This window comes from Plecotus auritus (assembly GCF_963455305.1).
Source record: "Plecotus auritus genome assembly, chromosome: 2".
Classification (NCBI taxonomy): Eukaryota; Metazoa; Chordata; class Mammalia; order Chiroptera; family Vespertilionidae; genus Plecotus; species Plecotus auritus.
The window spans coordinates 20598559-20702685 of record NC_137771.1 but is presented as its reverse complement, the minus strand read 5'-3'; the positions used below and the strand labels follow the sequence as shown (position 1 = coordinate 20702685).

The 104127-nt window shown below is 41.9% G+C and overlaps 1 protein-coding gene across 9 annotated transcripts; it reads left to right on the top strand.

The window, feature by feature from the left end:
• Positions 1-49803: 49803 nt before the first annotated feature.
• Positions 49804-82783, top strand: PTP4A2 (protein tyrosine phosphatase 4A2). Of its 9 annotated transcripts, none has more exons than XM_080653854.1 (7): positions 49829-50397; positions 68907-68946; positions 70281-70974; positions 73561-73653; positions 78047-78177; positions 79164-79238; positions 80239-82783. In XM_080653854.1, exons 3-7 carry the CDS (start codon positions 70879-70881, stop codon positions 80345-80347), a joined length of 504 nt encoding a protein of 167 aa, XP_080509980.1. In that variant the 5' UTR covers positions 49829-50397; positions 68907-68946; positions 70281-70878; the 3' UTR covers positions 80348-82783. The 9 variants fall into 9 exon arrangements, with proteins under 9 accessions (XP_080509983.1, XP_080509980.1, XP_080509978.1 ...); XM_080653853.1 differs by lacking the exon at positions 68907-68946 and adding an exon at positions 67189-67240 and having other exon boundaries at positions 49984-50397; XM_080653856.1 differs by lacking the exon at positions 68907-68946 and having other exon boundaries at positions 49992-50140; positions 50325-50397.
• The last annotated feature ends 21344 nt before the right edge of the window (positions 82784-104127 follow it).

Here is a 104127-nt window from a genome sequence, read left to right as displayed (position 1 = left end):
CCCCCAACTGCCCCCCCCCCGCCAGCCTGATCACCCCCCCCCCCCCGCTGGCCTGATCGCCTCCAACTGCCCCTCCTGCCGGCCTGGTCACCCCCAACTGCTCCCCCCTCGCCGGCCTGCTTGCCCCCAACTGCCTCTCCCCTTCCCCGCCGGACTGCTCTCCCCTAACGGCCTCTGCCTCAGCCCCTCCACCATGGCTTTGTCCGGAAGGACGTTCTGAAGGTCTCCTGGTCTAATTAGCATATTACCCTTTTATTAGTATAGACTAGAGGCCTGGTGCACGAAATTCATGCATGGGGGGGTGGTCCCTCAGCCTGGCCTGCACCCTCTCACAATCTGGGACCCCTTGGGGGATGTCTAACTGCCAGTTTAGGCCCAATCCCACAATCCGGGATCGCTGGCTCCTTACCACTCACCTGCCTGCCTGCCTGATTGCCCCTAACCATTATGCCTGCCTGCCTCATCACCCCTAACCACTTGCCTGCCTGCCTGATCACCCCTAACCACTTGCCTTCCTGCCTGATCACCTCTAACTGCTCGCCTGTTTGCCTGCCTGATCACCCCTAACCGCCTCTGCCTCGGCCCCTACCGCCGCCGCAGCTTCATCTGGAAGGATGTCTGGAATGACGTCTGGGAGGTCATTTGGCTGTCCGGTCTAATTAGCATATTATGCTTTTATTATTATAGATGGGACCAGTGAGTTGATTCTATGTTCTATGAGGCTGTTACTGTTATTTTTTCAACTATAAAACAGGTACTGTTATTCCTGTTTTATAGTTGAAAAAGAATAAAAGCACAGGGAGATTAAGTCACTTGCTCAAAGTTACCAGGGATTTGAACCCAGGTAGCACCTGACTTGATAAATTTTAAATTCTCTGCCATAAGCATAACTGATTTAGACATATAAAGGCAAAGAAACAACCATAACCCCCTAAAATTATATAAATTGGTAAATTTTGGTCTCTAGTTTTATAAAATTGGGCATCATCACACTGAATTCAGTGATTATACAATGGCATTAATTCAATGGCTACAAAAACATCTAAAACCCATTAAAAACAGAATTTCTTTGTAACATGAAATTGACCTAAATGAATTAATTTGTTCTTGAACTATTACAATATTAAGTTGCTATGATAAAGCTCATGTTAAGCAATTGCGCTGCTTTCTTAAAGTTTATTAAGTCTTTTAAATTTTCTTTGCAGGGGATAGGGGGGAGGGAGGAACAATAATCCACTGTTCTAAAGAAAAAACAATCTAAAGGAAATTAAAGTTAGAGTCTTTTCCTTTTGGTAAATTTCACTATTACAAACAGAAACTTCCGAAATCTTTTGTTCACCTTAGAGCCCAATATCTATAATGCCTTGTACATAATAACTACTACAAATCATAATTATTAACATTTTCTAAGGACTTAGTCTATGCCAGGTTGTATAAGCCTTTAAGTCTAGGAGAAAAGACTATAGTTATGCCCTCTTTACAAAGAGGAAAAAACCAAGGCTCAGATAGTTTAAATAATTTTCCCAGATCACATAAGTGGTTAAGGTTTGGACCTCAGTGTTGCCTGATTTCTTTTTTTTTTTTTTTTAATATATTTTATTGATATTTTACAGAGAGGAAGGGAGAGGGATAGAGAGTTAGAAACATCTATGAGAGAGAAACATTGATCAGCTGCCTCCTGCACACCTCCCACTGAGGATGTGCCCGCAACCCAGGTACATGCCCTTGACCGGAATCGAACCCGGGACCCTTCAGTCCACAGGCTGATGCTCTATCCACTGAGCCAAACCGGTTTTGGCAGTGTTGCCTGATTTCAAAGTCCAAGCTCTTAGACTACAAATAATTGTTGAGATTTGTTCTAAGACATACTTATTTAACTGTATGAGGATGATTATTATAATGAGGGTGTTTTTCCTACAATTTTAAACAAGTCAGACTCTTCTCATTCCAAAATGCTCTTCAGTTTAATCCAAGTTATCAGATCAAAATATGAACTGGGAAGCATTAGGGACTGTTATTTTTTTTCTTGGACTTCAACAGAGGGCCCACTTGACCCTTTGTTGATGGTTACAGAGCTTTCACACTTGTAAGTGCCACATAATTATCAGGTTGTCATTAGCAATTGTTCTTAGTAAGATATCTAAAACATTTCTGTGAAGATGGCTGATACAGGAATAGTGGACATGTTCTCCACTAGATGGGGTAAGGCAAGGAGAGCTGAGATATGAGTGATAATTAGGCATCAAATAGCATGGCAAAAGCCAAGTATCTTAGGTGGGGTCTGCCTGTTGAACCTAAAAAGGTCGTTATAGAACAAGAGTGGTTCCTGTTTGCTTGGTTGTGTTTGTTTGGTGATGAAAATGCAAGGTGTTCTCAAATAACCAAAATACTGGTATCCCTTTCATAGAGAGATGGTAAAGCCATCAGCAAAAACTTCCTTAAGATGTCACACCTTAAGACAAATTCTGGATGCATAGAAATAGTTTAGTAAATCACAGCCAGGTGGTTCCTGGGAATGCCACCTAGGAGACAAAAATCTGCAAAGTTGGGATGATGTCAAAGGATGTGTATATGCCTTAAAAAACTTATATATGGTGCCATCTTCTCCATGGCCAGAATATAAGGGTCCAGGGAGGAAGTGGGAGTGATCCCTCTCATATTTATACTTAATAAGGCACTAAACAGCCCTAGCTGGTTTGGCTCAGTGGATAGAGCATTGGCCTGCAGACTGAAGGGTCCCAGGTTCGATTCCAGTCAAGGGCACATGCCTGGGTTGCGGGCTCGATCCCCAGTAGGGGGCATGCAGGAGGCAGCAGATCAATGATTCTCTCTCATCACTGATGTTCCTATCTCTCTCTCCCTCTCCTTTCCTCTCTCAAATCAATAAAAAGTATATTAAAAAAAATAATTCACTAAACAATTTTTTGCTTTTTCTTCTGCAATTTTGGTTTAAGTGAGTAGAGGTCTTATTTCCCAAGGAACACTTCCTTCAGAGAATATAGACATTAAGTTATTCCCTTTAAATTGGAGGCTGTGACTTCCCCCTGGTCATTCTGAGCTTCTCAGGCAATTGAGTCAATGGCAGAAAAAGGGTTTTTAATATTGGCTAGGGTGATTATCAAGTGGAAATTAGGTTGCTGCTACGACATGAGACAAGGAGAACTATGTCTGTTCCCAGTGGATTCACCAGGGTGTCTCATAGTACTCCCATACTCAATAACCATAAATGTAAAACTATAGCAAAGCAATAAAAAAGACAGGACCACCTAGCAGTGAATCCTGTGGAAATGAAGGTTTGGATCATCCCACCAAGCCAAGATTCCCCTCTAGCCAATGTGCTGGCAGAAGGTAAGGGGAATATAGAATAGACGGTAGAAGAAGGCAGTTATGAGTACCAGCTTAGCCTCATGATCGCCTACTGAGGCAGGATCTGTAGCTACTGTGGATATCTTACATTCATTGATTATTTCTTCTTCTCCACTTCTCTACTCCCCCCCACCGCCCCCACCCCAATGCCCTGCTATCTGGCATGAAAAACATTGGTGGTGGCTAACTTCATAATTTAGGTTCCAGGTGGAAGAATAACTGACATTACTGAGCTACATTGTGGTTGGTAACCGTGTTTGCCCTGTACCCCAGAAAACTAAGCTCCATGGACTATATCATCTGGGCTCATTGCTCACTTGGGTCCCACCATTGGAAGGAACTAGCAAGAGATGGGCATGCAGAAGGAGAGTGGGTTTGGGGTTTTTCCCTGCTCTGTGCTGCATTTTCTTATTTTCTGGCAGTGGCTGCTTCCTTCTAAGCAGCTTCTGTCAGCAGCCCCTTTTCCATGGCTTGGGGTCTCACTGGGTTCGGGGAACTCCATTTTCCTTCCCCTTGCTTTTCACACAAGCACAGTCCTAACTTTCTGGTGTTGCTAGTGTCTGGCCACCTCAACCTCCATTTTTGGTTCCCTTAACTGTGCTTACACATATTGAATAGTGTCTTCATTAAAGTTGGAGTCATCTGAGTTTAGTTGAATTTCCTGCTGAGGCTCTAACTGATAGATCAATCATTTAAAGGTGAGATGCAAAATTCTACTTATTATTAAAAATCAGTCAATCCATAAAACATATTAAGAAGGATGGGAGATGAAAGTTAAGTCATTCTTTACAAAAACATTTACTGAGTGCTTCCTATGGGCAAAATGGGTGTTGGGAATATGAAAATTAATGTCATTTGCCACCCCTGTGGACAAGCCAGCCAAGAGGCAGAGGTGTACACAAACTGTGCAGTGAGGTAAGTGCTTTGGAATAGAGTTGTTGAAGTGCTATGGGACAGATTTGAAGTTTATTCATTCATTTTACAACTTGGATTGATTATAATCCCCCTCCTCCCCTGGCCCAGAAAATGGCATGTAAAATCTAAGAGAAACACAATTTCTTTAAAAAAGATTATTTTCATATTCTGTTTTAGTATAGGATATTAATTCCCAATGCGACAGTAAAAGATCTGGAGGGATGTTCATCAAAAGGTTCCCAGTTGTTATCTTTGAGAAGTGGGAATAAGAGAAAAATTTCACCACCACTTTATACCTTTCTATATCATTTTAATTTTTTCAGTTTTTAATTTTAAAAATTGGTAAAAAACTATATGCAATTAACTATATAGTATAAATGAAAGAAATGAAATGATTCTTATGGCAGATCTCACAGAGGAGGATATTGATTTGGGCCTTAGAGAATGAGTAGGGGGAAATCATGGAGTAGAGAAAGGGGAGAGGATCAAACAGAATCACAAAATATCTTATCCTTGTTTCAGATAGTTATAGTACCTCCTTCACACCTGCCCATGTATATTAATTTGTTGATAGCATCTTGTCAGAAAACAAATATTGCACTGAAACCCTGCTCTATGTCAGTTTATCAAAAACCAAGACAATGTAAGTCAGAGTTCCTGTTGCCAAAGCATTTACGATCCCAATGGGGAGCTAAGACATTCTCAGAACAGAGACAGCCCATGGTTAAGTGCCAACGGGTTTGGCCCATGAAAGAGCAGGAAAAGCTGAGTATGCTGCCAATGTTTGAGCCTGGGAGCCTTGAAACAGTGGTGCCATTTATAAAAATGGAAAGTTGGAAAGAGAGAACTGTTTTGAAAGCAGATATACCTATAGTAAAATATCACAGACTATGTAAATTACTCTTTGGCTATGCAAATGAGCAGGGCTGCAGAAGTGATGTTTAGACTGTAGGGTGCCAGGAACTATAATAATCTCTACCTTTCATTGAATGTAGACTGAGTGCTAGGCACTGTGCAAAGTTCTTTGCATACATTATCATTTAATCTTCACAACAACTCTATGAGGCCAGTATGACCCCTATATTTTAGATGAGAAAAGTGAGACTTGGAGAGTTTAGGTCACTTGCTAAGGCCTTGCAACCAGTGGGAAAATGACAGATTAGGATTTGAATACAAGTCTGTCCAACTCCAAACCACTATGACACTATGTTTTGTCATCCAGGAGTATTGTTACTGAAACCCCAGTGTTTTCTCCTTGAGTCAGCCTGCCTGCAGACACTGGCCCAGAGAAATGCAGTAGCAGGAGTTTGCAGTACAAAAAGAAAAAATAATATTGAATTGGTCAATACAGATGTGGGGAGTTAATCAATGCTCTAAAAATTCAACTCCCACCCTAGCCAGTGAGGCTCAGTTGGTTGGGCGTCTTCCCATGTACCAAAAGGCTGCCAGTTCGATTCCCCATCAGGGTACATACCCAGGTTGCAGGCTTGCTCCCTGGTAGGTGTGGAGGATGCACCCAATTGATGTTCGGCTCTCACATTGATGTTTCTCTCTCTCCCTCACTATTTCTCTGTAAAAATCAATACATATATATTTTTAAAAATCTGACTCCCTAATGGAGTGTAGGTTACATATTATATAGGGCAAGTTTTCAAGGGATACTGTTGGTTGGAGGTGAGGTAAGGGTGATGAATTATTTCTTCAGGTCTTGAGGATGGTTATGAGGTCTTTTCCTCTGTCTGGTCTAATGAGAAAATAGCCAGGGGGTGGTTGTGGTTCCACCTAAGGGCTCAGGAACTGAAGCATAACTTAGGTCAAGATAACTTTAGCCTGCCAGAGGTCTGGATCAGGTGACAATTAGTCAGGTCTGGGTTACTGTCTTCTGCTGCATGGGAGGTTGCTGATTATCTGGGGGAAAGGCTATGTTTCTGAGAGGTATATACATAAAGAGAGATATGATTTCTAGAGCTAGGATTTAAAACTAAATTCAGCCAAAACCGGTTTGGCTTAGTGGATAGAGCATCAGCCTGCGGACTGAAGGGTCCCAGGTTCGATTCCGGTCAAGGGCATGTAGCTTGGTTGCGGGCACATCCCCAGTGGGAGGTGTGCAGGAGGCAGCTGATCGATGTTTCTCTCTCATCGATGTTTCTGACTATCTATCACTCTTCCTTCCTCTCTGTAAAAAATCAATAAAATATATTAAAAAAAAAACCAAAAAACTAAATTTAATCTTGGCCCTGGCCTGGTAGCTCAGTTGGTTAGAACATCATCCTGATATATCATGGTTTTGGGTTTGATCCCCAGACAGGGCACATACAAGAATCAACCAATGAATGCATAAATAAGTGAAACAACAAATTGATGTTTCTCTCTTTCTCTCTCTCTCTCTCTCTCTCTCTCTCTCTCTCTCTCTCTCTCTCCCCCTCCCCCCCCCCCGCTTTTCCTCCCTTCTTCCCTCTCTCCCCTCTCGTAAAAAATCAGTAAAACCCCCACAAAAATGAAATTTAATCAAAGACATAGGGACCCTCGGTTTCAGCATGTAGGGGATACCAACTCTGCCCTTAGTCATAAGTTGAAGGCATAGGCATGTGTGCCAGCAGACATTGACCATCCTCTCAGACAGACAGCTCTCCATCACTACCACAACACCAACATATTGAAGGAAGCTCAGATAAAGTGCTAACTGTGGACTGGAGTGGGAAGGGAAGGCTTCAGGAGGAAGTTGAGTTTTGAGCCAGGTCTTAAAAGATGGATCAGCCCTGGCCTGGTATGGCTCATTTGGTTGGAACATCATCCCATACACCAAGAGGTTTGATTCCTGGTCAGGGCAAGTGCATAGGCAATCGATCAATGTTTCTCACATTGATTATTCTCTCTCCCTTTCCCTTCTTCTTCTCTCTCTCTAATCAATTGAATGAAAATGGAGGGAGGACACTCCAAGCAGAGGAGGCTACAGATGCAAAGAAGAGGAGATGGACATGTATAAGGCATGCATGTAATGGGAAAGTCTGCATTGGGGCCTGATAGAAAATCAAATCTATAAAATCAGATATGGAAGGCCTGAAATGTTCTCAAATCTGCTGTAGGAAGCAAAAAACCTTAATAGGAATATATATATATACTAGAGGCCCTATGCACGAAGATTCATGCAAGAATAGGCCTTCCTTCCCCTGGCTGCCAGCACCTGTTTCTCTCTGGCACCCGCCGCCTTCTGCCTTTGCTCCAGTCCTGCTGCCCTCCTGTAGCTCCCTCCACCCCCCCGATGCCCCCTCATAGCAGGTGTCCTGCCCCGCCCCAGCACCTGTGCGCGTGCTACCCAGAGGCCTGGAGTGGCCAGGGCGGGGTGGAACGCCTGCATCCTGTCCTGGCCGCTACCATCTTTGTTGCATCAATTTGTATATTCCCTCCTTATTGGCTGTGGGCACTGCCATCTTTGTCGTGGAGTGATGGTCAATTTGCACATTCTGTCTTTATTAGGTAGAGGATATATATATATATATTGATTACAGAGAGGAAGGGAGAGGGAGAGAAAGATAGAAACATCAATGATGAGAGAGAATCATTGGTCAGCTCCCTCCTGCACCCCCCCTCCGGGGTCCAAGCCCACAACTCAGGCCCACACACATGTGCCCTGAATGGGAATCAAACCATGATTTCCTGGTTCATAGGTCGACATTCAACCACTGAGCCACAACAGCCAGGCCCTTAATAGGATTTTTAAAAAAATATATTTTATTGATTTTTTACAGAGAGGAAGGGAGAGGGATAGAGAGTTAGAAACATCAATGAGAGAGAAACATCCATCAGCTGCCTCCTGCACACCTCCCACTGGGGATGTGCCCGCAACCAAGGTAAATGCCCTTGACCAGAATCGAACCCGGGAGCCTTCAGTCCGCAGGCCGACGCTCTATCCACTGAGCCACACCGGTTAGGGCCTCTTAATAGGATTTTTAATGGAGATGGGAGGGTGGTGGAAGGAGAATGTTTGGCATGCTTAAAATGATCTTTAGAAAGGCTGCAATGTTCAGGATGGATTGGAATTCGTCATTTAAACTAGATCAGATCTGGTTGATATTGGACTAGAGTAGCAAGAGGGAAAATGGAATAGAAGGAAGTGGATGTGAGAATGTTTTGAAGAAAAACACACACACTAGAAATGCTTGGCAACTAATTGCATTCAGAAAGAGGAAAGGAAAAGGACAAGAATCTGGGATTTGAGGTGTGGGTGGCCAGAGGAATAATGATGCCTTTGAGATCAGACTGAACTTGCTTTTGGTGACTGTGTGTGGCCTTTCTATGAGGGAGAGCAGGTAGAATGTGGAGCAAAGGACAGAAAAATAAGTAAAGAAGGATGAATAGAAGAGCCTGGAAAGAATGAGAGAGGGAGGGAGAGAGAGATATCAGGGTATCAGAGTCAAGAAAACCAAGGGAAAGAGGGAGGAGGTCTCAAAAAAGTCAGAGGTGACCAAGATCAGATCGTATAGAAATGGCAAGATGAATCACAACAGGAAAGAGGCCACTGACTGAGAAAATCAATATGTTATCCCAAAGTAAATCAGTCTGAGCAGACTTTTTTCTCTCAACAAAAATTAGCAAACAAACAAGGTGAAGGATACTGGAAAGAGAGTGATGATTCTGAACCAATGCACTAATTTTTCCTGAGTACCTTTAATGTGCTCAGGTTCAGGTGATGGCTGGACTCTATCCCGTTGACCAGGCAGGTATTACCAATGTCTTCTTAGAGAGGGAGAGTGAAGCTCAAAGAAGTTAATTAACTTTCCCGAGGCCACATAATGGAATTAGGATTTCAGATCAGGTCTGCGTGGTCCTAAAGCCCTACCGTTTCCCACCTTACCTCAGTGCTTGTGCTGGAGTGTACACTGATGGCTCCACAATAATATCAACAGCTACCATTTCATGACACTTCCTAGGCACTAGGACTGTATTAAATTATGTACATTAATTTTATTTTATGATACCCTTTGAAGTGGGTATTATTAATTGTATTCTACAGATGGGTAAATTGAAGCTCAGAGAGGTTAAGAGATGACTAAAGTCACACAGCAGACAGTGGCTGAAGTAAGGTTTGTAATGAAGCTGTGTGCTTCTATTGCCTCTCAAGAATTTTTCTCTTATTCTTAATCCTCACATGAGGACATATTTTTCATTGATGAGAGAGAGAGAGAGATAGATAGATAGAGAGAGACATTGATGAGAGAGAAAAATCAATGTGAGAGAAACATGGATGGTTGCCTCCGTATACACCCCAACCAGGGAATGAAGCTGCAACCTAGATATATACCCTTACCAGGAATCGAACCTGCAACCTTTTGGTGTATGGGATGATGCTCCAACCAACTGAGCCATACCAGCCAGGGCTCAATAATTTCTTAAAGGAAATTTCTACTTGGGACCCCCTAGCTAGTGTGCTGAAGCTTTATAAGTCAGTGATTGTATAAAGCCAGTATCACATGCTTCCTGGGTGATTTTCAGTGGTTCAAATGTTGAGCTTCTGGTGGCAGACTCCCTGGATAGCATCAGTATCACTCAAGACTGCTCTGTTGAGTAGCAGGGCTTTCTATCACATTCCTTATTCCACCCTAGGGATTGTGAACAGTGGTTTTTGAACTTGCTTTTCATCAGGGCTGGAGAAAGCATGAGAGTTCATCCATTGCCTTAATTGTCAGAAGTGTTTGGCAGAATCAGGCACTTGTGGCTGGCTGGTGCCTTTGCCTGGCAGCCCCAGGGGCTGGCATCACTTTTCCTGACTGAACTCAGAAAGAGGCTGGCTGGGTCGCTAGAGGCATCTGCCTGGCAGTGAGACTGAGCTCCCATTCTCTCCCAGCAACCTTAACTGTGGCCTGGGCAAGACCCAGTGAAGGCACTCTGTGACAGCAGCTCTGGTGGAGAGGAAGCAGGTGTGGAAATTTCCCTGTGGGGTTCTGGGCAGAAATAAGCAGGAGCTCTGTTGACACTGTGATTGGTAGGCTAGAGCCAGGTGGGGGCCATTAGGACAAGTGCTTCTCTTCTGCTTGGTCATTAGTCAAAGGGCCTGAGGGAAAATGTCAGCTCTCCTGATCTGATATAATTTCCAGCCCCCTGCTGGGTAACTGAGTGATTCTCTCCACGCCTGGTCAGTGGCAGATTTTTCTCAAGGTGAAAGCAATTAGGCCTCCTTGTCCTCCTCCCCTACTGCTGGAAAGCAAAGGAAGATGGAAGAGGAGCTGTCCTTGCTTCTTCCAAGGTCAGCCAGGGTGCCCTGGCCTCTTCCAGTAATTGGCTCCCGGACCTGCTCTTACCTCTCACAGGCTGCTGTGGTCTCAGCGAAGAGAGCAGTAGCTGCTGCTTTATACTTCTCTCCAGAAAAGCAGAGGACATCGCACCCTGCCCTGGGCATGGAATTAACTGGAACACGGTGAGGGCCGCCTGGGTAGCACACACATGGAGCTGAGCCGCTCCCTCCTCTCTCTGAAATATTCAAAACCAGGCAGGAGGAAACTCTTTGGAAGGTGGGAGAATTCATTTGTTTGGTTAACAGTTAGGCCAAGCACTCTGCTAGGAGTTCCTGGTCCCTGTCTTCTTGGAGCAGAGGAGAGCACGGTGGGTGCAGGAGGTGGAGGGGTGGGAGAGGTAATGAGCAGAAAATTACTAAGGTGCTGAATGTCACAACAAAAGAGGGAGGATACCACGGGAACCTGATCTACAATAGCAGTCAGGGAAGGCTGCTTGGAGGAAGAGACTTTTGAAAAGATAAAATCTCATGGTAAAATGTTTAAAGGTAAAAAGGGCAAAAATGGGAAATAGAAGCTTCTGCTTATCCCCTACCACCCTCCCTAGTGGTAACAGCTGTTAATATAGTGTGCTGTACTTTCCCAGGGATTTTCCGTAGATAGTGAAGAGTAAATAAATACCTAAATGTGGCTCTCCTTTTAAAAATAATAGGATTGTGTCGTGCACTCACTTTGCTGGTTACTTTTTTTCACTTCACAATATATCCAGTGCATTGTTTTATGTCACTCAAGAGAACTTTGCCTCATTCTTTTTTAAGGCTGTGTGTGGTATGAGGAAATGATTTTTAAGAGGTAAAACATGAAGAATGAGTGAGATTAGGAGGGCAGAGAGGTGGTTCTTTAAGGAAGGGTCTAGGAAAAGAAAAACAACAAAGATCTCCCTAACTAGACCTCCTAATGTCTCCCTTCCTACTGTTTTCAGACTACCTCCCTCCCCGCCACCCTGCTGCCACATTTTTCCCATTCTAATTTGCAAAGCCAGTCAGTTCCCTTCATCTTGCCCTATCCCTGGAAAGCTTCATTCTTCTCGCCAAAGCAACTTATTAAGTATTTTCCTAAATAGAGAACCATCTACCCAGAGAAAAATTGTGCCACTCCCCTAACAGACAGAGGTAGCTGCAGGCAGTTGTGGTTTTAAATAACAGTTAAGAAAAAAAAAGTTACATAAAGCACCTGGCAGTTCACAAATGGTGGTTGGTTGGTTGTTATTATTGTTATTTACATGGTCTGGTGGATGAGTTGGCTGCTGCAAGAACCCATCCTTCATCCTGGAGCACCCACCTCTTGGTTGGCAGTTTCTAAATGCAGAAATGGTGTTTTACTTTTCATTTGTTTCTTTTAAAAATATTTTTATTGATTTTTAGAGATAGAGAAGGAAGAGAGGAAGAAAAACATCGATGTGTGAGCAGAACTTCAATTGGCTGCCTCCTGCACGCCCCCTACCTGGGATCTAGCCCAAAACCTGGGCATGTGCTCTGACCTGGAATCAAACCAAATCTATCGGTACACAGAACGACGCCCAAACAACTGAGCCACATTGGCCAGGCAGGTTTCGAGCTTTTTATTGTTAAACTTAAAATCTTTAATTTCCACAATAAAAAAATTTCAAGTAAGGTTTTACTGAGCCAAACATGCTAGCCCAGTGGTTGGCAAACCGCAGCTCGCGAGCCACATGCGGCTCTTTGGCCCCTTGAGTGTGGCTCTTCCACAAAATACCACGTGCGTGCGTGCACGTACAATGCGATTGAAACTTCGTGGCCCATGCGCAGAAGTCGGTTTTCGGCTCTCAAAAGAAATTTCAGTCGTTGTACTGTTGATATTTGGCTCTGTTGACTAAAGGGTTTGCCGACCACTGTGCTTGCCAAAAGACCAGTAATGGGGCATGGAGTCTAAACTGTCAGTAGCATGCCCAGGCATGTCCATCGCCCCAGAGTTTTACAAGCATTTTTATACACTGAGTAGGGTCTGAAAGCGTTTACATGAGCTATAGGCAAAGGGGTGGGAGAAGGTGAAGCGGGCCAGCTCTGAGCTTGCAGAGTCCCCATAAAGAAATGATTGCTCCTGTGGCGTAGATGTGGGCAGCAGTCTGGAAAGCCCACCTATAAACAAGCGGAGGCTCCTGGAGTTTGATGGTGTCTGGCTAAAATAATCTGCAGAGATAGCCACCTGGAAATTAATCTGAAATCCCAACACGCAAAACAGGAATGTGAGAAGTCCTTTGTTAGCTGGCTCGCACCCATTAACAGACAGATAGTTCTGTCTCTTTCAGTCTCTGACCACTGTAATTTAATGTAGAACATCTCAGAATATTTCTCTTATCGATATAAATGGAATCACACAGTATGTATTCTTTTAGGTCTGGCTTCTTTCATTCAACATTATAGCTGTAAGATTCATCCGTGTCAGTACTTAGTTCTGTGTGTGTGTGTGTGTGTGTGTGTGTGTGTGTAGCATAGTGTCTATTGAATGAACATATAACAATAGACATTTGGTTTGTTTCCAGCTTTTTTGCTCTTCTGAATACTGTTATGAATGTTCTTTCACACATTTATATAGCCAAGAGAAATAAATGCTTATTTCTCTTGGCTATGTAGTTGTATATATGTGAGTAGAATTGCTAAATCATAGAGGATACATGTATTTCACTTAGTAAATACTATCAATTTTCCAAAGTGTTTGTGCCAATTTACACTCATATCAGTGTTATGTGGGAGTTCCAGTTTTTCTACCTCCTTGCTAACAGGTGATAACGTCAATCCTTTTTGTTGTTGTTGTTAATCCTCACTTGTGGAAATTTTTGCCACTGTTTTTCAGAAACAGTGGGAGAAAGGGAGGGAGGGAGGGAGGGAAGGAGGGAGGGACGGCAGGCGGGAGGGAGGGAGAGAGATAGAGAGAGAGGTGAGAGAGACACATGGGCTGGTTGCTTCCCAATCGGGGGTGGGGAGCAAACAACAACCCAGGTACGTGCCCTTGACTAGGAATTGAACCTGCCACCCTTCGGTGCTCCAGCTGACACTCTAACCACTGAGTCAGAGCTCATCAATCCTTTTAATTTCAGCCATTCTGGTGGATGTGTAATGATATCTTATTGTTTTCATGTGTTTACACTAGTAAGTAATGATGTTATTTTCATATGCTTGTGTCATATGCTCATTGGCCATTTGGATGTCCTTTTCAAAGAGTCTGTTCAACCTTGATCTTCTTGCCCAGAGATGCCTCACCCACACTTACTAGTAAGTGTTGATCCTTGTGCTGATCACATCCTTGTGCTGCCTCCAGAGATCCTACTCCTAAACTCCACACCCACATATCCAGCTGGCTTTCGATATCTCTAACAGGATGATCCCCATGCCCCTCAAGATCACTTGCCAACTGAAATCTTCATCTCCTCTCCCACCCCAAATCCATTTTCCTTCCTTTCCTCTCAGGTCTACTTCATCATCTGGCCCATCATCTTCAGCTCACACATCTCAAGAAATTTGCATGACCTGTTTCCCTTCCCCACCCCTACCCCTCCTTGCCCTCAGACCTCCTCCTCAAGTCCCATCTTACATGCCACTTCCTCTGAGCTAGGTGTTTCCTATGCCCTCCTCCAGCACCCGTTCCTTCTCATCATGTCACTTATCACGCTGTGTTGTAATTACAGTGTCATTGCCTGAATCCCCGAATCAGACATCTGTTGTCTTTGCCTACTCAGCATTCATCCCTGCTCCTTTTCCCTCTCATGTTCCCTGGGAACCACCACTCCATTCTCAATCTGTGTGGTCTGGATGGGGCTGCACAGAAGGGTGTGCATATCACCCAGGCCTTGGTCCCTCAGCATATCCCATTCTTAAGCCCCATGACAGGGTCAGTGTTAAGCATGGTATTAAAGTAGTTGATCAGAGCCAATCTTAGGATTTTCACTGGAACAATTGGGAAAGAAGCATGCTTTTTCTGAGGGGGTTACTGACAGGCTAAGATGAAAGCCTGGAGCCAATGGCAGCCATCGTGCCACCACAAGGACAAAGGCTGCCTGAGAATGCAGGAACCGAGAGAAGAGCAGGGTCAAGATGTGGAGACTAGTCCTAGCTGGTTTGACTTAGTGGATAAAGTGTCGGCTTGCAGACTGAAGGGTCCCAGGTGTGATTCTGGTCAAGGGTACATGCCCGGGTTGCAGGCTCGATCCCCAGTGGAGGTTGTACAGTGGGCAGCCAATCATTCTCTCTCATCATTGATGTTTCTCTCTCTCTCTCTCTCTCTTTCTCTCTCTCTCTCTCTCTTCCTTCCTCCTTCCTCTCTGAAATCTATAAAAAATACATTTTTAAAAAAATTAAGATTCCTTAAAAAAAATATGTAAAGAGACTGATTCCCACAGACATTTTGAGCCCCTGGATCAACCAGCCTGAAGTCCATCCTACCAGTCAACTCTCAATTAAGTTAGCCAATAAATTTCCTTTTGCTTAAGCCAATTTGAATTGGTTTCAGTCACTTGTAACAAAAAAATGCCTGACTAATACACTCCCCCACTAGACTGCAAACTCCGTAAAGGCAGCACTGCCTGGCATGTAATAGGAATTTAGCAAATAGGGATTTAAGGAAGGTAAAATGGAAGGATTCTTCCTCTTCACTTTGTTGGATCCTTCCTTCTGATATCTCCTGCCAGATGACACTCCAGCCATTTATCCTCAAGTCTACCCTTGCTGTTCTGAGGGTGGCTCATTCATTCTCAGCCATGGATCTCTGCTCCCTGATTCCTTTTAAGTTTACTTGCCTGTCCCACTAAAGATTCTGATGGCTGTTCCTCAGCTGTCTGTTCTCCAGAATCTCTTTGCTGGTCAATCCAACCAGCCACACCTTCTAGGTGGAAGATTTCTTTTCCTCATTACTGGAGCACATAGATTCTATAAAAAGCACTCCTCTACAGTCTTTTGAAATTTTAGTGCTTTGATTGATTTTATAATTATTTTTACTTAGCTTTATTTTCTAACTACAGAGTAGTAGTTGTTAAAAGCACAAATTCAGGAGACCAACTCCAGGGTTCGAATACCAGCACTATCAGCTGTGTGACTTTTAGAAAATTACTTAACCTCTCTGAGCCCCAGTTTCCTCATCTATAAAATGGAGATGATAATAGTACTTACTTTATAGTGTTGTTGTGAGAATTAAATGAACTGATAATGTAAAAAGACAAGGTTACACTGAGGGAAAAGTCGCACATGGGACATTTCACAAAGGAAGTGAAAACAAGGCCAGGTTTCCAAGTGACTAACTATGGCTTAGCTGGTTGTGGTAAATGCCACAGAGTTATAGCCTGAGTAACTTACCAGTAACTTCTAATGAGTTCCCTTGTTCTCTTTATTTTATCTGTAATGTGTTCTTTTTTTATATCCTTCCCCGGGGATATGTTTATTGATGAGAGAGAGAGAGAGAGAGAGAGAGAGAGAGGTGGGGGGAGACAAAGAGAAGAGAGAGAAACACTGATGTGAAAGAGAAACATTGATCGGTTGCCTCCCGTACATACCCCGACTGGGGGACTGGGGATCGAGCCCACAACCTAGGTATGAAGCCTGACTGGAAATCGAACCTGCAAGGTTTGGTGTATGGGCCGATGCTCCAACCAATTGAGCCACAATAACATTATTAATGAAATTATTTTCAAGTGTTTGGAATCTCACTAGGGTTCAAGAGCCAGAATGGTGGCCAATAACCATAAAGGGAGGGTGGTGTTTGCTGCAAAACTTGGGGAATAGCGTTCTTTATACTGTACAGAGTATGTATTTCATTTGCATAATAAGTTAGGATCTGTGATTCCAGCACATAGATATCCATGTTATAGAGAAGATATAGGACCTCCTCCAGCCATTACCAAACTCTGAAGCTGCACATAGCTGGGACAAGGTAAACACTGCAGTTTTAAGAGCATGGGCTTTGCAGTTGGTCATATCTGGGTTTAAGTCTCATTACTGCTTTTTGCTTGCTTGTGTGAACTTAAACTATTAATTTAGCCTCATTGAGCTTCTATTTTCTCCTCTGTAGAAGTGGATAAAGTAATTGCTCTGAAGTTTGTCTTCTGGCCCAATAAAAGGATTGCCAGTCACAACATATGCTATACTTTGATAGCACCAACTTTACAAGGTGGTTGTGCAGATTAAATGAGATGGTTTCTGTAAGGCAGTTTCTCAGCACTCAGTATATATGAGTTGTTATTCTTAGTTATTTTACATGTAGAAGTACTGATGATCATCATCATAATAGCAGGAGAATGTAGAGTCAGGTGAGTTAGTGAGGAAGGCTTTCTGAGGAAATTCTAAGGTTTAAACTGGATTTGAAAAGTGGGGAGGGACTTATTTTGGCAAAGATTAGGGTGAGTGTTTTGAGAAGAGCGAGCAGGTGTGTATGTGACCAAAATGAGGTACTTGGATGCAGCTCAGCCCTGTCCTCAGGGCACTGTTGGGCCTCTGCCAGTAGCAGGGAATCCCAGAAGCTTCTCTGGCTTGGCTGCAGAAGGAAACAGACATCTCCCACCGAGAGAAAGGGAAGTCACAGAGCTGCTGTCCGGTGGTGCCCGAGATTGGGGACCGTGAACAAATTTCTGTGTGAGCAGGGGAGCTGGCAGGGCGAGGGCCTGAGAGTCGCCAGCCCAGGACTCCTTGGTCACGTGGGCAGCTGGGCTGGAGGCTTCTTTCTCCCTGCAAAGTTAGCAGGGCTGGTGCAGTGGCTTCTTCCCAGATGCTCAGAATCCCTGTCTCCTATGTATCGTCCTTTTGGGCTCTGCTTTAGGGAAGGATGGAGAGTGCTGCACAGGGAAGACTAAAGGGAACTCTTGAGAGTTTTAAAACTCTGGCCTGGGCTTCCAAAAGGTCATCAAGGGACTGCGAGACAGCCAGCCAGACCAGGCTCTGCTGCTTTCTTGTTGGGCAAGCTATGTCCTATCTGCCCCTCCAGATCTACACTTCACCCTGTTCCGGGTCTGACTTGTTTCAATACATCAGCAGACCCTTTTGCCTTCTGGCTTCAGACTGGAGTCAGACAATGGGGAGTCTGTAGATGAGAGAGACAAGAGGAGAGAAAGGTCAGGATATTTTTCCCCTTGGCTCCCTCCATAGGTTGGCAGTGTGCCTTGATCCACAGTCACTGCTCTTCTTAAGGAGGCCCCTTCTCCAGAACTCCCTCCAGGTTCAGGGAACCAGCTTTCCACTGTCCTTCCAGGCCTAGGAGTGGCAACAGCTCCATGTGGTTCTCCTACACTGCCTATATCATCATCAACGAACCCCCTTCAAATTATTCTAATGTGAGTGTGCTATCTGGGTTCGGTTGGGACCCTGACTGATACATTTGCCAAATTCTTTTGGTGTCTCCAGGGAGGGAGGGAGGGAGGGAGGGAGAAAGAGAGAGAGAGAGAGAAAGAGAGAGAGAGAGAGAGAGAGAGAGAGAGAGAGAGAGAGAGAATATGAATATAAATGAGTGCCTCGTTATTGCCTCATATACCTGAAACTTGAGGCACAGATGTTAGACATGTCTGTTCAAGTGTTTGGGTAAGAGCTCAAAGTTTGCAGGCTTCAGTTTCTTTCTATCCTTTAGCTCTATTTCCTTTGGATTTGCTTTGCACTCAGACACTCTTTCCGCCTGGGAATCCGTAGTAGCTCCAAGCTTATATCCTCTCAACGTCAGGTCTAAAACAGGTTCATCTCTCTCCTAATGGATTCAACAAAGTTCCAGCATTCTCATTGACTTGGCATGGGTCTCAAGTACACTCTTAAACCAATCCCTGTGATTGGAGGGATGGAATAACCAATTAGCCAGGCCTGGGTCACATACTCTCCCCTGGAGCTTGAAATAGAGGTGTCAACCCCACTGTATCAAATGGCCTGAAGGCAAGGGAAGGTGTTTAAAAAGAGAGTGGCATGGATGCTGAGTAGGGCAAAACCATGAGCCTATTCTACTTGGCTGTGTGAATTTGGATGTGACCTCTGAACTTCTTTCTGTGCCCTCTTCTCCAAGAGTACTAAGAATATCTAATGGTTACTGAGCAGTTACTATGTGTCAGGTATTACACTAAAGGCTTTAGGTGAATCTTTGGTAGGTACCATTATTTCCCCCCATTTATAGATGAGCAAACCAAGCAGAGTTGTTGTGAGGATTAAAAGACATATAAGAAAAATAATAGCCCTAGCTGGTTTTGCTCAGTGGCTAGAGCATCAGCCTGCGGACTGAAGGGTCCTGGGTTCGATTATGGTCAAGGGCACATGCCATGATTGCGGGCTCAATCCCCAGCAGGGGGCGTGCAGGAGGCAGCTGATCAATGATTCTCTCTCATCATTCATGTTTCCATCTCTTTCCCTCTCCCTTCCTCTCTGAAATCAATAAAAATATATTTAAAAAAAGAAAAATAATAAAGCCAACATTTATTGTGCTCTTACAATATGCCAGGCCCTGAGCCAAATATTCTACATGGATTCATATTTAATCCTTGAACAACTCTCTCAGCCCTGGAAACACCTAGCACAGCCCCTGGTCCAGTAGGAACTCAATGGCAGCTTCTCTCCCCTTATGCTCCCTGACTTTCCATGTTGGTTCAAGTATCTTCCCAGTGGTGGCCATCCTAGAGTCTTCAAGGTTGCCCAGGATCTCTGAGCTCTTTTTCCTGCTACTTAGAAGCTGAGAAGAGACTAGAGAAGTCCTGATGGGTTGAGAGGGTTCAATCAGACGAGGACAGGTGGGAAAATAGGCATGGTGACGTGATTGATTAGCATCACCCAATCAGTGTTTTTCCTCTGAGCAGATCTGGACATTTTTAAACATCTCTGGGGGATTGGGGTTTACCTATTGGGTAAGTGAGAGGTAGAGGGTTGATGAGTTCAAGGCTTCCCAGAAAGATAATATAAGGACCAGATACACATTCTGGTTTGCGCTTCAATCCCCTTGACTGCTTTCATCCTGAGGCTAGTTGTCCATCTTTGTCCTGTCAGGTGCCAGGACCTGATGATTCTCCCAAATGATTGTTGTTACCTAAGAGGTTCTTTGTTGAAATCTTTGACCAAATTTTCTCCTTTGGGATTGAGGGTAGAGACTATATCTTTCATTTTTTTGTGTTTCCAGCAACTAAATGCTTAATGTTTAATCAAACTTAATAATAGTGATAATTTATTCAGAGCCTCCTGTGAGCCTGTCACTTTACTGATCATTACATTTAATAGTCACAACAACCTTGTGGTATAGCTATATATTTTTTATCCCTATTTTACAGAAGAGGAAAGTGGCTCTGAGAAGATAGGTGACCTGTCTAAGGTCACAAGGCTAGCAAGTAGCTAAATGGTAAGCTAGTAAGTGCTTGGAACTCTCTCTTGAACTCCAGTGAGGCACCTCTAGCTATTTGACATATTCCCTGGACTGAGTTCCTGGTGTCCACTTCCCGCAGCCCGTTCAGTTATTTGCAACTGCATCTGTCAGTTGCTCAGGACAAAAACCTGAGTTATCCTTGACTTCTTCCTCACACACCTAAGCCCTAATCCATCAACACACTCCTTTACCTCTACCTTCACAATACCTCCAGAATTGACCACTTCTCACCCACTCTACTGCTGCCTTCTGGTCCAAGCCATCGTCATCATTCACCTGATTATTGTGATATCCTGCCTCCTCACTGGTTTCCCTGCTTCTGCCTTTGCCCTCTTTAATCTATTCATGACAGATTTATATGTCACACCTCTGCTGGAAACCCTTTAATGGCTATATTGATGACTAAAAGCAAAAGTTCTTATTCTGAGCTGCAAATGGTATTCTGAGCTGGCTTCCTGAGACTTCTCTCAGCTCATTTGCAATCTCTCCCATCCCCACCACTCTGCTATGCCCACTTTTCCTCAGACCATGCATTCTCACTTCAGAGACTTTGCATATGTTGTTTACTCTGCCTGGAAATCTCTCCCCCCAGATACCCAGGTGACTTGCTTCCAGATCTCTTTCAGGTCTTTACTCCAATGTCATCTTCTTGGTAAAGCTTTTCTTGGATACCCTATGCAAAATTTTACACCCTCCAATGATATTTCCTATTCTCCTTCCCTATGTTATTTTTTTTCCTTTTGGGGACTTACCACCATCTAAGATAATATATCTACTCTGGATTATGTCACTCAAAAAATGTATGCTCCATTATAGCAGATTTCTGGTCAGTTTTTCTCACTGCTGAATCTCCAGCTCCTTTAACAATGCCTGACACATACTAGATGCTTAATAAATATTTGTTGAGTACATGTTTACTTAATTCTTTGTGGAGTGAATTTTTTTAAAAATATTTTTTATTGATTTCAGAGAGGAAGGAAGAGGGAGAGTGAGATAGAAACATCAATGATAAGAGAGAATCATTGACCACCTGCCTCCTGCAAACCCCCCACTGGGGATCGAGCCCACGGCCCGGGCATGTGCCCTTGACCAGATTCGAACCTGGGACCCTTCAGTTCGCAGGGCTAGGGCTGTGGAGTGAATTTAGAAGGAGAAATGAGGTCTGCTGACTCATTCCATTGCACCATCCTACCTTTCCAAACTCAATGTCTGTAATACACAAGTAGCTGTTTGATGGTACTCATCCCAGGCCCCCTGTGCTGCTGGGGTTCTGGGGACTAGTCAATAAATAGCACCCTCCTTGCTTGAAAATGTTCTCAATCATTTGACAAATAAGACAAAGGAATAAGGCATACGGGGACCAAAATACCAGTCTTTTTATTGAAAACACACACACACACACACACACACACACACACACACACACACACAACTGATCTTGAAGATAGTGGCTGTGTCTATGGATTGGTGTGCTTCCTAAAATCGATCTCAGAAATAGACAAATTTTACCACCCATTCATTGGTAGTGCTTCATACTGCAGGACCTAAGGCATAGAGAAATAGGCATACCTGCTCTTCCTCCCAAACTCACAGATTGTTTACTAGTAAGTCACTTCTCTCCTTTTAGGGAAGGAGTGAGTTGGAGGCAGGAGGAAGCCTATGGATGCCTTTCCCATGGAGGAAGCAATGAGGATGCGTGTTTCTTATTTAACAATCCCCAACTCTTTTATTTTAAAATAACAGCTTTATTGATATATAATTCACATACCATAAAATTCACTCTTTTAAGTATACAAGTCAGTGGTTTTTAGTATAGTCACAGAGTTGTGCAACCATCACCACACTTTAACTCCAGAATGCTTTATTGCCCCAATGTCCTTTGAAACACAAAAGTTTTTAATGTTTACAGAGTCCAATTTATCTCTTTTTTTCTATTGTTGCTTGTTCTTTTGGTGTCATATCTAAGAAACTATTGCCTAATCCAATGTCAGGAAGATTTACTCCAATGCTTTCTTGTAAGAGTTTTATGGTTTTAGCTTTTACATTTAGATCTATGATACATTTTGAATTAAATTGTCTATATGGTGTAAGTAGGGGTTCAACTTCATTCTTTTGCATGTGGATATCCAGTTGTTGTCTCCACACTCTTGTCTAAAATTAAATGATCATACATATAAGGGTTTATTTCTGAATTCTCATTTCTAGTTCATGAATCTATATGTTTATTATTTTTTTTTAAATTCTCAATCGAGGAGTGAGGATATTTTTTCCATTGATTCTAGAGAGTGGAAGGGAGGTGGCGGGGGAGAGAAACATCGATGTGTCAGAGACACATTGACTGGGGCGGGGGATCGGACCTGCAACCCAGATACGTGCCCTTTACTGGGAATCGAACCCACAATCCTCAGTGCCAGGCTGGCCAGGGCAATATGTTTATTCTTTTTGTTGTTGTTGTTAATCCTCACCTGAGGGTATTTCCCCCCCCCCATTGGTTTTTTTAGAGAGAATGGAAGGGACGGGGAGAGACAGAGAGAGAGAAACATTGATGTGAGAGAGACACATTGATTGCCTCCCACATGTGCCTGGTCTGGGTTTGGGGATTGAGCCTACAACCGAGGTATGTGCCCTTGACTGAAATTGAACCTGGGACCCTTCAATCTGCAGGTCGATGCTCCAGCCATTGAGCCAAACCAGCCAGGGCAAATATGTTTATTCTTATGCTAGTACTACAGTCAGACTTACTGACTGTTAAACACTTGCTTTTTAAATCTTAGCTGTGAATCTTGAAGATCATTCTATAGCAGCGCATACAGACCTACCTCATTCTTTTTAACAGCTGCATACTATTCCTTTTTGTCCAAATGTTCCCATACTGAGGGATATTTAAACTATTTGCAGTTTTTTACTGTTACCAACAATTCTGTAGCAAACATCCTTGTATTAATTTATTTGTACGTGTCAAGCTGCTTTGGGAAATACTTTGAAAAGTAAAAGAACTGTATAAGAACAAGGTGTTTTATGATTAGGAGGTTTGCTGTTATCTTTCTGCAACCCTACCTTCTACTTTCTGGAACCCCCAGCCTTGACCATCAATGCTCTCAAGCAGACAGGAAAGCTCTCCATCACTGGCTCTAGCAGTTGCAATAGAGTGTCTCCTGGGACACTGGCTTGGAGAGGACAGCACTGTTCAGCAGTTATTAGATTCAGCCTGGCTGCTCCCAGGTCATGGTCTGTTTTAGTCTGGAGTGCTGAGCTACTGATGCTGGTGTGCAGCACGTCGATGACTGCAGTAGCCAAGAGCCATGCCTCTGGGATGACCTTGGCTGTCAGGGTGTACTGGGTGCTGCTGTTTTGCTCTATCAGGCTCTTATGTCTTCTGACCAGGAGAGGGCAGTAGTAAGCTGCCTAGCACTTCTGCCAGGCTCGTGGAAGGCTCTTCACTCAGTACAAGTTGTTTCTGTCTGGAGCAGCACCACTAAATCTCTTCATTCTTGAAGAAGGAAGATATGTTAGAGGAAATTTGGTAGAATATGCATTGAGGATAATATAGGAGAAAACAAAATCAAGGTAGCTCCCCCGCCATGAAAATAGCTTTATTTTTTCTCATAAATATAATGTACACACACTATAAAAACTTCAAACAATACAAAGAAGTACAAAGCAGAAATGAAAAACTGCCTGAATCCCATGGCATGAAATAACCACTGTTCACATTTTTGGAAGTATTTTTGTAACCTGCATTTTTTTTTTTACCTGGAAGATGTGGACATCTATTCTTGTCAATATCTTTAATGTTTGAGGCCTCAGGACCTGTAGGTACATAAATGCTTCTTAAATTTTTCCACCTGTGTTACCCCAAAGGCAGAGAAGATGAATGAATGCATTGCTGGGCAGGCTGTGTGTGAGATAGGTGGTGCTGAAATGTAAGAGGGAGGGGAAAACTTCTTTAAAATTATTGGGATTTTACCTTTAAAATTCAGATAAATTTTGCATTATACCCCATAACATTAAAACAATTTTTTAAAATCCTTACCCAAGGATATTTTTCCATTGATTTTTAGAGAGAATGGAAGGGAGGGAGGAAGGGAGGAAGGGAGGAGGAGGAAAGAAAGAGAGAGAGAGAGAGACATCGATTGGAGAGAGAGACATCAATTGGTTGCCTCCCACATGTGCCCCAACCAGGGCCAGGGATCGAACCTGCAACCCAGGTACATGCCCTTGACTGGGAATCAAACCTGTGACCCTAAAGTGCCAACACTGTAACCACTGAGCACACTGGCCAGGATACCTCATAACATTTTGCATTCTATTCCATGTTTATTTTAATTTTAAAATATTGTCTTTTCTCTTTCAGATCTTTTTATAACGTTCTATTGTATGTACGCACCATAATCTACTAAGCAAAATGCAGTGTTCGACATTTAAATAATTTCCAATTTTTCCCTAATATAAATACTATTGCAATGAGCATTCTTATGTATATATATATTTTTTTCTGGTCTGAGTACATGAATTATTAGAATAGAGTTCTAGAATGGGCACTTTTTAATAATTTAAAACATATTTTTATTGATTTTCGAGAGAAAGGGAGAGGGAGAGAGAGATAGAAACATCAATGATGAGAGAGAATCATTGATTGGCTGCCTCCGCACTCACCACACTGGGGATCAAGCCCACAACCCAGGTATGTGTCCTGACCAGGAATGGAACTGTGACTTCTTGGTTCACAGGCCGATGCTCAACCACTGAGCCACGTGGAATGGGCACTTTAAAAAATAAAAATATCCTCTTCCTCCTCAATGCTTTTGAAAAATTGACACAAATGAAATGAAAAAAAGGTGCCGATGGGGATAGGGCTTGTCCCTTTCAGCTTCCTTTTCTAGTCTTGGCTGGGACTTAAGGGTGGGTGGATTGGCTGTAGGGTTGGACCCAACACTTCTCCAGTATTTAGCACATACTGATTACATTATATGCTAAATACTAGCTTCTTGGTGCCTGTGCTGTGCTAAGCTCTTCTTCCCACCTTATCTCATTCAGTCTTCGCAACAACCTGGGAGCGTAAGCATTCTTATTCCATTTTACAGAGTGGGAGCCAGTACAGTGAATCCAGGTGTTTTGGCCAAGGTTACACAGCTAGTAATTAGATGTGGGGGTGTCTCAATTCAGGAAGCCAGGGTCTTTGTCAGCCTAGTGAATAGGACATCTTGGCTGTAGACTTGTTCCTAGGACAGTTGTCTAAAAACCTTTTAGTTACAAGACAAAACAAAACCTCCACAAACATTAAAGCTATATATTTTTTTTTTTTTTTAAAAAGGGAGGGTGATGGTGGGGAGAGAATTCTATGCACACAGAGAAATCTCATGCAACCCAAGAGGAGAAGTAATTAGTCTTATGAGGGATAAGGAAGCAGCTCACTCTCTTTGTTGCTCTCTTCTCTCTTATTCATTCTCTCTCTCTCTCTCTCTCTCTCTCTCTCTCTCTCTCTCTCTCTCTCTCTCTTTCTTTCTCTCTCTCTCTCTCTCTCTTCATAGCCTCCAGCCCCTGCTTCCATGTATGTGTCAGCCTCATTCTCCTTCAGCAGATCAGTTTCTCTGCTGTTCCATGACTATGACCTCCCCCCTACTTCCAATTTTACATTTTATATTTACAAGTTTAAGCATGCAGCTCAGGCTGAACTAGGATCTCTCAGTGCTAAACCTGAAACCCCAGGAGAGAGAATCTGATCTGATTATGCCGCAATGCGTGTCCACTTCTGGTTCAACCAGTTGTGGCCTTGGGACGCAGGGTTTAGAAGTAAATTTGGTTGTTAGTCTCTGTGGGCAGAGCAGTTCTTTGAAAAAGGGGATCATTGTGGGCTGGGAAGATTCCTACAAAAGTGTATGTCTCTTTCTACTATAAATTCCTATCTATAAAATCCCAACGTTAATCAGCACTCTTTTGGGTATAAGTGACAGAAACTCAAGATGACTTAAACACAAAAAGGGAATTTATTGCCTCTAAGAGAATAGTCAAGGGCTTGGCTTCAGGCACCGCTAGAGCCACTTGCTCAAAAAATACTATTAGAAATACATTTTTTAGACCTTTTTCTGTTTTTGCTTCAGTCCTAGATAGGCTTTCTCCTCACGGTGGTAATATGGCTGCTAGTAGCTCGAGGCTTATGTTTTCATGACTTCGCTTCCTTTGTGGAAAGCAAATTTCTCCTTTCCAATAATTTCAGCTCTGATTGGGTTTGATTGACTTATAAGCCCATTCTGAACCAATCACAGTGACCAGGGGATAGTTTCATCTGATTGGCTAACCCTGGGTCACACAACTATTTCTAGAGCTGGCATTGAGTGGAATGGGGGAAGGACAGTTCCTTAAAGGAAAAATGGGGTGCTATTACCAGAGGTTCCAGAAACTACTATTTTAAAACAGTGAATTGAGCCCTGGTCAGGTAGCTCAGTTGGTTATCGCATTGTCCCCATATGCAAGGTTGCTGATTTAATGTCGAATCGGCACATACAAGAAGTAACCAATGAATGGATAGATAAGTGGAACAACAAATCCATTTCCCTCTCTCTCTTCCCATCCTTCTCTTCCTCTCTCAAATCAATCGATTAAAAAATCACACCCAAAACAACAGTGAATTGAAATTTGCACCAATAACCTCCTAGGATATGGTGAGAGAAGGGTGAGGAGATGCCTTTCATTCTTTTATTCAATATACATTTATTGAGAGTTCTATATGTGCTCAGTATTGTACTAGGCTCAGGATACAACAGTGAATCAGAGAGGCAAGACCTTTGTTCTCATGAGCTTAAATTCCAGTAGTGTACCAACAAATAAGTGTTTCTTGAGCACCTACTGTGTATAAAGCACTGTGCTCCAACTCCAATTCCTTTCCCTCCTTCTCCATATAAAGAGAGAGAAAATGTCGCCTTTCCCTCCAGGATCTTACAATATACCAAAGCAAATAAAATTATGATAAGTAAGAACAAATGGTAAATGCCCAGAGAGTTACACAAACAAGAAGGTGCTTTGAGAGAGAGAGGACTGGGCTGGAGAACAATACTACTACCACTGCTAATGGCAATAATAATAATGGCTAACATTCATTCAGTGCTTACTGGGTGCCAGGCACTGTGGGAAGAGATTTCTGAGCATCTCCTTTAATACCACTAATGACCCTATACAGAAAGTACCCTATTTGCCCAGCCGGCATGGCTCAGTGGTTGAGCATCGACCTATAAACCATGAGGTCACGGTTTGATTCCCGGCCAGGGCACATGACCGGGTTGCAGGCTCGATCCCCAGTGTGGGGCATGCAGGAGGCAGCCAATCAATGATTCTCTCTCATCATTGATGTCTCTCTCTCTCTCTCTCTCTCTCTCTCTCTCTCTCTCTCTCTCTCTCTCTCTCTCTGAAATGTATATGTGTGAGTGTGTGTGTGTGTAAAAGTACTCTATTTGACAGAGGAAGGAACTGAAGCTCAGAGAAATGAAGTGACTTAAGAACACACAGCTGGGGAGTTGCAGAGTCAGCACTTGAACCCAGTTCTGTCGGACTTCCGAGCCCATAACTTGATTACATAGTCCTAGGCCTGAATAGTAGAAGGGCAGAAGGTGTTGGGTCAGGAAACATGGGCATGTGGTAAACCTGAGGGAAAAGGAGCCTGCAGGAATAGGCTTTGTTTTTCCCTCTACACAGAGGGCTGTCTCTGCTTCTCCATACAAATGGCAGAAAGTGGCTGTCCCCAGCTCTGGGTCCAGTGCCTAAACCTGACTCTGATGCTGATTATAAACTGGCAGCTCTGTAGGCCAAATATGATGCACAAGATATTCTTAGCTTGTGGCATTTAAAAGAATGAATTAGTGCCCAATATTCAAAAGTTGGGAAATTTCACATAAAAATCTGGAAAGTCAGAATATCTGTCAAGTCTGGACCTATATTCCCATGGCAACCATCTGCTAAGCAGAGTAGCAGCTGCTACTTTTAGACAAGGAACAGACTCTCCATTTGCCACAATTGCCCATTCCCCATTGTCTCTCATTGGGCTGTTTCATTCATTTTCATTGCTTATGTGACCCTTGGGAACATGAATTAGAGTCACTATGTCCCAGTTTCAGAGTTCCAGGAGATAGAATTCAGTCCAGTTTGGTCAAATGTACACCTCTGGTTCAAAACACCGTGGTGACAGCAGGGCAAGCTTCGGTAAGGTCAACATGGAATCTAGGGGCACCTCTTCAGCAGGATCTGTGGGCAACAATGGGTTTTCAGGAAAAGGACTGTAGATGGCCAGGCACTCCAAGATAAGTCTAGTAGAAAAGGGAAAAAGTTCAGTTAGAGCCCACTTTTAAGGTGTGTAATAGTCTAGGCTTCAAGTCATGATGAAGGCCTGAGCTGAAGCAGAAACAGGGATGGAGGGGAAAGGGGGAGATTTATACAATGTTAAGAGGATCATGATTTGTAGGCAGGACAGGGAGAGGGCAAGGTGACCTTTGAGCCTCTGGCTTATGTAACAGGGTAAAAGGTGGTGTCATTCATCAAGATCAGGAGAAAGAGCAGGTTTTGGGAGGAGATAAAGAGTTCAGTTTTGGGCATGTTGTGCTTGGGGTCATGCAAGAAGAGCTGCTTAGTAGGCAGGTGGCATTTTGGGGGAAGATCTTGTCTGGAAATATGGTCTGGGAACAGCAAAGAGGTGGATGTTAAAAGACCTGGGCACCGATTAAACCTGGGAGGGGCCATGAAGAATAGAAGAGAAGGGGAGTAAGAGCAGAACCAGTGAGGAACAACATTTAAGGGATGGAAAGCAGCCAGTACCAAAAAGTGCAGTTGCAAAGAGAGAAGGAGAGCCAGGGGGCTGTGGCTTCAGAAGTCCAGGAAGTTTAAGGAAGAGAGTGTCAACAGATGTTTAGAGAAGACAAGGAGGAAAGGCCTGGAGACAGTCTTTTGGATTTGGCAATTATGATCATTGATGAGTGTAATGGGAGCGGAGTGGTTGGGCAGGCGTTACAGGGGCTGAGAAAGGAGTGGGTAGGGAGGATGGGAGATAGGGTGTAAACTCTCCCTAGGACTGGGGTGTGGAGGGAAGGAGAGGGTTTGTCTTAGGGCAGTGGTCGGCAAACTCATTAGTCAACAGAGCCAAATTATCAACAGTACAACGATTGAAATTTCTTTTGAGAGCCAAATTTTTTTAACTTAAACTTCTTCTAATGCCACTTCTTCAAAATAGACTTGCCCAGGCCGTGGTATTTTGTGGAAGAGCCACACTCAAGGGGCCAAAGAGCTGCATGTGGCTTGTGAGCTGCAGTTTGCCGACCACTGTTCTAGGGCAAAGAGTTTGTGTCAAATAAGATTCTATGGGAAGGCCTGGCTGCGGGTAGAAACCCAGGTATAATTAATGTCTTGTTCTGTGTATTGGGTAGGGGGTGGGGGGTTGGGGGGTGGAGAGGTTTAGGAAGGGCTCAGCTGCCAGGTGCTGTCTTGTTTATGGAACTGTAATGAAAGCTCATCCTAGGGGCCAGCAAAGGGAACTACCCTAAGAGGAGGCCCAGACTTTGTGGCTGGGTTTCCCCCACTCTGCATCTAATTTCCTTGATCCACTGATTATCTTGGGCCGGTTTTGCTGAATGACTCAGGAGCTTGAGCAACCTTTGCATACTGGGTTTCAAAGCTCTGGGGGAGGGAAAGTCTGATTCTTTCCTGATAACCAAGAAACAGTCATTAGATATTGCAAGAAGGACAATTAGCCCCACCTTTAGGGAAAAAAGGGGGGGTCTCTAAACATTAGAGAATTCCAGCGTTTGGATCTGGGAGCTGATGCTGGAGTGCTTTTGCTCTCTGCTTCCCCCTGAGTCTTAATAAAAATAACAATATCTAATAGTTAATGAGTTCTTTTATAATTGTCAGGCCCTGTTCTGTGGGGCTTTATCTCTGACATTAAGTACTCTTATCCCATTTGACATAAGAAAGTTGAGAGTTAGAGAGGTGACATGACTTCCAGGAACTGAAAGAGCTGAGAATGGACTGCCACAAGCCCATGTTATTTTTAGTAAAAGGCGAAAGATTTATGCGATCTGAAGAGAAACCAGAGTATATAGCCCATGTTATTTTTAAAATTTATTATTATTTTTTACTTATTGATCTTAGAGAGAGGAAGGAAGAGAGAAACATTGATTTGTTGTTCCACTTATTTATGCATTTATTGGTTGATTCTAGTATGTGCCCTGATCAGGGGATTGAACTCACAACCTTGGTGGATAGGGGTAATGCTCTAACCAACTGTGCTATCTGGCCAGGACACAAGCCCATGTTCTTTACCACTATGCAACACTGCACACCTCAGGATGTCTCTTGGTGACCTAGCAAGGCTGTGGAATTGATGAAGATCCCAGGTAAATGGCTGGAAAACATGGTTCTTAAAAGAACCTTCTCTCCAGTTAGGATTTCTACTGGGAAGGAAGGGACAGGATCCTCTGAGCTTGTTCTGAGGCTCCTGGTTACCTGAGACTCCTTCCATGGCTCCCTCCCCTGAGCTTCTAAACTCAGTGATAAAGGGCCTATTCATCGGGCCTCAAAGAGCTGGGTCTGGAAGCTGGCCCTGGCACCAATCAGCCAGTGGTTAGTCCCTCCCTCCTTGAGCCTGCTTCCCCTGCCTCTCCTTCTGGACTCAACACCTGGTATCTCTTTCTTCTGTCCCTGAGCCCAGGGCGCGTGAGGCCCAGGTAGGTACAGTATCACTTTCTTCCTAAACTGTCCCCAAAGCAGGGACAACTTGGTGTGCTGCCCGCTCCTACTGTTGGTGCATACTTCCAAGGGTTCCGGTGGAATCCAATCTCCCGTAAACACCCAAAGAGGAGGAAGTGGGCCAAGCAATGAGCCTGCGATTGCATCAGGGCTGACGCACTCCCATTGCCTTTTCCCCCATCTCAGTCTCCAGAAGAGCCCCATGGGACCAAGCCCAGGCCCTCTCCCCTCCATTCAGCCTAGCAGAGAGGCTAAGGTTAAGGCGGAAAAGTAATATTTATACAGTGCCAACCAGGCGCCATCCTATCTGATAAAAGAGTAATATGCAAATTAACCATCACTCCACTACACCCTCCACCCACACCCACCAGCCAATCAGGAGCAAGTATGCAAATTAACCCAACCAAGATGGCTTCGGCCAAGGAGAGAGCAGGAGGGAGGCTTGGGTTTCCCTGGTGATGGAGGAAGCCAAGCTTTCCGCACACCCTGGCCGGCCCACTCCAGGCTACAAAGTTTCAATTATAGAAGGTAAATAAATCCCAATAAAAATGGCGGCATCCACAGAGCTGGAGAGAGCAGGAGGCTAGGGTTGCCCCCGGCAATGGAGGAAGCCAAGCTTCTGAAGCCCTGGCCTGCCTTGGCCTCTGCTACAAAGTTTCAATTATAGAAGATAAATAAATCCCAACAGAAATGGCTGCCTCCATGGAGCGAGCAGAAGGCTTGGCTCTGCTCCAGGCTACAAAGTTTCAATTGTTGAAGATAAATAAATCCCAGATACCAGGGCCTCTGCTTGGGTCGCCGGGGGGCATGGCCGGCCTGCAAACCACCACAGGCCCCTCACCCAGACTGCCCCACGCCCCAAGGGAACCCCCACCCTGATCTGGGACACCCTTCAGGGCAAACCTGCTGGCCCCCACCCATGCACCAGGCCTCTATCCTATCTAATAAAAGAGTAATATGCAGATTGACCATCACGCCAACACACAAGATGGCTGCCTCCATGTGGTCAAAGATCCTGCCCCCTTGTGGACACAAGATGGCCACCACAAGATGGCCAGCAGGGGAGGGCAGTTGGGAGGGACCAGGCCTGCAAGGGAGGGCAGTTGTGGGCCATCAGGCCAGCAGGGGAAGGCAGTTGGGAGGGACCAGGCCTGCAAGGGAGGGCAGTTGGGGGTGATCCAGCCTGCAGGGGAGGGCAGTTAGGGGTGACCAGGCCGGCAGAGGAGGGAAGTTGGGGGTGACCGGGCCTGCAGGGAAGGGCAGTTAGGGGGGACCCAGGCCTGCAGGGGAGGGCAGTTAGGGGTAAGCAGGCTTGCAGGGGAGCAATTAGGCATCAATCAGGCTGGCAGGGGAGTGGTTAGGGGGTGATCAGGCTGGCAGGCAGAAGCAGTTAGGGGCAATAAGGAAGGCAGGCAGGTGAGCAGTTGGGAGCCAGCAGTCCTGGATTGTGAGAGGGATGTCCGACTGCCCATTTAGGCCCGATCCCACCAGGATCGGGCCTAAATGGGCAGTTGGACATCCCTCATGGGGTCCAAGATTGGAGAGGGTGCAGGCTGGGCTGAGGGACACCCCCCCCCCCCGTGCACGAATTTCGTGCACCGGGCCTCTAGTGTAACAATAATATCTGACTCAGGACACCTTAGGCACTGGATCAGCAGCTCTCATTCTGTAATAAGAAGCAACTAGCATTTTATTGTATGCTGGTGCTATGTGGTTTACATGAATTATCTCAGCTAATTCTAGCAAAATTCTTAAGAGTTAGTATGATATGATTACCCTTTGATAGGTGAGAAAACTCAGACTCATAGGGGTTAAAGTTCAGAATTATTGAGGGAGGAGGGAATAATGGCGGCGGAATAGACAGACGTGTTCCGAGCCTTGTCCCAGAGCAGAAAGAAAGAACAGCTGAGGGACGCACAAGGAGTGTTTGTTGGCTGGTTGGGAGACAGCTGAATTCCAGAAGGAGGTGGGGGACTGCTGAACGGGGTTCCCCTGACCTGGCAGCACCAACTGCGGCTGGGTCCCCTCCCGGAGCTGCGGGCTTGGACGCGGAGTCTGCGCCATCTTGATCCGGAAAGTGGAGCTTATCTGAAGCCTGAGAATCCACAACTGCGGCACCCCAGGAACAGCTGCGAGCCCCAGAACAACGCTCCCCAACTGGCGCAAGCACACGGGTTCAGAGGAGCTCTACACTCCACCACGGAAAGGTCAGATTTCGCCTGGGATAAGGTGAGGTCTCTGGTCCCGGCGGGAGAGAGGAACGCGCGTTTTGCGGGAGCTGGAGGACCAGGGAAGTCTGTGCCTAGAAAAATCCGTGGCTGTAGGGGCTGGCGTGATCTGTGATTGTGGAAAGGGGTCCTCAGAGCTGCTAAGAGAAGGGCACTCTAAAAAGCAACCCATTTTGATCTGAAGTGCAGGGACACCCTAAGAATTTCAGGCTGTCCAGACTTACGCGCAGCCCGTGCGCTCCCTTTGTGCCTGGGTTTACTCGCAGTCCTGGAGTTCGCACACTTGGGCTTTTTCCTCTTCAAATCCTTGCTTCTGATTACTAAGCCCAATACATAGGATCACCCAGTTGGGGACACCCTGGGAGACTGCAGGGGAAAGTTGTTTTTCTGGAACCTGGGGATCGGAGCGGGGAGTGACCATCAGAGAGTCAGCTCTGAGGCAGACCACGCCCACAGGCCGGTGGCAGTGCCACAGGGAAAGAAGGCTCTAACACTGCCTAGAGAGGCCATAGATAGACCCGGAAATCAATCCAGAAACACTGCCACCCAGGGGCTGAATCACAAATTGACTCTTGCGTAATCAAAAATAAAGGAATACGAGAAATTAAGACACACCGCCTGCTTAAAATCAGGACTGGCTTACAACACCGAAGAGCAGTGGATCGCAGGGAACTGCAATACTGTCTGGACTGAGAAACAGGCGTGCCAAACAGAAAAACAGAGGAAGTGAATGACCTTCACTACTTCACATTTTATTTTTACCTTTTATTTTTTTATTTTTTTATTTTTTTTTATTTTCATTTTTTGCATCCTTTAATCAAGAAACTTTTTTTTTCTTTTTTCATCACTTGATTTTACCTTTTTAATGATTACATTTTTATTTTCAATCCGTATTATTACTACTGCTATTTTATCTTTTTTTTTTTTTTTTTAAAGTGTCATTTTATTTTCTCTTCATTTTATTTTGGGATTAGGGTTCTACATTCTATTTTTTATCTTTCCTTTAGCATCGTTTTACTCTATCTCAACTCTACCTTTAGGCCATCACTCTCTTCCTAACCTCCCCCTTTTCAGTGTCCTGTTTGTCTTACCCTTTTACTGCTTTAGATTTTCCCTATTCTTTCTGTTTACCCCTTGTTAAAATTTCACCCTACTTACATATCTAATCTCTAATCCCCTGCTCCAAGTCCACATACACCTCTCCCTTCGCTGTCTGAGCTATCCATAAACTTGTCCTTCTCTCTGTCCTTTTGTTGTTGTTTGCTTGAATGTAGATTATATCCAATTTTTATGCTGTTTTTGTGAGATTGTTTTGCTTATTCTTCTTTTGTTTATTTTTTTTGTTTGTTTTGTGCTTCAGCTTTCCCTTGCCTCAATCCATATTAGTTGGTATTGTAGTTTGTATTAATCCCCAGGCACTTGTTGCTGGCATTTGCTGGGATTAGTGATTGTTCTATTGGAGTTTTATCCCCAATATATATAGTCTGTTCCCCTTTCTCTCTTAGTCACTTTCTTGTCTCTCTTACTTTTTTTTTTTCTCTTTACTTTCCCTTTTCCCAATTTCATTTTCACACTCCTTTTTTCTTTTTTTCTTTCTTTCTTTCTTTTTTCCTCTTCTTCTTTCTCTCCTATCACCTAATTTGCCTTTCTCTGGTGGTCACCTTTATTGGAGGTTATTAATATCGTGAATACATTTCTGTTCAGTGCCTTGTGAGTTGTACCTGGTAGTGCTGTATTTTGTGCCTTTAAATCAACCCAGGAGAGAGAGAACTACATAACCAGACACCCAGAGAAGAGAGACCATGGGGAGACAAAGAAGCAGCCCGCATATGAAAGAAAAGCAGGCATCACCAGAAAAGGAAGTAAACGAAATGGAGGCAAGCAACCTTCCAGAAAAAGAATTCAGAGAAATGGTCATAAGGTGGCTGAAAAGAATGGAAGACAAATTTGACAATATGAGCAAGAACCAAGAGGAAATGAAGAAGAACCAAGAAGAAATGAAAAATGACATCGCTGCTGTAAAGAACTCAATAGAAAGCATCAAGAGTAGACTAGAAGAAGCAGAGGACCGCATCAGTGAGCTAGAAGACAAGATGGAAAAAAATACCCAAGAAAAGCAACTTCTAGAAAAAAAAATTAAAAGGCAGGAGGAGAGCCTAAGGGAACTTTGGGACAACACGAAACAAAACAACATCCGCATAATAGGGGTTCCAGAAGGAAAGGAAGCTGAGCAAGGAATAGAAAACCTCTTTGAAGAAATAATGACAGAAAATTTCCCAGATATAGGGAAGAAAAAACCCACACAAATCCAAGAAGCTCACAGAGCCCCAAGCAAAATGAACCCCAAAAGACCGACGCCAAGGCACATTATAATTAAATTGGCAAACACCAGCGACAAAGTAAGAATCTTAAAAGCAGCAAGAGAGAGACAGAAAGTTACATACAAAGGAACCCCCATCAGACTAGCAACTGATTTCTCAACAGAAACTCATCAGGCCAGAAGGGAATGGAATGAAATATACAAAGTCATGCAAAGGAAGGGGCTGAATCCAAGAATACTGTACCCAGCAAGGCTGTCAATCAAAATTGAAGGTGAAATCAGGAGCTTCACAGACAAAAAAGGACTAAGGGAATTTATTACCACCAAACCAGCAATGCAAGAAATGCTAAAGGGTCTACTGTAAAAAAAAAAAAAAAGAAAGAAAGAAACAGGAAGCGAAGAAGTAACACAGGGGTAAAGAATAGGAATGGCGACAAATAAGTACCTATCAATAATAACTTTAAATGTAAATGGATTAAATGCCCCAATCAAAAGACATAGGGTAACAGATTGGATAAGAAAACACGACCCATATATCTGCTGTCTACAAGAAACCCACCTCAGAAAAAAAGACACACACAGACTGAGGGTGAAGGGATGGAAAAAGGTTTTCCAGGCAAATGGAACTGAAAAAAAAGCTGGGGTAGCAATACTTATTTCTGACAAATTAGATCTCAAACTGAAGGACATAACAAGAGATAAGGAAGGCCATTTCATAATACTAAAGGGAGCAATCCAACAAGAAGAAATAACTCTGGTAAACATATATGCACCCAATACAGGAGCACCCAAATACATAAAAAAACTCCTGGAGGATATTAAGGGAGACATTGACAGCAATACAATCATAGTAGGAGACTTTAATACCCCACTATCACCATTGGACAAATCCTCTAAACAAAACATCAGCAAAGAAACATCAATCCTAAATGACTCACTAGACCAGATGGAATTAATTGACATCTTCAGAACATTTCACCCCAAAGCCACAGAATATACATTCTTCTCAAGCGCACATGGGTCATTTTCAAAGATAGACCATATGTTGGGACATAGGCAAAGTCTCTTCAAATTCAAGAAGATAGAAATCATATCAAGCATCTTCTCAGACCACAGTGGCATAAAACTGGAAATCAACTACAATAAAAACAACCCAAAGAAATCAAACACATGGAGACTAAACAGCATGCTATTAAACCATGACTGGGTTACCAGAGAGATCAAAGAAGAAATAAAAAACATCATGACAACAAATGACAATGAAAACACTACAATCCAAAATCTATGGGACACAGCGAAAGCAGTCTTGAGAGGGAAGTTCATAGCTCTACAAGCCTACTGCAAAAAACAAGAAACAGGGGTAATAAATTACCTAACCCAACAACTCAAAGAGTTAGAAAAAGAGCAACAAGAAAAGCCCAGTGTAAGCAGAAGGAAGGAAATAATAAAGATCAGAGCACAGATAAACGACATAGAGACCAAAGAAACAATACAAAAGATCAACAAAACCAAGAGCTGGTTCTTTGAAAGGATAAACAAGATTGATGAACCTCTAGCCAGGCTCACCAAGAAGCAAAGGGAGAGGACCCAAATAAACAAGATCAGAAATGAAAGAGGTGAAATAACAACAGATCCCGCCGAAATACAAAGGATTGTTAAAAAATACTACGAACAACTCTATTCCAACAAACTGGACAACCTGGAGGAAATGGACATATTCCTAGAAAAATATAACCTTCCAAAACTCAATCAGGAAGAATCTAAACAGCTCAACATGCCAGTAACTATGGAAGAAATTGAAGCAGTCATCAAAGAGCTTCCGGCAAACAAAAGCCCGGGGCCAGACGGCTTCACAGGAGAGTTCTACCAAACATTCAAGGAAGAACTAAAACCTATCCTCCTCAGGCTATTCCAAAAAATTCAAGAGGAAGGAACACTTCCCAGCTCCTTCTATGAAGCCAGCTTCACCCTAATACAAAAACCAGATAAAGACAACACAATGAAGGAGAATTACAGGCCAATATCCCTCATGAATGTAGATGCCAAAATCCTCAATAAAATTCTAGCAAATCGGATCCAGCAGTACATCAGAAAGATCATACACCATGACCAAGTAGGGTTTATCCCAGGAATGCAAGGATGGTTCAATATCCGCAAATCAATAAATGTGATACATCACATAAACAAATTGAGAGATAAAAATCACATAGTCATATCAATTGATGCAGAAAAAGCATTTGACAAAATCCAACACCCTTTCTTGATAAAAACTCTCAACAAGGTGGGAATAGAAGGATCATACCTCAACATCATAAAAGCTATATATGATAAACCCACAGCTAACATCATACTCAATGGGCAAAAACTAAAACCATTTCCCCTAAGAACAGGAACAAGACAGGGATGCCCACTCTCACCACTCCTGTTTGACATAGTACTGGAAGTATTAGCCACTGCAATTAGACAAGAAGAAGAAATAAAAGGCATCCAAATTGGAAAAGAAGAAGTAAAGCTGTCCTTATTTGCAGATGACATGATATTGTACATAAAAAACCCGAAAGACTCCATCAAAAAACTAACAGACTTAATAAATGAATTCGGCAATGTAGCAGGATACAAAATTAACACCAAGAAATCTATGGCATTTCTATACACCAACAATGAACTTACAGAAAGAGAGACTAAAAAAGCAATCCCATTTTCCATCGCACCAAAAAAATTAAGATACTTAGGAATAAACCTAACCAAGGAGGTAAAAGACCTATATGCGGAAAACTACAGGACACTGAAAAAAGAGATAGAGGAAGATGTAAACAGATGGAAGAACATACCATGTTCATGGATTGGTAGAATCAACATCATTAAAATGTCCATACTACCCAAAGCAATCTATAGATTCAATGCACTCCCCATTAAAATACCAACGGCGTATTTCACAGACCTAGAAAGAACTCTCCAAAAATTCATCTGGAATAAAAAAAGACCCCGAATAGCCACAGCAATCCTGAGAAAGAAGAATAAAGTAGGAGGGATCTCAATACCAGATTTCAAGCTGTATTACAAAGCCACTGTCCTCAAAACAGCCTGGTACTGGCACAAGAACAGACATATAGATCAATGGAACAGAATAGAGAATCCAGATATCGACCCAAACCAATATGCGCATTTAATATTTGACAAAGGAGGCATGAGCATACAATGGAGTCAAGACAGTCTCTTTAATAAATGGTGTTGGGAAAATTGGACAGATACATGCAAAAAAATGAAACTAGATCACCAACTTACACCATACACAAAAATAAACTCAAAATGGGTACAGGACTTAAATATAAGACGGGAAACCATAAAAATACTAGAGGAATCCACAGGCAGCAAAATCTCAGACATATGCCAAAAGAACTTTTTCAGTGATACTGCCCCTAGGGTAATGGAAGCCAAACAGAAAATAAACAAATGGGACTACATCAAAATAAAAAGCTTTTGCACAGCAAAAGAAACCATCAACAAAACAACAAGAAACCCCACTGTATGGGAGAACATATTTGCAAATGGTATCACTGATAAAGGTTTAATTTCCAACATCTACAGGCAGCTTATACAACTTAATAAAAGGAAGATAAATGATCCAATAAAAAAATGGGCAACGGACCTAAATAGAAGCTTTTCGAAAGAAGACAGAAGGAAGGCCAAGAGACACATGAAAACATGCTCAAAGTCACTAATTATCCGAGAGATGCAAATCAAAACAACAATGCGATACCATCTCACACCTGTCAGAATGGCTATCATCAACAAATCAACAAACGACAAGTGTTGGCGAGGATGCGGAGAAAAAGGAACCCTCGTGCACTGCTGGTGGAAATGCAGACTGGTGCAGCCACTGTGGAGAACAGTATGGAGTTTCCTCAAAAAACTGAAAATGGAACTCCCATTTGACCCAGTAATCCCACTCCTAGGAATATATCCTAAGAAACCAGAAACACCAATCAGAAAGGATATATGCACCCCTATGTTCATAGCAGCACAATTTACAATAGCTAAGATTTGGAAACAGCCTAAATGCCCATCAGCAGATGACTGGATCAGAAAACTATGGTACATCTACACAATGGAATACTATGCTGCCGTAAAAAAGAAGGAATTACTACCATTTGTAGGCACTTGGATGGAATTAGAGAACATTATGCTAAGTGAAATAAGCCAGTCAATGAAAGAAAAATACCACATGATCCCACTCATTTGGGGATAATGAAAAACATTATAAACTGATGAACAAAAAGATAGTTACAGAGGCAGTAAAGCATCAAACAGACTGTCAAATTACAGTGGTAAGGTTAGGGAGAGGTGGGGGAAATAAGAGATCAACTGAAGGACTTATATGCATGTATATAAGAGTAACCAACGGATGCAAAACATTGGGGGGTGAGGGCATATATGGGAGTGGGGTGGGGGTCGGGGGCAATGATAAGATATGTACACATATAATACCTTAATAAAAATTTGAAAAAAAAAAAATAAATAAATAAAAATAAAAAAATAAAAAATAAAAAAATAAAAAAATAAAAAAAAAAAAAAAAAAAAAAAAAAAAAAAAAAAAGTTCAGAATTATTCAAGATCACTCAGTTGGGCATTGGAGAGTCAGGTTTTGGATCTGTGTCAGTTTGCTCTTTGCATCATTAACTAATGTAATTTTCTCCACAAGGGTAGTTATTATTAGCTTTGGTTTGTAGATGGGGAAACTGAGGCTCAGGAAAGTGAATCGATTTGCCTGAGATCAAAGTGCAAGTCTCAATTCTTGTCACCTTTAATGTGATGCATTCATGCTGAACTATAGTGGGCTCAAGAGGAAGGAATCCTTGCTGGAGTTTCCTGAGAATGTCCTCGGTGCAGTGTGGGTTTCACATCATTTCTCCCCTCTCCTATCTCTAGGCAGTGATAGAATCAGCACCTGCCTCTGTGAAGTCACTTTTCATATCGGTCTGTGGTCGGTCATCTGCTGTCCTAGCCTTCCCTCTACACTGCCAGCCCTCTGAGGGCCAACTCTCGATATTCGGTCTTCTGTCGGTACTCACTAGTGCATGACCAAGAGGAGGGCTTAGTTGAATGAATAAAATGGATTCATTAGGAGCTGGGATTTGAACCTAGGTCTTTTGGGTTCTGCCAGAGCTATTTCCGCTCCCTTACCTGCTTCAGGGCCCTCTTACCCAGGGAGGCCTAGTTACACAAGCTGAGAAGCAAATAGCCGAGGCGGCAGACAAACTGTTTTAGAATCCTTCCCTCTCCTCCCCTTTTCTTGTTCAGAAGCCAAGGGGAAACATGAAAACTCAAAGGTGCCCCAACCAGTCTCAACCCCCAAGTCAAGGAATGCAAAAGGTGAGGAGTCGCCATGGTAACAGCAGCACCAGGTGTGTTGGTGAATACTTAGTTCCTGCAGCAGTGGGCAGGGAAAGCCTGCCCAGAGCCTGTTTGAGGGCTTGCATTTTCTGGCTACAGGAAACTGCATTTCATTTGTTCCTCTTAATGGGACATTACAGGAGACTTTGCTTTTCATTGCTTCCATTTTCTTATAAGTGAAAGAGGAGGGAAAAAACCATTTTCCTTCCCCTCCAACCCACTCAGAGAAAGGCCAAAAAAAACCACCTGCATTCCCATCAGAGGCTTTGCTGCCGCTGGTCATGAAACCCCATCATCACTGAAATCACTCCTCTGTTTTAAAGGTCTGTGAAAACTGCACCAAATTGATTTTTCCCATATCACTTCTATCTGTTATTTCTGTGGTTTCTCTTTTTCGCTGCTGCATTTCCCAGGAGGCAGGAGAGCAAGTCTATATGGAAACTTGAGGTACTCTTATGTGGTTTGGGAACCAAAAAAAATAAAAGTATTTGAGAGGGTACTAAATTGTTTTCTTTCTTTTACTTACACAGATACATACATATTTAATTTTATTTATTTTATTTTTTGGTTAATCCTCACCAGAGGATTTTTTCCATTGATTTTTTAGAGAGAGTGAAAGGGAGGAGAAGAGATAGAGAGAAACAACAATGTGAGAGAGACACATTGATTGGTTACCTCCCACATGCACCCTGACCAAGGTCGGGATTGAGCCTGCAACCAAGGTACATGCCCTTGACCACAGTACCTTCCCTTGACCACAGTACGTGCCCTTGACAGGAATCAAACCTGGGACACTTCAGTCCAAAGGTCGATACTCTATCCATTGAGCCAAACTGGCTAGAGTCATACATATTTATTTTTACCCCAAGGTCTGTTGAAAAGGATTTGGCTCACAGATTCCAAACTCAATTTAGCTTCAGCCTTAATCACTTTTTAAAAAACAAGTTTTTATTCATTTTTAGAGAGAGGAATAGAGAAATAGAAACATGGATGAAAGAGGAACATGCCTCCTACATGCACTCCTACTGGGGATCCAGCCCACAACACTGGCATGTGCCCTGGCAGGGAATCGAACCGGATACCTCTTGGGTCAATGCTCAACCACTGAGCCACAATGGCCAGGATGTCTTAATCATTTTTGAGCAAAGGATCTTATGGCCACAGGGATGGAAAGAACTTTAGAAGCTACCTGGCTCAGAGGTCCTCTGACTTTTAGACACCATCAGGAGTCAAAACTTCAAAAAATGCCTAAGGGGCACTGAGATATAGTTGTCAGCTTTTAGTTTGGCCAAACAACATCATGAAAGAAAACAACTATCATGTTGCAACCACTGCTTCATAAAAGGAAGGATATTTTAATACCAAAGAAAGTAAGAAGGGTATACTCTCAGAATGAAAGACTGTCTCTTAAACTGAATAAATTTAGCCTATGAAAAGTCACCTCTGCATCTTTATTCTTCTCCTTTCCCCAGTCTGAGGGTGAACATTTGAGAACCACTGATTTGGCTTACCAGTATTTCTTGGGGATGGTGTCTTGGCCTTTGCTTGGATACCTCTGATGGCTGGGGTGCTCACTAGTTATCTCTTTGGATAATTCAGACTGTTGCTTCTTTTTCATTGCCCCTTTCTTGCCTGCCCCCCTCCTTCAGGCTGGTTAATGTCCCTTTTCCCTGCTTTCTTATCTCCCTCTGGTGATCACTTTTGTAGTGCTTATCTCACAATGTTGTAATTGCCAGTTAACACATTCATCATCAATTAGACTCTCAACTTCTTGAGGGCAGGGTCTACATCTTTTCACTGTTGGATTCTCAGGCTTCATCACATGGCAGAAGCTCATCAATAATTGTTGACTGAAGGAATGGACTTCTACCCAGCAGTCTAATAATATTGTGAAATAACTGTCACAATAATCATGAAAATAACTAACATATTCTTAATGTTACTATATTCTAGGCACTTTATGTGATTTTGATCAGGAATAGGCTTTATGTCAGGCCGTTTGGAATAGTATGCAAATGATAATTTATGAAGCATGTTATTTTAAAAGGAACAGTGTATCTGGGGACTTATCCTACAGAACTCCCCTAAAAGAGTTCCATAATGTATATGCAAAAATGTCTACTGCAGTATAGTATTGCTTATAATAGCAAAATATGAAACAATCCAAATGTCTATCACTACAGAACCTATTAAATAAATTATAGTTCAGCCATACCATGTAGGCAGCCTTTAAAAGCATAACGTAGCTCTGGTCGGTAGTTCAGTTGGTTGGAGCATTGTCTCGATGTGCCAGGATTTTGGGTTTGGTCTCCAGTCCAGGCACATGCAGGAAGAAACCAATGAGTGCATGAATAAGTTGAGCAACAAATCAATGTTTCTCTCTCTCTCCCTTCCTTATTTATTTTATTTATTTATTCTAAAATAAATAAATAAATAAATAAATAAATTTAAAAGAAAAAAAAAAGAATAAGGTAGATATAAATGTACTGACATAGAAAACTGTCCAAGACATATTAAGAGAAACCCATTTATTTTAAACACACACATGCACACATATATAAATACACAGAAAACCTATGAATGTACAGAGAAAAGTCTGGAGGAACAATATAATACAAATTGTTAATAGTGGTTCTTTCTCTGGGTATGATCTTAGGGGACTTTTACTTTATTAAGCATTCATCTCTGTAATTAAAAAAATTTATAAGAAACTTACCTTATTAGCTCTGGCCAGATTGCTCAGTTGTTTAGAGCATCTTTCCAATATGCCAAGGTTGTGGATTCGATCCCTAGTCAGGGCACATACACGAATCAACCAATGGCTCTAGCTGGTTTGGCTCAGGGGATAGAGCATTGGCCTGCGGACTGAAGGGTCCCAGGTTCGATTCTGGTCAAGGGCACGTACCTTGGTTGCAGACTCCATCCCTGCAGGAAGTGACCAATCAATGATTCTCTCTCATCATTGATGTTTTTATCTCTCTCTCCCTCTCCCTTCCTCTCTGAAATCAATAATATATATATATATATGCCTAAGCGACTAAATGACCAGAACGACTGGAACGACCAGTCGCTATGATGTGCACTGACCACCAGGGGGCAGACGCTCAATGCAGAAGCTGCCCCCTGGTGGTCAGTGCGCTCCCACAGTAGGAGCACCGCTCAGCTGAGACCCGTCTTGGCAGCTTACCAGCCTGGCAGCAGCCACTAAGTCCCTCAGTATTCCTGCAGGTCCAATCTCCAGAGAATGGGCCAGGCACCGAGGGATCCCAACAGCGCCACCAGCCTCCTGGAAGTTGGCCTTGGGCACTGTGGCCGCTTTCCTGCCCTAGACACTCCGCAAGGAAGAAACAATATAAAAGCGGCCACCAGGTGGCTCCTAACAACCTGTGCGAATGTCAGCAGACAGATCTGAATCCTGCCTGGAGGGCTGATTGCGTCCAGCCCGCCCCCCTTGGGACCCCACCCATGCACGAATTCGTGCACCGGGCCTCTAGGATATATATAAAAGGAATCAACCAATGAATGCATAAATAGTGGAACAACAAATTGGTATTTCTCTCTCTCAAATCAATAAATAAAAAAGAACTCATCTTATTTTTAAATAGCTTTATTCAACTATAATTTACATATCATAAAATGCACACACCATTTTTAAGGCTGGGAGCAGGGGAAATTTTTTAAAACACAACTAGAAGGAAAGCCTTCTGACATTGAAGCTAATCTAATCTTTTGTCCCTCTGCCTGCCTTCTGTTCCCTTCCCACAATGGGTTTCCCCTCCCCCCTTCTCAATAGCTCTGCTTGGCCTGGAAAACTCTTTTGCTTTACCTGGGCCTATAAAAGGAGGGGTTGCCCTAACTGACTTCTCAAGTTCTTTTAGACATTACTGATAATTTGGGTAAGTTCATAGTCCTTTTGCTCTTCCTCCTACCAAACTCATTTTGAGTGAGGATCTGATAATCTCATTCTCACTACATAAAAATGACTGGTGAGGCCCAGTTTATTTTCTCTCTCTCGTGGTGTTTGCATTTGAACAAAAGATGAAATATTTTTTGGCTTTAAACCAAGAAAGAAACATTCAACTGTGCAGTTTTATATGCACACAAAGCGGAGGATATTTTGGGGCGGGGGCAGGGCAATCTTTTCAGTATCCTTGAAAAACGTAGCAGTAGGCAAGTTAGGATCATTGGTGTGGAGATGGGTACTTGAGGTTCTATTAGGTAACGTGGAACCCACTGTGGAGGAAAAGTCAAGATTCTGGCCATAGCACCTGCCAGGGAAGGAGTGCTCTCAATTTCACAATGTGACCTTGATTGCCCCATTTAACCTGGTGCTTTGATGTCTCTGTGTAGAAACATTATCACAGGCAGAGAGCATATATTAAACATTTATACACAAACAGATAATCTAAGTCACTCTGAAACAGGTTGCCATAATGAAAAGAGCTTACACTGTTAAACTAACATCCAGGATGTAGGTAGATTGTAACCACATTCTCATTTAGAAGTAGTAGAGGGCACAGTGGTTGAGGCTGTGTGTGTGGGGGGGGGGGGGGTGGGGGGAGTGGTACTGGATAAATACTCCCTGGGATCAAATCCTGACTCTATCATCTTACTATCTGGGTGACCTTGGTCAAGTTCGCTCAACTGGCTCTCATTTGTTTTCCCATTTGTAAAATGAGGATAATAATTTCCACCTCCTAGGATTATTGTGAAAATTATATTAGTTAATACATATAAAGTGCTTAGAACAGTGCTTGGCACGTAGTGAAATGTTAGCTGTGAACATCATTACCACCTAATCCCTTCGTTGTGTAGGGAGATTTTCTGCTTCACTTCCAACAGCTTTTGTTTCCGTTGTTAATAAATTCTGTGATATTTTCCAACTTCCAGATGGGGAAACTAAGTCTGGAGGTATCGCACAATGCTGTGAACTGAGCCCAGAAGGCAGCGTAGCGCCAGACATGGAGTTCGCTGCTAATTCTCAGTACCTCCTAGAGCAGATCCCCGCACTCTCCGAGCCTCAGTGGCCTTATCTTTGGAGAGGTAAAACAGGAATTTGAGCCACGTTTCTCAACTTTTCCCCTTCCCTCGCTCCCAGTTCCTGAGGTCGTTTCCTTTCTGGATTTCTGGCTGAAATCCAGTTGCACCTGACGGAGGTGGAGATGGGATCCCAATAGCTGATTGGCCGCGGGAAGCATCTCAAAAGAGGTCGCGGCCTTCCAAGAGCACTCAAGCCCTTTGGAGATCCAGTCGCAGCTTTCCAGCTCCTATCCGCACCAGGAGAGGGAACTCTCCGCCCGCGGCCCCACCCCGGAGCGAGCGCGGAGTCTCCCGGAATTCACAGCTTCTTTCCAACCCCCGCTGGGCTCCCCACCAATTTCGTGCTGGGAGGTTGCTAGGAGCTAACTGCCTGGGTGTGTGCACGACTCCCAGGGGTTTCCCGCAGAAGCTGATTGGCGAGGGGGGCTTCCTGCAGCTGGCGGTAACCGACGCCCTGCCCCCTCCGCCTCCACCCAGTAAAAGAGGGCTGTAAAATTCCGGAAGAGAGATTAGAGGCAGGGGATGGGTGGGGCGGTGAATCAGTACATTCCTTCCTCCCCCTGCCTGCTCCTTTCCAGCTATCACTTTGGGAGGGTTGGGTCCGCTCAGGGCCTTCTCTGACCACTCTTTCCTTGGCACGTCCAGGAAAGCTAAGTAGTTAGTACTGGGCTGGATCCTCGTAGGGGTCTTCCAAGCTCAGCTGAACTTTGTAGAGCCTGGATCCCTTATTTTGCAGCTCATGACCCCATTTGGTTTCGGGTTGGGGAATTTTGGTCGTGGCTTCCAACTGGCTCTTTTCCTTGATAGTGGATCCCACATATTGAGCAAGCCCCTACTGTGAGGTAAGGTCTGTGCTGGGTCAGTCAGTCTTATCTTCCTAAAACTTTGCAATGTAGGCATGCCCTGTCTCAAGTTAGAGGCAAGGAATCTGAAAGATGAGAGATGTTAGGTAACTTGCCCAAGGTCACACAGTAGCAGAACCAGGAGTAATCCCTGCTCTATTGGTTCCATTAATTTCCCACCACACCCTGTGGCTTCCTTTACTTTAGGGCACTGAAAAACAACACTAATCAGGGGTAGGGAAGTAACATGTATGGATCACCTCCACGGTGCTAGGTACTTTATTTATTTTTAAAAAATATATTTTATTGATTTTTTTCAGAGAGAAAGGGAGAAGGACAGTCAGAAACATCGATGAGAGAGAAACATCCCCTACTGGGGATGTGCCCGCAACCAAGGTACATGCCCTTGACCGGAATCGAACCTGGGACCCTTCAGTCCGCAGGCCGATGCTCTATCCACTGAGCCAAACCAGCTAGGGTGGTGCTAGGTACTTTAAATATATTGTCTTTAATTATTTAATTTTTTTTTCACAACACTCCCCTGAGATAGATGTGATCACCTTGCCCATATCACACAAGAGGAAACTTTAGAAGCCTGGAATTTAAGGGGCAGACCCCGGAATTCCTGTACAGTCATAGTACAAACCAAGTTAATGTTTGTATAGTGCTTGACAGTTTATAAAACTCTGTGAAGATCTTCATTTCAGAGCAACCCCATTTCACAGATGAGAATAGAGGTTCAATCATGAAGTTAAGCAATCTATCTGTCCAAGGTCACGAAACTAATAGTAAGTAGCAGAGCCTACAATTTTGAAATAAACTCTATACAGCTAATAGTAGCAAAACTCATCCCGTGTATTTATTCCACAATGCCAGATACCATTCTAATAACTGTATTAATAGTGAACATTTATTGAACATTTACTCTGTCCAGTATGGTGCTGAATTACATACTCAAAACGGCATTATGAGCTAAGTTGTGTTACCTTTTTCAGTTTACAGATGGGGAAATTAAGACTGGATTAAGTAACTTCCCAAAGTTACTCAGCAAATAAATGGCAATGCCAGGATGCCAGATGAAACAGTCTGGAGCCCCATAGTATGAACCAGGTAGCTGGGTTGTGTCCCCACTTCTGTATCAAACCACGTCTCCCAGGATTTTGGTTTCTTTGTCACACCACCATTCTTTCTCTAACACCTGTGTGTGGCAGGCCCACACAGCTCCTGCTTTAAAGAGCTAAGGCTCTGCTCTATAAAATCAGTCAGGAATATCACAGTTTGCCTCACATGGGCACTGGGAGGATTAATAAGCTAATGGCACATGGAATGCTTCAGCGAAGGCAGTGGATAAGCTCAGGGCACTTATTATGTATAAAACTACTAAGGGTAGCTCACGCTGTAACTAGGCACCTGTAGCCCAACTCCTGATCTGTTTGTGGTGTGCAGTCTTCCTCGGGAACCATTTGGATGAGGTCATTCATGGTGTGGGGAGTTGGTGGTGCCATGATCTCAAGGCTTTTGCTCTCAGAGGAGGGTATTTCCAACATCTCAAAAGGGATTCCAGGTGAATCGGAGGGGCACCAGTTATTGACTGGAGTCAGAGACTAACATCATATTTATTTGGGCTTTAGCGGAAGACAGCTGGGCTGAATGAATCCTGCTTCTGTCACTTCATTTCTCTGAGTCTCAATCCCTTTTAAAATGAGGATAATAATACCTTTTTCATAGGGTTATTTTGAAGCATAAACTTGATCATATATTATAAAACACCTTGCCCATGGCTTAGAATAGGGCAGATGCTTCATAAATGGTAGCCATTATCATAGCCATTATTGTTACCCTTATGTTATATTATTTACTGACATTTTAGGGCCAGGCTGACAGCTAGTTGGACTAGTCGTCCCTCAGTCATTTGTTCAACAGTCTACTAGACTGTGCCAAGTAGGTCAGTTTAAGTAGGGGAGAATCATGAAAATAGGCAGTTATAAATGCTATGATAGGAGATTGCATAAGGTGTTTTGAGATTTTAGCGGAAGGATGAATAATAACCAAGAGACTCAGCAAAAAATTTTGCAGAGGAGATAGTTGTCTGTTTCAAGTCTGTGCTTGGAGGAAGTGGAAAATGATGCCTGCTGGAGGCAGTTAGAGTGCACGCAGCAGCTGAGCCTGTGCTCCTCACCCAAGGGCGGTGAATCTGATCTTCAGTCCCTCTTGCTTCAAAGCCTCTCTACTCCCACACAGCCCTGCCAGCCAGCCTTGCCCTGGAATACCCCCTCCTGGGCCACCTGCTGGTGGTGAACATCCTGGGTTCTGTGCTGTGGCTTGATGTGGCTGAGTCATAAGACCTTTCTTTTCACTGCTAAGCTCTAATGGAAGCCTCGGGTCAGAAGCAATGCCCCCACCTTGTGTGGAAGGCCTCATGATGACTACTGACCAGTGTTTCTCCCCACAGGGCCAGATGAATAGGTGTGCGCTGGTAACTGGGTGAGGGGAGAGGCAGCCCAAGGGACAGTAGTCCCTTCTACATAGGTGTTAGTTCTGGGAAGGGGAGACTTCCCAGGGTGGAAAGGGAAGACAGAGCAGCCCCTTCCCCGCAAAGCTTATGAGTAAGCCTCCTATCTTTGTCCCAACCGGCTTCCAGTGCCTCTTTCTGGCTGCCACCTGGCAGGAGCCCAAACCAGTCTCCCAACTCACCGGTGACCACATTTTCCATAGTCTGACAAAGAATTAAATAATTTCTGGCCGCCTTTCAAATGCAGGAGAGAATGGTTTAATCTCGAGGATAATCAATCCCTGTCGTTAAAGGGACATTAGGTTAGAAACCTTGAAATTCAGGGTCTCCTCTTCATTAGGCATCTTTTTTCTCCATAATTATATCATTGATATGTGGAAAGAGCCCCGCGAGGTAGCTGATAATTATTTCTATTTAATGTTTGAGAATACTCAGAGGAAATAACTTGCCCAAGATGCTACATCCCGGAAGTTTGAATTTTGGTCCGTCAGGGAGGGTTCTTAGGTCTGGGTGTGTGTGGCGGCAGGGCTGAGGGGGGAGGCGCAGAAACATCCTTTGCAATTGTAGACGCACACGCCATTTATTTGAGGCCTCGAGAAAGGACAGCCAAGAATTGAGCTGTCCTGGAACTCACATATGAGTTGGAAATCCCCAAGCAAAGGGCTCGGTCGCTGTCTCACCCCAAAAGGATCTGGCCCCAGCCCCACCGCCCGGAACGCAGGAAAAAGCCCTTCGACCTTGCAGGTCACACGGCGGCCTTCGGCCCTCTCCCCAGCCCAGGTGCGGATGGGCGGGCCGGGGCGTGGGTGAACGACTCCCTAGGCCTCCTCCTACGCTCTCCCTGGTCACACGGATGCGCTTCCGCAGCCAGCAGAGCAGAGCGGAACGAAGGCCGAGAAGAAGCGGGCAAGGCGCCGAGGGCAGTGGGTTAGCGCCCGGCTGGGCAGTGGGCGGGCCCAACCGCCCCGCGCCGGCCGGCCAGCCAGTCAGCGGGTGCGGTGGGAGGGCCGACGGGCGCGCGCCGCGCCCCGCAGCGCCCCCTGAGGGGCGGCGGCGGGAGCTGGTTCCGGCTGCGCGCGCAGCGGTGGTGGCGGAGGCGCGATCGTGGGGCTGTAACCGTCGTCCGTCCGGTAGCGGCTGGAGCGGCAGCGGCGGCCGGGCACGGCACTAGGCGACGCCACAGGGTAGCGGCGGCAGCGGGGGTAGAGGCGGTAGCAGGAGACGCAGCGGCGGCCGCAGCAGCAGCAGCAAGACGGACTCGTGGACACGCGCCGCCGCCGCCGGGCCGGGCCGGGTGTCGCGCGCCGAGGCTGGGGGGGAGTCGTCGCCGCCGCCGCCACCGCTACCGCCGCCGCCGCCGCCGCCGAGGTGACTGAGGAGAGAGGCGCCTCCTCGCTCCCGCCTCCGCCGGACGTCAATGCCCAGTCCCCAGCTCGCCAGCGTGAGTGCGCTGCTCCCGGGCGGCCCCCGCGCCGGCCCCCGGGGCCTCGGGGAAGGGAGGGCGGGAGGCGCCGCAGCCATTAGCGCAGGCCCGAGACACGTCCCCGGAAGGAGGGCCGGCCGGGGCCGGGAGGGGGAGCGCGGCCGGGAAGCGTGGAGAAGAAGGGTGGGTGAGGAAGGCGGGGAAATAGTGTGTGTGTAAGAATGTTGTGAGTGTGGGCGGGGGAAAATGTGCGTGCGTGAAGGGGGTGAAGAGTGAGTTGGGGAGAGGGCTGAGTGTGCATGCGGGGGGTGAGGGAAGGGAGGCTGGGAGTGCCAAAGTGTGGATGGAGGTAGTTGGGGGCAGGATGGAGGGAAGTGTGTAGGAGTGTGGGGTGAGTGTACAGGAGAGTGTGCGGGGCGATAGTGTCTGTGTGGATAGTGTGGGGAGAATGAGTGTAGGAGCAGAGTGACTGGGGGCGGGGGCAGCGTGTGGGGACGAGTGAGTGTGGGGAGAACATGAGTGCAGCGTGAGAGGTTGGGGAGGTGGTGAATGGCAGGGGCGGGCGTGTGGAAGGGTGTACCTGTGTCGGTCCAGAGTGAGCAGGCATCCTGGAGGCTCGCCTTGATCGAGGTGTATGACGGTAGTGAATCCTGGTGTCCTGAGTTAGGGAGTTCTTTCCAGGAGCGTCTTGTCCCTGGGTTCTTGGGTTCAAGGGTGAGAGGAAAAGGGTATACGAGTGTATTCCAGTGGCACTGTCATTTTCTAGTTCTGGGATTTTTAAAAGAATGTGCTTTTTTCCCTTCTATCTGTACCTCCCCCTTTCATGCCATCTACATAAAATTCTAAATTTGTCAGGGATGTGGTTGTCATCCCATTTTAGTCTGGGGATGTGAGAGCTAACTAAAACTTGTCTGTTGCCCAGGATCCTAGGCTTTTGCCTTTAATCAGCAGCATAGACTCTTGTAAAGTGTTGTTAGCTTTCCAGGGGGGTGAAAGGTATTTTATTTTTAGGTAAATTGAAGTCATATTTTTAGATTGTGGCTCTTTCCTAATCTTCTGGAGAAGAGCTCTTAAGAAATAATGCTGCTGCTGCTATGATGTAATGATGATGGAGAAGAACCTTAGGCTAGTTTTTTAGTTTCTGGAATTTGTGAAGAGACATATAAAGTGTCTAGCAGTTCTAGCATCACTGTAGACGTTCAGCAAATGCTGCTTGTCTGTTTGGAGTCACCAAACGACAACCACTGTTGGATTAGGATATGGGATATGGTAGTTATTTGCTGCCATACTCTATATTACAGTAGTTTCAGATAGGAAGTGAGTGAAGTTATGCTTCGTTAAATGTGCAAAAAGAAATTAAGGCTGTAAAAGGATACTTTATTTATTAAGGTTTCAGAATCTCTTGTCAGTATAGTATACCATTGTGTTGGTGAAGATGGTGAGAAGTTGTTTGCCAGTATTCTGATCTTGACATTTTAAAAGTTGTTCCCTATTGGATTGTGAATGAACTAATCACTATCATGGACTTTTCCCAGATTCTTGTATTGTAGAATGTAGGGGTTCTTGATAAAGAGTGCCTTATATGGATTTTACACCTTAATGATGAGACTTTTATTAGAAGTTGGGAGTTTTTCAATATGATAACCAAGGAGTTAGATAGTAGACATAATAGAATCACAGGCAAAAGCAGTGATGTGTCAAATTATATTTTTCTTAGAGCATTCTTTTTCTTAATCACTGGCATGCCCTCTGTTTTTGAAAATAGTAAATAATGTTACTATTCAGTGGGGACCTGGATTAATTAGTATTAAGTGCCTACTATGTACCAGGTGCTTTTTATATTCATTTAATTCTCACGGCTATTAAAAGGTGGTAAATGTCTTCACTTATATTTATTTGGCACATATTGAGTGACTTCTATTTGCCAGGCACTAGGGATACAATGATGAGCCCTCATTGACTTAAAGTGATGAAGAGACTCAAAGAAATAACTTGTTCTAGGTCAAAAGATAATAGGAATTGGATTAAAAACTCAGGTCTTTCTGACTCCAAAGTGCTTGATTTTTCCACTACATAATTACTATCTTCACATTAGGTTGTCTCACTTTGGGGTATTTTACCACACAGTGACCTGTCAGCTTGTACAGGTCAGAGATGTTGAAGTTATAGCAGAAGAGTAAATGGCTGGAGGCAAGGGGATCATTTTAGGAGATGCTGACTCGGAGGCTCTTCAGGATCTAAGCAAGGGTTTTATGTGGGTGGAGCTTATGCCTTGAAACTCTCCTGGGGCCCCAGGATGTGTGCTTTGAGACAGTTTTTATGAGGCACCTGGAATATGTCTGGGAGAGGAAAGTCTGATTAAAGAAACTCAGCAGCCTTTTAAGTTTTTTATTTTGGGGGGCTAAGAGTCAGCTAGTATTAGTCACTTCTTTGTTAAAGGCTTTGTTCAGCCGTGTGGGGTATTTTCCTCCTCGAGAATGCGAACAGCAAGTGAGAAAATAAATATGAAAGCACTTTGTTAATTATACATTGAAATACAGATTCAAAGTATTATTACCATTAAGACTTTTCTACTAAGGCAATAGTTTAATTGTTACATTTAGTACCTGGAAAAGGCTAGCAACGTAGAACACTGTCCTATACAAATGAGAAATTGTTTAGAACTGCTGGACCTAGTATATTCTGACTCAAAATAGCAAAAGTCAAACCACTCCCTCAGTGAGTCAGTCAAGTAATATTTAATTTGAATGAACCAAACTTATAGGCAGAAACCATTTATATCAGTGAACTTTGATGGCATTAGGGAAGAGTAAATGTTTGAATGCTTATGCACATAATTTTCTTAAAAGGTCTTAAAAGCCCCATATTTATATTTTACTTGAAAAGACATTTGTGTGTACAAGGTAAAAAAGATTTATGTTTCTTAAGAATTAACTTTTTACTGTCTTTCAAAGGTAATATTTCTCTCTGCAGTAGTTACAGAACACTATGATTTTGAGGCACAAAATTGGAATTTAGTAGAAATTTATTTTACAGGTTTTGACTGTACTTTTTTTTTGGTGGAGGTTGTGATTGGTAACTAGTGAAGCCTCGAGTAAAAGCATTACAAATAAGATGCAGAGGAGCAGTACATAAATTTTTAACTGTTGCTCCTGGAAGAGTGAAACCTAAGTTAGGCAGATTTCTTTCAGTGCTATACCATTAGTTGTACTATTCATAGAAGTTGGGGATCTTTAAAATTTTTTAGTGACTTGAAATCAGGATCCATAGTTTAACATGGTAGACTTAGTTATGTTGAGAAGAGTAGTGGTAGAATTCTTGAGGTCTTAACTACTTTTGTGAAGTCCCAACATTATGTTTAGGTTTCAATATTCCCTTCTTGAGATAATTTCCTTTGTGCTGAATCACAAATCATCTCATTTACAGTTCATAATCTGTGAGTAAGTGGCATTCTTTCAGTTTTACAGATAAGGAAATTGGTTTATAGATCAATTGTTGAATCCCAGGTTTTGGAATCCAATTTAAACAGTATCAGTAAATAAATGGTAGAGGATAAAATAAATTTCCCCTTGGGGCTTAAAGTACTTAAATCTCTGGCTAAACTTTTTTTTAGTTAACTTTAGTCAGTTTATAGGGAGCTATGTAGGAGTTAAGTAGATGTTAAGGAAGTCAGCCTTTTTTTTTTTTTTTTTTGCTTGAATTTTAATTTTTTTAATGTAAAATTAAAAAAATACATATTTTATTGATTAATACATATTTTATTGATTTTTAGAGAGAGGAAGGGAGAGAGATAGAAAGATAGAAACGATGAGAGAGAAACATTAACAACAGTCGACTGCCTCTTGCATGCCCCCTACTGGGGACTGAGCCCTCAACCTAGGCATGTACCCTGACCTGAATTGAACCGAGACCTCCTGGTTCATAGGTCAACACTCAAACACCTAGGCATGCCCGCCAGGCTATTTTTTTTTTTTAAAGGGTACTTCAGGTACTTGCATACATTTTTTTACTCTTTTGGGGATGTTGCTGCTTTGGGATTTTTCTCAAGACACTGGTTGGGTTACATAGAAACTGATGATTCTCTAAGTTTAAAAGTAAGAGCCTTTGATGTTACAATTCAAATTTTGTACTTGGGATGGTTAAATGAACAGTGGATGCCACCAGTTATAATTACTTTGGTAAGTAGTGATTTGAGTCTATTAATCTGGGATAGTAGAAGAGCCTTTTTTCCATTTTCAACTTCAGAACTAATTTATGTGTAGAGGTGTCTGTTAGCTTTTTCTAGTTATCTTTTGTTTTATTGGCTAAACAACATCCTCTAGCTCCTGTGACTTCCTGGCTACTGTAGGGAAGCCTTGCTGGTTGCTTGGTGTAGCATTCAAGTGGCTATTGTATGTAAATTTGTTGTTCCTTAGAGTTGTAGAGGTCTATGCTGTACCAGAAACTGTCACTACTCTAGCACCTCCACTCTACGAAAAAAGCTTCACAGCACTGTAGGCTTTGTCTGCTTTCCACAGTTACTCTGTGGAGTTACCAGGACCCAGGTGAGAAAATGACTCTTCTCCTGCAATGTCTTAGGTCAGTGGTTGGCAAACTGTGGCTCGCGAGCCACATGCGGCTCTTTGGCCCCTTGAGTGTGGCTCTTCCACAAAATACCACGGCCTGGGCGAGTCTATTTTGAAGAAGTGGCGTTAGAAGAAGTTTAAGTTTAAAAAATTAGGCTCTCAAAAGAAATTTCAATCGTTGTACTGTTGATATTTGGCTCTGTTGACTAATGAGTTTGCCATCACTGTCTTAGGTGGTTTTCCCTGCATTATCTGTTCAATCAGTATAGATATACTGGCACAAAATCTTTTTTTTTATTTTTTTAAAATATATTTTATTGATATTTTACAGAGAGGAAGGGAGAGGGATAGAGAGTTAGAAACATCGATGAGAGAGAAACATCGATCAGCTGCCTCCTGCACACCTCCCACTGGGGATGTGCCCGCAACCCAGGTACATGCCCTTGACCGGAATCGAACCCGGGACCCTTCAGTCCGCAGGCCGACGCTCTATCCACTGAGCCAAACCGGTTTCGGCAGGCACAAAATCTTTTCCAGAAAAATGACTATGAGGAATTGACACATTATACTAACAGTTATGTGACTGTAATACAAATGGTTTTTGTTTGCCTCAACGAATTTCTGTCCCATAGGTTCTGTAACACAGCATCCACTCTATTTTAAGTAGCCTAGAAACTAAATTTCATCATTTGAATATAAATTTACATTGCACGGCATTGCCGTTTTAAACTGTAGAGAATTTTAAGACTAACCTTTTTTGCTAGTTGAGTCTGTTTTGAAAAAATATTTTGACCATTAGAACAGTCTTTACCTTTAGGGAATTGTGTATTTAATTCCTTTCATAGTATTTTTGGGTTGAAATTTCATTCTTCTCAGAAAATGTTAATTCTTTTGGCATAAAATACACACATGATATATTTGCTTTAGCAGATCAGATAAATTACTTTATATTTTTATTTCTGCAGTGGTAAAAAATGTTGGCTCTGTACTAATGTATCATTTGACAGGAGTTCAAATTTACAATTAGGTGTGCTTTCTTCTAGTCATCCTTTAGTCTTAGTTGTGATTTAAGTATAGCTTTTTTCTTGCACTCTTTTATAGGAAATATTCACTAGGTTGTACCACCACAATGTTTGTAAGTTGTATTTATATACATATGTGGATATTTACTGTTTTTAGTAGCAAAACAAATTGATGTGTTTTCTGCTTTCCATTATTGGTGAAAAGCATATCATGAGGGAACAGAGTGACTGGTTAGCGCAGAAGGATATGAGTCATCAGCAGGATTTGTCAGCAAATTGGGAAGGATATGATGGACAAACAATAGATTCTAGTGACATTATTCTTCTTTCCCACATGTGTGATTACAAACAAGTTTCCTTTTGGTGATTGGTTTAAATTAAAATAATTTCGATCTTTCTGGACCTAAAGCACTTGAAATTTAAGTCATAGACTATACTTTGAATTGTTTTTTCTTTTTTAAAAAAATATTTTTTATTGATTTCAGAGAGGGAGGGAGAGGGAGGGAGAGAGAGAGAGAGAGAGAGAGAGAGAGAGAGAGAGAGAGAAACATCAGTGGTGAAAGAGAATCATTCATTGATTGGCGGCCTCCTGCATGACCCCTACTGGGGATCGAGCCCACAGCCCAGGCATGTGCCCTTGACTATAATTGAACCTGGGACCCTTCAGTCTGCAGGCTGACTCTCTATCCACTGAGCCAAACCAGCTAGGGCTGAATTGTTTTTCTAGTGAGATGTGATCTTCATTTGGAGGTCATCCACAAGTAGAATCCTATATAATAAAGAGCTAATAATGCTAATTAGACCGAACAGCAGAACAACAGTCTGTACCTTCTGGATGAAGCCCAGGCTGCGAGGGCCGAGCCCCTTGCACGAATTTCATGCATCGGGTCTCTAGTTTAGTTAATAAACTCATCTGTTTACAAGGAAGAAGAATTTATCAGCTAGGATTTAATAAGTTGAGAGATTCTTTGTGAAACTTTTTGGTAATTATGGAGTTGCTCAGTAGATCAGAAATGCCCACCAATATGACAATACAGTTTGACCCTTGAACAACATGGGTTTGAACTGCCCAGATCCACTTATACATGGACTTTTAAAAATAAATGCCTCACTCTGGCTGGGTGCCTCAGTTCGTTGGAGCATTGTCCCTACACCAAAAGGTTGTGTATTTGATTGCCTGTCTGGGCACATACCTAGGTTCTTGGTTTGATCCCTGGTCAGGGAACATATGGGAGGCAGCCATTTGATGTTTCTCTCTTACATCAATGTTTCTCTCTCAAAAAATCAATAAGAAAGCATATCCTTGGGTGAGGATTAAAATAATAATAACAAATAATAATAAATAAATGCCTCTACTGTTTTTGATTCATGGTTGGGAGTCTGCAGATGTAGAGGGCTGACGGTGCGTTGATCTACATTTTATGTAGGGGACTTGAGCATCCGAGGATTTTGGTATCTGTGGGGGTGGGAGGGCTGGAACCAATCCCCCTCAGATACAGAGGGGCAACTTAAGTTTTTGGGGAACCAAAAGTTATATACAGATTTTCAATTGTGTGTGTGTGTGTGTGTGTGTGTGTGTGTGTGTGTGTGTGTGTGTGTGGCGGGGCGGGGGAGGTGTGGTATGTGCCTCTAGCTCCTTGTTGTTCAAGGGTCAACTGTGCTTGTTTTCTCTCAGGGAGCAAAGAGTTGCTTCCTGACTACTATTATACTTTTAATTTCCTAAGATCTTTTATTGCATCTGAACTGATCTGAAATTCTCAGCATGGTCAAATCCTCACCAGAGATATGTAACCAGAGATTTGGGTCCTTTCCTAAGTTATGCTATGTCCCTTCACTGTTTCTACCAATCTTGTAAAAGTTTTACTTTTCCTCAGAAGTCTTAATTAATCCTACTTCATTCTACTCACACTCACTTTGTATTTTCTAAGTATGTAGTATCAGTATGAAATTTTAATGCCCATCATAAAATATTTTTCATCCACATTGATTGTTTTAGGATCTTGATTCTGGATGTTTGTATGGTATGTGCACAGAACTCCACAAATATTTGTAAGACCGATGTGCTGCATTTTAGTATCATTCAGAGGTGGTATGTTGCCTCTCATCTCAGGTATTTGGAGGAAGAGGACAAAAAAGATTAAATTTTGCATTAAATTTTTTTTTTTTGCATTCTTTAAGTGGAAAGAGAAGGGGAATCCATGTTGAAATTGAACTAAGGTAGTGAGCAAAGGATAACCCCTTGACATGGCATTATAGAGTATTTCACCATTTTTGCTTCACATTAACATATAAGCTAAAACAACTGTATAGTTTTTAAAGATTGTGAATGTTGTGTTTTATGAAAATAAACATCAAGCTATTATTGGGCAAATAATGGGTAGACAGTATATTTTAAAAGGCCACTAGCAGCTCCAAATAGAATGATTGAGGTTCTTGCCTATTTATCTTGTACTATACTCAGTACACAGAGAGATGGATGTGAAGTATAATGTGATTTATAAGAAGTAAATTTAGGAGAGGAAGTGAAGTGTAGTTTACCCGGTTTTAGGGGAAACTTGAACCAAAATACCCTAACAGTAGAAAAATTTCTGGGGCTTAAACAAAAGAATTTGTGCTGACAAGATGTTATTTGTAATGTTTTTTATTTCATATCCTGACATAGAGAGCTTCCTTCCCCCTCTTTTGGTGGTAGATACTTGAACAGGACCAATACATTTTACAAAATAGGGAAATGAAAGAATTAAGCTGACCCCATAAACTGCTAAGTTCTGAAACATATTTTAAATAATGCTAACAATAGCCTGGAAGTTTTTGCTTTGCATGCTGCTCCTGTGCTGTAGGTTATTTTGAAAGGTGACTCAAGTAACCTTTAACCAAGTATCTATTTTGCAACCTCAGGAAACTTGCAGCTGTTATAGTCATTCAAACTGTCCTGATATAGGTCAGAAAACATTTCAAAGTGGTGTTGACATGGTGAATTCAGGAGTCCTTTTGAATTTTTCCTACTGAATTTGCTTTATTACAGTTGCATTAAAAAAAATTTTGCATTGAAGTTTAGAATCTCAAATATATATTTTTTATTAAAGAAGTAATTGATTCAATGGTTCTTGAGATAATGTATGTATAGCGATGTTGGGAACTAAGATGATTAAGACCTAAATTGTTCTCTAAGACAGTTACATAGCCTTTTGAGATTGAAGACAGAAAGATGGAAGGAAAGAAGAAAACATTAGGGGATTTAATTTTATGGGAATGCAGCTGAGTTTGAGATAATTTGTATTGTATAAAGGAGGCTTACCACAGTTACTTAAGAAAAGAATGTGCTTAAACTTAATAATAAAGAAGCTTGGGAGTCTTAAAACAGCTAAAGTCTATGGAGAGGATACCATGATACCTTTGTCTGGAAATGAATATAACCAATTTAATAGAGCCGAAGAGCTTAATTTTTAGAAGATTCACTGAAAACAATAAGATTAATGCCCAATATTAGGATTGTGCTGTTGAGATTTTTAATGTTATTACTGGTATTCAAATAATTTTTTAGAAAATGAAAACTGGCTAAAGTGCTGTTACCTCCATTTAAATTTATTAATGAAATGAAAAATAACAATTTGGACAAGAGATTTATCTGGGGAATTTTAATCTTTAAGAGAACAATAGAGTACAAAATTGAAAAGTAAGTATTTTCAAGTGTAGCAGGAAAATATTTAATGCAATTTTTGTCTTGCAGTTATTCATTGAGGTAGGAGTTACTAGAAAAGGACAACTACTTCTAATCACTGGGGTTCATACAAACTTGAAAACCACTCCCTTTTCATTTGAGTGGGAACAGGGCCCACAAGACTTCAGTAAATAACTGTCACTGTTCTCAGAAGCAGGTGTGGTTGTTGGTTAATTGCTTTCCTTTTTTCCGAGTAGCTCTGAAATGTTAAGATATTTTCTCACCGTCAAGGTCATACTTTCTTTTTATAGAACTGATTATTGATTTCTGTACTGGAGCTTGATTCTCAAGTTCCCTCCTTAAATGAGGAAGTAGAAAAGTGGGAATAACCAAGAGAGTAACTATGAAACTTTTTTTTTTTTTTTAGCAGTGAAGAAGCATCTTGCTGTTTTTTAGCTTGTTTACATATATTTTGGACCCTAATTTGTGCAGACTTTAATGAATACATCTTTCTTTATCAACTTCCATGACTGTAGTCAGTGGGGCAGGAGAACTAACATTAATTTGAATTGTCTAAGTTCAAGGATTCACAATTTTAGTTTGATAAATGCAACAGTAGAGGGATGAAGAAAGATAAGTAGCACAGAGAATAGAGCTCTTGTTTCTACAGGGCTCTGATGAGTTGGGAGTAGGATATGAGAGATGAGTAAAATTTTATCTTGAGCCCAGTTAACCAGACACTGAATTTTTAATTAGCAAAGTTGAATTCTTTTTAGTTTACAAGTCTTAATATATTTTTTCTCTCAAATGTTCAAAATGCAAAGATACAGTAATACTTAACAGAAGAATGTCCCTACTTTTCTTCCTTGATGGTTGGTGAAGATTTTATAATCAGTTGTAGAATAGTTTCTGAATATTGTGAGGGATTTACGAGTTCTTAGAGTTACTTAGAGCCTTGACTCTTTTTTTCAGACTCCATATCCAGTCTATAGACAAATCTTAAAATTGATCCCTTTTTATGTTTTGTATTTCTACTACCTTGGTCCAAGCCACCATAAGCCATCATTATCTTTTTCCTGGATTATTGCACAGGCTCCTGTCTGATCTCTGCTTCCACCCTTATTACTCATATAATCTGTCTCCACGTAGCAGCTAGAGTGAGCCTTTTAAGCATAAAATGTCAGTCTTGCTTGAAATCTTTTCATCTTTTCCAAATAAAAGCCAAACATTGGCCTATAGGTCCTCTTTTACTTCTCTGACCCTATTTTACTGCCTTGCCGTCTTTGCTCTGGTAACACTGCCCCCCGCACCCCCCCCCCTTGCTGTTCTAAGAAACACTGCAAGGCCCCATCTCATAACATTTCAACAGCTAATCCCTCTGCCTAGAATGCTCCCTCAAATATCTATTTGGCTCACACCCCCAGGTCTTGGATAAAATGTCACTTTTTTCAGTGAGGCCTTTCCTGATAGCCTTATTTAGAATTGGAGGCACTGCAGATTCGCCTGCTTTGCATTTTTTTCCATAGCAGTGGCATATTTTATTTGTATTTTTCTGCCTACAAAAATATAAGACCCATCCTGACAGTTTTTGTTTGTTTACTGCTCTTGCTTGAGTATGTGACATATAGTATAGTGTCCGATAGATATTTGAATTAATAAATTCTTTTTTTTAATGCTGTATAAACAGCAAACTTTTATTGAAGGCTTTTAAAAAATTATTGATTTGAGAGAGAGAGAGAGAAAGAGAAAGAGAAACATTGATTCATTTCATTTATTTACACATTCACCAGTTGATTTTTTTAAAAATTATTTTATTATTTGTTTTCAATATATTTTTTTTTAATTCTCACTCAAGGGTATTTTTCCATTGATTTTTATAGAGTGGAAGAGAGAGGGAAAGACAGAGAGAAATATCGATGTGAGAGAAACATTGATTGGTTGCCTCCTGCACTCGCCCTGGAGCCTGCAACTGAAGTACATGCCCTTGACTGGAATAGAATCTGGGACCCTTCAGTCCTCAGGCTGATACTCTATCCACTGAGCCAAACCGGCTAGCCGCTAGGGCAATAAATTCTTAACTAGGCAAATTACAAGGAAAAAATGTCTTAACTTCAGAGAATGATTTTTTTTTTTTTTTACTGTTGACAGATTAGTCATACTTTAAGGGCAGTGCAGGTGTCTTAAGTGAAATAAATTTGCCTTAGGAAAAAGTTGTTGCAAGGTTTTAGTCTTATATACAGTATTATGCTTTCATGTTGCCTGTTTGTAGAAACCAAGCTAACTCAAATTTGCATGACTTCCTGTAGAATTTCTGGTTAAAGAAAAATAACATAGTAAGTGTATGCTTATTTGTTTGTCAGACCTCTGCTTTTAGATTTTATTTTCTTAGATCTAGACTACTTTATTGTGCATTTATATTATGTGCTGTTTTAATTTGGTGACTACTGGCATAACCCATCAAATTAGAGGGTTTACTGTATCATTTGCTTTAATTTAGAAATAGGGGTGATTTCTCAGTGGATAGTTTGATGTACTAGTAAGTGGATTGACAGGATTTTCAAAAGGCTGCCCAGTAAGTTTCGGTCACTTAAATGGGGTTGATTTTGTAAAGTTCCTTCATGCCCTTGAATACTCTATTTTTATATTTTAACTTAGAATTACAATTGCCAAAGCAGGACCTGAATTTTACTCAATAATTTAGTATCTTTAACAAAGAACAACACTGTTTTTCTAGAATCGTATGTAGGTATAGGCCTGCCTGGAACAGAGGGACTAGCCCTCTTGAGGCTCTTTGTAATCCCATGGCTATAGCACTGTTAAGAATGTATTTAGATTGTACATCATTATAGGTCTTTATCACTCTAGAATAAAAAAAAAATTAAGGTAACATATGTACATGGAAAAAGATTGAAACAGTTCAAAAGGCATATATTATGATAAAGTAAATCATGCTCCCAGGCAACCATTGTTACCTCTTATCTTTGTGTAATTTTCCAGATAGTTCATGGATATGGAAGCATATATGATACTCACAAATATTTCTGTATACACTGTTACAGACCTTGCTCTTTTTACTTATTAGTATCTCTTAGCCATCTTTCCATAACAGTTCAGATAAATCTATTTTACTCTTTTTTGACCTCTGCATAGTTTCCATTTTATGACTGTGTCATGATTAAATGATGGATATTGTATTATATATTGTAATAAAACCTTGATATAATGGACTTATTTGGGTGAACAGGTGTCCCTTAAAACTGAAAATCCATTATGTAATAAAGTAGGTTTTCCGAATGCATTATGTTAAAAATTTTACGAATTAGTTAGTTTACCTGTTTTTACTTATGTAGACATGTTTGTGTAATTAAAATTAGGTACATAAGAAAAGTTTAATTTCACAGAAAAGTTTCCTTTGTGTATTACAGTAATTTTAAATCTATACTGAATAGATCTAATAAATGAGTACATTCACCAGTCACCACGAGCAAACAAATGCACATGGCTGGCTTAGCACATTTGCTGCAGAAAGTCAAGCCATGCAACAACAGAACCAATTACCACGAGAGATATGGTGTGATCATGTGCTAATCACTCACTGAACATTGTTTACGAGCAGTGAGCCTTTGGATTTGAATATGTAGACTATAGCTGTAGATATGTAAGATTTATTTATGTCGCTGAAATTACTATTACTACAGTGTTTTTTCCAACATATGGCCTATTGTTAAAATTTGTTAAAAATAATAATGAACTAATAAAAAAAACAACCTGTTAATCTTCTGTAATAATAAAAGTGTAATATGCTAATTAGACCAGACAGCTGAACAACCTTCCGGATGACCTTCCGGATCAAGCCAGGGCTGCGAGGGCCAAGCCCCTTGCACGAATTTCGTGCTTCGGGCCTCTAGTTATAATTACAAGCACATCTTGTTTAAAAACATTTTAAAGTTAACGGGGTGTTAATTTTACATATGACATATGGACTGGAAATTTTGTTTGTTAATTCTGAAGTGCATTAAATTGAGGTCAGCAAAATCAAGGGCTTACTGTATTTCATGCATTTTAGTTTTTGATTCTCATCTAGGTCAATATTGGCAGTAGAGGGTTGACCCTAGACATTTAAACTCTAGCAACCTCGGTTCTTGAACTTAATTTGTTCTGGAAGGTTCAAAAACCAAAGCATTTTTTCCCATTAGAAATCATGTACATTGATTTAATCTCTTCCAGACCTCAAATGATTCCCTGTTTTTACCTTATATACAGTACATTAATGTACTATTTAATTTATAAATAAACACTTCAAAGACAAAAAGGACATGAAATGTAAATTTAAAAAGGAAATGAAATGTATAGTAAAAAATTAAAATTTAATAACAATAAGCAGCAACAAAAGCAAAAAAACACGAAAATATTCACAGAACTATTTCCTGAGATGTTAACGGTGGTAAACTGACTCATACGCTGGAATTCTTTCCTTGTTTGTCACCTAAGAGTCAGGTGATTGATCATACAGGTATAAAGGGTTGTCGGGTTGAGAAGCGAATTGTTCGAGATGGGAGACATTTGAGAATTGAGGTTTGACTTGTGTTATTCACTTACTGTTACTGGCAGTGCACTCACTTAACTTGGTAGGCCTCTGCTTACTTGCTGTTCTTCCAGCCCCCTCTTTCTTTGTCCTTCTTTCCTTGTTCTCTTTCTTCCTTCCCTTCTTCCTTAATTTAAAAGAATATTTTGGCACAGGCCATCCTTTCTAATCCTTCAGTGAGATTCTGTCTGTGTGTGTTTGTTTTTTAATTTAATAAACGTTTATTGTTCAGATTATTACAATTGTTCCTCTTTTTTCCCCCCATAGCTCCCCTCCACCCGGTTCCCACCCCACCCTCTGCCCTTACCTCCCCCTCACTGTCCTCATCCATAGGTGTACGATTTTTGTCCAGTCTCTTCCCGCACCCCCTACACTCCTTTCCCCCCAAGAATTGTCAGTCCACTCCCTTTCTATGCCCCTGATTCTATTATATTCACCAGTTTATTCTGTTCATCAGATTTTTAATTCACTTCATTTTTAGATTCATTTGTTTATAGATATGTATTTGTTGTTCATAATTTTTATCTTTACCTTTTTCTTCTTCTTCCTCTTCTTAAAGAATACCTTTCAGCATTTCATATAATACTTGCTTGGCGGTGATGAACTCCTTTAGCTTTTTCTTATCTGTGAAGCTCTTTATCTGCCCTTCAGTTCTGAATGATAGCTTTGCTGGGTAGAGTAATCTTGGTTGTAGGTTCTTGCTATTCATCACTTTGAATATTTCTTGCCACTCCCTTCTGGCCTGCATAGTTTCTGTTGAGAAATCAGCTGACAATCGTATGGGTGCTCCCTTGTAGGTAACTAACTGTTTTTCTCTTGCTGCTCTTAATAGTCTCCCTTTGTCTTTTGCTCTTGGCATTTTAATTATGATGTGTCTTGTTGTGGTCCTCTTTGGATTCCTTTTGTTTGGGGTTCTGTGCACTTCCTGGACTTGTAAGTCTATTTCTTTCACCAGGTGGGGGAAGTTTTCTGTCATTATTTCTTTAAATAGGTTTTCAGTATCTTGCTCTCTTCTGGCACCCCCATAATTCTGATGTTGGTACATTTGAAATTGTCCCAGAGGCTCCTTACACTATCTTCAGATTTTTGGATTCTTTTTTCTTTTTGCTTTTCCGGTTGAGTGTTTTTTGCTTCTTTGTATTTCAAATCTTTGACTTGATTCTTGCGGTCCTCTAGTCTGCTGTTAGGTCTCTGTATAATATTTTTTATTTCAGTCAGTGTATGTTTAATTTCTAGTTGGTCCTTTTTCATCTCCTCTAGGGTCTCGCTAAATTTATCAGCCTTTTCTAGAAAATTCTTGAAAAACTTTATAACTGTGGTTTTGAACTCTATATCCAGTCGTTTGCTTTCCTCCATTTCTTTCATTTGTGACCTGTTTCTTTGTCTCCACATTTTGGCTGCTTCCCTGAGTTGATAGAGTGGCTTTGTGTGGTAGGTGTCCTATAGGGCCCAGTGGCTCAGCCTCCCCAGTTACCTGAGGTGGACACTCTTGCTGCACCCCTTTGTGGACTGTGTGCACAGCCTTGTTGTAGTTAAGTCTTGATTGTTGTTGGTATCACTGGGAGGAATTGACCTCCAGGCCAATTGGCTGTGAGGATCAGCTGTGTCTATGCTGGGAGAACTTCTGTGCTGGAGACAGCATTATGAGACAAGACTTGAAAAATTGCAAAAGCCTCTGTGCTCAGCTTGGATGGGGCAGAGTCTCAGGGCTGAGCAGACAGCCTTGGCTTCCCGTCAGCCTTGCCCTATGAGGCCCCTGGGTCTCAGTGTCCCTTGGTAATTGCTGCAAGCACCTCTGAGAGAAAGCCGCCCTCGAGTTTCGCCCACTGCCAGACAGTCCAGTTTCTCCCCCAATGAATCTGGATTCCCAGATTCTCGCCCGGAACTGGAGTTCAGCGCAGTCGGGAGCTTCCGTCTCCCTCCCGCTAGAGAAAGCCAGTGGCACACTCAGCAGTCAGTCCTTTCTGCGTGCACTTGTGCACGCGCCTCTAGACCTCTGCTTTTCGCGGCTCCCCTGAGTTTCCGTGTGCTTTTCTTTTTTCCTGACAGTCCAGATTCCCCCCGTATGAGCCTGGGTCCCCAGGGTCTCGCCCGGAACTGGGGTTCAGTGCAGTCAGGAGCTTCCGTCTCCCTCCCGCTAGAGAAAGCCAGCCAGGCACTCAGCCGTCCGTCTTCTCCACGCACGTGTCTCTGTACCTCAGCCTTTTGCAGCTCCTCTGAGTCTTCGTGTGCTTTTCTCTTTCCTTCTAGTTGTAGAATTTCCACTCAGCCAGCCTTCCTGTGGTTCTGGATGATGTCCGTTTTGTCTTTTAGTTGTAGTTTAGAAATGGTTGTGCGAGGCAGCAGTTTAGGTGTTTACCTATGCTGCCATCTTGGTTTCTCCGTGTTGTGTGTTTTTTTTTTTTTTGTTAAAAATGGAAATGTCCCAAATGCAACATTTTAAAAGTTAGGTTCCATAAAAGTAAAGGGTGAAGAGAATATTTAGATGCATATTTGAATTGGCAACTATTATTTGTCAAGTAAAGCAACCTCTTGCCCTAGCAGCCTAGTGGTCGGCAAACCGCGGCTCGCGAACCACATGCGGCTCTTTGGCCCCTTGAGTGTGGCTCTTCCACAAAATACCATGGCCTGGGCGAGTCTATTTTAAAGAATTGGCGTTAGAAGAAGTTTAAGTTTAAAAAATTTGGCTCTCAAAAGAAATTTCAATCGTTGCACTGTTGATATTTGGCTCTGTTGACTAATGAGTTTGCCGACCACTGTCCTAGCTAGTTTGTTCAGTGCTTAGAGTGCCAGCCTGCGGACTGGTGGATCCCAGGTTCGATTTCTGTCAATGGCACATACCTTGGTTGCATGCTGATCCCCGCGGGAGGCAACCAATCGATATGTCTCACACTGATGTTTCTCTCTCTCTATTTCTCCCACCCCATTCCCCCCCCCCCACTCGCTCTAAAAATCATTGGGAAAAATATCCACCAGTGAGGATTAACAACAACAAAAAACAGCCTCTTCCATCACCTGGTAAATTAAGGCAAGAATCAATTTTTACTTAAGTAGATAGAACATAATTAATGCCAGAGAGAGAACTTTAGAAGAAGGTTTTTCTGTAAGGAGTACAGGTGCTGAGTTTATGCTACAGTACTTTCCAGCTGCGGTACGCTTATGATTTTTTTTTTTTACAGACTGTTTGCTTTGTATTCTTATGCATGTCACAGGAATTAACATTAGTTATCTGAATTGACAGGTGCAAGAACATTTAACTGTTGATGTGTAGTTGAACTCTTGTGGATGGGGGAAGGAGCAGAAGCTTGCTTTTATCATGTATTTGTTAACTTTGATAGAACATACTGTTTCATTTGGCAGAAATTATTTTGCTGGGGATCTCAGTATGGTGTTAAGAATTGAAAATCTAATAATTTAATTATCCTTATCCCTGGAAGTGGTCCTTCCAAAATGAGTTTGAGAGGAATAAGATGGGATAAAGTTTGCTCTGTTTGCTGAGCAGACAAACACTGGAGACTAGGTAGAAAACGTAATGCTAGAGCTGTAACTTTTAAGACTGGACATCACTACAATGCAGGTCTTTCAGTGCCTTTATTCAGGTGACACAAATTAGCTGTGATACTATCATTAAACCAAGGGGATTCAAACAGGTTAGAATTTCCTTGGGTTTTGCTCTGCACTGCATGCAAACCATTGTTCTTTGAGTAGTTACCTTATTAAGCGTTTCTCCCCTTATTATAAGGTCACAGAGTTGCAGATGAACATCCAAACAAATATTTGAAAAGTTACACTTACATGAAAAAGAGTGTGACTTAAATATGTGGGTACCTTTATTAGGCAAAATTGAAGGAAAAATAAGTAGGGAGTTAGTAGACCTGGGCTGTTGTCTTTGATCTGCCTGTCATTTTGACTTCTCTTGAGCCCAAACATCATCTTTTTTTTTTTTTTTTAAGGTCAGAGTAGTTGATTCCTTGTTTCTTCCAGCTTTAAAATTCCTTGACTATACAAGGAATACTTTATATGAAATGTGTAACCTAAGGTGGCTGTGTTTTGGAGTTACAGTTAGAATTATTAGTTAGGAAGAGTGTTGCCCTGGCTAGTTTAGCTCGGTGGTTACAGCGTCGGCCTAAAGACTGAAGGGTTGCTGGTTGGATCCCATGCCTGGGGCATGTGCGGGAGGCAACCAATCATGTGTTGATCTCATGTTATTGTTCTCTCCCTCCCTCCCCCCTCCTTTCATCCCTCTCCCCTCCTTCCCTCCCTCCCCCTCCCCCTCCTCCTTTCTTCCACTCTGTCTGAAAATCAATGGAAAAATATCCTTGGGTGAGGATTTAAAAAAGGAAAAAAAAAGGGAAGAATGTTGTATGTTTTTGTTTTTCTTAGTTTGAGTGTAGAAGTTTTGTGTATTTATTGTAGTGGGTAACTCTTTTGAGTTATTGATGTTCATAGAATGCCATTTTGAATTTATCTGTCATTCATATTTCAGGAATGTTTTAGTTTTGTGCGTGTCCATGGTGATAACATCACAAGTATGTAACTTACAAAATAAAATGTCTTAAGAATATCATAAAATGAAGACTGAGGATAGATGAGTAGGCTTGAATTAATCTATATTTCAGTTTCTTCCTGAAAATGGTTCTATAGTCATTATCTTTTATGTCTTTTTCTGTCTGATCACAATTATCTTTTTTTAGGGACTTCTAAATAAGCATTTATTGGAGGCTTAAGAAAGAGGCAAGTGAAAGAACTTGACTTTGTCCCTATTTCCAGAGGAAGTTATGATTATGTTGACATTCTGACTGAGCCAGCTATAAAGATTACTGTGTTTCATAGCAGTGGCCTAAAATAATATTAAAATTCTGCCACTTCTTTTTCTTGTCTTGTTTTTGGTAGAGATTAATACATATTTGTTCAGGAGAATGCTGTGTGAATTGAACTTTAAATGTATTTGTACTTTAGAGGTAGTGATGTGAGAAATAATAAAAAGGTAAACTAGACTAGAAAATGTGAGGATGGGATTTAGACATTGGTTGAGTCAGCTGTGACATTATGGTATAGTGGAAAAAACATGGAACTAACAGAAGACTTGGTTTAGAATTTGGGCTCAACTAATTCATTTACCTTAGACAAGTCACTTCACTTTTCTGATCCTCTTTCCTCATTTCCTCATAGGTAGTAACAACTACTCAGAGTTGTGAGGAAAAGAAGATAATTTTTTTAAGGAAGTGCTTTATGGAATAGTATCCTAATTGGGGTCAAATACGTATATTTTAGATAGAAATAATTAAATCCTCAAAGTGGAGTTTTGGTAAATATCCTCTATCCATTTATAGATTTATCTTATTTCAAAGAGTATATGTGGAAGACTTTACCATCAAAACAGAAGAAGAAGGAGATCATTGTAAACTTTATGAAGAGTCCATGGAGGGAAGATTGCTTTAAGGATCTTTTAATCATTTAAAAATGACTTGTGGTCTTGGCTGGTGTGGCTCGGTTGAGTGTTGTCCCATGCACCAAGAGGTCACGGGTTCGATTCCTGGCCAGGACACATGCCTGGGTTGTGGCTCAATCCCCAGTAGGTGGCCAGTTAAAAATAATGTTTTTTAAGAAAATATTTCAATTGATTTTTATAGAGTAAGGGAGAGGGAGATAGAAACATCAATGTGAGAGGGAAGCATTCTCCTGCATGCTCCCTATTGGGGACGGGGGAATGAGCCTGCAACCTGGGCATGTGCCCTGACGGAAATCAGACCGGTGACCTTTCAGCACACAGGATGATGCCCAAGCAACTGAGCTACACTGGCCAGGGCTAAAAGTAATCCTGTTAGCACAGAAACTTTGCTGCTTGGATCGTGTTTTGAAAAAAGAAAGACATGCTTGACTTGAATCTCTAGCATTTAAAACTCTTGGTATATACTTTTATCCTATTCTTTATAGATGGCAATAATTTAGAATTGTGACATTTCAGATGTCTTCAGGCTCATAAAGAATGTGTTCTTGACTTTGAGCATTGTGTTTATGAATGCTATCAACCTCCAGTTCATTTTACTTATGCTTTTCTCTTCCAGGTTTTTCGTTGGAATATACGTTGCACATTTATGGCGATTCTGAGTGTGAGGGCAGACTTCTGCCAGGCTCAGCACAGCGTTTTTGCTGACAAGTGAGCTTGGGGGGTTCTATGTGCCATAATTAATATTGCCTTGAAGACTCTGGACACCGAGACTGGCCTCAGAAATAGTTGGCTTTTTTTTTTTATTGCAAAGCATATTTCTTTTAATGACTCCAATAAAATTAAGCATCAAGTAAACAAAAGTGGAAAGTAATCTACACTTTTAACTTGTCTCACTAGTGCCTAAATGTAGTAAAGGCTGCTTACGTTTTGTATGTAGTTGGATGTTTTTGGAGTCCGAAGGTACCCATCTGCAGACATTGAGGCCCAAGTTGAATTTGATTCAAGTGGATTCTGAATACTTCTGCTTATCTTGAAGAGAGAAGCTACTTAAAGAATAAACACGTTGAATAGAGAAAACACTGATTGATAATAGGCATTTTAGTGGTCTTTTTAATGTTTTCTGCTGTGAAACATTTCAAGATTTATTGATTTTTTTTGTTTTCATTTTCCCCATCACACTCACACACGCACGCTCACACTTTTTATTTGCCATAATGAACCGTCCAGCCCCTGTGGAGATCTCCTATGAAAACATGCGTTTTCTGATAACTCACAACCCTACCAATGCTACCCTCAACAAGTTCACAGAGGTAAGATTGTAGTACGGTGTACTTTTTGGATTGATATTTTGGTAAAATCACATTAAAATTAACACCATTATAAAGAAATCTCTTATTACAAAGCCATTTATTTCCGTGATTGGCATATGATGGTCATCCTACCAGTCTTTTTTTTTCAATGGGTTAGATTAATTATAAGAGGTTTTTAAAGGAATATTTATGGAATTTGGGGAGCTCTTAGAAAATATCTAGTACTATGTTTTTTATATTTTTTATACAGTAGCAGTTTTCTGATCATACTTTCAATAATAAAAATAACATTTATTGAACACTTTGTACCCAGCATTACAATAAGCAAGTTCATACAGTATGTCATTTACTCTTCACAATAACCCTGTGAGGTATAGGTACTATTGTTATCTCTCTCTTATAGATGAGGAAACTGAAATTCAGAGCAACTTAGTAATTTGCCTGACGGTACACAGTATATAGAACTGACTCTGACACTAAAACCTTTGTCTACCTCGAATATCCTACCTCAAATATTCTAACCACTTTTGTTGAAGAGCTACCCCAGAACTACTTGCAATAGTAGCCATCATATACAATACAAGGGTTCAGAAACTTAGGGGAAGGAAAGGTATTATAGGTAGCATTTTTGTCAGATCCTTCATTTTTTCCATTAGTGGAGAAAGTATGTACTTTACTCAACAAATGAGTATAATCTTTTTAATCATTCCCTGGTGGTTCAGTCTCAGTGTGATTTCTATTGATGTATTTTATGGAATAGACTTAGAGAGCTGGATGAATTCTTAGGGATTCTAAATCCATCCGTCTCATTTTTCAGATGGCAAAACTGAGTTCAAAAAAGTTTGTGACTTGCTTAAGGCCACAAATATTTACCATGAAAAATTATACCATATCCTTCCAATGAATGGCTACTATGAAGTCCATTTCAGTGGGATTTTATTTGTATCTTGAACCTTCTTAAAATTACTTAGTTATAATACTTAACAACTTTTCTGAACATACTTTATAAGAAGGCCTTTTTGTGAAAAATAAAGTCCTTTAGCAATTAAAATAACTTTACTCTTTAGATAACCAAACAGGATATCACTGTTCCTGCTTATTTATACTTAATAAGTCCTAAGCTCCTTAACTTTGTGTGCACAGTGTATAAGTTGATTCTAGGCTTGTGTCCTTAGGTTGATCAGTCACCTTTAAGCCTGGCTTAAATTATGTGATACTATTTTCAGCCTGTGGATTCCTTGGGCATAGATTCCAAAAGTGGCAGAAGTCACTGTCCTCCTGCAACTATAAAAAGATGTTGGTGGTCCCTTGAAGATAGGTAGTCACTGTATTAGGCATTATTGTAGGAAAGTTTTTAAAGGAGCAAGACTTCTGGCTATAATTACTAGTATTTTGTATGTTAGTTGGCTTTGTAATATAATACCACTTTTTCATCTTAATTTCAAAATAACTTTTGTTTCCTTAAATTAAAAAAAAAGAACAGTAAGTATTTACCAAATAAAAATCAGAAGATACAGATAAGCAAAAGACACTTTAAAAATACTTAACTGTTGCCCTAGCTGGTTTGGCTCAGTGGATAGAGCGTCTGCCTGTGGACTGAAGGGTCCTGGGTTCAATTCTGGTCCAGGGCACATGCCTGGGTTGCAGGCTCGATCCCCAGTAGGGGGCGTTCAGGAGGCAGCTGATCAATGATTCTCTCCCATCATTGATGTTTCTATCTCTCCCTCTCCCTTCCTCTCTGAAATTAATTAAAAAAATATATATATTGCCAAAACCAGTTTGGCTCAGTGGATAGAGCGTCGGCCTGCGGACTGAAGGGTCCCGGGTTCGATTCCGGTCAAGGGCATGTACCTTGGTTGCGGGCACATCCCCAGTGGGGGATGTGCAGGAGGCAGCTGATCGATGTTTCTCTCTCATCGATGTTTCTAGCTCTCTATCCCTCTCCCTTCTTCTCTGTAAAAAATCAATAAAATAAAAATAAACTTTAAAAAAATATATATATATATATTATATATTTTATATATATTAAAATAAACACTGTTTCTTTAAACAAAACTGTTAATACTTGGCTTCTAAATCTTTGTTTCTGTGATCCTACATATAGATAGGATCATACTGTATATTTAAAATAAATCTTCCCCCAACCTCCTTAGTATTATTTTCATAGCTGTCATAGTATTCTGTATGGCTGGTCCATACTTTCTTTAACCATTCCCTTGTTCAGACCATTAATGTTGTTTCCAGGTTTTTACCATTCCAAACTGTGCTGAACATGCTTGGCACCTAAATGTGTATAACTTTAATTATTTCGTTAGTAAAAATCCCCAGAAGTAGGATTTCTAGGTCAAAGTATATGTGTTCTTTTAAAGTTTTTGTGTTATGCTACTAAATTGCCCTTTATAAACGTGAGTCTTATTGATATTTCTACTGAGAGTGCAAGAGTGTCCATTATATATGTTGCCACAATGAGAATGATTTTGGTTTTTATTGAAGAATGATGTCTCATTGTTTCAATTCAAAAGAGTAAATTTTTAAAGCTTTGGTTGCAGATTCTAAAAGCAAATTACCTTATATTTTTCTTTAAAGGAACTTAAGAAATATGGAGTGACAACTTTGGTTCGAGTTTGTGATGCTACATACGATAAAGCTCCAGTTGAAAAAGAAGGAATCCATGTTCTAGTGAGTGTGTAGTGTTTTAATTTTTCATTACAAACAAGTTGTACCTTTCAGACATAGATATTTATAAAACTTGGAACTCAGTTTTGCTTTTTGAGTTTATACTAGGAGAATACAGTGTTCATAGCAACCTTTAAATTCTTTTGTATTAGCAGTTTTGCTCATTTGTGCTCTTAAAGTCTCCACTTGCAGGATATTTTCAATAAATAAGTAAAATTTAGTGAATACTTATTTTAAGAAAAAGGAAGTTTGCATTTTGTTTTTCCTAGGAAATTAATGCAATAGTTGGCTTTTGTTTCCAGGCTACCAGTTTGACTAACAAAGTAATTTCCATCAGACATTCTTTTTTTTTTTTTCCCTTTTTCTTTCCCCCCCCATCAGACATTCTTAAGTCACATGGAAATATTCTCTTACTTTGCAAGTACAAATTAGTTACTTAATATTTTGTAGTTAACTTGTAGGGGACAAAAAGGTGGGAGAAGAGGATAAGAAGGGAGAAGGAGAGGCATCTTGCTCCACAGTTATCAGCCTAGTTTCTGACAATTTTTTAGGTTTCTAAGCTTTTGTGTGATTAGATTTCTTTAATAGTTCAGTTTGAACAAAAAGTGATTGGAATTACTTTAAATTAAAATACTCCCTAGCCTCTATATATGCTATTTTATTATACAAAGCAGGAGCCTCATATTAGGTAAAATTTTATACCTTTTCCCCTAAATAGTTACTTAAATTTCCAGAGCATGTAATGAAATGACCTTGTAGTCTTAGGTGTTTTAGAGCTATTTGATTTGATTGTGGGAAGGTAGTGAAGTAGGATGAGAACTGGAGATTTTTTTAGTAGTTGATGAGGAAGAAAATAATAAAGAAATTGGTATCAGGTTATATTCCTACTTTTCATTGAGAGCTAGTTTTGTAGTGTTTATTGCATTGGTTAGTAGTTGGGAAGGTTGTTGATGCAAAGAAAATACATGTCCTGTTGGTAGGGCAGTCATCTCCTATCTGATCCATAAAGTTTCCTCACCTTCATTCTGGTGAAAATAGAAGAACTAAATAGCCAAAACATTATGTTTTTTAAAGAATACTATGTATTCAGATGTATTTGAGTAGCATGGCATGGCAGTAATTTGTTTGCATTCTCATTCCTAAATGACTAAGTTCTCCTGGCTGGAAATCACTGGGGATAAGTATAAACATGTGTAAAGTGTAGCCCTGTGTTTAAGAACACGCACACACACAGAAGTCAGTCAGTCAGAGAAAGACAAATATCACATGATCGAACTCATATCTGGAATCTAAGTAACAAAATAAACTGATAATCGGAGTGGATCCAGAGACATGGAAGCATGGAACAGAGTGCAGAATCTCAGAGGGAAGGCGTGGGATGGTGGGTGGGCGGGAGGTAATCAACCAAAGACCTTGTATGCATAACCCTTGGACACAGACAATAGGGTGCTGAAGGCCTGGGGGTGGGGGTGGAGGGGCTCGAGGGGGTTAATGGGGGGAAAAAGGGGACATATGTAATACTTTCAACAAAAAAGAATTAATATATATATATAAAAGAACACATAAAAAATACACAAAAATTTAACTTCTGATGTAGCCCTGTGTTTAAACAAAACAACTTCTGAAGCTAGTCTGAATTACAAGTTTTTCCCTCTGTAAGTATAATGGACCCCCTTACCTGTGGTTTTGCTTTCCACAGTTTCAGTTACTTTGTGGGGTCAACTGTGGTCTTAAATTATTAAATGGAAAGTTCCAGAAATAAACAATTTATACATTTTAAATTGTGTGCTATTCTGAGTAATATGATGAAGTCTTGCTTCATCCCATCCAAAGTGCAAAAATAGTGATACTGGCAATTCAGACATGCCAAAGAGAAGCTGGAAAATGCTTCCTTTAACTGAAAAGGTGAAAGTTCTCCACTTAATAAGGAAAGAAAAAAGTAGGCTGAAGTTGCTATGATCACAATCGGAATGAGTCTTCTTTGTGAAAGTGTGAAGAAGGAAAAAGAAATTTATGCTAATTTTGCTGTGCACCTCAGACTGCAAAAGTGACAGCCAGTTATGTTAGGATGGAAATAGCATTAAATTTATGGGTGGAAGACATGAACAGAAAACATTCCAATTGACAGCAAATGTTGCACCAGAAAGCCTTAAGCCTATAGGAACACAGTGGATCCCCAACAAGTGAGAGATGGTTACACAGATTCAGAAATATATTTGGACTGAAAATATAAAAATTATTGCAGAGAGAGAGAGACCACATTTGCATAACCTTTATTACAGCATAATATTAGAATTGTTCTATTTTATTATTGTTAATAATTTACTGTGCCTAATTTATAATTAAAATTTAACATAGGTTTGTACATATAGGAGAAAACATAGTATATATAGGGTCTGTACTATCTGCAGTTTCAGGCACCCACTGGGAGTCTACTATATGTTCTCCATTGGTTAGATGAGAAATTAGTTTGTTTTGACAGATGGCAGGGTGAGAGAATGAACTGTGGATTGGCTGTAGTCTGTTTGACTCAGTAATGTTGATAAATATCTTTATGAAATAGAAATGAAGTAAAGAACTTGAACTAATTTGTAGAAAATGCTGGTAGGTCCGGGATTTATTCCAGGCCTTTAAATCTAGGCTTTTGTTTTAAATAGCTATGATTAGATAAAATTAAAGGGCTAACAACTTAAGCTTGAAAAAACAAGAACATTTAAAATTAATCTTGGAATTCCTTTACTGCTTGTCTGAGTAAGTGAAGCATGCTTTGTGTTATTGTTTCTTAACTAGGTGCATTTTAGGGAGTATTATTAGAGGAAGTAAACTCTCAACTAAAGTACTTACTGGTTTTATAGCTATTTACAGTTAAACTATAGTGACATTTATAATGATAACACTGACAGCCCTTTAATTATGGGGTGTAGTTGACAAATCAAACATAATGTACTGTCATGGCTAATGGACTACATGAAGTGTTTTAGTGGTGCCAATAATGAGTGCAGAATCCATTTAATGCTCTGTCACTTTTCTCTTTTTCCTTCTCTAGTGTCTTAAAGTGTCCTTATCAAATTTCATTAGATTAGTCTTATGTTTAAAAAAATATTCCCAGTGTTTTTACATTTCTGTCCTTGAAGCTAGATGGAAAAGAGGGTATGAAAAATGTGAGTCCCCTTTCCTCTTTCTTCAAAGCTGATTTGTGTTGATTTCTTAAGACCTCTTGCAAGGTAGCAAGGAAGATAAACACCTGGCTGTTTTTTAAATAAGACCAACCCATGCATATCTATCTATACTTATAATAGGGTGATAGGCAAATTGGTTGGGATGCCGTCACGTAATGACAGATTAGCAGGAGGACAGGGCAGTGAGCTACAAGAGGCAGAGAGCTACAGGAGGGTGGGGCAGCGAGCTACCTGCGGCGGAGAGCTACGAGCGGCTGTGGGCGGGGCGGCCAGCTGTGGCAAGCGGCAGTGAGCTACTCATACACAGATTCATGTGCAGGGCCACTAGTATATATAAAAGGCTAACATGCCAAGTGTCCCCTCAGGAGTTCGGGAGTTCAATCACTCGCTATGATGTGCGCTGACCACCAGGGGGCGGTGCGGAATGAAGGAAGGCCCCAGCTGGCAGCCGGAAGGCCCTGATCGGCCCTGATAGTCAGCCAGGCCTAGGGGACCCTATCCTTGCACGGATTTCGTGCCTCTAGTGATGAATATAAAAAGAGAAAGGGATACTTGAAAGAAAGGTCTCCGTTTGCTTAGGGACCCTATTATGTGGCACTGTGCTTGTTCAATGAGATATGTATAATTTAGGCAGAGCTTTAAAAATATTTGCTACGTGGCTTTTAAATATGTATAGATAAGCACAAAGATGATAGTATGCTTCTGCTATGGTATGCTAACTATTGGAGCTTTCTTTAAAGAAAAGACTTTATATCTTAGAACTGTTTGGGGGATAATCCTCACAAATATTTGTAGAGACCAGTAAGATACCAATTATTGGTATACTTCTTTGCCAGAGTGGACTTTTAAATCATATCGACAGGTGTATCTTCTCTTACTTTGTCTTGGCTTACAGTTTTCTCTTATGTCTGTTTAAAGATTGATTCAGACAAAATATTTGAGGAATACTAATTTCTTATCACTATCATAAGAGATTTCCATAAGATAAAATTAGACGCTGATTACATTTTATTGAAGAAGGCTAAGTTATTTGGCACACTTGAATTTCTATCTTGGGTCATTTTTCAGCAGTGACCAGAATCCTGTTATTAAGAATAGGTATATATGGTATAGTTAGTTCAAGTAGGCCCACCCTGTGTATTGTTCAGCTATTCAGTATTAGGATGTTAATCCTGGAGAAAATACCAATTTAATGTAAAAGATTTTTTTCTTTCCAGGATTGGCCATTTGATGATGGTGCACCACCCCCTAATCAGATAGTGGACGATTGGCTAAACCTATTAAAAACCAAATTTCGTGAAGAACCAGGTTGCTGTGTTGCAGTGCATTGTGTTGCAGGATTGGGAAGGTAAGGTCTTACCCTTTCGTCTGTGAATTCATTATCAAATACTTTACTTGGGTAGAAATTTTCATTTATTACACTAAATATTTAATTGCCTGAAAGGAAAGGAAATGAGAACAAAAGCTTTTTTGTGCTTCATTGGTTGTCTGATTCTGATGCCATACTAGATTTAGTGGGTGATGGTTCAGTTCTGAAAATGACTTAATGTAATTGTCTAATCTTTGAGCTAAAAATATACTCTTAATTCAGTTTTCTTGCTGTATCAACTAACCAAAGGTTCAGGTCTTTGAAATGTGCAACAACATTAAAAATATCTGTACATGCTTAATTTGGGATTGAGATGTGTGGGAAGTGAGAAGGTGGAGAGCAGATGGCTGAACTTTAAACTCCTGAAAGGAGATGTGAAGTTTAATGGAGAATGAAAAGTAATTTTGATTTTTTTTAAAAACCCTTTTTCCTTGAGCATTGCATGGAATGGTGTTGCAACACTCTCATCAACAGAAGGTTAAAGGTCAATTTATGATGTGTACTTTGACTCAAAACATTAGTGCAGGCAGTGGTGACTCAGGTTCTTACCTCTGCTTAGCCCTTTTGTTGTTTTCCTTTTTTTTTTATAGTTTAGTAAAGTTTCTAAGTTTCAGTTCTTATCTTAAAGAGCAAAGGTAGCATTATTAATTTGACTTGGGTTAATTTAGGTAGTCTAAAGTCAGTGCCCTGTTATGGACTTTTAAAAAAAACTTCATTTCCTTTGTTACATTAAAAAATACATACTTATATTGAGACTGATCCTAATTATCAATTTTCTGACCCTCTCTCCTAGCTCATGAAAAGGATTTTGTTGAAGTGTAGCATCATTGTAGTAATTGATAAGGAAATGATATTAAAATCGATTTGTAACAAAAATCAGACAGTTTTGGTAACGTAATCTGGATTTTTAAAAAAATTTAATTCTAAAGATGTGTGGGTATTTACAATTGAGTTTCTTTCTGCAGGGCACCTGTACTGGTTGCACTTGCTTTGATTGAATGTGGAATGAAGTATGAAGATGCAGTTCAGTTTATAAGACAGTGAGTATGAAACTTTATATTCAGAAACATATAAAGCAAGATCATACAAGAGGAAGGAATTATGGAAAGTATCCATTTCTAGTCTGGAATAACCTGCTGCCTTTGGCTTTAAAATGTTGTTTGTTTGAAGATTATCAAAAAGAGCAAGTGATAAAGAGACTCGTAAAACTACTAGCTCCCAGATTTAAAGGATATCTAATTTAGGGAGCAAATGTGGACATCGTAGAATATGTCCAGTATATGACTTGAATATCTAGGAATCTTTAAAATGAATACCTAGGTAGAAGAGTCTCAGTGATCTTGTGTCTCTTTTAATGGATGTCCAAAATATCTTTAAAATGCAGTTTCTATGACCAAGAGGCAAACCAGAATCTGTAGAGGAGCAGTTAATCACCTGGGACTCATAAGTGACCTGTTCAGGCATAAAATCAGGATGGTAGTGCCCAGACAGAATCTTGGCCTCAGTCTGGAGTGATAGGCCATGATATTTTGCTGTCCAGAATTTTTTGGCATTTATTTTCTTAGCCCTTCCTCTTTTCTTTAAAAAGAGGAGAAAGAAGAAAAAGAAGGAACGGACGAAAAAAGACTATTAATGATGGCATGAAATGAATGGTAGCAGCTCTAGGAAGGTAACATATTTCAAGAAATGCCATCTGTTCCTGCTGCTTCATATAAATACTCATGCATCCTAAATACTTGCTACCAATTCTAGTCTGAAGAATATGTTAAGCTAATTGGTAAAGAGTATAGTTAGATATCTCTGGATAAATCATTCTGATATTAAACGGAGTAGTAAGAGTCAGCAAAGAAAATTTGTCTATTCCCTTTTCTCAGAAGGCACAGAAAGTTCTTATTTAAACTTAAGAAGTGATGTTGTATGGGAAATGGTGATTTTCGGCTTTGTGGTGTTAGAATGGCCTTAGGCCATATATAATGCATTTCAGAGAATAAGGCAGCTCTTTTTTGTACACGTTAAAGTTTGCCATTCTTGTATTTTCAGAAAAAGAAGGGGAGCATTCAATTCCAAACAGCTGCTTTACCTGGAGAAATACCGACCTAAGATGCGATTACGCTTCAGAGATACCAATGGGCATTGCTGTGTTCAGTAGAAAGAAATATAAACGAAGGCTGACTTGATTGTGGCATTTAGAGGGAACTCTTGGTACCTGGAAATGTGAATCTGGAATCTTGACTGTGTCATCAAAGTGGTGATGGATTCAGTACTCCTCAACCACTCTCCTAATGATTGGAATACAAAAAACAAAAACAAAAACAGAAATCCCTCTATAACATGAATAAAATGTTTAAGAAAAGAAAAAGATAAAGAAAAAAGGGATTACTTCAGTGGAGAATGGTTTTGCTCTTAGTGTTGGAGTTTGAATTTCTGCCAGGATTGAATTATTTCAAAATCTCCTGTCTTTTTAAACTTTTTCAAAATAGGTCTCTAAGGAAAACCAGCAGAACATTAGCCTGTGCAGAACCTTCTCTTTGGGGAGCACACTCTTCCATTATGCTTGGCACATAGATCTATCTCCCTGTTGTGGAATTTCTTTCTTTTTTTGTTATTTGGGGTTAGGGGGTGGGGGCTACAATTTTTCTCTCTTCTCTCCTTTTCCCTATTCCTCCTTTCCCCTGATACTAGTTGTAGATGGAATAAGAGAAGCCCTTGTTGCTGTAGATGTGCGTGCAGTCTGGCAGCCTTAAGCCCACCTGGGCACTTTTAGAAAAAAAAAAAAAAAAAAATCAAAAAAAAAAAAAAAAAAAGGCAGTGGCATATATATTATATGATCCAGGTGGTTTTTAGTTTTTACTGATGATGGGGTGTTCATGTTAGTTTCTTTCCTTGAAAACTCTATACAACATTAGGCAAAGTAGCCAAGAGCCTTTTGTTTGAGTTTTTGTTTTGGTAAGTTAGTTGGGGACATGGCATTTTAAGAGGAGTCTCTTTTTTTCAAAGAACTTAGCTGAGAGTCAAATTCTTCTCTTTTCAACCAATGAAGCTAAGTGGGTATTCCAGAAATGTTTGTTTTCTGAAGGGGAGTACTCCAGTTCATCACTAAAGATGTGTCCAGACAGAGCACACTTTCTACACCTTGTAGAACTGTGGGCTGTATGTAGCATTACTCTGCTTTTCTGTCTAATGATGTCAGAGAATGCTGGTAGTTAAAAATTTTTATTTTAGGACTTATTTGTACTCTGAATTTTCAGGAACAGGTAGTGGAATAGCAGCAAAGACACAATATTTTGGACTTGAGAAAATGCCTATTATGGGTATTTTCCAAACTGCCCCCTATATGTACAGTTCAGTTTAACCACTGATTGCCTTGTTATTTTCTTACTAGGTTCTTTATGAGATAAAACCAACAATGCCTAGTGAGTATGTGTCCACAGGCCTAACAGGGTAGGAGAGAGATGTAAAGCAGCCCAACCAGTAGCAAAAGGACTGTGTTGCTAGTGAAATTGGTGTAGTGTCATTTTTGCCGATTCTTTGTGGGGTTCAATGTGCTGATCTAGAAAACTATCGTTCTGCTCTTTTGTGGAAGGCAGTTGTGACCAGGCTGTATTGACAAAGCAAGTTGAAGGACACCATCAGAGCCTCTTGCACTCTTCATTTAAATATTACACACTTCCTAGTGCTCTGCTTCTAAGAATTTGAATAAAGGTTTAGGGTCATCTTGTCCTGCTGGAATTTGCTATGCAGAGCCATAAACTTCCCATTTTGTTAGGATCAGCTAGGCCAGTAGGAATGGACCGGGATTTTGTCACTGGTGATACCTCAGATGTTGGCTGGCGCTGTGAACTGCCTATCTCCTATGCTGGAGTTGTTTGAGCTCTTTAAATGAAAATCTGTAGATGCTCTCTTTCCCCATCCCACAAAACAAAACTAAATAATGCTTTTTGGAATTGTTTCTAGGATTTTAAAGTGGTAAATGATGGTACTATCCAAAATTCTTTATTTCAGAACATGACAATAGATTCCTTTAATATAGGCTCAAGATCAAAACAGAATATTCTCTAAGCTCAGATAGACTGTCTGTTGACTCCAAGGGTTTTGATCAATATCATACCAAACCTTTTTCCTTTGACAGGCTCTGATTTTTGTTGTTTTGGGGAGAGGGGGAGACAGGGAGAGACAGAAAAACAGGTGTGTGTGTGTGTGTGTGTGTGTGTGTGTGTGCGCGTGTGTGTGTGTGCGTGTGTGTGTGTGTGCGCGCGCGCACGCATGTGTGTGTGTGTCCACCAGTATCAGTGCCTGCCTGAGTTAGGAAAATTACATTCCTGGTTCTGTATGAGAAGAGTGTGTAAAACAACATGAAACATTAGCCCTCATTTTGTTTTAAATTGCAGACTAATGTTAATTGTTCTCAGAACTGGATTTTCTTCCTCAAAATTAATTTTTTTTAATCTTTTGGACTTAATGAAGTATTGCTAGCTGAAGCCAGTTTGACATGGTGAGAGAGATGTCAGACTGATGAAAGGTGTGCAGCCTGATTTAAAACCAAACCCTGAACCCTTTTAAAGAACAATAAACATATTTTACATGCTCTTTGTTTGTGCATTTGTTCTCCACTCCAGGTTGAGTTTCATTTGCTTCCCTAGAAAACTTGGTATTCTTAAGGTCTGCTTTAGGTCCTGCTAATTACTGCAAGGAGGTGAAATAGAGGTTGGGAAGTTCAAAGATTTCATGCCACCCAGGTTTCAGTAAGGGCAAACTTACTGGGATACATCTGCACATTTTCTGGTTCAGTTCTTGGACACAACACTGTAGGAATTCAGCATCTTGTCTCATTCCAAAGGACTTTGTTTATACCATAGGTTTTGATGAAGCATTGTAACTTGAACTCTTAAAGAACTGAGGGAGGAGAAAATCTATATATCATAGGATTGGAGGTGGGCAATTTCCCTTAAACCATTGGTAGGCATTTCACCCATCCATTTAGATAACAAACTTACATGTTCAAGTACCAAGAATGAAAATAAAAGACTGATCCCACTTTGGAGTACCCATCTACAAGAGGAGTTAGCTACGTAGACATAAACAGTGAGTGATTACAGTACTGTGTGACATAATTCAGTGATCCATTCACCTGTTCTTAATTTTCCAGTTCATGTGCATTATCCAGCTTAGATTCAGTGTCTTATGGTCAGTTACAGTCACTTTTGGCTACACAGATTGCTCCATCTCTTGTTTCATTATATGTACTTGCCTGGCTCAACTCCCTTTTTGGTTAAGTTTAGTATGCCACTTATGCACTTGTGCAACTGAACTTGCTGGCTAAAGTCATGACCTCTGTGTTTTTATTTTTTATTTTTATTGATTTCAGAGAGGAAGGGAAAGGGAGGGAGAGAAGAGAAACATCAATGATGAGAATCATTGATCGGCTGCCTTCTGCATGCCCCCTACTGGGGATCGAGCCCACAAACCAGGCATATGCCCTTGACCGGAATTGAATCTGGGACTCTTCAGTCCACAGACTGATGCTCTATCCACTGAGCCAAACAGGCTAGGCATGACCTCTGTGTTTAAAGTAGACCTTTGTACCATCTGCCAATCCTACTACATTTCTCTGTCTCATATTTTCATGCTCCTTGAAACCTTACACTTTCCCACTTTGTCTCTCTCAGCTTGTGACATTTAAAAGAATAGAAACAAGAAAATGTCCACAGGCTCCTACTATCACATCTACTCGCCCATTGACATCTTCTTGCATGCTCTGCCTTTCCTCCAGTTGCAGGGCAAGCTCTTCTACTTGTACTAGATTCCAACCCCCTCTGCTCAGTGGGCCCAGATTCAACCATTCTTTTGTCCTGTTCATTTCCCTCTACTAGGTCAGTCCCATCAGCCTGTAAACATGCTATTTATTCCATGTTTGACCCACATCCATCCTTTCAGATACCATCCCCTTTCTCTTGTCTTTATAGCAAAACTCAGTTATCCACTCTACTTTTCTCTTTTGAACCCACTTTGAATGAGGATTTTGACTCCACTGAAACTGCCTATGTAAAGGTCACCAGAACCTACTTAATTCAACGGTCAGTTCTCAATCCTTAGCTTTTTTTTTTTTTTGACATATCAGCATATGACAATGGATCACTCATTTTGTTCATTTACTGTGTAGGCAGTATAATGCTCCCGCCCCGCAAGGTGTTTACGTTTTTAATCCCTGGGATCTTACATGGCTAAAGGGACTTTGTGGCCGGCACTATGTTGAGAACCTTGAGATAGGGAGATTATCCTGGGTATCTGAGTGGGCCTGAGATAATTGCATAGGTCCTTAAAAGCAGAGAATCTTGCCTGGCTGAAGTCAGGAGATGTGACTAGGGAAGAATGGTTGGAGTGGTGCAGTGTTGCTGACTTTGGAAGATAAGAGGAAGGCGCCTCTAGAACCTGGAAAAATGAAGAAAATGGTCTTCCCTAGAGCCTCCAAAAAGGAATTCAGCCTGCCAATACCTTGATTTTAGTCCCACCTGGGACTTCTACAGAACTGTGGGATAATAAGTCTGTTTTAAGCGGTAACCAAAAATTTAGGTTAATTTATTACAGCAGCAATAGAAAACTAACAGATTTTTGCATGTTCTGTCACCCTGCTATGCTTTAGTTTCCTTCATAGCACCATCATTTCAGACTTAAATTTCTTTAAATTGAATTCATTAGGGTGACATTGGTTAATAAAGTTATATAGGTCTCGTGTGTACGATTCTATAATACATCATTTGTATATTGTGTTCACCACCCCACGTCAAATCTCCTTCCATCACTATTTATCCCCCCTTTATACTCTCTTCTACCTCCCCCACTCCTTTTTTCCTATGGTAATTACCATACGGTTGTCTGTATGAGTTTTTTTTCCCTTTGCTTAATTCCTTCACCTTTTTCACCCAGCCCCCACTCTGACAGCTGTCAGTCTATGAATATCTATGAATCTGTTTATATTTTGTTCATTAGATTCCACATATGAGTGAAATCATAAGGTACTTGTCTTTCTCTGTCACAGACTTTTTATCGTCTTTCCCCATCAGAATAAGTTCCACAAGGGCACAGGTATTTTTTTTCCTACTATATCTTCACCTAGAATAGTGCTTGACATGTAGTCAGTGCTCAGTAAATATTGAATGAATGGGCACTAATAGAGGCATAAGTGATTGTACTGTGGAGAAGGGAGTTATTAAACCTACCCTGGAGCACCTTAGGAAGTTCCATGGTGATCATATTGGAGCTGGACTTTGAAGTGTGAGGTAGAAAAGGTTGATGCACGAGATAGTACTTCGCATGCATGAGGATGGCTGTAATAAAACAGATGGACAATAAGGGTGTGGGGAAACTGGATTCTTACACATTGCTGATGGCAATGTGGAGTGGTGGAGCTGCTTTAGAAAACAATTGGACAGTTTCTCAAAAAGTTAAACAGTTGTCAGATTACCCAGCAGTTCCAGTATGTCCAGTATCCAACTTTTAAAAAATATATATAAATTTTTATTGATTTCAGAGAGGAAGGGAGAGGGAGAGAGAGAAACATCAATGATATGAAAGAATCATTGATTGGCTGCCTCCTGCATGCCCCACACTGGGGACCAAGCCCGCAACCCAGCCATGTGCCCTGATCGGAAATTGAACAGTGATCTCCTGGTTCATAGATTGAGACTCAACCACTGAGCTATGCCAGCTGGGGTCCAACTTCTGATGTATACTGGAGAGAACTGAAAATGTTAGTGGTTTCCTGGGGTGGGGGTGGGAATAGAGAATGACTGCTAGTGGGTATGTGGTTTCTTTTTGGGGTGTTAAAAATGGCCTGGAATTAGACTGGTGATGGTTACATGACTGTGAATGTGCTAAATGCCTCTGAATTGTACACTTAGAAATAAGGGTGATGTAAGGGAAGTAAACTTCAGGCAGAAGAAATAAGTTGTGGAAGTTGAATGAGCCCGGTATGCTTGGGAGAAATGGCATGTTTGGTCTCTGGAGGGTTATGGATTTGTGCCAGGCAGGTTTGGTCCTCATTAGACTCTAGATAATACACTCCTTCCTTGTGCCTCCCTCTCTACCCGCAAGGCCACAACTAATTGGGTCAGAGATACAGTTGGCTCAAAGCTAACCAGGGGCCAGATTCTCAGTTTCAACTCAGGGAGACTCTTGGATGTGAGGAGCCAGCAGGACCAGGGCATGTGTTGAGTCATATGTGACATGAGTAAACATGCCAGAGGGAGGAGGAGGGAGCAGCAGCCTAGGGAAGCAAAATGGAGAGACTATGGCCTGGGAGTAGCTCCACCCAAATTCTGAGTTCCACTTTCCCATGGGGTCTGATGTATGCTTCTCCTAGAGTCCTTTCAGTGGTCTCTGCCCCTTCCCTTGCCCCTTATTTAAAGCAGTTTGAGTCACTTTCTTAATAACCAATAGAACCTTGATTTGAAGGGATTGTACAAATAGCATGTTAAGTACTGTGCCTGAAGTACCTATAGGAAGAATGATGACTTATTTGGTGAGTATTTGAGCACCTGCCATATACTGTACACTATTCTAGGCACTAAGGATATAGTAGTAAATAAGACCAAGTCTAGCCTTGTAGGGCTCAAATTCTAGTGGAAATATAAATAAAAGTGGAAAAGAATAGACAGCTACAGCAATAGGCAATACACTTTGAGAGTGATTAGTGCTAGGAAGCTAGGATGAAAGTCTGTAAGGGGCCAGTGTATGGAGTCAAGGTCAAGGAAGGTCTCTGAGGAAGGGGAAAGAGCCTACTATGTACAAATGCTATGTGAGGGTAGAGGAAGCACTTTCTAATCAAATGTGCATAACAATATGAGTAACTTGAAGGATGAGCTTGGTATGTCAGGGAGCAGCAGTGGGTAGTATGGCTGGAGTGTGGTGAGGAGTGAAGGCGAAATTTAGGTAGAGGCCAAATTGATTTGGTGCAGCTGGGAAGGTTGGGGTCATACTGCAGAGGATATTATGTATCTTAGCAAGAAATTTGAAAGTTTACTTAACTGTATCTCAATCAAGAGGAAACATCATTGTTAACTATGTGATTTATTCAAACTGTCTATGCCCAGGCACACCAAGGCCATTCTGAATCAGGGTCTCGAGTTGGCAATCTCTGCTTTGGGCAATGGGGAAACGCAGGAGCTATATAGTCTGATCTGTGTTCACAAAGGTTATTCAAGAAGCTCCTTAAATTAGATGTCATACCAGTTGTGCAAACTCAGTGCCTGATTTGTGCTAGGCATGCCATAAACATCAGTGGAATGAATCAGAATGAACTGGAGAGAGTAGAGGCTGAAAGGACAGTGGGTTGATGAAGGCTTGCAGTAAGCAAGCACAGAAGTGTTGGGGCCTCAATTAAGGGAACAACAGAGGAAGAGGGTAGAAGACTATCTTTCCTTTTAGCCACCAGAGCCCAGGTTACATGAAAAGGTGGCCAGTAGATCTGCATTGGCATTTCAAGGGATTAATTTACCACAACGGGGATATCTGGCCAGTGTGGGGAAAATTTGTAAAACTGCCCCCACTCTGTTCCTCTTGCAGGTCACACAATGCAAATGAAAGCAGTGAGAATACCTCACTGCTTGCAACCTTGCCAACCACCCTGGGGGAGTTCACTGGCAAGTGTGACAATGTGATGCCTCTGTCTCCTTTGCTGTTTAGGGGTCGGGCTGTCAGGAAGATGGAGGTATAAGAGGCTGACATTAGCCAAAATGAGCCGAGTAAGGCTGTGCTCAGAATTTTATTATTGCCTTATTATCTCATTTAATCTTCATTGACTTCTACTCGTTGCTATCCCCATTTTGTAGAGGAGGAAACAGAAATGAAATAACAAGTAGGTGGCTGGGCTAGTGTTGGAATCTGGGCCCATTTGATTCTAAAATCGGCACTTACTATTGCTCAGCAGTATGGCAATAGTAGAATGGAAAGATGTTATGTTCACGATGTTGCTGTGGTTTTTTTTGCATACAGTAGGAGTCCCTGTTAATTGAGCTGCATCTCTATGTTAAGTGTGTGTGGGGGGGAGTGTATGCATGCCTGTGTATAACAGTTCTGTCTAGTCAGTGTGAGAGGGGGCAGCAATAGAATTTGGGGAACCAGCTAGTATTGTAAGAAATACTGATCATGCCCTGTTAACCGTGATTATTTTATTCTGATTAAAGAAGGCACATTCTACCCTGACTAGAGCTGACCTGGAGATGCAGCCCTCCTTTCCATTTGGAGCTGCCTATTATTATGAAAAGATTAACAACTTTGCTGCAGAAACCAGAATTGCCAGCCCTTTGAAGATTCCCAGCCCTTTTTGCATACCTGCAGGCCTTTGCAAGCCTCCAGCCTGCTTACCTGTTAATTGCCCATCTGGCACTCCCTTTGGCTATTTCCCCTGTAACCCCAACCCTTGCACATCACTAAGCCCTTTAAAGACCCCTAGTCCTTTTGCATATCTGTAAACTGCCCTTTCGCCTACTTTTTTCTTTATGCTTTTACTATATAAGCCACTGGCTTATGATGGGGTGGAGAGCAGATTTCTGTGGCTGACCTGCTGCTCTCCCATACTGCTGGCAGTACTGGAATAAACGCTCATATGATTCAACCCTGTCTCTGCTTCATTGGCTTCAGTAGTGACGGGCAGCACGGACCCATTGTTTGTCCGGTTACAAGTGGATTTAACTTGTGCAAACTGTGTGTAATGGGCCCTACCAGTAATAAACCAGGTCATCTGAGCAGAGTGGTTTATGGCTTATAATTGGCTCCCTATTCCTGTTGGCTAGTTCTCCTGCACATAGAGTATTACTCCAGGATTGGTATTTGATTTAAGAAATTTTCAAGTTGATTTTATCTTTAGTGCATTAATGTGTGGCCTAAATTCCTGCGAGGCTTTTGGGAACCTGCCTGCGCATGCTTTAGCCATCATCACTGGATCGGAGCTGCCAGTGCTGCCGCTTTTATTCAGCACGGATAAATCACTTCTCTGAAGACACTTCTCTACCTAAGCCCCATGACTTACTTTTTTAGGGCAACTCAAGTGTAGGTCCCTTGAAATTGGAGTATATTTTTCATATCATGCTAAAATATACAAATGGGAATTTGTTAACACCAGTTGATTTAATCTCTACTGTCCTGTTGGAACAGAACACATAAATATTCAAGGAAAGGCGTGGAACTCAGCCTGATTTTCTAGGGTGCCCAACTGTAATGCCTTTTAAAATCAGGAAATAGGAAATACGACCCCCAAATGAAAATGCTATCAGTGTAGCTGAGTACATGAAAACAAGAACATTTCGCAACTTCATAAGAGTTTGTGTAGGTAAATGTTTTTAGTGAAAAATTTTTTTCAGCTCTAGGAGTGCAGAATAGATCACTGCTGCATGAAAATACCAATTAATCATATTCTAATGCTTTTATGCAAATGATTACATTTGACGTTCATTTAGAGTTGCCATTAACACCTGGAACCCTAAGATTGATAACAGCTAAAATTTTAATGAATTGCATGAATAAAAGAATGTTAGGTGTTTAGATGAATGTATTGCACCTTTATTCATCACTACCAGTCCTTTTGAAATGTAGAAGTCAGAGGATGAGACGCAATAGAGAAGCCTTTGAACTTACCATTGTTTTCAGTAGTAAAACAGGGTGACTTGGAAATGCTAAATTCTGCAAGTGTTTTTTTCTGCCTTTTACAATAATTTGCCCGCGTGAGAGGCCTGTGTGCACCACAGAAGACTTTATTTTCTAATGCCTGGAGACAACACTGGTCTTTTTTTATTTTGATTTTTAAAAAAGTATATTTTATTGATTTTTTTACAGAGAGGAGGAGAGAGGGATAGAGAGTTAGAAACATCGATGAGAGAGAAACATCGATCAGCTGCCTCCTGCACACCTCCTATTGGGGATGTGCCCGCAACCAGGGTACATGCCCTTGACCAGAATCGAACCTGGGACCTTTCAGTCTGCAGGCCGACGCTCTATCCACTGAGCCAAATCAGTTAGGGCTTTTATTTTCTTAATGAAGATTTTCTTTGCTATGCATAATCCTTGCTTTAAAAAATACATTTCCCTCCCCCCCCGGAATGAAATAAAAAATAGGGTTTTGTAGATGTTTTGGGAAATACAGAGGAAGGGAAGAAAAATCCCTCATTGGCCTGCCATCCAGGGACAATTGTTATTAACATTATTATGTACTAGAGGCCCAATGCACAAATTCGTGCATGAGTGGGGGTCTGGCTGGCCCGGCCCCAATCGGGGCCTGTCAGGAGGAGGAGATGGCAGGAGGTTGGCTGGCCAGCCCACCACAATCATCAGGCGATCAGGGCCAGGCCGGTGGGGGGGAGGGGCTGAGGGTGATTGGCTGGCGGGCCCTGTCCCCGATTGGGGTGGGTGGCCAATTGGGGGCTGGGCTGGCCGTGGGGAGGGGCTGTGGGCAGTGGGCCGGCCGGCCTGCCCCCAAATGGGGTTGGGGGGGCTGGTCGGGGGTCAGCAGCCGGGGAAGGGGCTGTGGGAGGTTGGCTGGCCAGCCCCACCTCCGATTGGTGTGGGCAGGGCTGATCAGGGGCGGAGCTGGCTGGCAGGAGAGGCTGTGGGCCAATCGGGGTGGTGGGGACCTATTGGGGGCAAGGCTGGCCAGGGGGAGGTAACACAGGCGGTTGGCTGGCTGGCCCTGGCCCTGATTGGGGTGGGGAGGGCTGACCTGGGGTGAGGCTGGGCAGGAGGAGGGGCTGCAGGAGGTCGGCCAGCCAGCCCCACCCACGATTGGGTGGGTTCACTGGCCACAGTGGGTGTCATAGTGACCGGTCGTTCTGGTCTTTATGGAGTTATGGTCACTGGCTTTTTATATATATATAGATTCCTTTCCTTTTTGCTCCTCACCCCCAGGTATAATTGTAGTTATAGAATTATGTATCTTGTTTTTCACTAATATAGCCACAACAATATTGACAATTTATTGAATGTTTACCAAGTGCTAAGCACTGTGCTTAGTGTCTTAAGTATATTATCTTTAGAATGGTAGGTGGATTAGGATAGGAAAGCTCAGAAATGCGTAAGTAGCTTGCCCAGTATCACACCTCCAGTAAGTGGCAGAGCCAGAATTCTAGCCTAAAATGTCGAACTTAGAAACTCTGATTATGTCACTGCTCTATACCCCCCTTGCATTACTATGTGGGAGCTGTCCTTATGAACTGAAACCAACTTGTCCCCAGAGGACACTGCTTTCTCTGGCCTCAAATATGGAGGCTACTCATTGTCCCATCGCCCAGGTACCACAAAAGCCAGTGGGAGATGAGGAGTCAGCTCTCCAGGGCCACAGCCAGACCATTGCTCTTCTGTCCTTGGGTGATACCAGCTTAAGACAGTTATCATCAGGCTGTTACAACCACTGTCCTTTATTGCTGCTGTCCTCTGCGACCCTCCCCATCACTCACTGCATGTAGTTCCTTGGGCCTTGAAGGCCCACCCCTAGTCATGCCCTCTTCCTGGGCAAATTCAGTGTCTCTTCTAGCCCCTCAGCTTTGAAGGCCTTTATTACCTTAACCCCAATGACACATTCCCATGTGAATGCCTGCTCTGCTCTGATGTAGTCAGGAAGTTGAACAATGTCTGGGGGAAAACAATTATGTGTGTATGTGTGTGTGTGTGTGTGTGTGTGTTTATATACTTATACATACCCATATATTAGTTTACTATAAATTTCACTGATAAAAAGGATGCATAACATACAATTTAAAAATAATAAAATGCGCATTACTCTATTGTAAATTCCATATAGCCAATTGATTCTTACAGAATGCTTTGGTTGATTTTTGTCAAACTCTTATATCCTAGCCAACTTACAGTTGCAATAGACAAACCCAATATAAATGTTGGTTGATATTTTCCTTTATGGTAAAGACTCGAAAGTAAAACAAGGAAGACTTCAGTTAGATCTTCACTCATTTATCAATGAGTGACTTCTTTGCAGAATTGGATAATAGTTTTTGAATACTGGAATGCTGTTTCCTCATTTTTTTTTGGTGCTGTTTATAATCTAATGGCTACAGGCATGATGCAATTTTAAGTTTAATATGCATTACTAACATTTTCTCCATTACTTTCTCAAGTGTGGACAGTCAACAAAACAGTAAATCAAGCTCTGGTTTGTAGCATTTGCCAAGTTCCATGGTATACATACTCCTGCCATGGCCAATTTCAAGCTGTCAAGGGACATTACTAAACACAGAGTTGGGAAGAGATGTGCAGTGGTACACAATTACAATATTCCCACCGTACAAAGACAATCCATAATAGCATAGATGGCGGTGGGGAGAGGTAGAAGCAGGTAAAGGGGGGATAAATGGTGATGGAAGGAGACTTGACTTGGGATAGTGAACACACAACAAAATATACAGATGATGTATTTTAGAATTGTGCACCTGAAACCTATATAATTTTATTAACCAATTTCACCCCAATACATTCAGTTAAAAATAATAATAATAGAAAAGAAAAAAGCACTAGAGAGAAAGATAATAGCCCAGACAATAGTGAAATAATTAGGAAGTGATGAGTTTTAAGAACTTATGATCTTTGTCTTTAAATATAATTTATTTAATTGTAAGTTTCAAACAATGACTGTATTTAATCCCTCTGAAACTTTTAGGAGACTCTTTCCTTGTTCATTCCTATCTTTGGGTGGTTTGTTGGCAGTCTCTGGCATTCCTTGGCTTGCAGCTGCATCCTTCCATTTTTTGCCTTCGTTCCCACTGGGCATTCTCCCTGTGTGTCTCTGTCTTCACGTGTCTGTCTTATAAGGACACCAGTCATGTTGGAGTAGGGGTCCACCCTACTCCAGTGTGACCTTATCTTAACTAATGACCCTATTTCCAAATAAGGTCACATTCTGAGGTACTGGGGGTTAAGACTTCAACATATCTGTTTTTTTTTGAGGGTGGGGAACACAGGCTAACCCATATCAGGCAGGAACTATGATATAGGGATTATGTCTGATACCTGACCTTATCTCCTCTCTCCCTGTGGTAGTTCATTCTGCCTTGCATACTTATCCTCACGTTTCTTCACCTGTCTGGGAGACTCCCCTGACATCCGTCCACCCTTCTCTGAGCTCCTTGGCCACCTGTGTGCACCCTGAACTTGAGGCTTACTGAATTAATTGGTTTTTTTTGTGCCTTGCTGACAAGACAGAGTGCCCTGTGAGGACAGGGACTGTCTTTGGATCCCATATTGTTAGACATTAGTGTCATTTTTATCTTTTCACTATTATAAGTAATACTAGAGGCCCAGCGCACAGAATCACACGAGACCCAGACCCGCCGCGCTGGCGGGACCCAGACTGCCTCCCACTGTGCCGGCGGGACCCAGACCCTTGCCGTGCCGTTAGACCGAGACCCGCCGCCCCGCGAGACCCACCATGCACCTCCTGGTGACCGGTCATTTGGTCATTACAGCGTTATGGCGTGACGGTCACTGGTGTTTTATTATATAGATGTGATGAATAGCTTTATGTGTAAATACTTTTAAAATTTAAAATGATTTCTTTAAGCACAACTCAGCAACAAAAGACAAACAACCCAATTAAAAAATGGACAAAAGATTGAATAGACATTTCTCCAAAGAAGATAGACAATAAAAACATGAAAAGATGCTTATTGTCATTAGTCATTAGGAGAATGCAAATCAAAATCACAATGAGATACCATTTCATACTCACTAGATTGACCAGAAAAAACGTTTAAACAAATGTTGGGGGGATGTGGAGGTAGAAAAATTGGAACATCGCTATTGGGAATGTAAAGTGGTAAATGGTGCAGCCACTGTGGAGAAACAGTTTGGCCGTTTCTCTATGGCTTATACATGGAATTTCATATAATCTAGCACTACCCTTAGGTATATACTAAAAAAACAAAAATGTATACGCAAATGTCCATAGCAGCACTATTCATAACAACCAAAAGATAGAAATGACCCACATGTTCATCAATGGCAGAATGGATAAACAAAATGTGGTACATCCATATACTGAAATATCATTCAACCATAAAAAGGTATGAAGTACTGATACATACCACAATGTGGTGAACCTTGAAAAATCATGTTAAGTGAAAGAGGTTAGACAAAACAGTCACATAACATAATTCCATTTGTATGAAAAATCAGAATACATAAGTCCATAGAGACAAAAAGCATACTGATGGTTGCCAGGGACTAGGGGGAGGGGAGAAGGAGAATTAACTGTTTAATGGGTACAGGCTTTATTTTGGGGTGATGCAAATGTTTTGGAACTAGATAGAATGGTAACTGCACAATATTGTGAATGTGAAAAATGACATTGCATTGTATACTTTAACATGCTTACTTTCATGTTATGTGAATTTTTACCTCAACAAAATAATTAAAACAAAACAAGGAATGAAGTACTGATACTAGTACATGCTACAACATGGATTAACCTTAAAACCCTTATTCTGAGAGAAAGAAGCCGGACACAGAAGGTCGCACGTTGTAGGATTCCATTTTTATGAAATATCCAGAAGAGATAAACTCATAGAGACAGAAAGTAGATTAGTGGTTGCCAGAGGCTGGGGCAGAAGGGAGCCGGGGGAGTGACTAATGGAAACAATGTTTCCTTTTGGGGTGATGAAATGTTCTGGAACTAGAGAGTGGGGCCGGTTGCACAATATTGTGAATGTACTAAATGCTACTGAATTGCACATTTTAAAATGCTAAATTTCATGGAATGTATCATTTATCACAAAAGAGAGAAATATCTCCTTATGGAGGATTTTCTGAAGTGCAGTCAGTCAAAGAAGTATGTGTAGCATATTGCTGAATTTTTATTGGGAAGGAGCCCCTCACTCCCCTCCCACCAACAATGTGTGAGAGAGCCTGTTTGTGTCTTCACTAGACTTGGGTATTGTGAGAGATACATCTATTTAATCAGTCCTCACCTGAGCATATATTTTCCATTGAGTGTTAGAGAGAGTGGAAGGGAGAGGGAGAGACAGAGAGAAACATCGATGTGAGAGAGACATATCGACTGGTTGCCTCCTGCATGCTGGGATCGAGCCTGCAACCGAGATACATGCCCTTGGCCAGAACTGAACCCGAGACTCTTCAGACGCTCGAACCACAGAGTGTCACACAGAATCCTGTTCCTCTTCTGTCCCGAAATAAAATTCACAGGAAACCTCCCTAAAGCCGATGGGATGTAGTGCTTTAGACAATATGAATTTTGGAGTAACCTTTCTGGGTTCAAGATCCTGCTCTGCTGCTCATTAGCTTTGTGAATTGGGGTGCTAGTCTGTGCCTCAGTTTCTTCATCTATAAAATGGGGCCAATGACAGAGTCTTCCTCATAGGATTGTTTTGAGAATTAAATTAGTTTAGGATTACAATCTCAACTGTAGACAAAGGAAGAAATAAATGGAAAGTGATTTATAATACAATGCATTTTAAGTTTGTAAATACCTACACACGGTCATGCAGGAAGGGCCGGAAACAGATGTTTGCACCTGCACGTAGAATCACAGTGGATGCCGCAGCTGTAAATGGAGGCCGACACAGGTGTGTTGCACTTCAAAAACTATGAGCATTGATTGCTCTGGGTGATATGTTCTTCCAAAACCAATTCTCGGGCAACTTTCTAAACAGATCAAATCCCTTGATTTTCACTTGAGTTGCATTCCTGGGAAGTATTTTTAGAAATCATGCTTCTATGTGAAATGGAGTTAAATTCCAGGTCAGATAATTTTACATTTTTTTCATTTTTATAAATGGGCTGCGGGGCATTTAAAAGTGGGACATGGGACCATTCTTTATTGTGTGGGACTTCCTACATGCTTCCGGATGTCTGGAATCCCCGGTTCCCTCCTGGAAATGTCAGTGTTCTGCAGTGGGCGTTCCACCCCCACTGAGGACCACCGAAGCTATTCCAGCCCTCTCCCTTTCCGGACCAGGCTCCTGAGGCTCGGAGAAGGAACTGAACATTGACACGTATGAGTTTCACGGTTTACCCCATCCCCACCTTCAGTCATGTGATCACGGTGGGAGATGCTTTATTAGTAAACAAGACTGCAGCCCTGCCACATTTATCCACTTTATTCCTTTCTTTTCCTATACACCCTCTTTCCTCCCTCTCCCTCTCCCTCTTTTTCCCCAACACTCAACCCATTAGCCAGTCCTGTTGGCTGCACCTTCAAGTGCCTTCTATTGGTTCCCTGCCCCCACTCTTGGCCCACTATAATCTATTCTTTTCAGAGCAGCCCAAGGAGATTTTAAAAAAATCACATCAAGCCAGCCCTCCGTTTCATCTGCTCCAGAGGCTTTCCAAGTCACTGGAATAAAATGCGAACTTCTCTCTCTGCCCTCCAAGGCCCTATCTGATCTGGCCTTATCTTTCATTCTCCCCACTGCTCCAGCCACGCTGCCCTCATGCAGCTGCCTCCGGGTCTTTCCCCTGCTGTCCCTTCTACCTGGACCTAACTTCTCTTCAGCCAGCTCTTTGGAGAGCTAACCCCTTACACAGGTCACCTCCTTTGAGACCATCCCCAGCCATGGGATCTAAAATAATCCCATTACCCATCACTTGCTAGCCCTTACTCTTGTTTGTTCTTTAAAGCACTTACCAGGATGTGAGTGGGCGTGTGGATTTGCTTGCTCTGTCCTCCTCTGGGGTGGAAACATCATCAGTCTCCACGGGATCACAGGGCCTAGCACAATGCCTGCAAGTGCTGCTCACTGTTTTATTTATTCCAGTGGACGAAGGCCTAACACACAACTCCAAATGGATCAATCAGAATCCTCACGGAGTTTGCAACTTGACTCAGAAGTCTCTCCCTCCCCACCTTTTTTTTTTTTTTTTTTTTAATGCCTGGGCCTTAGAGCTCAGAAAGTATTGGCAGCTGAATGTTCTGCCTTTGGGGCCAGAGAACTGGAAGGGAATAAATCAGTGGGAAAGTCAGAGGAAAAGAGAGTAGAAGGATGTAGGCAGAGAGAGAGAAAGAAAGATGGAGAGAGATCGTGGCAGTAGTGGAAGATGGGCACCAGGTGTTTGAGGTCCAGCTGCTAACCTGTTCTCTTTGGGTATATGTCTACGTCCTGTTCGTTAAAGATCAATTTCATTGAGGTATATTATGCAACAAAAATCACTGATTTTAAGTGTGCACTCTGGTGAGCTTTAACAACTGTATACAATCGTGTAACTAGCAATCAAGATATAGAACATTTCCTTTAACCCCAAAAGCATAATCTCTTTCTTGAGATACCCCATGATTCTTTTGTAAAAAGTAGCTTTTTGAGGTATATATGCAGTTAACTGCACACATTTAAAGTGTGTAATTTGGTAAGTTTTGACATTTGTGCACTAGTATACCTGTGAGACCATCACTACACCAAGATAGCGAACATCTCCATCACCCCTGAAAGTTTCAGCCGGCCTTGTAGGCCCTCTCTCCCAGTCCATTTACCCCGATCCCCGAGCTGCCACTAATCTGCTTTCTGTCACTACAGATTAGCCTACATTTTCAAGAGATTTACACAAATGGAATCATACAGTATGCACTCTTTTTCGTCTGGCTTTTTTCACTCAGCATAATTATTTTTAGATTCATCCATGTTGTTGGCAAGTAGCAATAGTTCATTCATTTTTATTGCTCAGCAGTATTCCACCAGCTGGATCTGCCACAATTAGCTTATCTGTTCACCTATTGATGGGCATTCGGGTGGTTTCCAGTTTGGGATTATTACGAATAAAGCTGCTGTGAACATTCGTGAACGTCTTCGTGTGGACATATTTCTTTTTCTCTTGGATACATAGATGCCTAGGCATGGAACACTTGGATCACATATTACCCTTACTTTATTCTTAATAATATCTCTCTCTTTTCTTCGGAAGCCAATCAAGTTAGGATTGCTCAAGCTCCCTCCCCCTTTACTCCCTCTGAGCTGCCCCTCTCTGTTCCTGTGCAAATCCTGCCGCTGCAGAAGGCCAAGGGCGCACCTTGCCTTCCTGAGCACGTCGTGTTTGAGACGCAGTATTGGCTCATATAAGCACGCCGACCTCTTGCTTCTTGGCTGAGTCTGGAATCATGGAATCTTTTGCAAATGTGCGCTTGCTGCCTCTGGACTGGAATGTTAAGTACCGGCGGCGTTGTCTGGCTTAACAGTCTCATCACAATATGTCTGTGGATGGACATGGTCAGCTATTGACTCTGTGGAAGGAGAGCCGTAGATGAAAAGCCCGTCTCTGAAAAACGGAGCTGCAGGGAGAGCTGAGAATGAGGCGTGTGCATTCAAACAGCTTAAGGACAGCGTTACCCTGGCAGCATGCTTTTACATTCCAGTTTAATTCTAAAAAAGGCATGCATTCTGATGGTTCAAAATTCAAGAGCGAGGGTGGGTATACAGTACTGTGAAGAGTCTCTTACCCAGGCCCCCAGTCACCGAGTTCTGTCTGTTCTTCCGGAGATTATTTGCACATACAAGTACATATTGTACATTGTGTGTGTGTGCGCGCGCACAAGTGCTAGCAGGCTAAACACATTGTTGTACATTTTTATTTTTTTTCACTTTACCTGTCTTAGAGCTTGGTCCACAGCACAGTGGGAAGAGCCTGCTCTTCCTCTTTTTATATTTACATAGTAGTTTTCCATTGTATGGATTCAACCCGTTGAGGCAGCATTTGACCACTAATATTCTTAGGACAATGGGGTGACAGGGTACATAACTTTAGTTTGCACAGTAGATAAAAACAAAGTTACAGGTGGATTCTCTGGGCCAACAACCTGTAATATAATGTGGGTGAAGGCAGACTGAAAGGGAAGGTAACATTTCTAAGCACTTCATATGCCAATGGATTCATAAGGAGGTGGTTCTTAAAGTTTGATGTCTTTAAGAAGTACCAGGGGAGCTAATTAAAAGAGAGGCTTAGCAGGCTCCCCCCTCCTCCACAGCCCCAGAAATTCTGATTCAATGGAGCTGGCAGTGGGGGGAGCAGGGAATTCTTTTTTAAAAAAATATATTCTTATTGAGTTCACAGAGGAAGGGAGAGGGAGAGACAGAAACATCAATGATGAGAGAGAATCATTGATCAGCTGCTTCCTGCACGCCCCCTACTGAGGAGCAAGCCCGCAACCCGGGCATGTGCCCTGACCAGGAATCAAACCGTGACCACCTGGTTCATAGGTCGACGCTCAACCACTGAGCCACTGGGCAGGGAATTCTCCTAAAGACAGTCCGAAGACTCAACTGTGAGGAAAGCCGTGCGCTGCAGAGGGAAAGGAGCTTTCCACGGAAGGAGTACCTAGACAGTTCATTAATTCCAATTATTAAAATAACCGCTGTCCCATATTTTTCAACCTAAAAAGAATTCATGAATAAGGAAGTGATTTTTTTCAAACAGTTCAGAAGGATGTGCAGTCTCCCCACCCCTCCTTCCCAGTTCTCTCTCTAGAGAGGAGAGTTACTTGTCAGTCATTATCCTGGAGAGACGGGGGTTCCCACCACGGCAGGGAGCACCACTGAGCCTGAGGGAGCGGGCCTTGTCTTGAGTTAGAGGCAGTGAGATGAGCTGGACAGAGCAACACACTTGGATTTGGGAGTCCTGGGTCAAAGGCCTTCTTAAATCTCAGTGACTCACTCCTTGTGTGCTAGACACCTGAGCTCAGGGTCTTACATTGGTTACCTCGGTTAATCTTATAAGGACCCATTTTACAGAGAGCAAAACCAAGGCTGAGAGGCTTAGTGATTTGCCTATGGGAGGTGAATCACTCAGCTAAGGGGATGGAACCAGGATTCTGAATTCAGGTCTAAAGCCATTGCTCTTCACCTCTGTTGGAAGTACTCGCCACTTAGTGACTGGACAATTCTGGGACAAGCACTTAACCACTCTCAGGTGCTTGGGCCTCCAAACACTTTGTGGAAACGGCTCATTCATTGTCTTTGTTGTCCACCTTGTGAGCCCTGTGAGGACATGTCTGCATCTTTTCTTCACTGTAGATGCGACACCTTGCTGTCGGGGCGGACAGTGGGCGCCCAGCAAACTCCTGCAATGGGGTTTGGATAGAAAATCCAGGAAAGGTTAATTCCCATAAGTATTGCAGCTCTTCAGCCTGTGAAGATTTTTTCAATTACATTGATTTCTTTTTAATCCTCACCCGAGGATAAGTTCATTGATTTGAGAGAGAGAGAGAAACATCCATGTGAGAGAGAAACATCACTAGGTTGCCTCCCATACATGCCTTGACTGGGAATCAGACCCACAGACTTTTGGTGTACAGGAGGGTGCGCCATCCAACTGAGCCACCTGGCCTGGGCTAGATTACTTTAATTTTTAATAAATGTTTCTTAATTATAGATTGACATATGCTCAATGCAGGTCAGAAATTCATTTTTTTAAAGATCTATATATCCATAATTATATCACCAGAAAAAAACTCTTGACCTTTCTTTGATCTTTGCTGCCTATATTTTATATAAGTACACATGTATAATACATACATAATATGTACAATATATATTATGTATAACATATATCATATATGATATACCCAGAAAACACAGGCAGGCAAAATCCTTATGTATATACAGTTTATATATACATATATAATTATATATACAATATATAGAGAGAGCATATAGAATATGTGATATGTATATATGTATATCTGTGTATGTGTATGTGTATGTGTGTGTGTATGTGTGTGTGTGTGTGTGTGTCTGTCTGTCTCCCTCCTATTTTCCCTCTGTAAAATGGGCTGAATAGTCTCTACTCACAGGGTTCCAAGGAGGGGATTCTTGCCAGCACAGGGCCAGGCACACTGGCTTGCTCTTTCTACACGGCAGGGAAAAGATGCAGCCTTTCAGGGGATTAGAGAGGCCCAGGCCTGTCTGTGTTCTACCAAGACCCGCCCGCGGCTGCTGGGTGAGCAGAGTCGCCCAGTGGCCTGGTTACAGCAGGGATCCTCCGGAGGCCTCCACCCAGGAGAGACGCTGCGTTTCCACAGGACCCACCCACCTGTCTGAGTCCCTGCGGCCTCCCGAATGCTCACTGTAAACAAACATCTTGACCTCCTGTTGGTCTACTGTTTCCTCTGAGTTTAGTTCAATTGGGTCACTTTTCTGAGAATAGAGCACTCTGGGGCTCTCGCAGACTGTGGATTCTACTTTTGCAATGTGGACCCCGACTGAACACCTGTCGGCTTCGCTGAAAGCTCCAGGAACACCCCCTCCCGCCGCGGGGCTGCAGCGGGTGCTCACACCACTCGCTGGTTGCATATCTCCGCCCTGTTGAATGGGAGTGTCCAAAGGACTTGATTTGGTCAATGAAACGTGGGTGTAAATGACCGTGTCACTTCTACTTTTTATTTTTATTTTAAACGTATTTTTATTGATTTCAGAGAGGAAGGGAGAGAGAGATAGAAACATCAATGATGAGAGAGAATCATGGATCAGCTGCCTCCTGCATGCCTCCCGCTGGGGATCGAGCTCTCAAGCTGGGCGTGTGCCCTGACCAGAATTGAACTGTGACCTCCCGGTTCATAGGTTGACACTCAACCACTGAGCCACTGCGACTGGCAACGTGTCACTTCTAAGCAGATGTGTTAAGAGCTGGTTTTGGTTGCTTATCTTTTTCTTTTTTCTCTACCGTGAGGGCAGCCATGTCCCGGAGAGGGGCTGTTCTATCAGCCTGGAATGAAGATAATATGGAGCAGAGACAAGTTGACCTACGATGACATGAACATGAGTGAGAAATAGATATTTTTTCAGAGAAAAACATTGTCTCTGAGATGTTGGAGTCACTTGTAATTACAGCCTCTCTGACACACTGGCCTTGGACATGTTACTTGACCTGTTTGAGCCTGAGCATTCTCATCTGTAAAATAGTGATAATGGTACTCGCTTCACTTACAGGGCGGTTTTGAGGACTTACATGAAACAATGTTAGAAGCACTGAGTCCAGCTCCTGGAGCTCAGTCGCTGCTTATTAACTGTTGAATCTCAACCTAATCAGCGATGGGAGAGAGGCCACACACGGAAGGATGTGCGGTGACCTTCCATGAAAAGAGGATGAAACGCCCATGTCCACAGTAGCACCATTCACAAGAGCCGAAGGGTGGGAGCAACCCAAATGCCCATCCACAGATACACGGAATGTGGTAGATGCATACAATGACATATGTTCAGCCTTAACAGGAAAAAAATCTGGCACATGCTTCAACATGGATGAACCTTGCAGACATCATGCTAAGTGAAAGAAGCCAGACACAAAAGAACAAATAATGCATTGCTTTACTTATATGAGGTGCCTGGAGTAGTTAGATTCAGAGAGACAGAAAGTAAAATGGTGGTGGCAGGGGCTGCGGGAGGGAGCGATGGGGAGTTATTATTTAATGGAGACAGCGTTTTGGTCTGGAGATGGATGGTAGTGGTGGTTGCACGCAATATGAATAGTCTTTTTTTTTTTTTAATATATTTTATTGATTTTTTTACAGAGAGGAAGGGAGAGGGATGGAGAGTTAGAAACATCGATGAGAGAGAAACATTGATCAGCTGCCTCCTGCACACCCCATACTGGGGCTGTGCCCGCAACCAAGGTACGTGCCCTTGACCAGAATCGAACCTGGGACCCTTGAGTCCGCAGGCCGACGCTCTATCCACTGAGCCAAACTGGTCAGGGCATGAATAGTCTTAATGTCACTGAACTGTAACTTAAAAATGGTTAAAATGGTATATTTTATGTCATGTATATTTCATCACAATAAAATAAAGCTGGATAAAGTTTTCCTTTCACACTTTTTTTTTTTTTTTTAACCTTGCTTGGAGCTCTTTTTTGATCTGGACCATAAATTTTAATCTTTTTCTTTATTAATATTTTTATGACACACATCACACATAGTCAGTGTTTAAAAAATTAAAAAACAGATAAGCACTAGAAAAATCTATGCATGTACTCACACTGCAGTGACCGTCACGGTTAATGGTTTGGTGTATCTCATTCCAAACATTTTCCTAAGCATCTATACCTATTATTACACATATATCTATATACACTAATACAAACTTGCATTTGAACGGGCTATAAACTGGCATAAAATCAGGTTATAGCATATATACTGATATAGAATCTGCTTTTTTCCTACTACATGATAAATACATGAACAGTTTCCTACATTAACACATACAGCCCCGACTGAGGACCAAACCCAAAACCTAGGTATGTACCCTGACTGAGAATCGAACCCACAACCTTTTGAAGTATGGGATGATGCTCCAACCAACTGCGCCACCTGGGCAGGGCCACAGTTGTCTATTTTATGATGAGAATGTATATTAAACATTTTAATGCCAATATAGCCCAAGTATCTAACCTCATCAGCTTGCTACTATGAAGTTGGGTTTAATTGTCAGATTACTTTTTCATGCTCCACTTATAATGACTTAACACTCCATTCATGTGATGACAAATGCTCAGTCTCTCCTCAGAGCCCCCTCCCCCAGTTATTTCTGGGGGTCCCCGAAAGAGGGCTCCTGGGAGAGGTGTACAAAAGCCGGCATGTGCAGGCTCCCACGAGCTGGTTGTTAAATAGTTAGGAATTCTGTGAGCTGGTTGTTACACCGTGATAACTAGAAATTGGCCACAGTGGGAGTATTTACACCATGGAAATCAGCAAATGCTACAAATCAGGGTGTTTTTTTAAATCAAAGGAAAAATTTTTGGAGCCAGTTTACTGGCGCAAAGCTCCCCAAACTAATTAGTAAACTACCGTCCCCAGTTGGCAATAAGTTCTCCTTCAACTGAGGCCCCACGGGGAAGGCTCTGGAGAACCCGCCACTGTCACTGCTCCTCCTGGAAGGTGGAGTCCCTGCCAAGGCTGCTGGGTCCTATGCTCCGAGGGAGCCCGGGAGGAAGGAAGGGCTA

What these genes read in the sequence shown, in the direction of transcription:
- PTP4A2 (XM_080653857.1), top strand. Translation starts at nt 70,879, where the DNA reads ATGAACCGTCCAGCCCCTGTGGAGATCTCCTATGAAAACATGCGTTTT. An exon ending in AAGAAGGAATCCATGTTCTA is followed by an intron (nt 73,654 to 78,046) that starts GTGAGTGTGTAG and finishes TTTTCTTTCCAG; the next exon opens with GATTGGCCATTTGATGATGG. An exon ending in TGTGTTGCAGGATTGGGAAG is followed by an intron (nt 78,178 to 79,163) that starts GTAAGGTCTTAC and finishes TTCTTTCTGCAG; the next exon opens with GGCACCTGTACTGGTTGCAC.